A 144,179-nucleotide genomic window follows, 5' to 3' on the forward strand; every position below is an offset into this window, starting at 1 on the left:
CCTGAGATCGTTTTAAGTGACAATGCCAGAGATTGAATCTGGGACCTTCTGCAGATGCTCCATGTTGCCCCTGTGTAGAGGTATTTTAGTGGAGTTTTTATATCTGAATTATTGCCTTTAATACATACTCATAACAAGTTATACATTTAGCAAAGCAAAAAACGGTTAAAAAAGAAAAAAAATCTTTTTTGTGTAAATACCAACTTCAGGATTCTGTTTTTTCAGCATCTGGAGCCAGCTGTGCTAAGGTTTTTTTTTTTTCATTTCTCTATCTGGTAAAAGTCCCAAAACATTAAGAACCAGTGGCATAACTACCACTTAGTGGACAAGGACAATATCAGTTGAGGCGGTATATCTGTGTGTGGGGGGTGTGAGTGTGAAGAGAAAATCATCTGAAATGCCTCATAAGATATTTTCAAGAAAAGTACATTCATCTTCCTGCAGATCTCCCATTATTATAGTTGGGGCTTGCTCATGAGGGGCAATTCAAATGACATAGCATTCCTACTTGTCCAAGGTTCCTCTGCCTCTTGGTAGAGCAATTTAAAATAAGACACACACAGCCCTTTCACCAAAAAAAGCCATATGAAAACACTTATTGGGAGGCCTTCTCCTCCTTAGAATTGATTCACATTTGTAATACAGACATACAGACATCACAGTCACTCACACAGATATACTAGGGTTGCCAAGTCCCCTGCTTCCCAGAGCAGGGGACTTTTGTGCGTGCTTTGCACATGCGCGGGGCACAATGACATCACCCAGAAGGGTTGTCATCAAAATGGTGGCACCCGTGCAAGGCCGCTATATGCGTTTCTGGGAGAAAACTAGCCATTTGGGAGGTAAAAACTCTATGGCACCTATTGTACCATAGATTTTTCCCTCCCAAATGGCTAGAGCATCCATAGAGTTTTCCCAGAAACGCACAGAGCAGCCCCGCACAGGCGCCGCCATTTTGAGGACATCACTTTTGGGTGACATCACCACACTAGCAATGTAGGGGGAGGTTTCCCCTGCCGACCCAATGTGGGCTGGCGGGTTGGGAACCTCCTGGGCAGGGGATTCCCCACCCAGACCGGGGGCTTCGCAGCCCTAAGACGTACAAACACCATTTCTGAAAGAAGTATGTGGCAGTCAAATCTAGGAGCATTCTAAATAACATTTTCAGAACAAAAATGTGCCTAGTCATATAACCAAATCACATGGTACTGAATTCCTGAACCAGTACCACTTCAGACTGTACATGAAATGCTGCATGGCTAAATGCTTCCCACATGTAAACTCCCAGCATGTAAAAGTAGAGTAATGGATAGAAAGTTGGGCTAGAACGCCTGCTTGATTTGCCAATTTTTCATGATTGGGGGCCTTTGACATAGGAAACCAGGCAAACATTCAAGTCTCTCACTGGCAATGTGCAATGGTCCAGGGCTTATCTACCTGCGTAATCCATTTGAAATTGCAGAATTGTGGCAACTTATTTATTTAAAAAAATATATAGCATTATTTATATCCATACATTTACTTAGCATTCTATTTACTTGGTCCATATTAAATTTATAAAGCAGTTATTAAGTGGTTGAGGGAAGAGACTTCTTTCCTTGTAGTGACAAACATAATTCACTTCAGTTAGTGCTTCAAAACAGACGCTGGTAACCAACAAGGGCAAGATAACAGTATCTGGATGCTCTCTTCCATCTTTTGATAGATGACATGCAGCCATTTCAAAGTCCACATGACACAATATTATAAGAAAGCCTTCCTTTTTTTCCACAAAGAAATATATGTATTACATGTCAAGTTTCACAAAAGCACCATAGCATATGTTATTAATAAGTTATTTTTCTCCCCATTCCCTGCCCCTCCCCCATTTAGCTTTGTATAGCATAGGAAAGACATGTATTCTCCAACTATAACAAGGGGCTATTTTCAGCTGGCATGTATGGTAGGAATTGGTATGTACAACTAGAGTTCTATACTTCTATTACCACTTGAAGAAAAAAAAAGAGCATAGCTGTTTACATAATTTCCCAGCTCAGAGATACAAGGAGATGTTTGCCACCAAAAAGTCATGTTGCATTCCATTTGGCAGTACATTCCCTCACCCCAAATGGCTGCCAGTAATATGGAACATGAGTGTGAGGAAATATATGACACCATTATGGGTTGCCATGCATTCACTTGAGTGATGATGGGCATTTGACACTAGATTGCAATTTTCACTGGTAACTCTGTGATCACCATTATGTCTAGTCAGGCCTAACAAGTAATAAATTCACTACCCCACAGAGTTCAGTCTGAATGACACCTTAGTTTACACATAGGAGCCTCTTGCCACAGAAAGTCGACTAGTGTCTAGTCATCAGTTCTGATTAAAATTGTTTTCTTTCAACATTGTCTTTCCAGTTTTCATCTTTATGAATCATGGCCTGAGGCCTCGGTCACTGTTTAAAATGTTGACAAGTCAGGAACAGTGTCTGTCAAAAGGCCCAAACGTGGACAGATGACTTGCTGAGACCACTCACTTTATTAGCTCTGACCAATCAAGAGAGACAAAAAAGGGATGAGATTTGATGTCTTCAACTCCAGCGACTCCAGCGCCAAGGCGCTCCACTGCATTGAACTGCAAAAGCTAAAGACAAAAAATACAGATAGTAAGGAGGACACTTTAAGGAACTATGGAATGCACCAAACATGCTAGATAGTCAGAGGATTGCATGCTCTGTAACTAAGCACCAGTGCTGCACATAGCACTAGAACTTCCACATGAGCCTTTAGAACATGAAAATTAGGAAGGGGGTTGGAAGACTTTCTTATTGTTTACTGGAAGGCCCCAGTGCCTAGTCCTCAGTGACCATCTCTTTCTGACACATTCTAAAAATATTTGAAGACTGCAAGCATATCCCAGATCTATTCTTTTCCACAAAAAGTTAAATATACTCAGTTCCTTAAATTTATAGGTCTTATTAAGTGTCTCTAGTTCCTTTCTTTCCCATTGTTCTTCTTTGAACCCTTTTCCCCCAGCCTGTCAATACACTCTAAACATCACTTCGTGTGTTAAGGAGTTTAGAATGCATGTGTACCATATGGACTCCTGGACCTTTCTATCTGTCCACATCTAGTGTTGTACAATTCTGGTACTTTTTCCAGAGCGTGACATTTTACTTATGTCACTGTTAAAATTCATTTTGTTGGTATTGTCTCAGTCTGCAGGGTATTTCACATACTCTACAGCAACAACCAACAGACACTGCCAATCCCAGCTCTCCAGTGAGTTTACTGGTTAAGATTAACACATCTGCAAACACATTTGAAATATTCACACTTCACATTTTTAGGCAAACATTTTGAGTATCTTTGGTGCACACCTAAAAATATAACACATGATGAGTCTCTTAGAACCTTTAGAAAACTCAGAACTCTCAAAACACTGGAACAGCTGATTGCCACTTATTAAAACTAAGTAGCTTGTTTGCTTTGCTCTGAAAAAAATCTACAATCTCTCTTCAAAAAAGAGGGCTGGATACATACAGAAAGCAAAGCGGGCTCTTCACATCTGTGGGTTTGGATGAAGAATGATTGCTTGAAAGGCAGGTAACCAGCAAAGAGGCATGAAAATATTTACCAAGGATATAAAGTCCAAGTTTACATTCTGCTGTCTTATGAGACTGTCACATTCTAAATATACAGTTCAAAAGAATAATTCCATTTCTAGGTTTCTTCTACTGACTACAGCATAATGCAGCTCCCGACATCCAATTGTCATTTAGGAGTACTCTCTATTCTCCTTTGGCACACATGTTCAAATGCCTACACCCAATAATCAAAGTGAGAAATTCCCCATCAAATGTATTCATTTGCACATCTTAAGTTGGCTCCACCACTTAAAATCTCACTTGGTAATGATAACTCAGATAGCAAAGCAACCTCCTTGTGAATATACATGAGCCAACAGAGAAGCAGAGAGACTGTCGCTCTGCAGACCTCCGGAAATATAACAAGTGACAGCAGGTGGGGAAGTTAAGTGCAAAGGAATTTATGTTCTGAAGGTTTCCCCCTTTGCAAGAAAAAGAATTTTAATCTCCAAAAAGCAAATGCAGAATAAATTGCACTAGATCTACATTGTTAGAAAACATGCTGGATTATTATGCTAGCTGGAACAACCTTTGAAAAAGAGAATGTAGACAGAATGGCAGTGAAAGAAACCTTAAAAACTTCATCTAATCCTCTGGCAATCAAAAATAAATAATAAAGCCTCTGAATTATGGAATACTTTGTCTGTGAGATGTTTGGAGGGAGTAGGGAAGAGAGAGATTTCAAATGAGGTCACTGGTTTGGAAGCCGTGTCACAAGACACATTTGGCATCCATCTGCACACTGTTCCTCTCCTAGGTCTTTAGTGATGGGCTGACCCAGCCAACTTAGGTGGAAGAGGAAAGTCATAATGACAAATGACTAGCCATGCCAAGAGCCCCCTTTTCCTTTTCCTGACAAAGCTTCCTCAACAATGAATGGTAGCTTCCTTGGCTAGACACACAACAGAAGGCTGATTTACTAGTCAATTGGGGCAGACCCTTCAACCTGAAAGTTGCCCATGTGCAGCCCAGGACTGGAACGCTTCCTTTTGGACACGGGTGCCTTTGAACTTTGAAGGAGGGAAACAAGCAAATGGCTTGCTTTGAGCTCTCTAGGGAGTTAAAAGGGCTGAATGTTGCTGTAATAAAATTCTCCACAATGTCAGTGGTAAAATTCCATTCACTTTCAAACCCCTTTGGAAAAAAACACACACAGCCTGCCTTCTGTAAGATTAAATACCAGACAAAGTTTGTCTCATGATCCTGACAGCATAGGACTGTCTTTATTATGCTCTGGAACAACAGACTGGCCTTTGGATCTCTGTCACCTACTCTGGGGGGCCAGGCTGAGGACCTTACTTTACTGCAAAATAAAACCATTCTTCTATCTGCAAGACCTTTAGACTCCATTCACTGCTCTTACTGGTCTGGAAGTTTGATCTAAAGAAGTTTTCTTACATCATGGCCTCAATAACTGGCTCCCTCTTTCCAGGCACAATTCAAGGATTTGGCATCTAACTGTTCAAGTCCTAAACAGTCTGGAGCCAGACTTCTTCCACATGAACATGCCTGTCAACTGAAGTAATAACAGGAAGCCCTTCTTTACGTGCATAAGCCCCTGGGCAGCTAGGTGAATGACTGAGACAGGACCTTTTCTGGGGATGGTTACCAAGCACTTTACCATCTTTTGGGTGCCAGGAGGTGTCTGTCTTCTTAACCAGCTTTTAGTGCCTTGATTTGTTTGCTCTTCTCTCTCTGGCACTGTAGTCATTGGTCTGACTGCTGCTTTCAGAGCTGTTCCCTTCTATTGCTGCTTAAAATATTCCTATCTTGTTCAAACCTCCACTTTGCATTTTAACAGGGTTTTTTCCCTTTGGACAAAGAACAGGCAAGAGGGCAGGGATGAGTTCAGTTGCTTCCCATATGTACCTCTACCCACCTTCATTCACATGCTAATGGACCTAGTAGGTGAGATAATGGGTGGGTCAAGTTCTCCCCCCTTCTCCAAGCAGGGAACATAGATTTGAAGGACTTTAGGCTAGCAAGGCTCCAGGGATAATCTCCAGGAAGAAGCTTCAGGAAGCATCTCTTTGACCTGGACTGGCTGGGACAGTGGGAAGGGAAACAAATATGATAAAAACTCCTTGCTGCAATCCCTTACAAAGAAGAAGGCAGTCCCTTACAAAGGTCAGGTGGTGGCAGCATATTACCTGAGAGACAGTAAAGCCTCCCCAAGTGTTGGAAAAACCTGGAAAGTAGGGTGGAACAGGGCCTGCAGGCCAGAGCAGGCACGTTCTTCCACAGTTCCCATAGTGACATATACATTTTTTAAAAAAATAATAAAAACAAATTGTGAGAAAAAGACCCCTAATTTCAGAACATCGTAGTCACCCGTTTGATTGCCAGGGTGCCTGGAGACTCAACTCACACACATCTGCCAGGAGAACATGGGTTTTGTCTTCCAGAATGTAGGGACTTATGTGAGTACAAACAGCCACAACGTTGCAGCAGCACTCTGTGTCTCCGGAAGAGTGCTAACCAAGAGAACAGATGGGTTTTCAGTGGCTCCGTGCGATCACCATCTTGGCCGTTGCAGCGGAAGAAGGTGCGCTGCCAGGAACTGTCCAGGCAAGCAGTTTCCAGCCTTGACCATAGGATCCATATGGGAAGGCTAACATCACCAGCAGCTATCTTCCTGCAGTGCCAGGCTCCATTACAGCGAAGCGGGAGGCTCACGTACTCAACAGATGTCACCTATGCATAAGACCATCAAGCTTATCTTAGGCGTGGATCCTGTCAGACTGCCTGAGCCTTTCTCCAATGGAACCCAAGATGAAGGATGGTGCCAGTAGAGGAATGAAGAAGAGGAAGAACATCTTCACCCAGAGCCAAGTTTCTTTGTATAGATCGGGTGTTACCTTAGGTAGCAATTGGGCCATCTATTGTCACCTTTTTAGATAACTTCTGATAGCCTTAACCACCTCCACCCCAATAATTTCTCCCATTCTTTCCCTTAATGGTCATCCTGGAGCCTCCCCCTTTGGCCCATTGTTACCTGGAAGTCCAATCAGGTAACTAGGGCCAAGTCTGCTCACTGGCCAGGTACAGGCATCCAAACAGGTGCCCCCAATAAACTGGCAATTGGCTACCGCATAAGTCCAGCCCTTATGGTCATTGCAGAGCCTCCCCTTTTTTCTGAGGTCATGTACCAGCTGTCATCCGCCCCTGTACTTCCCATCTCCTAAGGGCTCAAGGTAGTCCTTATAACATGTGACCCGACTCCCCACAGGTGTGCATCTAGCAGTACCCCATTCCTGCTGTTTAGATACATCCCCGATTCCTGATCAGTTGAGGGTCCCTTCCCCCTAATCCTCCTTTGTCACCATTGGAGTCTTCCTTGAAGACTGCAATCGGTAATTATCACCCTGTTTGTCCATCCTTATGTTACCTCTATGCATTTCTCTCTATTTTTATTAGGACTGTATGTGTGTTGTATGTATTCATTAACTTGTATGTGTGTTCTATATTTTTCTATAATAAATTTTTAATTGTTTTACTTAATTAGTGTCCTTGGCAAATTTAAGCAATAATTTCTGGAAGTAGAATCCTGTATACATAGATTCTAGATCCTTTTTAAGCCATAGATGCCCACTTGTCAATTCCCCAACCTCTTTTGAGGGCATTTTGTCTTACAGAATAATTCCCCATTTTCTCTTCCGGTTGAATAATCTTTAAAAAAATAAATAAATGAGCAAATAATCCGGTACCTATCCACTTTTGCTTGCAGAATATATCCCATAAGGAGTTGGAAGTGCACATGTTTCTTTGGCAGTGAGAATTTTGTAGGCCACCCCATTAATCATCCCTAAAATAGCATCTTTAAAAGTAGTATTGTAGTATTGATGCTTTGTTTCCATCTGTTTGGTGAAGTACAAAACAAAGAATGAAGAGATTTTGTGACAAGAAGGCAGGACCACTAGCAACCCTGCCAAGATAACCCACAGTACATTTCCAGGTCTAAATCCAAGACAATCTCACCACTACATTTGAAATACTTCAAAGGCTTTCAGAGAGAAAAGAGGGAAATAACTTCACCACTGTGTTTATATGCAAGAAGCAACAGGTTTAACTACAAGGATGCAGATTTAGGACAGACATTAGCCACGTTTTCACACTGTAAGAATAGTTCAGCAATAACAGTGCCTGGGAACTCTGAGGAGTCTTATTCCTTGGATGTTTGTGAGAGAAGGTCTGGTCCAGCTGCAGTAGCAGCCCAGGAGAAAGAAGTTGCCCTGCAGGGGACAGATCTGTCCCACAGGCCATACGTCTGACACCCCTGCCTTAGCTATGCAATGTCATGTATTGTACTGTAGAAGTCTTCCAGGTTCCCAGTCTCTTATGAAGGAACCCATAGTGTTTATTTTACATATTAGAGAACTTAAGTCATAACTGTAACTATTCTAGCAGCCATCTTACAAACCATCCTATGTGTTCTTCTTCCTAGATTGCACCAGGAAGCAGATGACCCCCTTTTCCAAACATTTATGTAGTCCCTTGCCTGTATTTTTTACCACAAGCAAGCTGCGAAACTGCAGCTCATGTGCATAAAATCTGTTTACATTAGGAAGGAAAAGTCCAAGAGCTCTTCCCAAGGCTTGAGTCATATAGGAGTGAGTCAAGAGTTGCAGTATGTGTCACCAGCCTTTGCTCAACTGAAAATATGGCCCCTGTTAAAAATTAGCTGCTAATAAGGTGACCTATCAGTGATACTCACTCAGTGGCTCAGAAATCAAATATGCTCTTCAGCATGCCATCTGTGGTTCTTCTGAGCACTGTTCTCCAATGTGATACCTACCCAACATGTCAGGAAAGTAGGCAAAGTCCTTGCCTGCTGGGGCTTGTGGATAGCAGATGGCTCCCCCAGAGGAGTGGGCAAGCTGCAAGCCTCCTTGATGTGCAACTGAAAATGCAGCTGTCTGCAAGCCACACAGTGAGTACCACTGGTCTATACTCTGGAGAGCCAGGCATGTATGCACAAGTCATGAATATACATTCTTCAGGAACATACCTGCTGAAGGAGTGATTTTGCCTCTTCTGATATGTGATCTGGCAGGTTCAAGGTGGTGTGAGTATTGATTCCTGCTGGATGGCACTCCACCAGAGTCTACAGCAAATGAAATCAGAAACATTAGCTGTTTTTAAGAAATACAGCAATATAGAAGGGTATGCACCTTATTGTATTCATTATAGCACATTTTTCAGGCCAATGGTAACCATTTACAATTTGTTTAAGAATACAATGAAATGGTGTCCTCTCATATATAGGCTAGGTCTGAACCCCTGATTTTACAGGCTCCTCCCCACCCACCCCCACCCACCACCTGGCCAGCAGGGGGAAGCCCTGCCCCAGCAGTCAAGATGTGCCTTTAAATCTTGGCAGGATATTTTAGAAGAAACTTGCGAACTGTTTGTGTTTGGGAATGTGCATGTGTCTTTAAATCTCAGCAGGATGAAAGCTGGTGGGGGGGGGGGGTCGAGCAGGCATGAGCCACATGGCTGTTCCCAGTGAGGGTGTAAAGTGTGTGAGAGAGGAAGAGAGCACAGTCCCTCTGTTTGTTTTGCATTCGTTTCAGAAGTAATGGATAATAAAGAATTAACTTGAACCTGATTATAGGATGGAGGAGAACTCCACCCCCACTCTCTTATTTACTTTGATTTTTCTGTGTCAGTCTGAAGAAGTTGATTGAAACAAAGCAGACTTTACATTCAGCAACTCCTGTAAGTAAAGTGATTTATACCATTGCTCCAGCAAGATCACAAAAGTGTGGGCTTAAAAACTGGTTTTGTTGGGAAAGGATTCATTGTTTATTTTGTCTGCTTTGTGTGTGTGTGTCCCTTAATAAAGCCATGCTTGGAAATGATACCAAAGCCTGACAAGGGACTTGTGGTATGACAAATTACACTTTCATTTAGTGGAAGTGCAGTTGTCGGGGAACCCTTTGAAGGCAAGAAAGAGGATGACGAAATGAAGATTGTATTCAGGGGAACTGCTCTGCTGTATTTTTATTTGTAGGGAATGGGAAAGTTTCCAGGCTCCACCCCCAAAGTCCCCAGGTATTTATTGAGTTGGACCTGGCAATCCTACTCATATCTATCCAATCCTAACAAAATTTGTGGTAGGGTATGAGCTTTCATGAGTCACGACTCACTTCTTCGAATACTGTAAGCAGTGACTCATGAAAGTCCATACCCTACCACAAATTTTGTTAGACTTGAAGGTGCTACTGGACTCTTACTCTTTTCTACTGCTACAGGCAAATACAGTTACCCATCTTGATCTATCCATTTCTCCAAAGCTGCATAATTCTATTTATAATACAGTAACTAAGTGTATCACTGGAAACACCTGCCCAGTACACTGTTATCTCGTCATCCTTCCATGGTTCTCCTTTCCCCACTGTATCCTCACAGCAACTGTGTGAGGCAGGCTAGTTTCATGGCTGAATGTGCAGCTGAACCCAGGTATCCGTCACCCTAGTCCAACTGCTACACCCCAATGGCTCTTCCCAGCAACACAGATTTGTAAAGGCCACAGCAGATGCATCAGTAAGAAAGGAATCCATTGATAATGAGAAGACTAGCGGGTAGCAGATCTGAGGTTTCAAACAGGCCCTCCAAGTGACTTTCACAATTAATCCATTTTTGCTACAACTTGTTCTCCACTTTCCTAGAATTCCACTGAACCCAAAACAAGAATGCCAGAGAGATAGAGAGAACATATTGCTCTGAGCAATGAATGGATCAGTTCCATTTCCTTTGAAAATGTAACATATAGAGTCAAGACATATTTAACACTTTTTGCTATGTGCTACTTTGTCACCTTCATGCCCTGCTTGTGAGACTTCTAGCTGTAGTTGGAGATAAAATGGTGGACCAGATGAATCTGTGGCCTGATCCAGAAGAGCTGTTTTGTAGACTGGACCTTACCAGTATGGCCTATCCTGAATTGGGTTAACATTGTCTGCATTAACCCAAGCCCTACTTCTTCACCGTAAGACAGCCATATGAGATGACTGGTAAAGGATGCAGCATCAGTTGCTCTGAATGCCTTCAATTGCTGAAGAGTTCAGTATGGCACAGATATTTGCATCCTGCATCTTTAAACACAATTACTCTAAATAAAAGATATTGAAGGTTTCTCCCAGTATTTAGTACTCTCTCTCACTAAATCACTACCAGGAAGACCTACCTTCCCTGTAAGGAGTTCAAAGAGAAGAGCACCCAGACTCCACCAATCACAGGCTTCTGTTTCTTCAAAGACAGCGCCAACTTCTGAATAAAAGACATTTGCAATTAAAATTCAAAGGTCAGATACACCTTCAAACTTGCCTTTACAAGGAGATTCTGGAATGCTGATGGAGCATATCTGGAGTTGTTATGCCCTCTAGTCACCCTAGCGCAGGCTGCTTTTTTCAGTGGAGCCACACATCACCACCTTCAAAATTTGGAATGACAACAAGGCCTCTCTCAGTGCTTAATGTTTATTCCCCTTTACCACAGTCCTGCCCCATGCTGCTTCTCTGAAATTTGGGGAGAAGCCACCCCTGGACATTATTTCTGCAGAGAAGCCCCATTTAACAAAAATACCATCTGCATCTTGGAGGCACGACCATGCCCGACAGCTTCTCTCAATGTCTTGGAGATAGAAGGAGCTGTTAAAAGGAAAGCAAAGTTTGAGCTTTTTGGGTGGTCATGAGGAAGTGCTGATGGGTGCTCAGCATTAAGGCTGTCAAGAGGGTGTCTGCTGTAATTGTCAGAGGTTATATAAAACCCCTGGGGATGGGGCAGCCAAAATAAAAACAATTAAACCTCAAGGAACTTGGTATAGATACTGCTAATTGAGGAATCTGGGCCTAATTAGAAATGGAACAGAAGTGAATTCTGGGGCGAGGGGGCCTCCCTAAGCATGAGGTATGAGAGTGGCCTAACTGCAAAGGCCACACAGATCGATGCCTCCCTCTCCCCCACCCCTGAGGACTCATCCAGAGAGCACAGCAGGCAAGGCCCTGGATGCTTCCACATGGCAATGGCGCATGTAATATTCAGCATTGTATGAGCCTTGTAGGACCACGAGTACTTCTAATGTGGTTTCTGCAGTTCATCTGCCTTCCAAGAAAGAAAGAAAGAAAAGCACTAGAGCACCAATATACCCTATATGCCTGGTTATATTTTCAAATTTATTTTTGTAATGTGATTAATTTAGTAACATAATTTAGAAACCAAAGCTCAGTAAGAGTCCTGAAGTACAAATAGTATCCACTTAACCAGGGTGAACATTTACCCACATTAAGATCCCAGCCCCACAGGAAAACCATAGAGCAGAAGAAGCATATTTAGTTTCATACCCTGACCTTCATTACCAGAAGAAGTCTCAGAGCGGCTTACAATTGCCTTCCATTCCTCTCCCCACAGCAGACACCCTGTGAGGTAAATGGAGCTGAGAAAGTTCTGAGAGAACTGTAACTGACTCAAGGTCATGCAGCTGGCTTTATGTGGAGGAGTGGGAATTAAACTTGGTTCTCCAGTTAAGAGTCTGTTGCTCTTAACCACTACACCAAACTGGTTCTCAGTAGCACCAAACCGTATTTCCCGCAAACATTTTTGTCATCTTCCAAGTGGAGGCAGGGAAACTCTCCTAACCATGGTTTGTTCAGTAGAGATATAATCATGGTTAGTAAACCTCACTGTAGTCCATCTTTAACCCTGGTTTGCTTAGATTAGCACTTGACCAAGCTTACATAAGGCCAATATGGGGAAGAACTCTGTGTATGCACTGGAGATGCTTAAGCAAAGTGGTTTCCAATGTCAAAGCTTTTTATGTGGGAGTTGGACAGAGACTACTGTCACGAGACTTCTTGCTCTTTTCTTCTAAATAGCCACAGGCCTAATAAGACGGCATCACCCTCAAAATTTTTTAGACTTTACCACTCAGAAGTTTCTTCCCATGCATTTTAAAGCACAGTTGCTCCCATCAGACAAACACATGGTCTAGACCGCACTGTTTGGCTTCGTTGTCTTTTGCGAGCAGGGAAAGCTGCATTCTCTCTGTACAAACAGCTACTTAATTGATTATTGATTTCACCATTTGTATAAATAGAGAGTTGCCCCAAAAGACCAGCACAACCATATTTAACTTTAAAAGGGGTAAATTCTCTGAGATGAGGAGGCATGTGAAGAGGAAACTGAAAGGAAAGGTAAATACAGTCAAAACATTTGGGGAAGCTTGGAGGCTATTTAAAACTACAATCCTAGAAGCTCAGATAAAATATATACAACAAGTTAGGAAAGGCAAAAACAGGTATAAGAAAAGACGTGCATGGTTAACAAATAAAGTAATGGAAGCTGTAAAAGGTAAGAAGGACTCCTTTAAGTGGTGGAAAGCTAGACCAAGTGAGATTAATAAAAGGGAACACAGGCTGTGGCAAATCAAATGCAAGACTGTGATTGGGCAGGCAAAAAGGGACTATGAGGAGCATATTGCAAAAAACATAAAGACCAACAATAAAAATTTCTTCAAATATATTAGAAGTAGGAAACCAACCAGGAAAGCAGTGGGGCCCCTGGATGACCAAGGGGTCAAAGGATTACTGAAGGAGGATAGGGAAATGGCTGAGAAGCTGAATGCAGTTTTTGCTTCCATCTTCACTGTGGAAGACGAGAAGTGTTTGGCCGCTCCAGAACCACTTTGGAAAGGGTGTTGAAAGACCTGAGTCAGATTGAGATGACAAGAGAGGAGGTCCTACAGCTGATAGACGAATTAAAAACTAATAAGTCACCAGGTCCGGATGGCATACATCCAAGAGTTCTGAAAGAACTCAAAGTTGAACTTGTGGATCTCCTGACAAAAATATGTAATCTTTCATTTAAATCTGCCTCCGTTCCTGAGGACTTGAAGGTAGCAAATGTCACCCCCATCTTTAAAAAGGGTTCCAGAGGAAACCTGGGAAATTACAGGCCAGTCAATCTGACTTCAATACCAGGAAAGTTGGTAGAAACCATTAGCAAGGACAGAATGAGTAGGCACATTGATGAACACGGGTTATTGAGGAAGACTCAGCATGGATTCTGTAAGGGAAGATCTTGCCTCACTAACCTGCTACAGTTCTTTGAGGGGGTGAACAAACATGTGGACTAAGGAGACCCAATAGATGTTGTTTACTTTAACTTGCAGAAAGCTTTTGATAAAGTTCCTCATCAAAGGCTCCTTAGAAAGCTCAAGAGTCATGGAGTAAAAGGACAGGTCCTCTTGTGGATCAAAAACTGGCTAATTAATAGGAAGCAGAGAGTGAGTATAAATGCACAGTCTTCGCAGTGGAGGACGGTAAGCAGTGGGGTGCCGCAGGGCTCGGTACTGGGTCCCATGCTGTTTAACTTTTCATAAATGATTTGGAGTTGGGAGTGAGCAGTGAAGTGGCCAAGTTTGCAGATGACACTAATTTGTTCAGGGTGGTGAGAACCAGAGAGGATTGTGAGGCACTCCAAAGGGATCTGTTGAGGTTGGGTGAGTGGGCGTCAACGTGGCAGATGAGGTTCAATGTGGCCAAGTTCAAAGTAATGCACATTGGGGCCAAAAATCCCAGCTACAAATACAAGTTGATGGGGTGTGAACTGGCAGAGACTGATAAAGAGAGATCTTGGGGTCGTGGTAGATAACTCACTGAAAATGTCAAGACAGTGTGCGATTGCAATAAAAAAGGCCAATGCCGTGGTGGGAATTATTAGGAAGGGAATTGAAAACAAATTAGCCAGTATCATAATGCCCCTGTATAAATCGATGATGCGGCCTCATTTGGAATACTGTGTGCAATTCTGGTCTCCGCACCTCAAAAAGGATATTATAGCATTGGAAAAAGTGCAGAAAAGGGCAACTAGAATGATTAAAGGTTTGGAACACTTTCCCTATAAGAAAGGTTAAAACACTTGGGGCTCTTTAGCTTGGAGAAACGTCGACTGCGGGGTGACACAATAGAGATTTAAAAGATTATGAATGGGATGGAAAAAGTAGAGAAAGAAGTACTTTTCTGCCTTTCTCACAATACAAGAACTCATGGACATTCAATGAAATTGCTGAGCAGTCAGGTTAAAATGGATAAAAGGAAATACTTCTTCACCCAAAGGGTGATTAACATGTGGAATTCACTGCCACAGGAGGTGGTGGCGGCTACAAGCATAGCCAGCTTCAAAAGGGGGTTAGATAACAATATGGAGCAGAGGTCCATCAGTGGCTATTAGCCACAGTGTGTATATATATGTGTATATATACTCGTTATATAATTATATATATCATTTTTTTTTACCACTGTGTGACACAGAATGTTGGACTGGATGGGCCATTGGCCTGATCCAACATGGCTTCTCTTATGTTCTTAATTCAGAGGTTCAATTTCTAAAGAACCAAAAGCCACTGTTCACTAAAACATAAATTCTGCTAACAGCCTGATCCAATGCTTGTTTGCTTACACTGTTCAGCAGGGCTTACTTTCAAATGGGCATGCATAGGATTGCAGCATAGAAATTGCCTTGGCCAAATCACTTTTCATTGTCCTCTCCCACTCTCCAATATCCACTCCCCCACATTCCTGCTGCTTTGCTTTTCAAAGAGGTTTTCCTTAATGAAGAAAAAAGCTGCATGTAAATATTTTGCTGTCTATTCTGCCTTCCCTTGGAATGGGTCTCTTTGCAAACTATTGACAAAAATAAGGCTCAAGATGTCACATCGATAAGGCTATCTCTACTGTCCACAATACATCCCGAGGGAGAAAAAAAATTAAGAACTATACATCGTGAAGTGATTTCAAGTGGTGTACAGTCCAGCCAGCTAATGTAATGCCACATGGTGGGAAAATGCTCTCTCCTCTCCAATCCCCCCTTCAAAGACATTAATATTGCAGTCAATCTGAACCCAAATACCTGTTCTCAATAATGAAGCCATTTCATTCGCATCCATCAGCCAAGTCATTTACACAACACAACAGCAGCGACCCCAGAGCCTAAGCGACTAATTGCTTTTCTATCATGGCATTATGTAGTGGAAAATAGTCAGGCTCCAGATCAGTTCTTTGCATTGTCCCTGCTAAAGCATCTTATAAGTGCTGCATATACAGCGGCAGTGACTGGCATCACCCAGGCATAACTCACTGAAGTGCTGGTTGGCATATATCCAGAATGAAAAATATGACCATTAGTTGCTCATTCACCTTTTGCAAGAGTATTGCATTGGCAAAACAAAACAAAACTTTGTATGTGTGCATATGTACACACATCAATACCCAAGAAGGTCTATAAACACAGGATGGTCTAATGCTCTCTGTGGTGAAATGAAAGGTATTCCCCATCCCTGCATAGAACTTAATAACCTCCAGCATGTAAAAGACATACTTCATCAAGCAGGCTGGCAAGGATGCTTCTCCAAAGAAACAGGCAACTAGCAGAACATGGCTTCCATCTATCAGTCTAGTCACTCTGCTGGCCAACCTGAATGTGAAAATGGGAGATCTGTACACAGATCTTCTGTTTCCTAAGCTAAAAATAGCAGATGGATGGTGAGGCCTACATGCAGATCAGGGTGTGGCACAGGCTCTTCTCCCCTTGTAGAACAAATTTTGAGTCCACTGGCACATTTAAGACCAACAAAAGTTGATTCAAGGTATGAACTTTTATGTGCAGGCACACTTCCTTAGATACACGGAAATGGAAATTAACTTTATCTTCATTAAGTTTTATGTTAGTTTGCTGTTCACCTATGCAGAGGTATCTGTCTGCCTATATATATATAAAATGCACTGGGAAGTCAGAAACCCCCAATAACCATCCCCCCCCCCCCCACTATTCTGTTCACATGGCCAAGATTGGTATAAGCCTTCCTCCTTCCCCAGATCTAATTCCCTGCAATGGGCCTTTGCATATCCTCCCCCTCTGATTACTTGCCCATTTCTTTTCCACCTCCAACACAAATCTTGTTTTCTGTTCCTTGCTAGCCTTGATCTGTGGACTGCCAACTTGGAGTTCTTCACTGGCCTTGAGTTTGGACTGCATTTCACTCTGCACACCCTGACATCACACACTATCCTGGAATTGAGGCTAGGCCACTGTGCCAAGCATTCTCCTGATCCCAAATCCCATTTGGACTTTGTCCCCAATGAGTTGCAGCTCCAGCAAGCTTCTGCACCAATCAAACAATGCTGGGCCTTTTCAGTTCACAATACTACTAAATGCGACAGGTTTACAGCAAACCTTATACGCTGGTTGTGTGTGTGTGGGTGCGTGTGTGTGTGTGTTTAAAGCAAGCAGGGAACTCCTGACAATCAATTACAGTCCAAAATACAAGTAACCTATGACAGTTATATTTAAAGTATCCACTCTGAGCTCATTTTTGGGATAGGCGGAGTATAAATTGAATAAATGAAATGTTCTGGTTCATGGAAGAGAAAAAAAACATTTCCCCACATCCTTTAAGTCAAAGATTAACAGCAAATGGAAGAAATTCTTCTTTTTCTTCCCATCAGCTGCCCTAGGATGGATTTAAAACTTCCTCTAACACCATCTGGCAATATGAAACGACAAAGTTGTTTAGTGCTGTGTTATCAAAGATGGCAAACAGTCACTCCCTGCCTGCCCTTTAATTGCTTCCAATTATGCTGGAGAGCAAATTATTATTTTTTTCCATGCATCGAGAACTAAGCTCACATCTTGTGACCAATCTCATACAAATGACTCTGTTGAGAATTACGGCTTCACTGGTCAATTCCGAATGGACTTTGGTCCTGGTAACTTGAGAGATCTCTATGGAGCCAGCGATTGGGGAGGGGCGGGGGAGGACTATCAACAACACTCAAAAAACAAAGTGCTCAGACACATTTGTTCATTCAAGGAAACCACAATATGGAATGGGTAGAAAGGACACTCCAAGCCAAATGTGCTAGCTGATCATAGTTTTTCCCCATTTATTTCAACTAGCTTGGAGCCCACAAACAGCTGCTGGCGGGGAGAGAAACTATTAGGAAATCCACCCCTCAAATCTTCTCCTGCAAGATACAGTAAACCAACACATAGCCAACTGCAACATTCTGCACCCCCAACAAGTAAATAAGCCTAGTTTTATATACAGTATTATGTTTTATTTGTTTTAAATATTTAATACATATTCACATTTTAAAAGCTTTTTAACATTTTAAGCGTTTTAATGTTTGCTGCCCTGGAACCCTGAATTAGGTAGAAAGGTGGCATAGAAATGTTTTCAATAAATAAGTAGTCCTCAAATAGCTGTTTGGATTTTTCTTCTTTCTTGTTTACATTGAAAAACTAGTATTTTTCTGCATGCTCCAAGGAGTTCATACAGCATGGAGAAATGCCTCCCTTGCTGTGCGTGAGTGACCCTACCCATGGGCATTTCAGCAGCAGCATCTGTATCAAAGGGAACAAGCAGACAATTGCAAAATCTGCCCCCACTACTATTTCTTTGATTTTAATAAGTATGTGCAGAGAGGAAAAGTGTGTTGGGGGAGATCCAGGATGGGCCACACCCTGTGAGGCTTCACACCTTATTCCCACCCCTTTCCCACTATGTTTCTTTAAGCTATTAGGATAGATGCTAACCCCCCCCCTCCCTTTCAATATGGGTTTGGAAGCTATTAATTATAAGGACAGGAGAAAAAAACCTCTGGTATTAGTCTCTCACAAACAAGTGTGCTGCAGTTCCCTACCCTCAGAATCATGAAGGAACATGGTGTGTATTGGGGAGGGGAGAATGTGGGTAATGAAGGATTCACCTGTGATAGCACTTGGTACTCCAGCTTCCACTCCTCAATAGGATGTAGGATGAAATTCCGTTCATCCCAACAACTGCTGAGCACCTAGGGTTCAGGCCCATGTTCTGCACACTGCCAGGGTTCCATGACAGCATGCAAGATTCTTATTTTCAGGGGAACACCCCACCTTTCATAATAAACTGGAAATCTTACATTTTTCTGCATAACAGGAGTTTCTCCTAGATATGCAGAAAACTTTCCTCCTGCTTATGGGTAGCACCATTCTGGTGCTTTAGTGCTTGTCTCAGCCCACCTAGCTTTGCTACGATGTAGGGAAGGTCAATACCCAATGCACAGAAGACCATATGCTCAGAACCACCCTTCATCACGGAAGTTTCATGTGTACAAGGGGCTCTGCACTGGGGTTCAAACCAAACACTCATTTCTGAAACTTCTGTTGCAAATAATACTCCTTTCTATAACTCCCCTTCCTCTGAAATGCCAACAGCTGAAATCACCTGCAGAACCTGAGGCACAATGGAGATTTGATGAGCAGCAGCAAGAATCCTTAACCAATTTAGTATGAGGCACTCCTTCCCTGACTTTCAAAAGGCATTTAGGTAGGTAGGCATGTTGGTCTGAAGCAAAAGAACAAAATTTGAGTCCAGTGGCACCTTTAAGAACAACACCAGTGGCACCTTTAAGAAAAACAAAGTTTAATTCTGGGTATAAACTTTTTTGTGCACTCAAACTTTGCTCCTTCAAAAGGCATGTAAAGGTAAGGACCAAAGAGAGTTAATTTAATCTGATGGGCTGCTTCCTAACACAATGGTCAACCTGGCCTCAGAGGGCATGCCCTCTGATCAGGAAAACTCTAGCCTAACCCATCATCCTAGCTGTCTGGGAACAGCAGTCCTAGTTAATCACACAGTATTCATGAAATGTGAAATGTATGGCCAGGTAAAGAGTGGCAACAGATTCTGCCTTGGACCACATTATTCTCTGCTGATTCAGATGCTCTTTAGTCATCTGACAAACATATGGGTACACCTCAGTATTTACAAAGTTACAAAGTTTAAAACAAAACAAAAACTTTAGGTTATCTGTGAGCTAGAAGCACCACCTTATGCCTTCTGTTATCTTTCTGACAATGGTTCTTTAAAATCAAAGATCATAAAGTTGGCAAAGGAAAAAAAGTATGTCAATAACAGAAGGTGATCATTTGCATTTCAAAATTTCTTGCTTTCCCCTCAATTAGACCAAAACATGTTGATGCAAAAAGGTTTGTGCGTGTGTTTGTTTCTTTTTCAAACTTATTTATAGAACAAAATAATGGCCCCCCTGCTAGCTTGGCATTTGCTCAAATTTTCTGTCCCTGTAAATTGAATCTGTTACTGGAATTTTTCCCTCTGCTCTCCTCCTCTCCAACCCCCCACCCACACCACCCCCTCCCCCCTTTCAAAATACCAAGGCACATTAACCAAGAGATAAAAAAGATCCGTTGCTGATGCTACAAAGCACAGGGCAGGTGGTTAATGTTTTTTAGCACAAATATGTGATAAGGATTCCCAAGAGGGCAGTGGGAGCAAAGGGATGTTTAAACAGAAGTGAAATATTCGCATAATGGGTTCAGGACAACTTTGCCTTTTTATCTAAACACCACCCGCTCAGATATGCTTAAATTATTTTTTAAAACAAAAAAAATTGTGTGTGTGTGTGTGTGCATGTTTCTAAATGAATGGAAGCTAAACACTTCAGAGCTACTGATATGCGGTACACTCTTGCATTTCAGAATAATACCTGCTATTAAAAATGCTACATTATTGTTATTAACCAAGAATGTAACCCATCACTTCAGCTTCAAGCAACAACTATTTTCTTCAGTCATCAAAAATAACTGGCCTGGGATGTTCTTTCTGCTTTTCCTTACCATCCTTATTCTCTCTCCCACCTTGTACATTTCATTGCTTAGGGGAAAACTACAAGTGCTAAGCAACACAGGGCTGCTGCTGAAAATGGCAGCCTTCTGTTGCGTCCCATCACCACTGCTCTCTGCTGCACATCATTGTCTGCCACTGGCAGGACGGAAGAGCACTCACTATGATGATGTCAGGACACTGAAGAAGCGCCACTGCAGACTACAGAGGAGAAGTTTTCAGAAGGCAGCGTTTTTGCCAGCAGCCTTGTGCTTCGTACAACATGCACTTCTGTTCTGTTCTTAGACTGTAATGCTGAGAACAGGACCAGTAAAAAACATTTATCGCACAGCACATATTCTTTTAACATATATAATGATTATTACGGGAAGATTTCTTAATCAGTCCCTTCTGCTGAGGTTTTATGAAGTCAAAAGTTCCATGTGTGGGAAACAAACATTTTTGTTTTGCCTAACACTAAACTTAAGGGTCTTCTACAATTATAGTGTTATTGTTAGCTAAAAACTTTAAACTTTGTTAAGTAACAGGTCCTAGAAATGAAGGGAATGGACAGATACGTGATAATATTAGAAAACAGTTCTTGTTGCCTAAACAGCAGATGAGCGTGAATAATTTCAGCAAAGCTCTTCTACATTTAGAACGTTCATGTAATAAAAGGAAACCAACCTGGTCTGATTAATACAAATCAGTTAATGGTAGGTTGCCACCTACTGGTCAATTGTGAGAAGCAACTGCCCTGGTGAAGTCACCCTTGCAAAAGTTTTTTTCGGGCCACACTAGCTGTTACAAAAACTGCACAAACCATTATATACAGCTTCAGGAGATGGACTAATATTTACTTGCTCTTCATTTTTGTACTTCATATTGCATCCACTCTTAGCTACTGCAATGGTATATAGTATTCTATTGAACAAGAAGGGAAAATACATTGTCCCACAAATAGCTTGTGGAACTTCTCTCTCTTCCCTGACTGAAAGATTTGCCGTATATGCTGTAACCCCAGCATAGATTGTGCTTTGCAGTGGGTCACCTATTGACAAGTCAAATGCTGGAGTACTGAGCTGCTCCTTAAACCAAGTAGGCACATCAGCTCACTCTCCTGTTTAGTTCCTCATTCACCAGTTGAGCTGTCAGCCCTTTTAATAAAGACAGAGGCACATGTTAATTTACAAACATGGATTCTTCACCTCACCTCTCATCTTTCTATACAATGTCTTCACCCAAAGAACACAACTTCAAACACACACCATGAGTTGTATTCAGTGCAAAATGTTGAGCTACACACAGCTTTATTTTCTGGTGGGAAATCCCTCTGTCCCATTACTGTCTGAGCAAGGAGAAGTTCTCTGAACTTAGAACATTTATGAGCGATTTTATGAATTGGACTAAGAAAAGGGCAATCCGTTTGCTTCCAGGGGACAAGAAAAGCAATCCCTCTTACTGAGCAAATGCATAAGAACAGGCAAATGAACTTGAGAAACATGATCTGTGCAGAACATTTGATCTCTGCAGGACACGCATGGTGGGGCTTCAACTACAACATGCCTCTAGGGGAACCAGTATGAACTGTGCAACTTGCAAAGTCGGCTCCCACTTTTGGTATGGGAATGTCCTGGAGCAAAGCCTGCTTGTGTCAAGGACACTCTTCCTAGCTTTTAAGATCGTAAGAATAAGCTTTGCTGGATGAGAACAAAGCCCAACATTCTGTTTCTAACAGAAGAACACACCAGATGCCTTTGAATGCTCTCAAGATGGTGATGGTTTTCCCTACTGTTTTCCCCAGGACCTGTTATTCAGAGGTATATTGCCACTGTATTTTGTACCTCCATTTTTAACTATTGTGTCTACTAGCCATTCACAGATGGATTCTTTAGGCAAAGTCAGCCGTCATCACATTTGGTGATATTCACTGGGACTCTTTCTGCAGTACTTTAGTACACAACGAGGAACTTGAGGAGCAATCAGAAAAATATGCCTGCACTGCACCCCACTCCAGAAGGTCAAAACTGAGAAGTCTTACATATCTTAAATAACATTTTCTTCTCCTCTCAACACATACACAAAGGCAGAACAGAATCTGAGATAATCTTTCATAACATGGTCCTACACAGTATTTCCAGCAAGTAAGAGACAGCGTGTTCCCAATAGAGAGATTGCTCCTCCCTCCCTTGCAGAAAAGATTCTGGTTATTTTTGTTGCTTAGTTGGTTGATTTATATATTACATTTTTTACTCTTGGAAACTGTTTGGGATTTCTTCAGGGAGAAAACTGGGGCACAGATATTTAAATAAATAAATGTTCCATCATAACAGAGCAAACAAAAGGATAATCTGGCTCCAATCACTGAAGAACAAGGACTGCTGGGGAAATGTTCAAAGAAATGGCAGTCTGGTTCAAATGGCTTTAAATCCCATTATACGTCTTTATTCCAGCCACTGACCTCCCCTTGGAAGATCTAGATTCTGAGGGTAGGGCTTCCAGTCCATATTTTGATTATATATGTCACCCTAGTTTACTCATGTGCTCTAGAAATAATCTCTACAACAAAAGTGTTTGGACACAAAAGACTGTCATAATTACATTGCAGCTGATTGTTGTCCATATACCATCTACCCTTTACAAGGGTAATCTAGAACTTCCCCCTCAGAAAGCTGTGAAAGATTACCATTGGACTGCATAGGCCTATTAAGTAGCAATGTAGATCTTTGCTGAAATCCCTATCTGAACCTTCAATCTTAGGTTCTATGTATTTCTGGACTGTGGTAGAAGAGCATAAATCAAGCCCCTTCTCCAGTAGTCCAATCAATGTGGCATGAGAAACCATGTGGCTTTGAACATACACTGGGTTGGATTCCTCAGGATTTCTCCAAGGGGGCTAATTTAAACCAATTCCCTCCTCCCATGGAAGTCTTCCGTTCCCTCTCTGTCTAATTCAGGGGGAGGGGGAATCTCCTGTCCTCCAGGAACAGCGTTGGGGGGTCATTGGGGGACTACAGAGGAAAGGGGGAGGAGAGAAAGTCAAGCTCTATGGACAGAAATCCTTCCATCAGAAGGCATTTTTGGTAGGATCCAAACCACAGACAGCAAGTGCCTAGTTCCAATAGAGTAATTCCTAACTCCTTGTAAGATAATTAATTGGAGACCCTCAGCTCAAGAATGTTATCAACATGACCAGAATGCCAGGTTCATCCCTCTTCTGTTGACTTCTTTCGCTGGCCTCCTGGGCTGCGTATAAGTGTGCTCTTCTGACTCATTTCTCTGTTGGCTTCTTTACTTAATTTGAAGACTCTCCCAAGGATGAAACTAAAGAGTCTTTGTAATAAAGTCAGTCCACAGTTGTGCAGAGTGACCGTTTGCTACTGTTCCACTCCTCTAAATCAACTTGATATGCATGAATCCACATGGTACAAAACCAGCTACACAGTCTAAATCACTTTTGCCATAATCTGAAAGTGGGACTATCATGCAAAGAACATGAAGCTGCAGCCCCAAATGGCAGCCCCTTAGAATCATAGGGTTGGAAGGGACCTCCAGGGTCATCTAGTCCAACCCCCTAGACAATACAAGAAACTCACAAGTTCCACCCCCTGACCTCCTTCTCATGATCTGCCTAAGTTCAGAGATTCAGCATTGCTGTTAAATGGCCATCTAGCCTCTGTTTAAAAACCTCCAAAGAAGGAGAGCCCACCAGCTCCCAAGGAAACCTGTTCCACTGAGAACCACTCAGGAAGTTCTTCCTAGTGTTTAGCCAAAAACTCTTTTGATTTAATTTCAACCCGTTGCTTCTGGTCCAACCTTCTGGGGCAACAGAAATCAACTCCACACCATTCTCTATATGACAGCCTTGACAACTTCCTCTTACTCCTCCCCATTTTGTAAGTGTGTTAATGAGGGCATGAAACAAGACATCATTACTTTCTGCATTATTCTACCATAGCTCCATATCACTGGCTGCCATTAGGTGCAACAGGCAAATGCATAAAGCAAGATTTTTCATTATTATACAATACAGAAATGGAAAAGAAGAATATAAGCTTTTGTTTTTTGGCAGCTGGCCCCTATTCTCCATTACACCTAGTCCACCTTAGGATGATCAATATAATAATTGTATGTTTTTTTCCTTTTGTCTTTCTGACTCATAGGCCATCAGAAAACTAGTGACTTCCAAAGCTATGCCTAAGACTGCAACAAATCACTACTGAAAAACACTCTGCTTAATATTTCCTGATTCCACTGCAACATTTAGAAGATTCGAGAATACAGCTTTTTAAAAGAGACTATCCACTATAATAACAGAAGATGTTGTCAAACACCAAATTAAGAAACAGAATTCAGGATTTAGAAATGCTTTTTGGCAAGTTCATACACCCTCCTCTCTCACCATAGGCAACTCCATCTTGATGAGCAAATAACCTTCAAAGGGTATAAAGTTATCCAATGGCACCTTCAAGACCAATAAAGTTTTATCCAAGGTATGAGCTTTTGTGTGCATGCACACCTCTTCAGATGTAAAATCATTCAGATAAAGGATTATGATGTTCAATTTCCATACAAGGAACCACCTACATTATAAAAAAGCAAGTACAGAAACCCAAAGATAGAAAACAGCAGGAAAGAAACAGTATGACTTTGTAGCTAGAGGCAACTATTCAACTCCAATCATTCAGGGAAAAATTACTCAAAAGAAGCACCTATATATATATATATATATATATATATATATATATATATATATATATATATATATATATATAACTTCAAGCACAGAGCATTTGTAAATATAAACTACGTGTGAGGTTAGAACAAAAGTCTCAGAAAGTGTGCAAGTTAAGATTGGGTGCAGTGACATTTCTTTGACTGTGCTACATATACTAAAGAGAAGATAAAGTGAAGGGCATTTATCTCTGTACGTCAGGTTTGCAGGAGGACCTCATAAACACAAGCTAACCCTTTTGTCATACCTGAAAATATTTTGAAGCTTAGCTCCAGGATTCCAGTGATCTTGGGCAATATAATCCTGCTGCTACATTATACAAGTAAACTTGTGATTCACAGAGCTTTTCCGTTTAGGATGACCAATGTGGAGCCTGCAGCGCTTTGGAGCAAGATTCTAAAGATGCCGTCAAATGCAGGGCCAGTGCCAGGGTTTCTGGTGCCCTAGGCCCCTGGACCACCACCACCCGCACCTGTGGCAGCGAGGGCAAGCATGGTGGTGGCAGGGCAGCACAGCAAGGGAGGGAGGGCTCTGAGTGCCTCCAAGTGCACATGCTGCCTCACCACTCTCACCTTCCCAGATCTGTGCTTTCACTGGAAGCACAAACCCAGGAAGGCAAGAGTGGTAGGGCAGCGTGTGTACTCCTCGGAGCCTGCCTTCCCTTAAGGTACCTTAGGGGAAGGCAGGCTCTGAGGAGCACACATGTCACTGTGCCACCCCACTTCTCTTGCCTTCCTGGATCTGTACAAACCTGGGAAGGCAAGAGTGGTGGAACTACGCACGAGTTTTTTGGAGCTTGCACTCCCTTGCCACAGAAGACTTCCATGGCAAGAGAAGAAAGGCTCTGAGGAGCACATACTCCAGGGGATAGGGCACCTGCTGTTAACCCTTGTGACCAGGTGGCACCTACCTCACCTACTGGGATGTGCCGGGCCTGGTCAAATGTCTGTCCCACAGGCCAGAACCAGCCCACCAAGATTTTAATCAGGTCTCTTTTCTCCCCCTCCCCCTTCCTGTCCTTATCCTTTGAAGCTCTGAGACTGCCAGTCTCCTGCTCTTTCTGCCTTGTCTCTGCTGACAGCAGCAGGAAGCAAAGCTGCAAAGAAAATGTGGTGTGGATTTTCCATTAAGATCTCTGTGTCTGTCTATCTCGGCCCAGAGATCTTAATGAAAAATCCATTCCATGTTTTTCTTGCAACTTTGCGCTGCAATGTGTTTCAATGGAGTGGAGATCAGTTTCAGCATTCCTATAGCCAGCTGAAGCTAATGCTTCCCGGAGTTGTGTCCTTTCCAATAAAGAGTTGATGCTTTGAGCCAGCTTGTCACTGCTCAATGGACCTGAGAACTGATGACTAGTGAGTACTCTAACCTGGAAACCCACAACCAAAGAGGGGTATTACACTGGAGAGCCATTGCCAATCGGAGTAGACCCTGGAGGCACGGAGAAGTTTGCAATGCCATTTCATTGTTTTCCCAGACTCAGAGCATTTTATATTTTAAGTTTCTGCTGTGATCCTTGTGCTTTTTCTTGATGTTTTCTTTTAAAAATTCTGTTGCCAAATCCTACTATTCCCCCACCTTACGTGTTTTCCCAGACTCAGAACATTTTATATATTTAGTTGCTGCTGTGATCCTTGGGCTTTCTCTAGATGTTTTATTTTCAAAACTACATTACCAAATCCCACTATTTCCCCACCTTTCCATTTTAAACAAAATATTGCAAGAGTTTTTAGCATGTTTGTATTTTAAGTTAAAACATAATATCTTTAATTGTGTTTGTCTGTGTCTTTTATAAAGTTTATATCTCTGCTACCTGGCATCACATTTTATGACACACATGGCCCAGCCCCACAAAGTCCCCTTTGCGTCAGATCTGACCCTTCTAACAAATGAGTTCGATACCCCTGTAAATAGAACCCTTCCTCTGAATTACAGAGGGCTTCACTTTATTTAAGGCTGAGGCACTGTTGTCAGCCTTAAGAGCTGCTCTGGTACGATGCTGAGTAACAGAGTATCTGAAACTCACCAACCTGGTAGATGCATATTGCCAAGGTGGGAAATTCTATTTCAAGAGAGACTTGAGCCTCACTCTGACGTCACCTAATCAACATTTGTCTGGGTCTGTCCATGCCTTATTACAAGGAAAGGTTTGGATGACTGAATGTTCCTGTATACAGGAAAAAAATCCTGCAAGCAAAAAGCATGGGCTGTTCCCTCGTGGCTCAGGGAAAAGAGTTTCAGCTCAGGCTTTTCCTAGACAACAGAAGTTTTCTATGGGTATGGAACTTTTCCATATGGAAGACTTAGTATTATATGAACTACCACCCACAAGCTGAAGTGGTACAGCCCAGAATAGTAAGCCTGGGGTGTGTGCGCACATGTGCGCATGCTTAGGGCCTCCAGGGGTGGGGGGCAGCAGACAGTGGGTCTGCCTGAGCCATCACGTGCCATTGGGCCATCCCTGCCTGCTGTGATGAGAAACACAAAACACTTTTTATTCTCTCCACAACTGGTTCATGCCTGAAAGGGCTAACAATTATTTAAGCCTTATCCTTCTCAAGCACACTTCATAAGGCTTTGAAAAACTGACATGCAATCTTCTCCCCCCTGTTTTCTCATAGTACCTTCAGCACTTCCAAGCTCAGGAAAGCATGCCACTGGTGATTGCTACTACTCCACAGTCACCTAAAGTTAGCTGCCCTGGGGGTCCACAATACATTAAAAGAGCTTCAGACCAATGTTCCATCTATGTTCAGACCAATGTTCCGACCAATGTTCAGTCTTGTGAGCAAAAATTTTACTTTGTGAGCTACTGATATTAAAGCTGTGAGCTGCTGCATTAATTAGTGTGCTCTGGGGTCATCCTTCCTGAGCTAAGACAAAAATGTGAGAGCTGGAGGCTAAAAATCTGTGAGCTAGCTCACGCTAACTCAGCTTAGAGGGAACACTGCTTCAGACATACCGCACTATCCACCCTCTAAACACACGAGGAAAATCCAGAGATGCACCAGAAGTTCTCACCTCCATTCATTTCAGTGACTTTTACAGACAAGTTGCCACCAGTAGTCTTGTGCTCTGTCTAATGAGTACAGCTTATAATACCTTCTAACTTTTTTTTTAACATGTTCAGTTTTCCTACATGATTCACCGGCTACATAATATTCAGTTGTTAGCATTCTCAAATTCCAAAAGTAATGTATTTTTTTTAAAAAAAAATTAAAAGTATTAGCAGATAGTGAACAGCTTGTATTCCCAAGGGACCAAAGGCTAGGGTGGGGATGAAAGCTCCATGAGAAAAAATGAAAGCTGCTAATCTGCTTTTCCAAGTGAAACATTTGAGGTGATTGCTCTAACCTGGGGCACAGTACATTTTCTCTATGGCATCGTTGTCACAGGAATCTTCAACCTCACTCCACCTGCTAAAATACGTTAGTTGAATGTGTCCTAAAAACAAAACGACAGGAGAAATCAAAACATTTTTCCCTTCCATTTTCTGCAGAAGTAAACTGTAATTACTCCTTTTGTAGCTAAAAACAGTATCATTAAGAATAATGGCATCATTAAGTACTAGAAGCTATTACTGGGGGTGAATTTGCTGCACTGATAATGAAGCTCTAGACAGGAAATGAAGATACTAATTACAAGATAAAACGCCTACTCAGTTAATTGGAAGCAACAGCGAATAAAAAGAAATGCATTTGCAGAAGTTCCTGACCTCGATCATTCAATAAGATGTTGTTTGGGTTCAAATCGCGGCACACAATTCCTTCTTGATGCAAAGCATCGAGGGCTATCACCATTTCAGCCGCCCATCTCTGAACACAACCTTCAGGGAGGTAAAACTGAGAGGTTAGTGCTAATCTCTCATCAAGGTCCTGGAAAATTTGGTGGATCTCATTCTCGCCTCTGCCCCTCACACCCAATTCTTTGCTTTCTGTTCTGCTCAACAAAGCAGGGGCTGTTCCCACGTGGCTCAAGTCTTCAGTTTGATCAGAAAAGAGCAGCACAGCTTCCTTGTCCACATCAAAGCTCTGCTCCTCAGAACCAGCTAGCTTGTTAGAAATCAACAAACCTTCTCTGGTCCTACATGTCTCTAGTGGTGAAAATGCTGCTCCTTCAAAAAGTGCCCCATCCCCAGAGCCAGCTGGGTTACTTTCAGACATCTGGAATGCCCTGATAACTTCCCAAGTATCACTGCACTGCGCTTCTGGGCCTTCTGCCACCAAAGAGTTTACCTTTTGTTCAAGGGCTCTGCATGGGTCTGTGCTATTATGTAACTGCAAGACATCAGGGGTTTCCAAAAGTTTACTTTCCAAAACATCTCCATGTGGCTTGGTAAGGTTCACTGGCCTATCTGCTGTTGCTTCCGTCATTTGCTCAGTGATGCCCGGCAAGTTTACCAAAAGGTCAGGCCTTCCTTCATCAACGCTACTTACATCATCAAATGCAACATCCTTAAAAGAGATCACTGGTACAGAGTCATTGGAACCTCTGCTGATGTTATCCTGAGATGTAGGACCCAGTTTGTTCTCTATGGTATCGAGACTCCTATCCCAACTAGACATGGGGAAAAACTGTTTTAAAGATTCTGATTTTAAGCTGTAAAGTTTATCTCCACAGTCAAGACCCAGAAGTTCACTGGTGCTGTCTTTGCTGTCAATTCGGAAGAATTCCATGGGGCTATTCTTGGATTTACTTAGTGATTCTGATATCCTAGTAGGACTGGTTATTTCTGGCTCAGCATCATCAGCAAAAAGCTTTACTTCCTGAGATGTGGATGGGGATCCCAAATTCCCACTAGCAACCACTTCCTCTTCCTGAAACCCTCCTTCCTCATCTGCTTTCATAGGCTCCTCATTTAAAGAACTAGGATCAACCTTTTCTTGACCATATTCATTGCATAACGTTAGATAACTTGTAGTACATTCTTCATCTGAACTGGACGCAGAATCAATCCATTTGGGAGAACTTTCTTGGCCATCTTCCAGGTTACTACTACCATCTTGAGAACTTGGAGTGAGACTGGACTTCAGAGGCACAACCTGCAGCATATTCCCTCCACTGCTCTCTCTGGAGCCAACACTACTACTATTGTCTTGAGGACTAGGAGTTGCCTGATGAAAATGAATTTTGGTAGAGCTGGATTGTCTGGATTTAGCAGCTTCAAAGCTTTCTTCGGGGCTTCTGTTCAAGAATTTACTGATGTAAGACCAGAGCTTGCCACCTACAACACAGAAAGGAAAGCAATCAAAATGAATTCTATTTTGAGACCTCTCTCTCGAATATCCATATACTCCAGGTTCTAAAAGTTAAGCTCATAGCATCTCTGAGTTTGTTGTAATCATGCATAAGGAATGCCTAACAATGGTGAAGGAAGAAGTGAACTTGCATGTAAGGGGATTGACCCCAGAGACCCAATCTAAATTGTGACTTCCAACCCTGGGTGCTTTTTTGATATTAAAGAAAACACTGGGAAATCTGACCATGCATCATCTCCCATGTAACATGGAGTCTGGCCCAAAGCTGATTCCTCCCTTCTTTTCTATTTCCTTTCTCTCCTCCCTCTGCTTTTGGATTTTAAATTCCCAGGTGCCAGGAGACCTCATTTTGCTCTCCACTGATTACACTATATTCATAAATTGTCCTCATCCAAAATAAATGTTGATCTCTTTTGAGGTGCTGCTTCACCACTGCTCTCCCATTTCAAGAAATATTAAACAAAAGCTTGCAAAAGTAAACAATGAGAAGCAGGGAAAGTTCTTTGCTCAATTTTAACACACATTTTGATGAAACCGATGGAAACCATTTGATTATGCCTTAATTTATGTATAAATATGTTGAGAATGGCATCAAAGGGGAAATATTTCAAAAGATGCTTTTTAAAATAATTGTGTGCATTTTAAAAGAATCAACAATTTTATGCCTTTTAAAAAATATGCCCAAACTAAGGTCATGTAGGAGCAATATTTCCTTCTGGGTATATAATTATGTCTTTATGAATGACACACTAATAATCTTTTCCATCTTGCAGTGTGATGGATAAGATCAAGTAAATGCATTAGCAAATGAAGCAAATACTCTATTGGCCAACCATAACATAAAATTACGGGGTGGAGGGGGGAGGATCAATGGATGTAAGGAGTTTCTGTAAGTTTCAACTTTGTCTCCTATTGGCCAAGTACTAAAGCAATAGCAGACTGTACTAGCATTGCTTTAATATACATATTATATTTTTCTGGGATATCTGAAAAGTTCCTTAAGATTAGGACTCTTAATCCTGATGGCTTTCCTGTGTATTTATGCAGCTGGAGAAGCTGAAGGGACAGCATGTAGCAAGCATCACCTTGATGCCTCATTATGGGTCTGTGGTGGTCAGAAGAAAATCCTTACTCTCTGTCCTAGGAGCTCCTTTGTCTCACAGATTACAGACTGCAGTAACTGAAAAGGATATGGTATGGAATCATGAAGATTGTTTGGTTTTCCTACTACTAGCAGATACTTCTGCACATTCCAGTTTTAATCAGTATGTGGTACAAACCTGTGTTGTGTGCCTATTAAAACTTATCACCTTTTTAAAATGGAATGGCCTACAGATGAGGCATGTAAGGGCCCTTAAGGGGTGGGATGGGGATGCTGAATTAGGTGGCATTGGTAGAAGTCAGGCTGGGGAAGGAGAGATGCTAAGGAGAATGTGGGTGAAGTTTTCTGTGAGCCAGGTCATTATTTCAAAATATAAGCTGGGGGGGAACCAGCAGTATTGAAATTTTGGTAACAAGCTAGACCACATTTTTAAAGACATACAAAGGAATATATAAAGTGAATGTGAAATACAGTGAAATGAAATATGAGGATGTATGCAGAAAAAAAATGACAGTAAAAAAAATTCGGTTGGAAGTTTGTCTATCAAAAGAAGTCCTCCATCAAACTAAGATTCAGCAGTAAGGAGTCAGAAAGGGTAGCAGTTAAAAAATCGAAAGGACGAAGAAATCCAGAATAAAATCCCTACTCAGTCACAAAGTTCTCAGGGTGGACTTTGACTATCAAGCCAACCTCACGGGGTTGTTGTAAAGATAAAACAGAAGAGAATAATGAAATAGGTAAAGAATCACTGGATGCAACCCACTGTAACTTGATGTTTACCAAAGTTTTTAACAGTTATATTTTAAATGAAAGGTTAAAAAAAAAGACCATAATGAGAAAGGACTTCCTTCCTTCCCAAATTGCTTAGTATCTAAGTAGGGCATGTGTTTCAGTGATCCAAGTTCTTCACATACATAATCTTAATTATCCTTACATTAAACCATTAGGTAGGCCAGCATTATTATTCTCACAGCAATGTAGGAATGAAGGTTGAGAGATGGGACACTGGAGAAAGTCACCTACTAAGTTTGTGACCAAAGTGAAATTGACTTAGGGACCTCCATTTTTAACAGCTCCTATTGATCAACTTTGTACAATACCATTCAAATGTATACCTTTGAATCATCAACATATGTACTGGCAAAAGAAAACACATAAAAAGGGCTCAGAGAATTAGCATCTTTACTTTGCATGACTGAAATAAATAGCTAATAGGACAGTTGTACACATTGAAAGCATACTACTTTTAGCAAACTACAATGACCTTTACAGTTTTAAGTATTTACATCTGATGGGGAAAATGATGAATGATTCACATTATATTTTAGCTTTTAAATAATCTACATAGCATTTATTATGCATTTTATTTAATAAAAACATATTTGTTATACTGATGGTTTTTATACATACCCATTAATATTTTACAGTTGTCCCTAATGACTATTTTTTATCAAAATGCATTAATGACTTTCATTCTGCAAGAATACACCTCATAAATGAGTACCAGTTTGAGCCATGCCTTTCTTTTTTGTGGTCTGCAATTCATAGGACTACCCCCCCCAACAATCTTCCCTTTATTTCCATTTAGCTTCACAATCAACCTATGAGGAATGCAATTTTAATTCCCATTTCAGAGATAAGTAACTGAGATTCGCACACCCTGGTTACACACATGAAGCTGCCTTATACTGAATCAGACAATTGGTTAATCAAGGTCAGTACTGTCTACCTAGACCGACAGCAGCTCTCCAGGGTCTCAGGCAGAGGTCTTTCACATCACCTGCTACCTGTTCCTTTTAACTGAAGATGTCAGGTATTGAACCTTGGACCTTCTGTGTGCCAAGCAACCAAGCCATGGTCCCTCACCCAAATCAAGCGTTCATATCTCAAACAAAGATTTGAACCCAGTCATACCATGGCCTGCATTTCAGGCATGTGATGTCAGGGACATTCCCAGGCCCTTGCTAAGGTGGACTCCATAAGTCCAGAGGCTTTTGGTATGATAAGGGAACACTGATGCCATCTCCAATCCACATGCCAGAGCCCTGTAGCATATACTACATGAGGCTTAACACATTTTCACTCTGACGAAACTCTGTAGATCAAGATGGGGTTATATACTGAACAATGTATGTACTGGGGTGAAGGACCCCTTGGCTTGAATCACATAGCAAATTTCTACTAAGAAAAGGGAGAGTTGATTTTCACTGATTCTCCCTTCCAATGCAGAGCTCTAATCGCTCCCCCCCACCCCTCAATGCTGTTCCTGGATGTCCCCTATCCCTCCAAAGTTACATTTGGGGAGCATTTTGGGCTGCAGTGGGAGGGAAGAGGTAAGGTCCATTCTGACTATGGCATGATCTAAGCCCTTGTCTGCAGTCAGTCATCTGCCCCTTAAAACCTTTGCCTGGAAAGAAATGAAGCTTCTGCAGCATCATCCTGTTCAGCATGTGCTTATTAACAGGAGACAAATCTTCATTTTGAAGATTTGTGAGACTTTCCGAATTGATATGAACTCCAAATTGTTGTTTATGTTTAAAAAGATCTGACACTTTACAACAGCCACTTAAACTTTGGTAGATATCCCTTCTCCTCTTTCTACCCTGACTGTTTCAGAAGCATCTGTTTCTAGAATTTCTGGCACTGGTACTAAGGAGTAGTGAGGCCTCAGATTGGCTTTCCATGATATTACATCTTGACAAATGCTTTGTGACAAAGCTAACAAAAACTTTATGGATATTCTTGCCTTTAACAAGACATTTAATATATTGTGTCCAAGAGGAAAAGAGCGCTCCTAGATTGATATATGAGGTTCGTGCATGACTGAGACCTTTCTCAGAGCAACTCAAAATTCTCATTTAAAAGGATGCTTTGAATTCACTTTGCAGAATCTGATGCAAGATTTGAAAACCTGATTAGATTAACTTTATTATATCTCAAATGTACTAGTATGTATACAGAAGCTAAACAATCAAAATATATGCATTACAGTGTTAAAATACAACAAAACAATTCCTCAAGGCCATGTACAATGTCTAAACCCAAGCCAAACCAGCTCACAAAAAATCTGCTTGCTCAAGAGAGATAATTATAATTCATATTAACAAAGGAACAAACCAGCCTAAAAGCTCACCTGGTTTTAAAAAATTAAATCCCCCTCCCCAAAAAACTGCACTAGAAAAAAAGCCCTTTGCACCTCCCCTGACAGGGTGTCACCACCAAAAGGGCTATGAACTGTATGAACTCAAATTCATCCTCATAAAGGAAGGCATGTTTAGTAGAAGGTAATGAGTCAACCCAAGGCAGCAGGGTATTGGGCTGACCTAAAGTGGGGCATGACAATCCCTTCAGATATGTGGGACCCAGGTGAAGGGAAACAGGAAACCAACCAGTGCAACTATTGTAAGATTGATGTTTTTTATGAGCCAGCACTGGTCAAAAGCAAGGCTGCTGCATTCTGCATTAGGTGAAGTTTATGGGTTTCCTTCAAAATTAGCACCATCTACAGTGTGCTAAAGATGTACTGTCAGGTGATTACAAAAGCACGAATCAGCATAGTGCCCAGTGTCCAAAAGGGTGAATTTTTAAAAAAAATTACACACAGATGGGCAGAAGGCATTCCTAGCAACTACTCCAAACTTTTTCTCAAAGAAATAAGAGTGAGGTCCAGGAGCAATCTAAGCTCTTTAATCTGATAAAGTTGGCTTGATCCCATCATTACTGAGTAGATCCAATCCCTCAGTCATACCTGATTTCCCATCTAGCAGCAGTCAGGTTAGAACAGATAAAAGGGAAGTACTTCTTCACCCAAAGGGTGATTAACACATGGAATTCACTGCCACAGGACGTGATGGCAGCTACAAGCACAGACTGCTTCAAGAGGGGATTGGATAAACATATGGAGCAGAGGTCCATCAGTGGCTATTAGCCACAGGGTATTGATGGAACTCACTGTCTTGGGCAGTGATGCTCTGTATTTTTGGTGCTGGTGTGGGGGGCAACAGTGGGATGGCTTCTAGTGTCCTAGTCCCACTGATGGACCTGTTGTCATCTGATTTTTTGGCCACTGTGTGACACAGAGAGTTGGACTGGATAGGCTATTGGCCTGATCCAACATGGCCTCTCATGTTCTCTTATGTTCTTATCACCTCCATCTTATCTGAATTTAATTCCAGTTTGTTCCCTCTCATCCACTTGACCCATGGATTGGTCTATTCTCCACCCATTCCACAAGAACTAATAGTATTAAGGCACAATGAGTGGAATAAAGCTTGGAATGAAAAAGCTTAGCTTGGAATGAAAAAGTCCATTTCCTCTATCCCAAGCATTTTCCCAGGCTACTTGCAATATAGAATAAAAGCCAGAGTCAAACAAGAAAGGAATTCCGTCTTTCTGCTACTTTTTTCACTTTCCAAGGCACATGAAGAAACATTAGTACAAGATCAAGATACATCTGCACAATGGAACAAGAAACCCACTATAATATGGCGAACAGCCAGAACTCCTAACCTTGTACTCATTTGCATTCAAAGGAGGGGCAACCAAGAACCACCATGAACAGTTATATTGTCCCATACTCAGAAGAGGAGTATCCTGCCTTTCCACCCCTTAGGTATTCGAGGCCATTTACAAACATAGCCTAACTATGGTATAAAATACCTATAGTGACACAAAAAAATAAAAACAACCCATCAAATTAAATTACATAAATAAATTAGGAAGTGGATGGCAGCGAACAGCAAATCTGTATTAGTTGCCATTGAAGTCTTGGGTGAATGGGGCTGATTTAGTCTGACATCTGAAAGACAACAACAGTACTACTAGGTGATTACATTTCTGGAAGACACCACTTTAAAGGCAGTTCTTTCTCCTATAGCTCTAATGTGCCAGGATCACATAGGGAAGATGGTCCTTCGGATACATGGGTCACATCCTGTTATTACTGGCCTGCTGTCTGGCATGACATCTAAGCCAGAGCCTAAGCACAGGTTACAATGTAAGTTCAGTAAAATTCTCATGCACTGAGCTCCACAAGTGCAAATATATTAGCAATCACTGTAATTTATAATCTCCATTCTGTTCTAAAGAAAAGGGGTAATTACATTTTGGGACTACTTAAATCCAAATGTTATTGGGGAGAGGGAAGTTAAAAAGTAATTATTATTTTGCCACCTGTTCCTTGAACATACAAGCAATTTCATAAAGACATTAGAAGGTACAACTCTGCAGTTCTACTTTGAACTTCGATGTAATACCACCGGCTGTGTTCTTAATGCACCCAGATCAGAACAGTGTAATTGCAGAAGCTCAAGGAAAACTCTTTTTAAAAAAACATTCAAAGAGGTTGTGCTCATTCTTGCGGGGATATTGCTACACAACAGAAAACACCTCTGTCCCATTCTTCCTCCTTAAAACACACTTTCAATTTCATTATTCCATTTAATCCACCCCTTTCCTAGTTGGCAAATAAATCTCTGCACAATGGCTATAGAACACAGAGTATGTGAAATATGTTTTTATTCCTACCAACCTTTGTTCAAATTAAAGTATGCAAGCTTTTGAGTTACATGCTGTTCCTTCATCTTCCCCAGCTGCATAAATAGCTTCTGGGGCTGCATAATCGAGAAAAGGGGGAGGGGGCAGGAGAAGAGAGGCAGGTTCCATGTTCAAAGATAATGTGCCATTCAGTTCTGGATGTTGGGGACACAACAGGTGGCTCTATAGACTTCATGCCTTACTTGTGGGATTTCAGGAGCTCTAGCAGAGATCTTCTTACAATTCTTCTGACTGCTCAGTATAAAAACCAACCAAAGGAAGACTTGGGAAAACTTTTGTGTACTTTGAACCCTCATCAAATGTGCTTTTTAATGTGACTCAAGGAATGCACAGTTAACATTTCGCTCATCAAGATGCGACACAAACCATGCCCATTCATAGAATCAATGCTCTGAATTCAAGACAAATTAATTTTCACATCTGGAAACAATCCTTTCAGACTGACTATTCTGGTGCTTCACTGCCTGGTTTCATTTTCTTGGACAGGAGATTGAGTGAATGAGACATATACCTAACAGGGACATTTCCTAACCACAACAGTTAAAATTTCTGTCCATACTGTTGCCAATCACTGAATTTTTAAGGTTTTCTGATACATACAGATAGATCATGCATTTGTGTAAGCTGTTCTGTTCCCTGGGGCCGTCCCTACTAGGTAGGGTCAGACTTCCCTGCCATATGCAAGGCAGACTGCAAGACAGAGGAAATAGAGGAATGCCCCTCCCACAACAGGCAGCCCATCTGCCTTGCAGACTGAAGAGAAAGGTAGAGGCACTGGCTTAAGGCTTCCTCCCTCCAAAATGTGTTTGTGAGATGCAAGAATGATCAGTAATGACGGACAGATCATGGTTCTATGCAAGAGGGCTAACTGAGGGGCTGGGACCTTCCAGACATTTTTATTCTATTTTAGAATTGCCATGTTGGGACCCAAAGTGTTTGCCTGTTCACAACTGAACCATAATTATTAAACAAAAGGAGTGTTGACAAAGAGGAGCTTATCCCAACTCCCTCCCACCTACCTTACTGATCTCTGCTGTTTGAAACATATTTTTTTTTCCTGGCCAGGTTACAATATTGGAAACTAGCCTGAATAGGAATTCATCCAGGATTAAAGGAACAGAATACCACAGGGCAGTATGGGAGATGGCAGGGTTTAGCTCCCACCCCACTTCACCTGCACACACTTTCAAACCAATCTACATTTCCCTGTGTCCACTCTGCAAGCAAGAATTTTAATAATCCATACCAGTGGTTCCCAACCTGTTTGGTTACTCACAAGTCCAAATTTACTTTGTACAATGACCCATCCAGGGCTGGCTCAAGGTTTTTCGATGCCCTAGGCAAACTATGACCTTAGCAGTTATCTGTTCCAGCATGTCATTTTCTATATTGCCCAACCAGATGTTTTCAAGAAACCAATAAACATCACAGAAAGGCTGCAGCTGTCCCCACTATGAACCTCAAGCAAGTGGGAATGCAGCCCCTCCTCTTCCTCCTCTGCCAGATGGACCAGACCTAGAGTTTGAAGAGGTGCGCTTGGGTGGGGGGGGTGCACCGGATTGAGGAGATAGACAAAGATGATAGATGGAGGTGAAGAGGTTGGTGGCAACCCACTGGCTGGGAAACAGTGGCCTCTACAATGGGGACACCTTTTTCTATCTGCCTGAAATTTGAGAGAGGGGATAATTTGGCTCAGAGGTACAACTTTGGAGAGTTTCAGCTCAACATTGGAACTTTTCTTCTGCACTATCCACTAATGCTTTTCCATAACATGATAAGCATGATACTGTCTTTGAGCACACTTCTGAAGCATGAACTGAGCAGTCCCAGAAGAATGTGCACTGATTTTTTGAAATGGTGGTAGTTGAAAAAAGTGCTACAGTGGTCACAGAAAATTGCTGCCAGTTGTATCTGCATGCCATTCAGATCACATTATCCCAAGTATGACTACAGAGGTGTGTGCAGGGCCCAGAGAATTCTCAAACTGCTTGCATGGGGGAGAGACTGAGTGATCCGGTCCTAAGTTTTACTCCAATGTCCTCACTTCGCTGGCAACAACCATCAGGCTGAGGAAGAGCTTCGCATAACATAATTTTTTGTTAAGAGTCCAACTAAATACTTTCTCCCTTGCTCTGTGGTGCCAACCCCATTAGAAATGTGTCAACAACTTCTCAAAATGCAAAGTGAACTGCCTAGCAAAGAGAGGATCTGAGACAAGGAAATGCTTCAAAACAGAACCGTGTGTTTATGTGTTTGGCAGTTGAGCTCTAAAGAGCTATGATAATGCAGGCTTTAAAGACATTCAATGTTAACATCTGGATGTCACTGACTGAAAAAACTGACAGCCCCCCACCCCCACAAAGTATCTGAATTCACAGACCAACCTTCTGCATGGTGTAGCACAAGGAATACCGATTCCTCCGAGATGATGTACTTGTGCAGAGCCACCATGTTGGGCACACAGCGGGGAATTATGGTCTTTCTCTTCCTGCTGTACTCACTACTTTTCCTTAGACCCTGACAGAGAACAAAAAGGTCAGTTGTACCCTCAGTTGCCTTTGGAGCCTGCTGTGCTCTGTGCTTATCAACCAAACTAATCTATCCAAGTTACTCTAGGCTTCAGAGAAACCACTCATCTGCTGCTCTATGCCCCTCAGTCCCCTGAGGCCCTGCTGATGGCATCTGGCGCACATCCAGAGAACAGAAGATGGCACAAAGCTGCCATTAAAATCAATTACATGGGTCAATGTTTTCATTAGAATCTCTCACAAAGCAAGTCAACAGGATGACACTCCATTTTGTTTTCTTTGTGACCTTTTTTTTAAAAAAAAAAAATCTTTTGGGGGGTGCTATACTTTAAAGTCAACTGCCATGGTTAAACCCAATCAAATTCCAGAGGCAACACCAAAATATTCCAATTTTTATGGGGCTGTGTTAAGCATACATTTCCAAAGAAATGAACAAAAAACAAAGTGGGGAACATGGGTTATTTCCTGAAAACGTTATGATTTCTAAAGATGGTATACACCTAAAGTATGAGGAGAGAACTGCTGTGGTAAACATGAAAATTAAACGTATTTGAATTCTTTAACTTTGTAGATATTAAGACTCTCATGGCTGCTGCCAAAAACAGTAGCCCTGCGTCTCCTCCTCCCTCCAACAGCATCTAATAAAACTAAATATGCACTATAAATTTCTGCAAGTTTCCTTACCCTTCCACCACCTCGTGCAGACAAGGAAATTTACAACATTCTGAATTTAAACTATTTATTCTGCTTTAGTAGATGTTATCAGGGGAGAAAGGAGGAGGAGCAGTGATGCTGCTGTTTTTAGTGGCAGCTGTGCATTTCTCTTCATATTTAGCCCCAGCAAAGCACAATATTAGGCTACCTATTTAAAACATAACTCTGTTAAAAAGGAAATTATTGTGGGTGGATGTGTTCCAAAGGGAGATAGGAGATTCATATTGCAGAGTGTCACCTCTCTGTAGTTATAATATTGCCTCTATCCGGCCTCCTCAGTAAAGTACAGACAGTTTCCTAATAAGGAGCAAGGGCTTTCTTGGCTGCTTCAAACTCAGTTTTTCAGGGAGTGCTTAATTCAATATCAGCACCTTGAATTGGGCCCAGTATGAAACCGGGGGCCAGCATAGGTAGAACAATACATTCCTACAATCCACTCAAGTCAACATTCTGGCTGCACCCTTCTGCACCAACTGAAGTTTCAATGCAGTCCTCAAGAGCAGCCCCACATAAAGTCCATGGCAGTAATCTTATCTAGATGATACCAGGATATACACCTCAGTGGCAAGATCCTTCCTACCCAGGAAGGGCCCCTGATGGCTCACCGGCTGAAACTGGTGAAAGGTGCTCCCTGGCCACTGCCACTACCTGTCTATATAACAAGAGACTCAGGTCCAACAGCACTCCCAAGCTATGAATCTGCTCATTTAGGGGGAGGGCACCCGAATCCAGAACAGGAGACATACCAGTTCCTGGGTCAGATCTTCCCACCACCAGTTCACACCTCCATTTTGTTGGGACTGAGGATCCCTCCATTAGAAAGATGCTGAGAATGTTTGGCTGCAATTCTCCCCTTGTTTTCTATCTAATTGTTAGGGGTAGGGCCAGGGAAAATGTCAGCTATACTTTCTATTGCATAGAAAAGAGTAAAAAGCAGGAATATGTTGGCCAAGTTTGATTAAAATTCAGGGTTAGCACCATTATTACTTACATTTTCATATACTCTTCCATATTAAACACATTGTAATAAAATGAAGAAGGCTGAACTATGGAGGATAGTTGATAGTTTTGTTCTAGGACAATGGGTTAGACAGAATGAATGCCTTCTTCTCCAATTTATGTGGTACTTCTACCTTCTTTGGACAAACACAGCAATAACGCCTGAAAATACTACTGTCAGCATGCCAAGTGATTTGAGAAAAATAATGATTTAACTTACCTTCAGTATAAATGTCTGCTGTGTTCTAGTGTCCATTACTAGCAATACCTAAATGAAACACATTTTTTTTAAAAGGCATCCAATATATATGAAGAGCTTCAACTGATCAACCATGACTGCTCCACTACAGACTAGTGTTCTTACAAATCCCAGCTAAAATATACAATATTTTATTACATTTTTATGAAGGCACTAGGGCTGCAGCATTAATACATCTCCAATTAATAAAGAACCAGGAGCCACTTTAGAGGGCACCTTCCTGCCATCAGAAATAATGCCACTTCTATGATATTGTTTGTTCTGACATGTTTATTTCTTAGAACCATTGTTTTATTCATATGCAACTTTATGTGGACTGCATATTTATGAAGCCACATATTATTAATCAACTAATATATTTGGTTAGATGATCACCTTAAGAGAAATACCCTTTAAAAATTACAATACGTACATAACTTTAAAGTCTACTTCACAAATAGCCCCAGAATGCAGATTGTACATGCAGAAAGAGCAAAAGCAAGCCCTAGGTTCTCATGTCCTTCGCCTCAACCTACAGAACACCACACAAATGCCAATGCATGATCGTTTAAGATGTTTTCCATCCAAATGGGCTGGATGGTTCAATCTGGGCAGAGCCCTCAAATCTGTCATAAGAACATAAGAGAAGCCATGCTGGATCAGGCCAACGGCCCATCAAGTCCAACACTCTGTGTCACACAGTGGCAAAAAATGTTATATACACACATACACTGTGGCTAATAGCCACTGATGGACCTGTGCTCCATATTTTTATCTAAACCCCTCTTGAAGGTGGCTATACTTGTGGCCGCCACCACCTCCTGTGGCAGTGAATTCCACATGTTAATCACCCTTTGGGTGAAGAAGTACTTCCTTTTATCCGTTTTAACCTGTCTGCTCAGCAATTTCATCGAATGCCCACGAGTTCTTGTATTGTGAGAAAGGGAGAAAAGTACTTCTTTCTCTACTTTCTCCATTCCATTGTCGTCTCCCATTGTTGCTTACACTGGAATCAGTGTGATGTTTAAAAAGCAACTCCTCATTTTGAGCACAGGGCTGACCCCAGGGCTTTTGGCTCTCAAAGCCATCCACCAGCCTGGCACCACCTGTACACATACTGCTAGCCTGATACCACCCTGCCCTGCTAGTCAGGGAGGCAAAGGTGGGTAAAGAGCCACCACCACCACCACCTCCTTGATAGCTGGGGAGCTTGAAGGCTGGCAACACCAGAAGAGCTGTTGGTTTACAGCTGTTCTTCACTCCCTCCTTCACAGGGGAGGGGCATGGAGAGGAAAGGCAGACCAGGCAACAGGATGAGTCCTCAGACCCCAAGCTGTAGCCCAGGCATGCCCAAGCCCCAAGCAGGCAAAGTGCTGCCTGCCATCACCCCGTGAGCTGGGTGGGTGTGCAGATTGGTAGTGGCTCTTCCCTTCCTCCATCCTTCACAAGGCAGGGTTGGTTGGGAACAGGGGCAGAGAACGTAGGCTGGGCAAGCAAACCCTGGCAACCAGCAGAACTGCCTCTGTCTATCATTCAGATGGTGGCAGCACCTGGGCTACAGGCAAGACTCTTCTGGCTCCTCTGACACCCATTCTCCACCTTCTAGCACCCTAGATAATCTCCCACCTAATGAGTGGGCCAGCTCTGTCTGAGCAACTTATAGGAGCAACCAACACTGAAAGAGATATATGGAACCAAAATGTGCTAATGCAGTATATGTATCAGCTTCTATGCACCAGCACAAAACTATTTAAAATAAATGACAGGGAGGACAAGTTCCAACCAACTCTGTACTTGGTGATCCCTATACCCATTTGCTGGTATGTATGCAAGAAAAACAGGATATTGGGTTTTTTGAAAGGATGGAATAACAGCAAACTAAGTACAGAGGTTAGCATCTTTTAATAGATATTTGCTGTGCAAATTTGTCTGCTCCAGTGCTTCTGAATGGAATTTTAGTACCTCAACACTATTTCAAATTCAACATAAATCCACACTTTCTGCTTAAATGATGTGGTAGCTAAAACGGCAAATGCAATTTTGGGCTCTATTAACAGAAGTATAGTGTCCAGATCATGTGAAGTGATGATATCGCTTTACTCTGCTCTGGTTAGGCGGCGGTCTCACCTAGAGTATTGTGTTCAGTTTTGGGCTCCACAATAGGATACAGGCAAGTTGGAATGTATCCAGAGGAGAGCAACAAAGACAGTGAGGGGTCTGGAGACCTATGAGAAATGGTTGAAGGAGCTGAGTATGTTTAGCCCAGAGAGGAGACTTCTAAGAAGTGATATGATCACCATTTTCAAGTACTTGAAGGGCTGTCATTAGAGGATGGTGCAGAATTGTTTTCTGTTGCCCCAGAAGGTTGGACCAGAACCAATGGGTTGAAATTAAATCAAGAGTTTCCAGCTAAGCATTAGGAATAATTTCCTGAAAGAGTAGTTCCTCAGTGGAACAGGCTTCCTCATGAGGTGGTGGGCTGGGCTCTTCTTCCTTGGAGGTTTTTAAACAGAAGCTAGATGGCCATCTGACAGCAATTCTGTTTCTCTGAATTAGGCAGATCATGAGAAGGTGGGCAGGAAGGTTTACATCAGTGGTTAGTTCTTGTGGCCCTTTCTTACATGCCCAAGGAAATGCTGATTGAGATTTTGGGGTCAGTCAGCAATTTTGCTCCAGGCCAGTTTAGCAATCGATCCTAGAGGTTTTTTGCCATCTTCTGGGAATGGAGCAGGGGTCACTGGGGATGTATTCATGTGTGGGAGGCATTTGTGAAGTTCCTGAATTGTGTAGGGGGTTGAACTAGATGACCCTGAAGGTCACTTCCAGCTCTATGATTCTAAACTTCAACACAGTCAAATGTAGCACCAATGAACATAAGAACATTAAGAGAAGCCATGTTGGATCAGGCCAATGGCCCATCCAGTCCAACACTCTGTGTCACACAGTGGCCAAAAATTTTTTATATATCCACACTATGGCTAATAGCCACTGATGGACCTCTGCTCCATATTTTTATCTAAACCCCTCTTGAAGGTGGCTATGCTTGTGGCCGCCACCACCTCCTGTGGCAATGAATTCCACATGTTAATCACCCTTTGGGTGAAGAACTACTTCCTTTTATCCGTTTTAACCTGTCTGCTCAGCAATTTCATCGAATGCCCACGAGTTCTTGTATTGTGAGAAAGGGAGAAAAGTAACTCTTTCTCTACTTTCTCCATCCCATGCATTATCTTGTAAACCTCTATCATGTCACCCCGCAGTCGACGTTTCTCCAAGCTAAAGAGTCCCAAGCGTTTCAACCTTTCTTCATAGGGAAAGTGTTCCAGCCCTTTAATCATTCTAGTTGCCCTTTTCTGGACTTTCTCCAATGCTATAATATCCTTTTTGAGATGTGGCGACCAGAACTGCACACAGTACTCCAAATGAGACCGCACCATCGATTTATACAGGGGCATTATGATACTGGCTGATTTGTTTTCAATTCCCTTCCTAATAATTCCCAGCATGGCGTTGGCCTTTTTTATTGCAAACGCACACTGTCTTGACATTTTCAGTGAGTTATCTACCACGACCCCAAGATCTTTCTCTTGGTCAGTCTCTGCCAGTTCACACCCCATCAACTTGTATTTGTAGCTGGGATTCTTGGCCCCAATGTGCACTACTTTGCACTTGGCCACAATGGGAAATTTTCCTAGATCCAAATACCTTGTTTAGTATACAGTAAGGTGTTAATGAGAATGCGGGGGGGGGGGGGAGAGATTCGCTGTGATAAGGTAACAAAATCCCCTTGCCTTATATTTATTGAATTTCCCCAGCATAAACTCAAATAAAAGTAACCCTAGCTTAAGATGCCCCCATCCACTTCCCTCCCTCAAAGGAATTTTGAAACTCCAAATTAACAAAATAGTTTATTCAACACAGAGGGGAAAATTCAGGTAAAATCAGGGATAAGACCTCTGAGGTAACAATACAGAACTCTGATATAAATCAGTATATGTACATACTTTATTTCATATGTTTAGGCTACTGAGAGTTTTATAAGCTTTTCAAAAGCTTAGGATCCTTAATATGATACACTTTTATCCCAGTGTTTTCCAAACATTCCTGCACACTTTCTTTGAGTATTCACTGATTCTTTTGGTTTCCAGAAGGCTGGGACATTCTATTCAATACCCAACCCCCTTCTCTAAACACACCAGTACTTGTCTTGAGTTTTTAACTGACTCTTAAGGTCTTTAAAGGCAGTTTCTAACTATACCAGACCAGGGTGTACTCCACTCTTTGGAGCTATCTGATTGTTTTGACTAGGTAGGGAAATTTTTCTCTCACTAGAAGACCTATCCCGTTTTTGGAGCCAAATGGGAGTCTTCTCCTAACTACCTGCTCCTCATGTCAACTTTCCCAGCACTCTGTCTGTGTTAAACTGCTGTCAGTCAGGGCTGAATTCATAATGCATCCAGTTCAGAAGTCTTTCTCCACTCAACTGATGCTAACCAATCAGATCTTTTGGAGCAGCCTGTTACTCAAGGCTCTATGGCCCTGTGAAGAATTAACCCTTCACAGTCCTTTGCCTGTTTGTACAGCACATCAAAGCTTTTAAAAGTGCAGTCTGTCACACAGTTTCCTTAATTCTTAGCAGCCATGATCCACTTACACAAAGCATAACATTGCAATAGTTAGAATTTTAAATTTAGCTTGAAAAAGTCCGCCTCCAAACTTATAGACTAAAATTCATTCAGAACTTTGTTCATATGAATGTATATACATTTTATGACTCTTTAATAGCTGTGTTGTCCATAAACATAGTGTATTGGTTTGGGAGATGGGGTGGGGGGACTTACTTGGGCCCAAGTGCTGATTTTATGTTGCAACATTGATGAATTTTCTATCAAAATTTTACAAGACTGCAAATCAGGGCTATTTAAAAACAGAGTCGAAACTGATGGGATAAATCATGGCAGGAAAACTGAGTTTTGCTGTCCCTGTTTAGCTAAGGAGTGGGGCAGGTACACCAAATTGGGAGAGATAAAAATGGTTAGAAAGCAATGCATCAATTTTCCAGGGACTTTGTCTTTTCGACTAAGTTTGTTTGCAGCTCACTAACATTCACATTGAGACAGTAAATACAAGAACATATGCGATTTTTTTTAAATGTGCCCTTTGACTGTCAATTTCTCCCAAACAGGTGTTGGTTAAATGATTATAAATTGGCCCCTGGATACACCTCTTCAACTGAGCCGTACAGGGCTGGAGATAATATAATTAGAGTAAAAACATCAGGCTGGTGAATGCTTTCCATCTGTTTGGCAATAATGTTTAGTTAACAATAGTCTTTAAAAAGAAGCACCTTCAACTTCCCTTCTTCAAGTTATTTATAGGGCCATTCTTAACACCCGAGCACTCTTGCTAACAAGAGCTTTAGCCACTTGGAAATTATTAACCATACGGCTAATTCCAAAAAAAGAAACGTCTGCACACAACATCTGCAGCTCTCCAAATTTACATGCAGCAACCTCATTTTAGAGTCATTTCTTAATGAATGGGCCTACAACTCTGTATTAATATTATCATTGCATGTGCAAAGATCATAAGGAACCAAGCATTTTTTAAAAATACCAACACTAGACTAATCGGCAGTGAAGCTCTCAGCATAAAGGACAGACTAAATAGCTTCTTTAACCCTCAAGAGGGCTGGTTCATTTGCAGACAAGAAGACACCAATTTAACAACACTGCTCATGGCTCTGCTCACCTTTCTAAAGACAAAAATCTAATTTGGACTAATTTGGTATGATTGTCTTCCCGATCAAAAGCACCCAAAACAGACTTTCATTTCAGGATAAAACAATTGCTGTAACCAAACCCCATGAAATAATTACCTTAATAGCGTATCATTACTGAATGAGTACAATTAACAATACTGTTCCTTCGATTCCTCATATTTGCTTATGTACATCTAGGTAGTATGTATAATATATGCTCTAGCTGTCGAATCAGGAACAGCTAAAATATCCCCTATAGGTGACCACCAGGCCTTTATTCCTTTGCTCTCCACAAATCAATTTGAATAACCTTCAGTGCAAGCCACACATGGCTGGAACCTGTTTCTCTGTGATCTCCTGGCCACAAAAAGCAAGTAGCAGAATGGTAGAATCACACATGTACCTAACAACTGAGGACACTGTTCATCCTAGCCTTGTTTTTATTAGCTTGAGGCTCAGTGAGAAAACAGACTCCTTTACTTTTTTGGGAAATGATGTACACTTTTCTCAGTTTGTTCATTAGTTGTATTGCATTTATTTATTTCATTTGTAGTCTGCCTTTCTGCAGCAGCCACCCAGATGTCCCGGGAAGCCTGCAAGCAGGCATGAATGCAGCTGCCTCCCAGCAACCAGTATTCAAAGACATGTAGCTACTTAACATGGAAGATCCATTTGGTTATCACAGCTAACATATACCAACAAACCATGCGTATGCCATATCTTTTGAAACTATTTGATCTAATGGCTTTTGCTACTCCTTATACCAATGATTTCCCTACACACTGGGTGAAGTGCTTTTTTGGGCCATTTTAAATTTACTGCTGCTTAATTTCACAGGTAACTCTTAGTTCTAGTGTTATGGTAGGAGGAAACACAAATTTGTTCATCTTCTCTGTATATCTTTTTCTAACTCAAAAATCCCCAAATGCTACAGCCTTTCCTCAAAGGGAAGATATGTGTACTTGCCTTCTCGGTGCCTTTTCCACCACCAGGATATATTTACAGTGGGTGACGAGAACTGAACACAGTATTCACTGTAGTCCATCATATATTATATAGAGGAATCATGTTGCCAGCCATTTTGTATCAATCACTTTTGTAACAATTCTTAATGTGGAGTCTTCCTATGCATTGTTCCCAAACTCTCTAGCTCAGTGGCTCCCAACCTTTTTGGCACCAGGGATCAGTTTCATGGAAGACAATTTTTCCATAGTCCAGTGGGAAGCGTTGGTGCTGGTGCTTTTGCCACCCCAGGCTGCCCCCATGCCCCTTCCCTGTTCCCCCCCATGGGGGTCTTTAAATGAGGGGTAGGCGAAGGTTGCTGCCGCACTATCCCTTCCATCAGCCTGTGACCCGGGTGAATGAAAGCAATGGTGCTTCAGAGCAAGGCCATGGAAGGTCCCAGGCAGGTGGAAGGGGTGACAGGGCTGCTCTGCCTCACTCTGAGGCTGCCTCCCCTGCCTTGCTCCATGATCCATTTGCGAACAGGCCACAGATCAGTAATGGTCCGTGGCCCGGGGGTTGGGGACCATGGTCTAGCTACACACACTGAGCTATCCACACAATACCAATCTCTTTCTTGCTTAATCAATGCCAATTAGTACCACTCACAACATATATATTTAAGTAGGGGCATAACTTCACACTTCCTTATACTGACCCTCAGGCCCACAGCCAAGGCCTCTCCACTCAACCCCCTTTCGACCTTTATGACCCCTCCTTTCCATGATGTTTTGGCAGCCCCCGCTCTCTCTGTAGCTTTCATGACCCCCACCCCCCTCCATGACCCCTCCCTCTCCCTCCCACCCACCCACCCGGTGAAGCGCCGGCTCCTGGGGCTCTTTCAAGGTGCCTCCTCGCCAATCAGCTGATCAGTGGGAAAGGTCATGCTGAGGCCAGTGGTTCCTAAACCGGCTTTCCGGCACACTCAGCAGGTTCAGCGCTGGCTGCCCCAGCGCTGAACATGCTGAGCGCACTAAAAAGCCGACATAGGAACCGCCCTCCCCAGCATGGCTTTTCCCACCAATCAGCTGATTGGCTGGGGAGCACCTTGAAAGAGCCCCAGGAGCCGGTGCTTCACCGGGTGGGTGGAAGAGAGGGGGAGGAGCAGTGGAGGGGGGCTAGGGCCACCAGAGCAGTGGCAGCGGAGAGAGTGGGGGCCACCAGAGCAGGGCACCCCTCCACCTGAAATGTTTTTCCATGGGCCCCCCCACCTAAAATTTTCTGGCTACAGGCCTGCTCATACTCCATTTTTGCCCAGTTTTAAGAAATGCTTTTGGAGCACTGCATAGACAGTTAGGGATTTTACCACTCTGAATAATCTGGTGTCATCCACAAACTTGACCTCTTCAGTGTTCATGCCTGATCTGAGAAAATTTATGAAGATAAATATCTACACACCAGAGGTGTTGAAATCCCCCCCCCCCCAAAAAAAACCCCAGAATCAACTTTTGAATGTATCTTGTATAACAGCCTGGTTTGGTTTTGGTTATTATTAATTCAAACCTCTCCTTCTGATTTGCTCACAAGCCGTATTATGAACAGTTCTGCATTTCAACAGTGGCAGCTTTGGCCTGGAAACCAGGAAACTGCTCATCATATATGTTTGATTACTATGTCTCAGGTAATTGTAGGACAGCTCTTTCAAAAGCAACAGAAGTTAACAGAAGCTGGGAAGGGCAACAGCAATGGCGGACAGAGGGAAGTCACAGGAAAGCAATATGAGAATGCACATGCACAAGCAAGAATATATGGGAACTGCTCAAATACAGAGCAACAATATTCCACTGCAGTGATTACAACTTATGGACACCTTGTGAACTGAACTGCTTGAGTGATCGACTTTCCTTGCTATCTACATGCTTGCTGAATTCTAAGAATACTCCAAAAGGTTGGTAGAGCAAGGCCTTTTATTGCTGGTCATGCTAAATCTCCTTTAACAAGGCTTATTCTTCTATCTTTAATAACGTTTCCCACCAATACACCTAGAGGATAATCTCCCTGCAATTTTCTCATTAAAACTGGTGTTGTGTTGGTTATTTTCTAACCCTCTGATTTGGAGGCCAATGTAAGTAACATGCAAACGCTGACATTAAATTTGCATATTTTATTGGGGGAGTAGCATCTTGTCATTTTACAATGCATACATGTATAGGTACAGTCCCATATATAGTACAGAATAAGCACAGGGCCTCATCATTTCAACCACTCTCTCCAACTGTCCACATCAGTCCTTAGTGAAAACGAAGTAAACTATTTTTCACTGCTGGATGTAGTGGTCAAGAGGAGAAAACCAATCCCCCTGCTTCCATTCTGTTTAGCAGGGGTATTTCTTTTCTCTATGAATTTATTCAGTACATAAAGTGAATGCCAAAACAGCCCAAGGATAAAGCCACTGCACAGAGACCATTTGTATAGATGCTGGGCTACATGACTCTTGCGTATGGTCAGAAGACAGCTCACCACTTCCTGGCATACACCATCAAATTTCCAGGTGGTGATGAACTACAGTATTGGCACAGGCAAGCAGCCAAGACATGTCAGAGCATTTCAACAAATGGTAACTGTGCCCAAGCAGCCCACTCCATCTCAGATGTTTGTCAGAATCCAGAACTAACAGAATTAGGGTGAGTCTTGACCAGCGTTACTCACATTGTATTATTTCCCACAGTTTTTGAAGACACAGAACTTTTCTAAACCAACACTGAGGACTTGTATAGCTCCAACCACTACCAATATTGATACAGTGTGGCTGAAGAAGTGAGAGGGACCTTGAGGGAGCAGCAAAGGGTAATCTGAGTTGGGCCAGCTAAAAAAACAGCAGTGAACAAAAAAACCAAATTAGGTAGGTTTCTTACAGGAATGTCACTTTTGTAAAATACCACCTTCTAAGAAAAAATTCAAGGAATGAAAAAAGCAGGATGATGATCATGAAGAGAGCTATCAAGGGACATTAGTCCAAAATATTCACAAGGATATCTCTACCTTTTTAGAGCTTGAACTAATCCTTAGCAAGCTTAGGGTTGCCAATCTCCAGGTGGGGACTGGAGTTCCACTGGAGAAAATGTCAGCTCTGGCAAGTGGTATCACATCCCTGCTAAGCTGCCCCCTGCCCAAACTCCACCCTTCCCAGGCTCAATCTCCAAATCTCCAGGATCTTCCCAAACTGAAATTAACAACTATACCGATAGAGCTGTAAGTCTGAATGTATTGTTACTTTCCAAGACAACTTTTTTTATAATCACACAATCATGATGAAGAGGAGGGGACATGATTGGTCTTTAAGTATTTGAAGGGCTGTCATTCAGAGGAGGGCAGGGAGCTATTCCTGTTGGTAGCAGAGGAGAGGATTCACAATAATGGGTTTAAATTAAGGGCAGAAAGGTCCTGGCTGGATATTAAGAAAAACTTTTTTACAAGAAGAGTTGTTCAACAGTGGGCTCAGCTTCCTAGAGAAGTGGTGAGCTCTCCCTCACTAGCAGTCTTTAAGCAGTGGCTGGACAAAGACCTTTCAGGGCTGGACAAAGACCTCTAGGCTGATCCTGCATTGAGCAAGGGGTGGAACTAGATGGCCTTTATGGCCCCTTCCAACTCTGTGATTCTATGATTATGAACAGATTTTTAAGAGCAATTCCTTTTTCCCAATGAGCATTAGTTAAGGTGTTAGGGTTATATTCTTCAGTTATGGCAAACTGATTTAGGGTGATTGTTCAAAGAAACCTGTCAGAAGAAAAGCAAGTTATTGGTTATTTATGGCCTTATTACAGGGGTGGCCAATGGTAGCTCTCCAGATTTTTTTTGCCTACAACTCCCATCAGCCCCAGCCATTGGCCATGCTGGCTGGTGCTGATGGGAGTTGTAGGCAAAAAATATCTGGAGACCAACCATTGGCCACCTCTGCCTTATTAATTTCAGAGGCGTCAAACATGTGACCTGAGGGCCAAGTCAGGTCCCCAGAGAGCTCCTATCAGGCCCCCCGAGCAACTGACCCTAATCTGCTTCCTTCTGCATAACAGCTTGCTTTGCAGGGCTTGCTCAATCGCACAGATGTTACAGAGCAAAACCTCTATTTTCTCTGTTTTCTGAAGCTCCTCTCCAAGGGGAAGGGGAAGGGAGAGCTTGTTTTGCCAGGCTCTCAATCGCACAGCAGAGCTACTGAGCCAAGTCTCTCTTCCTTCTACTAGCTGAGCGTCCTTCCTTCAGCCAGAGCTTCCTTTGCCCAGTTACCTGGATCCCATGGGAGAAATACAAAGAAAGAACCTTTAAGACAAAGTGCTAATGTTTTGAGCATGTTTTAAGGGACTTTTTTAAAAAAAACAACTTTAATTGTGTTTGTCTGTGTCCTTTATAAAGTTTATATTTCTGCTGCCTAATCTTAAATAGGCACACATGTGGCCCAGCCTGACATGGCCTGGACCAACAAGATCTCATTTATGTCAGATCCAGCCCTCATAAGAAATGATCATCAAAGTGAAACAACATCAGCTAAGGCCACCCTGTGTAGCCTACTTTGTTATATCACTTCCACCTACAATGACAATAAAGATATTTTATACTTTTACGGCTTATGGGGTCTTTTAAATCAGCCAATCAGCTGTTCCCTCACCACAGAACTTCATTTTAAAAGCACTTGCAGCTTTTCTTAAATGATGTGATGCTACTTGCATGCTCATGCTAGCTCACGACCAAAGTATAAAAGTGACAGCTGAGTGAGCCTCCAAGGGGGCTGAGCTAGTGCATCACACCAGCCACCCAATCCCTCCAAGAGGCCTGCTGGCAAGGTGCAATGCCACAAATGCCATCTTCTGCCTCAATTCAAGATGTGTAGTTGGGGCTGGATTTAGCCCCAGGACATGCTGGTCCCTGATTTAAAAATTTTGTAGCCAAAACAGTACACCTTCACCAACTTCTTTTCTTTTTCAAAAAATTAAAAAGACTGCTTCACAGCATCCAAAATGTTTTAAAGATAAAAGCACAGACCACATTGAAAAGTTCAGCCAGAAGAGAAAAGTCAGTGCCTTCAAGGCAGTCTATGTGCTTTAGCTTTACTCACCAAATCAGCAATCTAAAGATGCCAAATGCATGAAATTCAGGACAAATGATTATAAATGGCAATGCATGAGTATGCTAATAATATCAAAGACAGTAACATGATTATTTTGGAGAACGGCTGCAAAAATTAAAAGATTGCTTTAAAAAAATTAAAGATTGCTTTTTTTAAAAGTTAGAAACTTACATTATGATGCAAAATTTATGGTACAAAGAAATGCCTGGGAGAAATCAAGAGAAGTGCAAACCATATGGGTGTTTATTAACATGTACAAATACACTCTCTGTCTCTCTCTCTCTCTCTCTCTGTCTTCCAAGTAACAGGTTTAGACAGGGCATTTTTGGTAGAAAAAGCCCAGCAGGAATTCATTGCATATTAGGCCACAACCCCTGACATCACCATTGTTTCACACAGGTCTTTTTTTGTAGAAAAAGCCTTACAGAAATTTATTTGCATATTAGGCCACACCCCTAATGCCAAGCCAGCTGGAACTGTGTTCCTGTGCATTCCTGCTCAAAAAAAGCCCAGGGTTTAGATAAGGAGCAGTGTTAGTGAAGTAAAAATTCCTTCTCTCCCCTGAACCCAACCCAGAGCAAAAAAATTCTAAGGCATTATTTTAAATAGGAGCCAACAGTTCAGTTTACAAAAAACAAAAAAAATAAAAACCAATCAGTTGACTTGTACATAATAAACAAATGCATTCCTAACTAAAGACAAAACTAGTTGGTAGATAACCACTATGCAGCCTAGAGAAACAAGTTGTTTTTAGAAACCTTAAAAACACACAGAAATCAGCAACTGATTCAGTATGCTAATTTTTTAATTAAAAGATACTTCTGCAGCAAGAGCTCTTTCATATGCACTGCTGACTCTTCATCAAACACAAAGTTTCCAACTTAACACCAGCATAGCTGGTGGCAGCCTGAAGGTTCACCATCTGCCGCCACCCCAAGTCACGATGGCCACCTTCAGAACATATGCATCAAAGCGCCAAGATAAGAGACGGAAGGAATACCGCAGAAGTCAGCAGAAGGGGATTCACAGGCCCAGAGGCAGGCAACAGGCAAGCCACCAGGAAGAGAGAATATGGCGAGCCATTAGTCACCTTATGCAATTCCCTGCCAAGGTCACAAGGGACACCACTGGATGGAGCTACCGGTGAGGAAAAAACAAACCCATCTCTTGTTATTTTTGAAGTGAAGAGTAAAACTACCAACTTCAACAGACCCTTCCCACTGTATTTTTAGGACACAGTTTTTATTTGGCCTGCTGTATCAAAATAAAAAGCAGCTATCTTTTTAACAGTCACAACCAAGGCTTTTGGGGGGCAGGAGCACACAGGAACAGAACTCTGCCTGGGCTGCTCAGGGCTCTGGCTTGTATGCTGGGGAAGGAATCTTTAAACACCACCCCCATGTACTGGGGAAGGCACAGGGGAGCCCTGCTGGCTTCTTCTACCAAAAAAACCCCTCTTTTGCATCAGCACAGCAGCATTTGTCTCTTGCCTGAATAAAGCAACTGTTGCCAGGGCAAACAGGGAACAGATATTTTAAAGAGAAAGTTTTGAAGGCTATTCTAAGCACAGTTACACCCTTCTAAGTCCACTGAATTCAATGGGCTTAGAAGGGCACCATTCTGATAGCCACTTAGAATGGGTTTGTGTGACGGAACAACTTCTCTTCCTTCCTTGAGATCCCAGAGTGAGGAAGGGGTATGGCAGACCCAGAGCTGCCAGCAGATGGTGGGAAGAATTCAGCTCCCCCAAAAAATCTTTCAACTGGGCAGGGAAAAGCGTTTATCCCCACATTCACAAGCGGCCCACATGCATGCATATATGAATTAGCCTGCAATGTCAGCCAATAAGTTATACTTCATGGAGCTTCTTTTCTGCTTAAGGGAGCTTCCCTCCCAGTGTTGAAATTCATATTGGCATGATCTAAAACAGCATGTCATTCTCACCTCAGGCAACAGCAGTTCCAAGTATCCATTGCCCTTCACATCTCATTTAAAGGGTTGTAGGCCTCCCCGCTTCTCTGCTTTCTTCTCTTCCTCCCACAAATCTTACTTTTTAATTTTTGTTCCACCCTTACTACACAAAGCTCAGGACAGTGTAAGTGGTTCACACCTCTACCATATTATGGTGATAACAATCCAGACAGACTGAGAGGAAGTGACCAGCCCAAAGGCCAGCTAGTGCACTTCCTGGAAGAAAGGGGGCCTGAGGTACTCAGCTATAAATTATTCTGGCAATTTCCATGGGAAACAGAGACAGTAAAATTCTGATCTGCACCATCTCAAATGGCTGGTGAATAGGTAATTGGGAACATCTGAGCCAGCTGAGTAAACCTTGGGCTGAGTATCTGCCCTGTGCTTTCTTGCAGGCTCTTCAAGCCTAAGCATTAGAGGTGCCAGCTAACGGGCCCAAGCCAAAGGAATTGTGGCCCTTGGATCTTAACTCACCGCCCTCTGAGAGGCACAGTATTAGAACCAACACCATTCTGGGATTTCCCCTGTGGCTCATCACCCGTTTCAAAATTCTACTTGGGGCATGTGATATATTTTTGTATAACTTATATTTTTCATTTTCTAAACTCCTTAATCCCCAGTGTGGGAGAAAAGCCAGGTAAAATATTTAAATAAGTTTCAACACAAGTTTATCCTCTCTGCCTTGTCACACAAGAACATTTGAAGGCTCTGGAATACAGATGCCAAACTGATGACAGACAAGACCAGTGAAACACAGAACTAGCTTAAGAAATGACGTTTTACTTTTTAATATCTGCATCGGTTTCCTAGCACCATCTTGCTGGAAATGTATCAACATACTGAAAGGTTTCAGAGTACCCAGGAAGCAGGATAATTAACTTGCAGTTTTGAAAGGTTAAATGTGTACTTTTAAAAACGCAAATTAATAGTTGCATTTACCATAATACACAAGAGTACAACTAATACTATAATTAAATTATAATAACAGTACAATCCAGATCTTGTTAAAGTTAGTGGCAACAACCATACTGATTTTTGACAGAACTAGACAACACCTCTATTTTTTAAATGGAAAATGTAAGCACTACCATAGAAAGAAACTTTGATCTCTAAGAAATAGAAAAGCATCTTTTAAAAGAATTTTAAAAGCAAATACAAAAAAATATATACAGCAAGTGCCTGATTAAGCTGGCCTTCTATTCTTTTATAAATAGTATTTCAAAATTCCCAAAGTAAAATAATGCAAATTAAGGTCACATTTATTATAATCTTCAGAATAATCCTTGTAAATTATACACAACCCTGCAGGTTTTATGCAATGGTATGTCTTCACTTTAATTTTAAATTGCATTGGAGAGGGAACATTAAGTAGTACAGCACAGGGTTTCCCAAACTTTTCTCTCCCGTGACCCAGTTATTTTTACATTTCTCCTTTTTCATTTTTCGTTTCATTTTATTCGATTTATATCCCGCCCTCCCCACCGAGGCGGCGCAGGGCAGCTCACAACATAAAATTCTAACAATAAGATTAATGAATATTAAAATACATTAAATAGTTTACAGCAGTTAAAACAAGAAAACGATCTATCAATGTGCTATCCTACAACCTTCCTTTGGGTTTTTCAGGTACCGGTCAGTTATATGCCAACCAGAAGAGGACTGTCTTACAGGCCCTGCGGAACTGCCCAAGGTCCTGCAGGGCCCTCACCTCTTCCAGTAGCTGGTTCCACCAGCAAGGGGCTGTAATCAAAAAGGCCCTGTCCCTGGTTGACTTCAGACGGGCCTCCTTCGGCCCGGGGATTGTTAGTAGATTTTGAGAACCAGATCTAAGCACTCTCTGGGGAACATGTGGGGAGAGACAGTCCCTAAGGTAGGCAGGCCCTAGGCCATATAGGGCTTTAAAGGTAATAACCAGCACCTTGTACCGAACCCGGTATATTATTGGCAGCCAGTGCAGTCCCCAGAGCCCCGGCTGAATGTGCTCCCACCTGGGGAGTCCTAATAACAGCCAGGCAGCGGCATTCTGCACTATGTCAAGTCGGCTGAATTCAATAACGAGTCTCTTGTTAAAACAGAGTTGCAAGTTTATTGTAATCAGAACTGAAGACCATGGCAGAGATTGAAGGACTGAGATACATGGGCATTAAACCAGCATTTAAGGTATAGATCAAAGGATTCCTACGGGGAGGGCAATCTATGCAACACATTTTCGCACTCGGGTGCTACTCCCTTCATTCCCAGCCGGAGACCTTGCCGCCCCATCCTCCCACAGACATCCAGGCTGGGAAGGTGCCACTATCTTGTTCACATGTTAGCATTTCAAAGCAGACTACACAACAAAGGCCTCCCTATGGAGGGGGTAGGGAAGTTAGCTAGCAGCATTCGGAGTTCAGTGTAAGACTCCCAGACTCCTTCACTTCAGAACCAAACTTAATATTTTAGTTGAGAAACTCATAGCAGACTTGACACACTAGCTGCAACTTCCAGGTTCAGCACAGGGGCAGCCCCATGTAGAGGGCATTACAGTAGTCCAACTTTGAGGTGACTGTTGCATGGATCACTGTTGCCAGATCGTCGTGTTCCAGGAAAGGGGCCAGGTGCCTTGCCCGCCTAAGATGAAAGAATGCGGACTAAGCAGTGGCTGCTATTTGGGCCTCCATTGTCAGGGCAGGGTCCTTTGTGACCCACTAAAATTTGGGGGTGGAGCCAGGAGACTTTGGGGGTGGAGCCGGGAGACAGGAATTATGTCATTTCCTGTGGGGTCAAGGGCCAAGTGATGTCACTTCTGGGGCATACTGAACCAAAACTCCACCTTTTCCTGTGATGTCACTTTCAGAATGTCCACCAGTGGGGACAGGGCACTAGAAGCCCTCCCACTGTTGATCCCCCCCCCTCCCAGCACCAAGAATACAGAGCGAGCATCACTTGCAGGGAAAGAAAGAAAGAAGGGGGCCAAAGAAAAAAAAGCCTTCCTCATCATCAGATGACCTCAGCCAGCAACAATTCTGCCCAGGGGTCATTTCGTAACAAAAAAAACAGCTACAGGAATGCCCACTCCCCACCCTTCCCGGCTGAAAAACACACAAACACCCTTCTTTGCCACCCAGGCCTCTCGGGGAAATCGCCCCAAAAGAACAAACTGCAAGGCACAAGAAAGCTCATACCTTGAAGAACATTTCATGGGTCTAAAGTGCCAGTGGACACCAGGTTCTCTCTCGAACACTGGGAAGGGGGGAGAAGGAAGGAGAGGTAGCCCAGCTCTTCTCTGCACAACACAGAGACGGGGGGAGGAAGGAAGCCAAACAGAGCTCAGACTTTGCAGCCTATGTTAGTCTTCAAGGCTAGCTTTTCTCTGCACAACAGAGAGACGGAGGAAGGAAGGAAGCCACATGGAGAGCAGGCTTTGCAGCCTGTGTCAGTCTTCGAGGCTAGCTTTTCTCTGCACAACAGAGAGAAGGGGGAAGGAAGGAAGCAGAGCAGAGGTCATGCTTTGCTAGGGGCAGGGCTAGCTTTGGCTTTTCTTGTGACCCGGTAGTAAGGCTTCCGTGGCACAGTACCAGGTCACGACTTTGCAAATGGGAAACACTGGTATAGCACATATGTTGTATACAGATGATCACAGATTTAATTCCCAGCATGCCCAGCTATAAAATCTCAAGACTGAGTACTGACTTTGATGGACCGAGGGTCTGATTCAGTATCATAGGTTCATAGACTGGGAAAGACCTCCACCTGAAAACTTGGGAAACTGCTGCTAGCTATAGATGGTACTGGTCTGGAGGAACCTCAACATGACTCAGTATAAGGTAGTTCTGTGTGTTCATATGCCAGGCTGCACATCAAAGTTCCTTAGCAAGAGACGTTAAGGTTTTAAAAGAGATCCTTTATATAATAGAAGCCTTTTCATGTTGGCAAAATGGAGCACCCTGATTGGTTGGGACTATGCTGCTTCAACCTCTGGCCCATCAACCCATCAATCAAGATCTGTTGTGTTCCACTGGCTGAGAATTGAGGCACTGCTTCACAGAGGAGAGAAAGAAAGCCTTCCCTTGATTGGCAGACAGAGGGAAACTGCCACAGAAAGCCATCTCTCAATTGGCTGAGAGCTCCTGGGTCTTCCTGGTGAGTGTGTAAAAGGAAGAGAAGCAGCAGAGTCCCTCTGTTTGTTTGGAGGAAAACTCCACCCCTCAGGCTGCTCTGCTTTTGTTTTCTTGTTAGTCTGAAAAGGTTGGCTGAAACATAGCAGATGGTTACATTTAGCAGCTCCAGTGAGTCAATTGCCCCAATGAGATCACCAAAGTGTGTGCCTGCTGTGTTTAATTTGGCTGCCTTGTGTGTGTACATATGTGAGTGTGTGATCAGTTTCATTTAGTGGAACTGCAGCCAGCTTGGATGGGAGGCCAAGAGGAAAGCTGAATGGGTGGGGTGAGTAAGCAGAACCACCTGGGGCTTCCTGGTGAGTGTGTAAAAGAAAGAGAAGCAGCTGAGTCACTCTGTTTGGAGAAAAACTCCACCCCTTAGGCTACTCTGCTTTTTTTTTGTCTGTTAGTCTGAGGAAGTTGGTTAAAATGTAGCAGATGATTACATTTAGCAGCACCAGTGAGTTAGTTGCCCCAGTAAGATCACAAAAGTGTGTGCATGCTGTGTTTAATTTGGCTGCTTTGTGAGCTTGTGTGTGTGTGTGTTCAGTTTCATTTAGTGGAAGTGCAGCCATCTTCTAGGATACAGGGAAATGAAGACTATATTCAGGGGAACTGAACATAAGAACATAAGAGAAGCCATGTTAGATCAGGCCAATGGCCCATCCAGTCCAACATTCTGTGTCACACAGCGGCCAAATATATATATATATATATATATATATATATATATATATATATATATATACACACACACACACACACACACACAGTGGCTAATAGCCACTGATGGACCTCTGCTCCATATTTTTATCTAACCCCTTCTTGAAGGTGGCTATGCTTGTGGACGCCACCACCTCCTGTGGCAGTGAATTCCACATGTTAATCACCCTTTGGGTGAAGAACTACTTCCTTTTATCCGTTTTAACCTGTCTGCTCAGCAATTTCATCGAATGCCCACGAGTTCTTGTATTGTGAGAAAGGGAGAAAAGTACTTCTTTCTCTACTTTCTCCATCCCATGCATTATCTTGTAAACTTCTATCATGTCACCCCTCAGTCGACGTTTCTCCAAGCTAAAGAGCCCTAAGCGTTTCAACCTTTCTTCATAGGGAAGGTGTTCCAGCCCTTTAATCATTTTAGTTGCCCTTTTCTGAACTTTCTCCAATGCTATAATATCCTTTTTGAGGTGCGGCGACCAGAACTGCACACAGTACTCCAAATGAGACCGCACCATCGATTTGTACAGAGGCATTATGATACTGGCTGATTTTCATTTATGTTTTGGGGAGTAATGGGAAAGTCTCCTGGCTCTGCCCCCAAAGTCTCCCAGCTTCACCCCAAAGTCCCCAGGTATTTTCTGAGTTGGACCTGGCAACCCTACAACCAAGCTTGGTTCTATCAGTATAAGGTGGAGGGAGGAGGCCCTTTCCAAGCCTATTTGGGTGTTCAAGGGAGAGCCCATAGGGGCCAGTCCTGACTAGGGTTGTCAGCTCCAGGTTGGAAAATTCCTGGAGATTTTGTGGTGGAGTCTATGGTAGCCAGACTTTGAGGAGGGGAGAGGCTCCAGCTGAATATAATGTCATAGAGTCTACCCTCCAAAGCACTTATTTTCTCCAGGGGAAAAGAGATCTATTGTCTGGATTTCAGTTGTGAAACCAGGAGATCTTCAGCCTCCACCTGGAGGTTTTCTACCCGAGGCCTGGCAGCACCCTCTGGGTGACTCGATGCCACCTGACTGGCATGACATAACTAGGTCTGGCTGCTTGCTTCTGTTCAGCAGCAGCCATCCTATGACAACCACTGTGATGTGGCAGTCACTGCTTCAGAGCAGGGTCACCTCTGTGACTGTGGAAACTGACTGGATGATTTTGGGCCACTCACATACTTTCAGCCTAACCTACCTTACAGGGTTGTTGTGTGAATCAAAAGGGGAGAGGAAAATGTTTTAAGCTGCTTTGGTCCCCACAGTGGAGAAAGGCTGTCCTTTTCCTAGGTAGAGGCTGAAGGGAGGGGGGAGGAAATGGAAAGCAATCTACCCCATCTGTTTTGCCTCCTATCCCTTCTTACTCAATCTTCTCTGATAATCTAGCCCATATTTCCCCACTGTCTCTGTTTCCCTTCCCAACAACTGCCTTCTTGACATGCCTTGCCTCCCTCAATCTTTCCCTTCCCTTCCCAGCACCGCCCCCCCCCCCCCCGGCCACAACACTCACCCACAGCAAATTTCTAGCACTTGTTCTCCCCACAATGGGCCTTATTACTAGGTAAAGTATAATCCTATGCAGAGTTACTCTAGTCAAAGCACAGTGGTTTCAGTTGGTTTAGAATGGAATAACTCTGTACAGGATTGAACTGATAACATTGAGAAGAAAAAGTGCTCTGTGGCATCACACTGGAGCTACTGAGGAGACAAAGGAGAACAGTTGTTTAATTGGAGGTGAAGACCGTACATGGGCTGGCAGCACACCAGCGTGTAAAAGGAAGGTTATTTGCAAGAACAATCAATATTTGAAATGCACAATTAAGTTTACATCAACAAGAGACACTAATAATCTCAGCTCAACAACTAATGCTTCATTCATAGGTTTCCCTTTAGCCTTACCACTTGCCATTTTATCTCTTGAACTCCCAAGCTGTTTTTTATACATAGACCTATTTCCTGAGTTTTTAAAAAGACTAGAAAGCTCTGGAAAACACACAGCTCAACAACTGCCAGGGTCACTAATGAGAAACAGCTCACCAGAACTGTAGCCACTGTCTTTTGCTGTGTTATACCCAGTGATGAATGTTAAAAGTATAACTACATTAAGTTGTTGTTCTGTGACAGAGATTGGGGAACGGGGTCACCAACAGAGAATTTTTAACATCTTCACCAGATTTCAATTCCTAATACTATTTGAGCAAAGTCATGGCAGGAATTGTGCAGGCCCACATTAAAAACAGTTTGCTCTTTAAAGAAATCTTAGCCTATGCAAAGGATGACTCAGTTTCTGTATTCTTGGGGACCACTTTGTTCTCCAAGACAGTGATGTTCATAAGCACACTCTGCTACACAACTGCTGCCATCATTATGCTAGGACACTGTATGGCAAATCCAAAGCATATTAAATGTGAACTGACACTCTCACACAATTTGCAGCTCAATTCCCCTTCTCTCCTGCCTCCATTTTCAGTCTCCTGCACAGGGGGGTGTAATGATATATGGTGCTCCAGACCTTATTTTCGGGTTCAGAGTTTTCAAACTCTCCTCAGTGTTTTTGGTTTAATTCATGAATAAATCGCAAATAAGGAATGAATAAAGAATAAAGAACCAATTTCAGCCTCCTCCAAATGAAATGACTGCAGACTGTGGACCACCAGGTGCCTCTGTGGCCTAGACTACCTGCCTGGTCACCAGAGGCAAGAATAGTTTCTTGGGCAACCACAAGTATCCTTGCAATTTGCCAAACCAGGGTTCTTTGATTTATTTATTTTGCAAGACTGGGCTAGGAGCTTTGTCTCCTTTGCTCTCTGCTTGTCAACAAGAAAGAGAAAGGCAGAAAAATAAGTAACAGCCTAGCTGGTCTCTATGTTTCCCCAACCAGCAATTTGCCAATCCTGGATTCTTTGATTTATTTATTTTACAAGGCTGGACTAGAAGGCTGTGAATACTGCCTACAGTTAGCTAACCAACCGCATCTCAAATTCATCAGCTGAAGCAGTCCAGCCCTGTCTAAATATTTGTTTTGTATTCCAGCAATGGATGAACCCCCAAGACCTAGAGCTATCTGCTCCACTCCTCTTGGTGATGGATTGGGAGGTTAAGTAATTCCCAGACTGTCCCATCATCTTACAGATTTATACAATACACACAGCTGAAAGCTATCATCAGCCAATCAAGTTGCTCTTTCTGTCTAGGCTTTTTCATTAATATGCAAAGAAAGAAACACCAGACCAGATGAGAGACCCTCAGTAGCAGATACAGGCAGATGAAAGGGAAAATACTGACATACAAGCCTGACCTAGCGCCACTGAAGAAAATGGACCTAAATTGACTCAGATCTAAGTGCTCAGGCTCAAGAAGTTTGTCATTCAGGCAGCCAGATATTACTGAAAGGTCTCTTAGTACTGCAAATTTAATTTATGCATCACAACAGAAAAAGAGATTTTATTATTCTTAGAATCTCAAACTCAAGGCAAGAGAACTACCATATATGTTGGCCCAGATGTGCCCATATGTTGGCAGGAGAGCTCTGGGTGTACTTTAGCTACTTAACAAAGAACACTCCTTCCCAGCTTAGAAGTTTATTGTGGAGTGCTGATCTGACTAGGGATGAGCATCCAAACCAACTGTGGGACTACAATTAGGAGAAATGAACAAGTAGCCACCAGTTCCTTCCATTCTTCTCAGCCAAGCATAAACAGCTCCTTCCTTGTAATGGCCAACTTCAATTGTGACACAATTGTGACACATGAACACCAGGCACACCAGCCTCTCAATGGCTGAAGCTAGATCAACATACATTAGGAACAGGGAACTTCAGCAGCATCATGGAAGAAGAGCAACATGTCAGTTACAAGAATTGTTCTGCAAACGGTATAATTTCAAAAAGCTGTAAGACCAGGCCACCACATGAAATATCTTGCTGAAAATGGGTTGATATAGAGATAATCAAGACACATTTTCATATTTTAGATGTTCTTTACATCTAGGCTGTGAGTTACCTACTACTCTAGACTTGGCTGGTCTGGCCACTTTGATTGATAGAAGGATGTGTAACATGGAGCAGCTCATTTTTTCATGAGGGTAAACCACTAGGATCATACTATGCTACTACTGAAAAAACTTCCCAGTTTACCACATTGCTTCGTGGCTCAATCCAAAGCTATGGTTCTTACCTTTATGACTTGGATGCCCACAAGGATTCCTTCTCCCTGTATGAATTTGTGCACCAATGTTCCTAACTTCCGTTCCATTGGCCAGAGTGGCACATACCACAACAGGTAGGACTTCAACTGCTTCTATCACTGCTCCCTGTCCATTCTATGGAATGACTAATTGGAAAGGGTGTGGAGAGCCCTACTGTTACTAGCATTCTGTCAAACATGAAAAGCTGTTCACTTTTCAAGGGCTGCTGAACTGGGCTCTCTCTTATACCGAATAACCATTAGAGCTCTTTGAAAATGGTATGTCTTGAGAATGATGCATTGTCATTTGGGGGAGGGCTGGAATTTAGGCATTTGTTAACCTTGATTATGGATATATGTAAGTGATATTCCCATATATAGTATAGTATGTTGCAGGGTGGGAGTATGTAAATTACATATATTTTATTGTATGTTGTCGTTCTCTGAAAGCCACTTAGATCGTATGAAACACTGCATAAATTTGCTAATGAATAAATCTAACACACATAAATATTTCAATACTATTTTTCTTACATGGCCCACATGCTTAATGTATGTAATGTACATAATCTCATCCGCTCTTATGGCCCTGCAAAGAAAGGCAATATTGTTATCCTTAGAGTTGTTTCTCTAAGATTGCTCTACGAGGTAAACCAACACTGAACCAGATATGTCTCCCTCAGCACTCCAGTGGCCCACTACAGCCTTAAGGAAAATCAGTCTCAGACTTTAAAGCAGGCGTTAATGTGATGTCATCTCACCAGGAAGAACACATAGGGAGCTCCAAAAATTTGGGGAATTAGATGCCAAATGAATAAAAGAGCTTTACAATTTCAACCACCATTGTTTCATTATCGTGCCTCCAAAATTTTACTTGGTAAGTCAATAACTAATTGACAATATTAAGTCAGAACACCCCCTTTAATAGCAGTATTTCTTTTGGTCTCTCAATTATGCTTACAAGAGCCACATCTGGTTCATTATTGTTTACTCACAGCAAGCAGAAATTATCTTGGGATTTGCACGCGTTTTACATAAGCTTGCAAAAAAAGGAGGAGGAGGAGTAGATATCTAGCTCCCTCCCCTGAGTCTTTAATTTCTTGGTGTTGAGAAGCACCTTCTCTCCATATCTCTTTGTTTTTCACATAGTATCTTACCTTACCCTACCAACACCACAAAAGTTGTATATTTGTTTCCCCATTATGTTGCCTTCTTGCCTAGGGTTGAAAGAGCAAAACCACAAGCTGTCCTCAGTCACATGATAAAACTCTATCCATTGTGTTGGTGGAGAATAGTTTTTTTGCAGCCACTGGAACTTGCCAGTATAGAGGCAAAGTAAATGAGGACACTAAAGGGTGTGCAACTATGGCCTCTTACAACTTTTCTCGTTGCAACACACTCTTCCATAGGAGTCCTTAACAGAATTATTTGTTATGGAACTTCATACAAGAAAAAGACCATTAGTGCTCATGAACATGAATTAGGGGTCAAGTGAGAGGTCAGCAAATGAACTAATGGTCGTACTTTTTTCTTGCCTCCTTTTAGTCCTTAAAACTAGAGCAACTTAAACCTACCTGCCCAACTGGGCTAATAGTTTGTCATTGACCTGACAATAAAATTACACTGATAAAGAGATTAATGTAGATACACTGGGGTAAAAAAGGTGAGGGGAAAGAAAGAAATCCATGGTTTAATGTTCTGAACAATTCCTTAAGTCATAGACCAATCCAAGTCCAAAGCTGCCTGAGCCTTGCTTGCTGGGGAAAGGTGCAGGATATAAAATGAATAAATAATAAATAAAGATAATACAATATGTACACTTACAGCAGGGGTGTCAATCATGCAGCCTGAAGGCCAGATCAGGCCCCTGAAAGGCTCCTATCAGGCCCTCGAGCAACTCACTGCTTCCTTCTCCCTCTCGTTTCATTCTGCATCACAGCTTGCTTTACATGCTTGCTCAATCACACAGGATCTACAGAGCAAAGCCTCTATTTTCTCCGTTGGCTGACCAACACATGAAGCAACTTATGTACAAAAATTCACAATGCCCAGCCATTTCATGTTTTCCTCAGGGTCTTAGTCTCAAAGCATTGACCATGAGATTTCTGTAATGGATGTCAATAAAACAAAAGTAGGTCTGCAACTTACAGATACACACTTGAACAACACCTGAACAGCCTACTAAAGATTGCTACAGCACAGACACTCTCGAGATTTTGATGCAATAATTCAGAGCAAGAGGTGTCAGTTATCAGAGACTGTTAAATAAACAAAATATTGCAAGAATGCTAATGTTTTAAGCATATTTTAAGTTTTAAAAAATTCTTTAATTGTGTTTGTCTGTGTCCTTTATAAAGTTTATATCTCTGCTACCTGATATTACATTTTATGACACACATGGCCTGGACCAACAAGATCTCATTTGTGTCAGATCCATCCTTCATAGCAAATCAGTTTGACACCCCTGGCTTAGAGTGTGATTTTAAGCAAAGCTCAGTGACTTCAGTGGACTTAAGAAGAGAAACTATATTCAGGATAACTCACTATTAAGAACCTATTGTTATCTGCAATAACACTTGACAAGGTGCCCCCTTTCTTATGGGACATACCACCTAATTTCCTATCTCACATTATTCCAAAATGGCCATTCATCTGACTACCTTGGCAACTTAGTGGCACACTCTCTCTACAGAGCTGTAATCAGGACACTTATTTTTCAAAACTAGGTGCTTTCTCACAGAATGGCACCAAACACGTGCCTTATTTCCTTAGCTCAAATATATTTTGCATGACCTTACATGAATTGCTTAGATAAAAGCCTTTTTTTCCTTCTACTTTTGTTATTTTAAAGTGCAGATGCATTTGAGTCATTTTCCCCCTTTGTTTCATATCCTTAAGATCCGCAGCTTCAAAGACAGAATGTCAGCATGCAGTCGATTTATGACTGAACTCTTGAAGAGACACTGAAGAATTACCTTGTCAATCACCCCAAGAACTCTAAAGGCCTTCAGTTCCTCGGCAGGGCTCCTTAGGTTCCAAGAGGGCCTTGAACTTAGTGATCCTGGAGGCTAATGGAAGATATCAAAGATTACAACATCAATCAGGGTGGTACTTGAAGGAAGACTGCCTGCTGGAGCAAATGCCGGGCTGAAGGAAACTAAATTTATCATAAATCAGAGAGAGAAGATGAAAGAAGTTTGCTGTTTGTCCTTAATGCAAAAAAATGGAAAATAAAAAATGAAGTTGATAGTAAATAAATCGCAGGGATACTGAAAGCAAAAATATAGCAAAAGGAATATTAATATCTAAGAAATATTTAGACTATTTCCCAGCTCTTTGTACAGAGAAACTTGGAACCATTCCCAAACCCCCCACCCATACCCATTGCTCAGGTTTTGAAGGAAGAAAAATAAAAATAGAACAACAAAAAGTTTAAACAGGAAGTGTCCTGTGCAGTTCCTTAGGATACTTATACCAAAAATCCTTATACAAAGGGCAAAAAGAATAATGTGAACTTCAGAGTCATCTGACTTAAAAATAATAATAATAATGGCATGGTAGATTGTTGACTATAACTAAATTTAGAAGGGAGTATGTTCCATTCCTTAAAATGGAACTTGCTTCCAATGAGGTATGCTTGGGTCACAATTCATGATAAAAGCAAGTAGAATAGATCAATAGAACATGAATCCACCCTCTGATTATGGTAGGCATGCCACCCAACTGGGGATGCAGTTAATAATCACCAAATTCAAGATCGATTAGGGTTGCCAGGTCTTACTTCTGTTCCAGCAGGGGGCTCCCAGGCCCTCATCGAGATCTTCTGTCTGGAAGTGACATCGTTGTATTGCTGACATCGGGAAGCAATACTCTTAATTTTGAGGCAAAATTCTATGGGTTTTTTTGTCCTCAAAACCATAGAGTTTGGTCAAAATCTAAAGAATCAACCCCCCATACACACACAACATTGGCAACACAATGACGTCACTACTGGGTGATGTCATTGCACCGGCAATGCCAATGATGAAGAGGGCTATTTCCCCCTCTGGCCAGCAGGCTGGCAGTGGATTGGAGCCCTCAAAATTGGGGGAACCCCTGTCCCAATAAAGGGGATGGCAACCCTAGATCAAATATCCACATTTTATTAGAACTTGTTATCAGTTACAATTCAAGTGGAAGAGGGGGAATATATAATAATATATACGGAAACAGAAAGAAAGCATAACTAGCAGTATGATTTGCTAAAGCATGGGAAGCTCTAATGTTTTACAAATTGACAAAACATTCAGTACCAAGTATGGCTTCCATTCCTTGAAAATGCAAGAGGGAGGGAGGGGGGAAGGAAGGAAGGAAGGAAGGAAGGAAGGAAGGAAGGAAGGAAGGAAGGAAGGAAGGAAGGAAGGAAGGAAGGAAGGAAGGAAGGAAGGAAGGAAGGAAGGAAGGAAGGAAGGAAAATTACTTTGCAACACACGTTATAAAAACAGAAATATTGTGGCATTTCAAATACTAACAACATTTTATTCTAGCACCCTTGCTATTTTAGTCTGCAAGATACCACCAAACCTCTGCATATTTTTGCTAGCCCTTTAGGTTAAAAAATAGCACTGGATGATACACAAGATTCAAAAAATGACAGCATACAATCTTCTGAGCTATTTTTTTTTTCTCTTATCAGAATTGTATTGGCAAAAGTGGGAGAGAAGGCCCCTTTTGATCACTGAAAAGGCTATGTTTGTGATTATGGATCCATGTGAAGAAAAAGCTATGGGAGCTGCGGTGAACAGGAAAATTAGGCAGGATCAAGCAGAAAAGCTGGCAAAATGCAACCCAGCAAGTACACAACATGATTAATGGTTTAATGTAAAGGTGATAGAATAAAGTTAGAGTTCCATGGCACCTTTAAGAGCAATGAAGTTTTATTCAAGGTACTAGCTTTTGTGTGCACCTACACTTCGTTCAGATATAATGAAATGGAGGAAAACCATTCAAATGTATAGACAGAGGCTGAACAGCAAATTAGCATACAACATGATGAAGATATTTGAAGATATGCAGAGACAAAACAAGAATAACAAGTTAAGTGTATAGGATCAACAACTGTATGGATTTAATTAAGGGGGAACAACAGATAAAGCAATAAATATGTCAGAATAGGAGATAAATATGTAAGAGAATCCTTTCTAATTGTGGGAAGCAAACTGAGACTTCTTTGCAAACCTCCATTTGTCTCCGCTCATGTGTGAAGATAACGAACAGCATTTTTTCCTCTTTTGTTGGGATTATGTAGGGAAATACATTTCAATTTTCATTGCATTGCATTACGATCACTATAAGTTGTTCTAAATACTATACCAATATATTGTTCCATAGAGATGATATATCAGAAAAATCTATTCCTGTATATTGCATTGCATTACAAATGCTATTCCAATATATTATCCCTCACCCCTCAAAAGAAAATGAATGTATAAAATACAGAGGATGTATAGTCCTTGGTGAGAATGAGTTTAGCATACATAATGAGATAAGATACCAATTTCCCTTTCCATTCGGTTCCTGAAGTGCTTTTGCAATAGAACAGCTACTTTGAGGTCACCCATTTAACGTTCTGGGAAGTTAGTGTTCTACAGGTTTCTCAGTCTTGTGATTACTGATGTCAGATTTGTGTCCATTTATCCTTCCCACAGTTAGAAATTTCTCTTACACATCTATCTCCTGACTTGACACATTTATTGCTTCAGTTGCTGTTCCCACCTAATTAATTCCATACAGCTGTTGACCCTATAAATTGTTATTCCTCTTTTGTCTCTGCATATCGTAAAATATCTTCATCATGTTATATGCTAATTTGCTTTCAGCTTCTGTCTGTATGTTTGAATACTTTTCTTCCATTTCTTTATATCAGAGAAAGTGTGCGTGCACACAAAAGCTCATACCTTGAATAAAGCTTTGTTTCTCTTAAAGATGCCACTGGACTCTAACTTTATTCTGTTGCTTCAAACCAGCACAGCTACCCACCTGAATCTAGTGTAAAGGTGAGTTAAATATTCCCACATGTTAATTTGCAAGACAGAAGTAGTCAGACAGGCAGAAATTATTCAAAAAATTCTTCTGTTTTGAGAATATTCACTTGATTCAGGCCTGTTTGTGTTGCTGTTGTTTCCAGTTCAAATCAAGTAGCCCTTGAGACTTTACAGGCTGGGAAAGGCTATAATTCTCTCCCTGTCATCTTCAGACCTCAGACCAACTGCACTTTGTTAAATTTAGTACTCAGAATAAAATAAATGACTTAAAACCACAATATAAACAAAAGCATCATATCAGAGTATCTGTTCAGGATGTCATCTTGCCTGCCCCATTGTTTCCAGTTATTTACAAGGGTCAACACAGCCAATCATGGATCATGCAGTGATTTTGTTGCTATATAGTCAAATTTAGTTACATTATAGAATTCTTTATATAGATAGAATAATCTCCCAAATGCCTTTGCAGTGCACCCCTGAATTCTAAAGAGTTTGTCTAAAACAAATTCTCTGCAAGTGTGGTATTCATATACCTGGGCATGGAAAGGAAAATTGAGAGGGGGCTAACCCTATCCCCCATCTCAAAGGCTGAAGTCAAAAGCCCAGGGAACAGGTTGCGATTCTGACACTTTTTCTGGTTGCATTTTTCTCCTGAGCAAACCTGGGCAGTACAGCACACATGAAGAGTATTTTTTGCTTCTCCATCCCCAAGCCTCATGAGAAAATGGGGCATTTCCCAATCCCATTCCAAGTTATGGCTGTGCCACCTGGAAAGCTTAAGAAATCAGGGTGTGTGGAATTAATAGGATTGGGGTAAATGCTCCCCCCACACATACACACACATATTCAGCCCTTTTTCCCTTCTAATTGTATCGTAGGTTAACTCAGCAGCTTAGAAATTGTGTTCCAGAGAATGCTGGGGAACACTATGCATTGACCAGAAATTTATCAACCAGCAAGCAGCCACCTTAGGATACATGGTCTTATCTCAAAATCCTATCTGAGGACTACTGGAGAAGACATTTCTTTTTTCATTTTTTTTTCACCTGAAAACTCAGAAAGAAAAAAGTAATTGCTATTCAGTATGAGGATTAATTTTTTCCCCTTTCCGAATTCACAGCAACTAGCTGCCTTCAACTATTCTTAGGGTTGTTCAAAGTAAGATGAAAGACTCATTTGCCCTTTTGTGTCCTTCTGTGATACAAATGTAGACAGACAGGAAGTTTGGAACTTTTAATGTTTGCTACATGAGAGCAGTCATCCACAATCACACACAGTTTCGTGTGACTGCAGCAAAAGACTTCTAAGCTAAGAACAGAAAGGTCCTCGGGGAATTTTTTGTTGGGGAAGGGCAAAGGCAAGATTTGTTAAAGGCTATCTTCAGCCTGAATTCCAAGCACAAAAAAAGAATTCCAGTTTCATAAATGATTAGCTGTGGACCAAGCTAGATAGACATAAGGAAGCCTGTGATCTGACATCCATACTTTTTATAGAAAAAGTATCTGTGATTCTTTCATCATCGTAAGTATCCATGAGGTTGGGGCATGAGTTCAAATGGAAGTGCAGTGCTATGGAGATCTTTGATCCATATTTGTACATTCTTGCTTAATTTGCAAAATTCATTCAGCTTTTGTTACTCATCAGCTGCTTGAATTTCCTATTGGGGAAGCACATAGAGATACACAGAAAACCCCAGAAAGCTCTAATTATTTTGGGAACCTACCCCACAAACTGATCCATCTTCTGATGAGGGTCTACAATAAAGGCTGGAAATTTTTTCTGCTCTCATCAGATATTCTGAGGTTTTTCTCTTCACTGCTTCACGACGGGTTGGACTCGGTTCTCCTAAGTGGCATAACAGAATACTGTTACAAGCGATATTCAACCCTTTTTCCCTTCTAAGTGTATCGTAGGTTAAGTCAGTGGCTTAGAAAATGTGTTTCAGATAATGCTGTGGTACACTGGAAGCTTATTAAGGATTCCTAAATGGCAAATGTTCCTTGAGTTTGCCCATCCAACTATAGCTCATCCCTTTCAGATTGTGCTCACTAGGAGAGTACAGGGTAGAGCACAGATACACTCACAGTTCACATGGCATGATGGTGAGTTCCAACAAGCCTGACCAGTGCCCTACACAAATAGATCATCTGCCTTTAGAATATGCCCCTGAATCCTGCAGAATACTCCAGACAAGCCTACATGGAAAATGTTCCCCCAAACTAGACAGTGTGTGTAAATAAATGACTAAAGATAGTGCTGTAAAAATATTTTCACTTCTCCTCACATTCAAAGTAGTTTACAGTATAAAAAACAACACCAAATAAGCTTTATTATTAACCAATTACACTAAAACTAAATAGAATGAATCTTTGCAATGTTAATGTTATAAACAAAATAAGAACATAAGAGAAGCCATGTAGGATCAGGCCAACGGCCCATCAAGTCCAACACTCTGTGTCACACAGTGGCAAAAAATTTTATATACACACATACACTGTGGCTAATAGCCACTGATGGACCTGTGCTCCATATTTTTATCTAGACCCTTCTTGAAGGTGGCTATACTTGTGGCCGCCACCACCTCCTGTGGCAGTGAATTCCACATGTTAATCACCCTTTGGGTGAAGAAGTACTTCCTTTTATCCGTTTTAACCTGTCTGCTCAGCAATTTCATCAAATGCCCACGAGTTCTTGTATTGTGAGAAAGGGAGAAAAGTACTTCTTTCTCTACTTTCTCCATCCCATGCATTATCTTGTAAACCTCTATCATGTCACCCCGCAGTCGACGTTTCTCCAAGCTAAAGAGTCCCAAGCGTTTCAACCTTTCTTCATAGGGAAAGTGCTCCAGCCCTTTAATCATTCTAGTTGCCCTTCTCTGGACTTTCTTCAATGCTAAAGGGATATTATAACATTGGAGAAAGTCCAGAGAAGGGCAACTAGAATGATTATATGCAGTACAATAGGGTTGTCAACTCTGGCTTGAGAATTTCCTGGAGATTTTTTTGGTGGGGTGCAGAGTTTGGGGAGGTCAGTAAGTTCAAGGGTGATGTGACTACATGCAGTCCAGTCTCCAAAGTTATTTCCTCCAGAGGAACTGATCTCTGTAGTCTAGAGCTCTGTTGTACTTCTGGGGGACCTCTAGGACCCACCTTGAGTCCAGTAACCCTAAAGCAGTAACAATTTCATGGGGGGAAGAGAGCATAAAGAAACTAACCAATCCAAGAAAAAGCACAAAAAATTGTGATTAGGGAAGAAAACACAACTACAACTGAAACCACACCAAAATGAAATAACAGGTTCTTCATCTGGTACCCAGGCATTAGACAAATCTGAAGGACAGATAAAATAGAGATCAATACAATATATTTTACACACCTCAGAAGATAGAGGGTACCTAGAGAAAGGCCTCTCTGGAAGATCTTGATGAAAAACAACTTTGTACCAGAAGAAGACAGTTAAAGGGGTTACCTGGGCATTGAAACATCAACAGTATCACTTTGAAATGTGGCTACTGCCCAGAGACAAATTGGTAAACAATATAAGTCATCACCAACAAACCCACGATGATTCCCACATTTTTATAAAGCTAATGCCATTTTATCATAATAGTAAAATGCTCTCTACGGGCTAGATTCAAACTTAATTTTTCAGTGGCAGAATGGAACCTTCCAGCCTGCCGCCTCCCAGTGATCTCTGCCCTAGGGGATAAGGGGTTCTGAGGAAAATAGATATCTATTCCTAGCTATTCAGATGTAAATAAGTACAATTCTTCCAGCACTCAAGGCAGTCTTAAGCAAAAGACAGACAGAAAGACTACTGATAACTATAGCTTGTAACATCATTAAAACAAAGAAATGTCTCTCATTCTATTACTACATAAATATCAACCACTACATACAGACACAGACATTTTTTAAATGATTCCTAAATTTTGAAACACGAATATTAAGGAAGGAGTTGTGGAAGCAGAGCATCTGCTTTGCATGCAGAAGATTCAATGCTTGGCAGCTCCAGTTGAGAAGGATCAGAGAGTAGAGAAAGCTGAAGACATTTGCCTGAAACCCTGGGAAATTACTGCCAGTCAGAATAGCAAACATTGTCTCAATAGAAGACATACTCATGTTTGCTTCTGTTTTCAGGCATCACAAAAATTGTCCAGGATTATAAAAATCCATCTCTAATCAAACTTGGGACATTCCCTTTTGACATTTCTATCACACACATACACACACCACAGTGCAATAGTTTATTTTCAAGTAATATATTTGAATATTACATACAAAATACATAAAATACTTGCATTAAGAAGCCAAGGTTTTTAATTCCTAAATAAATTCATGTATAATTCCTATAGCTCAAGACAATCTTAATTGAAAAGGAGATCTATTGATAACTACTGTTTGTGATATAATGGAGACAAAGAAAATTCTCATTCTCCACATAAATATCATATACCACAGGCACAGAAATGTTTAATTGTTTTAAATTTTAAAATTCATACTTCCAACACATGAGATCTTCAACAGGACATGTAAGCCCATGAAGTGGCCCTAAATACACATCTTGAGATTTTCAAACTTGGAAAATTTAGAAAAAAGAAAAGAGGAACACAAGTGTTAACTGCATTGAAGCCCTTAATTATTCTCTATAATAGATCACGCAAGGTCATTCTGCTTCAAAAAAAAATTCATTTTCTATTCAGATGTTTTCCTAAATACCAGAAGATATTTGTCTTTCATTCGATAAAGACCAAAACTTTTCATGTAAATCAGATCTTTTTTTTAAAGAGCAATGTCATTTAAATGTTTAAAAACTATACTCCTCTGAAGGAAGATATAAAAAGTGTGATAATGCTGATGACAGACCTTCAAATAAAAACCCTTCGAGATTCCTCCTCTCTCTCTTTCTATCTCGCTCTCTCCCCATTTGCTATACAGCAGCTGTGCCTCGCACAAATTCACATGAATGAAAATATTTAGGCGAGAATCCACCCCCTTAGCTTGTTTTCCATATGACTTTCCTGTAATTATTTTGTAAACTGTTCGCACAACAATATATAAAAACATCTGCAAAAACAGGTAATTAATGTGTCAAGCTAAACTAATGCATTTTTATGGTGGCCATGCTTCGTCAACTGTAATTATAACTCTTTTTAAGCAAATGATGATGTGTTTGTTGCAATGTGAAAGTGCTTATTTTAGATGCTCTGTTCACCGTTACTGCAAACAGAATATTAAAAAAGGGGGGGAAACAACAACTCTGCAGCTACTACACTACAGGCTTCTATCCACATGGAACTGTTTGCCTCCTCTGCTGCAAGCAAACCTTATTCTGTTAAAGCAATAACAATTCTATTTGCATCAGCATCTGAATTAATCAGGATAAAATGAACTCTCCTTGACCACATAAGAGGAAGAATAAGGAGATAACTGTAGACCTCACTTTTCCCATTTCCAAGAGCTGCCTGACAATCTTGGTTCAGTTACTGTTGCAGTGGACACACACCAAAGGTCACGTGGCCCCCCAAAGTGCAGGTCCCTGGAGAGTTTAGGAGGCAGCTCATGGCCTTCACAATCTAGGTGTTACTGCAATAGCAGATCCTAGTTGCTATGCAAATGCCAAAGCGGTTCTGACTCTCGGAACAGTCATAATTTTATTTATTCTTATTTATTTATTAATTGGATTTATATCCTGCCCTCCCCGCCAAAGCAGGCTCAGGGCGGGTAATCACCTCGAGGACTGAATAAAGACCCCCAAGATCAGGGGTGGCCATACTGAAGCTCAGGAGCCACATGTGGCTCTTTCACACATATTATGTGGCCCTCAAAGCCCCCATTACCTCAACGGCCAGCTTTGGAGAGGACATTTGTCTCTTTAAACCACTTTTCTGCACCAAGCCAGCTGGAGGCTTGGAGAATGCATTTAAAGTTGCAGTCGCTTTCTTTCCACCTCTCCATTCCTCCTCCCTTCTATTTGCCTGCCTGCCTGCCTTCATTCCTTCTTTCCTGTCTTGCAGCTCTCAAGCATCTGACATTTATGTCTTGCGGCTCTCAAACATCTGATGATCAAAATAAATAGGGATGGGCACAGACCCAAACACTGAACAAAATCTGGCCCGGACTTTACCTTGTTCGAGTTTCAGATAGTTTGGTTCGAAAGTCACATGTTCAGACCAGGAAGTCTCCGAACTTTCAGCCTGGTTCGGAACCTCTTGTGCACTCTTGGCAAAGAAACTCCACCCATGGAGTTTTGCACTGAAAAGTGGGTATGGGTGGGATATTTCCAGTCATTGAGGGACCAATAGTGACAGTCTGAAGCTGACAGGTAAGTCTGATTTCCAATGACAGGCATCAATCTGACTTCCTCAGGATGTTGGGGGGGGCGGGGAATGTGTATAATCACTGGAGGCGCATTCCGGTCCTCTGTTTGCATCTGGTTTTTGCAAGTCTTGTTCTCCTTGCACATGAAAGAATGTCTTTTGGTGGATTGAGGGGGTGAGATTACTGGGGTGGGTGGAGAAACCTGTTGAATCTCCTGGCCTCTATACAAACTGTCAGAGTAAAAGCATCACCTCTCTCTTGTTTCTCCTTTCCTTGCACTCAGAGCTACATTTTTTCCCCCACCTTTTTCTTTACGGTGAGGAGTGGGAAACATGGATAGATTTTTTTAAAAAAAAAACAACCATGTTTTTGATTTTATTTGGGGGTGGACTGTTCACTTTTTTGGGTTCTGAAAAACGCCCTTTCTCTGCATGCTGGCTGTGGGGTCCCCTTTCTGCTCCTCCAAAAAGCACTTTGTTTCTTCCTGCATTGCTTGAGTCTCTGCCTGGGTGGTTTCCTCTCTCCTCTCCCACTCAGGCACCCAAACTATCCACAGATTTCTGGGGGGCTTGGCCAACTGCCCTCTTCCCTGGCTGTGGGGTACCCTTTTTGCTCCTCCAAAAAAGCATCCTTTCTCCTCTGCCACATATTTCCACACATTCCCTTAGCTAGTCCACCAGTGCCCCCTCCCTCAGCTGTGCAGTGAGTTCCGGTTGCCAGGCTTGATTGTCCCTGTCACCTTCCCAGATAGGATGGAAGGTTTGGCTCCAATCAGTCATCATGTCACCAGGGCTGGGTGGCTGGTCCCAGGAAGACACAGCCACCTGCAGCCATGTGGGTGGTTCCCGGGGAGGTACTCTGAGAGTCTGATGCTTGTAGCTTAACCAGGTCCACACTGTAGTGTCTCAAAATGGTGCAGGACAACTCCCCCCAAAACAGTTTCCCTGAGACACCTTGCTTGGTCTGCTGCTTGGATCCCCCCAAATCTGACATGCATGTAACATGTGAGCCATGTGGAGGATCACCCGAGGGAGGAATTATGTGCGTTGAAGGCCTGTAGCTCACCCAGGTCAGTTTTTGTCACTCCTGAACCAGCAGAGGTGACATCCCTTTGAAAAGCATTGCACGGAATGACCTTTTTTAGGGATCTGTAACTCAGCCCCCTGAAGTCCAATGTGGACCAAACTTGGTGGGTACATTGAAGAGAGTGATCTGGAGATAACCTGTCATTTTGGAACCTTGAAGCCCTGTGTGGGGCTTTTAAAAACTGGACCAGTTCGCAAGCTGTGGTTCGGTTCGCAAACTGCTCCGGGAACCGGTCCAGTTCTGTTCGTGAACTGAACCAGCATTTTCTGGTCTGTGCCTATCCCTGAAAATAAATATGAGAGTTCTGTGACAAAGATCTCTCTCTCGCTCTCTCTTCTGAAAGCTAATTAGCAGTCCAGCACTACTGCTCTGAAGATGGGGCTGCACGGGACTACTGATTGTCTGCTTAAAAACTGAGAGATCCTATAAATCTCTTTTCAATTTGTATTGGATGTTAAATGAACAGGAAATCTAGCCACAGATAGGTTTGGATGTGGTATTTCTATCTGAGGCTTCTCACTCTGGCTTGGATCCTATACTTCTGCTCTGGGTGTGCTCCTCTGGGAGTGCTGCTGGAACAGTCCCCACAGCAAAGTTCTCTTCCTCTGCACTAGGCACTTCCGCTGGTGCAATTGTTTCTGAATGAGCCCCAAAGCACCAAGCAGGAGAGGAAGCCGAGCCACTGTGCCCAGTATGCATGAAGTAAAGTATAGGCTTCAAGCCTGTGTGTACAAGCAAAGAGACATAAATGTACACCAATTCCTATAGAGGTGTTTTTTGCATATGAAAATGCAGTTATTCTGTGTAACATGTAAATAGTTAAATGAGCACTTATTTTAGAAATTTTATTACCCAATATGACTTGAAATTGTCAAGAACAGAGCATATATCACTGATACATTCCTGATATATGTATATATATTTGATCATTTCATCTATAGTAAGTAGTATGAAACAACTACTAAATTAAAAGTTGTATGTAAACACTGCTTGCAGATAAAACATTTATTTATGATTCTACCTACACAAACTTGTTTCCTTTAGGAAGTTCAGTAAAATTTATATTTCACCCCTTCTTAGTCTCTTAATTTATGGGGTACTAATGTTTAAAACTGCTCTAGAGCTAGCCAAAAAGCAATAGAGTGCAATAATTGAAACCAAGATGAGAATTGTGCTTTTGTAGATGTCAGCTACTTTCCTTGATATGCTTCAAAAGCAACTGAAATAATCAATTTGTTTTATCAATAAACAGCTCAGCTTGTTAATTTCTCAGCAAGGCTTTAGGGCTGGACAATAGCAAGCATGGGACAGGGCACCCTCAGCATGGAAATTATTTGTGCAGGAGAGGCCATTTGAGGAAAGTGGAATTGCTTGCTAATCAATAAATGCCAATCCTGTAATAAAGGCTGGCCACCTCAATTCTATTACAGGTTGTATCCCGCCCTGCAAAATTGTTCTGATCACTTGATATTAATTACAGCTCAGATACATCTTCATACAGATGGCAGGTGCCATTTCCCACTTCTCTCATAGAGCATTTCCATTATGGCACAGTGAATTAAACTTTCCCAAACCTGAAATCTCAACCCTAGAATAAAATAGCAGTAGAAAAATAACTGGTTAGATAATATCAACACTCATCATCAGAAAATTTCTGCAGATCCCATTCAGAACAAAATCAGCTTGGCAAAATCAAATTCTCATCTCATAGCTTTTGTTAGCTCGGTACACTATCATGATCATTAAGGCATCACAAAGCTTGATCTGAGCTTTCTTCACAGCCTAACAATGAATATTCAGTGCTCTCCGCAGTGCTTACAGAAAAGCAAATATCTACCTTTCTCATCTCAGGTTAAGACTCTCCATCCATCATGACTTAGATAAATGTCCTCCAGATTCATCTATACAGTGTTACAATTTTTTAATTTTAATACCTTTTAATTTTAATACCTTTAATACCTTTTAATAAACCTTTTAATACCAATGATTGTAGTGGAAATTAATGCTGTTCCTGAGGAGGTGTGAAATGAATGTCAGCCATGACTCCAGACTACACTCCTGGTAGACAAAGATCAATCAACAGCTTAATAAGCACACTTTCAACAAGTTCTGCCTTGTTAAGAAAACTTCCAAATCCACATGTGCATTTTTTAGGTTTTTCAAAACCGGAGAGTAGCAAAGACTTTATTTGTTGGCAAGGCCAAGCACAAACAGTGGGAATATGGCACTGTCTTCCCCATAAACACCTAAGCCATTTACATAACTCCTTTCTCCTTCTCCAAAATAAAATGTCTTCTCTTTTATTAATGGCTGATGTATTCAAGGTCTTTTTACAGTGGCCAGATTAAAGCCATCATTGCATTTTGAAAATCTGGGATTTTGATCAACAAACAGCCTCCTGGTTCCGACAAGAAACCAAAGCAGTGCCAGCAGTACTGTGTCTTCCAGAACAGGCACCACAGAAACAGGAGGAGATGGGTACCTCAGAACAGTGGGGGCAAAGGAGTGAGAAATGCAAGAGGGATTCTAGTCCTGGCTTCATTCTGTTCTGGAAGAGCTTTCCAGTTAGCTATGAGAGAGATGGCAAAGAATCAGAGTAGCGTAAGAGGAACTTGTTAGACAACAAAGAAGAACCTAGCAGACGCGTGATCCAGGGAAACCTACGACAGCAGCTTGAATTGTAAACATACGTTAGATACAAAGGCTGTAGAAAAAATATTTGTATTGCATGCCTTCTGGAAGATAATCAAGTGTCTGGTTTTCTTACATTTTTGCAAACTGCTTTTAATTACAAAAAAATTCTGTAAACTAAGAATTAAGAGAACAGAGTGTTTTGTATCTGACTTTAGACTCAGGGCTTCCTCACATTTTACTAACCCCTATGTGCAAGGTGCTGTCATGTAGGAAACAATATGCAGTGAGCAAAGAAATTAGCACATGGGACAATATTACACTTGATGTTTTCATATTTTGTGTGTGTGTGTATGTGTATGTGTGTATATATATATATATATAGTCCGTGTCTGTATATTCTGGGGACTGTGAAATTGGCATGTACACCACGTATTTATACATGGACTTTTTAAAAAGTCACATGGCACACAATTTGCATATAGGTTATATGCTTACAAATGTTGGGAAACTAAGAGTGGTGCGCAGCTAAAAGGGAGAACACATGCCTTTCACTGCATATGTTCAGTGGCCCTATAAATGACAGAGAAAGGAATTCACACAGGCACTCCCAGCACTCACGGTGGTGAATTACACATGTAAAACAGCCATGGGAGACTGTGCTATGGGTGCTTCTTAAAATGCAATTCACCACCTATTCCCAAATCACATTTTGAAGGGCTTTCAGCTGGTACCAAGTTGTGGTCCTAACAACACACATTTCCTATACAATATGTGTTCACACAGAGAGACCTGGTTAGATGTAACACAAAAATGTGCTTTGCACTCTGTGAATGAGCCCTGTGGTTACACAATCCCTTCATCTCTGCTCTCCCCATTCCTAGCCCACTTTACTACAAACCACCACTGAGTTTACATTTCAAACAGCCAACTATGGGCTGAGCTTCCCTTAGACAGCAGGAATGCAAACTATATACTGGTTGCAGCTTGCCCATAAGGCAGCTGGGGGGACTGATCCTGCCCTATAGCCGCAGATTCCCTGATGCCTTTGTGGCCCTGCCTCCTCCAGGACTCAGGGAGCAGCCAGCCAGCTCAGGGCAGCAGCTAGCTGGCTAGGTGGCTGCCACCATATGTGCTTGCACTCTCCAAGATGAGGGGAAGCATTCAGCTCTGTGGCATCTGCCTTACACAAGGAAAAGGTTGCCCCTTGCTTGAGTCTAACGTGGCTCAGGTGGGGGTGGGGTGGTGGCAGTGTTTCAGGGATCCATCTTGGACCTTCACCTAGAGCCCCAGAAGCACCTCCTCAATCCCATCTAGGTGAGAATGGAAGGAGGGAAGTATATGAGCACAGGGCTAATTCGTGTAGTACCAGCCACAGTTTGTCGTTATGTATAAACCAAGATACAGAGTCAGACTGTAAGACAAGCAGTAATTGTAGTACTTTGGACCTTTACTGCACTTACTTAAACTTTCTTATAGTCTTGCATTCTGAGGGGACAGGCCATGGCCCAGTAGTAGAGCATCAGCACTGCATGCATAAGCTCTGGCATCTCCAGCTAAAAAAATTGGGCAGTAGGTCATGGGAAAGACTTCTACTTTAGCCACTGGAGAGCTGCTGCCAATCCAAGAATACAATACAGACAATACTTGATAGACCAATGGTCTGACTCAGAGTAGGCAGCTTCATGTATTCATGCAAGTCCCACTTAAGTGGAGAAAGCTACATCCAAAGCATGCTCACTTAGAAGTAAGTGCCACTGAAATCATCCTATTGTCCATGAGCAGACAGGGCACATTCTCAGAATGCTGTTAGACACAGGAGGAGACTGGTCTTCATTATGCAAAAATAATACAACCAGCCAACATATGAACAGATAAAAATAAATGCTAAACAAACTCTCATTCTTTTAGTACAGTGGTTTTACTCTGTGTTCCAGGAAGCCCTCAAACTTATTAGGCATTCCTTACTCAGAACAGCCTCTAATTACTTCTATGAAACATAGCTTCCACATTTCTACTTTTCTTTCCCTACAATGTGCAGCAACAAAAGGAGAAGAGTGCTTGTATCAGGGGAAACTGCAACCAGAGCTCTGTGTGAGTAGAGTACCTGCCCTGAAACATTCCCCCCAGAATCCTCTACAACAGGGGTGGCCAACGGTAGCTCTCCAGATGTTTTTTGCCTACAACTCCCATCAGCCTCAGCCAGCATGGCCAATGGCTGGGGCTGATGGGAGTTGTAGGCAAAAAATATCTGGAGAGCTACCGTTGGCCACCCCTGCTCTACAAGAAACAGATTCCACTGCAGATAAATCAAGGCACAAAGCTCCCTAAAAGACAGGTTATTTGAAAATCACTGATTTAGCTATAACCAAATTATTCTTACACCTCTCTCTTGGTTCATTTTCAACTCAATGGTAAAGACAGGGAAGAACAATGGAGTTGTGTGGGACACAGTTCATCCAAGGACTGCTATAAGGGTCAATTAAGAAGGGGACTGTTCAGTAAATCAGAGGGCAATCAATGGGCCTGGAGGGGGTGTCCTGACCTCAGACTGCTCTGCCGGCTGATTAAAGACAGGAGTGACAGGATCAGCTTTCCACAAAGTTCACAGCATGCCCAGCCACTGAAGCTAAAAGCATAGAGGAGTCAATCCGGTTCTGCTGCTGCATCAAGTGGAAGGAGGTACACAGTGAAACCTAAGTAACATACAAGGGTAGGGACTAAAGTGAATTCAATACAAACAACACACTTACCTACACAGAACAAAGTTTGAGTCCAGTGGCACCTTTAAAACCAACAAAATTTTATTCTGGCCATAAGCTTTCATGTGGATGCACACTTCTACACAAGCAACTCTTTTAAAGCATTCAAGAGTTTTAACCTCCTGCTGAGAACCTATCCTATGATGTCCTAAAAGAGAAGAGGGGCAGCAGCTAGAGTATTAAGGAAACCTAAAAAAACCCAAAAAACCCACAGGTTCAGATTCTTGATAAATTAAGACAAAATCACTCAGCCTAATCCAGATCATAAGGAGACAGAGGCCCATTACGGAAAGAGGCACTGGTAATACTCTAACCCACATCCTCCTTGTAATATACAGTGAAAGCTCTACATGCATTGGGTTGAATCCAGCTAACTTTTTCATCCAGTCACACTTAATTCCACTCCTTATTGTAGCCCCTGCCCACCAGGTTACATGAATCCAAGCACAGCATTTGGAGGGGAGGGGGTCCAAAGGAGACTCTTCACCTTTTTCCTTTTGAGCCTGGAAAAGCTAGCTGTATTCAACCCACTGTGTTACTATTTCCTTTCCCCCTCCCCACTGATTTATTGCCAATGGGAGAGTACAGGCAGGAAAGCACAAAGATAATGACATAATTTGGGTCTAAAATGGCTCTCTAATTCCTTGGAGGACTGGGATTAAAGCATCACTCATTAATCAATGAGATGTTATAAACAGCAGCTACTCACCTGATTGCCTTTGATGATTAAAATCACTTCTAGGTGACAAAAAGGGGAGGGGAGTTTTACAGAAGTTGGTTGCCCACCTTGTTTTTTGTTGGCCCCAGATAATTAACTTGTGCATGGTGAAGCAAGCTAATCAAAAATTGTCCACTAGTAACTTTTGCAGCTTCATCTGCAGTGTTAAAGTAACAGGTTTCACTCCAAAAAAACCCATTCTAGCAGGCAAGACAGTCTTTTCTGATCTTGCTGTGCATCTAGTACAAGTAGACAGAAAATATACCTCACTCAAGATGGTATTGATGTGCATCATGCTTACACTTATACTGGACATCTGATCATCCAGAAGAGTGGTAGGAACAAAAGCCAGCAGCACAATCTACATGTCTAGCATCCCACAATGAGGGAGAGGTATCCCAGGATAACAAAAGTTCCTTCTAATGAGAAAAGCACATGGGTCTCCCCAGAATCTGGAAACAATGCCACATGGGTCTCAGTCTGAGGAGCAGCACAATCTGATACTCTTATGCCATTCCCCACATGCATGGCAGTGTTGTACAGAACAAGAAGAAGTCTACCTGTGTTGGTCCTTAGCAAACATACATTTTTTAAAAAAGCTATCATGCTTTAGATTTGTATTTTTCAAAAACAAAATTATGAAAGTCTTTACCTGTCCTGTGCGTTGGAGCTGGAACAGGTTTTAAATATTTTTAAAACTCTATTGGGTCAATTTTCATATTAAGGCAAAATTTCATTTGTCTGGCCCTACTTTCCAATTACAAAACTGGACACTGCTCTTTTACTTGGATTCTACACAAAGAAGAAGATTTGGATCAAAATGTTTCTTGTTCCGATGCCCTGGGCAGCCATCAGACAGCAGATTCTGAGCCTCCAAATCAGAAGCTGGCATATGACCCCTTTCTCCCTGAAGTGATAAGCAGATCAGTTTTCTTGGAAAGACTTGTGAGCAGGAAACATTCTCCGATAACCAAAAGTAATTTTCCTTGAGTCACAAGAGACTGTATTACGCCTTGGAAGACCTAACTATCTTCAGTAATCTGGCATAATGATCAACATTGGTTGGAACCCCCAAGCTTTGGACAAAACATTAAATCAAAAGAAATAGGAATGGGTTTTGTTTGTTTTTAGTTTATTTATTTTGATTGGAGATTGTGTAAAATCTAAAAGATACAGTTCAACAGGAGGTTCCAAAGCCACCACAAGATTTTTTTTTTCCAGTGACAGGCACTGTCGATATGATGAAGATGCTTTTTCCAATGGGCTTTTTCCAGTCAGTGTGCATTCATTTCCCATTTTATGGCACACAGACAATGCATTTTAGCCCAGATGGCTGTACTGTTAATGAAAAATACCGCATTTTCCACTGAAAGCACTTTCTACCTGGGAAAAACTGGCACTCATCCTGGACAATGTGCTTTCATGGCCTTCATGAATACTATGTGGACTGTGGCTATGGAGAACCACTGCAGAGTAGTGAAATGGGGGAGAAGCAAGTTCAAATTCCTGTTCTGATGTGAAGCTTAACCCTGGGACAGTCACCTTCCCTTAGCCTATCATCCTATGTGGAAAGAAGAATTGAGTACACCAACCCAAGGCGTCATAAATTGAGCTTCAGGATTAAAGTGTACTATCATTTTATTTACGTATCTTTACCAGTCGTATCTTTATGTATCTTTTCTTCCCAATTGGGTCTTTAAGTGACTTACAAAATACATTTTAATAGAGAAAAAATTGGGGGGAAATCACAAATCTACACCCAGTGTTAGTCTTTTCAAATGTCTGTTCTGTGTTTAAAATACGGTATTTCTTTTGTGAACTAGAATGCTGTAGCAGCTAGAGTGCCAACAAAGATCTAGGAGTTAAAGATAAAGGTAGTCCCCTGTGCAAGCACCAATCATTCCCAACTCTGGGGTGACGACGCTTGATGACGTTTTCACGGCAGACTTTCTACAGGGTGGTTTGCCATTGCCTTCCCCAGTTATCTACACTTTCCCCCAGCAAGCTGGGTACTCATTTTACCGACCTCGGAAGGATGGAAGGCTGAGTCAACCTCAAGCTGGCTACCTGAACCCAGCTTCCGCTGGGATCGGACTCAGGTCATGAACAGAGCTTAAGACTGCAGTACTGCAGCTTTACCACTCTGCACCTCGGGGTTCACAGGTTGAAATCCCTACTCCGCTATGGAAGCTCCCTGGGTGACCTTAGGTCAGTGACACACTCTCAGCCTAAATAACTTCACAAGGTTATTGTTGTAAGGAAAGACCAGAGGAGGTAAGAACAATACTGAAAGCCACTCTGAGTCCCAATTAGGGAGAAAATTGCAGCATATATGCATTACAGTATACAGAAATGTCACATTAACATAGCAGAACAGTTAAGAATGCAATTAACATTTTTAAACAACTGCAAAAAGACACCAACATCCGATACTGATCAGGGATACATTCAGTCCTGCACAATCAATTTGTCCAAACAGTCATTTATTCCAACATTAATATTAAGAACTTTACTTTTTAGACTGCCAGTCCAGTGGAGATTATTCTGTTTCTTACCCACTTTGCTTGCTCCAGTGCTGGGATAGAAAGAGTAACTATTTCTTAATACAGTCGTTTTCTAACTGTGATCTGGGGAACTCTGCAGCCACACTGAACTGGCCAGTGTTCCACTTTAATGTGCCGGGGTTTTGTTGGGAGACAAGCCCCTACAGAAAAAGGCCCTGAAGGCAGGAAGTTGAAAAACCTAGCCATAATACCCTGCCCTGAACTAAAGAATTTACAGTGCAGTCCTAAACACTTTCACCTATTAAGCTCTGCTTAAGGCTGCAGTATTACAGGATGATGTCTTAGAAAAAGGTATTCTACCCAGGGGTATAGAAACAATCATATTCTTTTACAGCCCTGACCTGGATAGCCCAGGCAAGCCCAAACTCTTCTGATCTAGGAAGCTAAGTAGGGTTGACTTGGGCAAGTACTTGGATGGGAGTCCTCCTTGGAATACCTGAAGTTAGGAGGCAGAGGAAGGCTTTATTCAGCCATCTCCCCGAATATCCTCCAGGCCCCCAGTAGGGGTCAGTCACCAGAGGTCACCATGACTTCCAGGTGCACACACACATGAATACATGCACATAAAAAATACAAAAATACCCCCCAAAAATCATATTATTTTACAGATGTATTCACATTCAAAGCATCTGTTGGGAGGGAGTTTACTGCTGCATCATATGGCAATATTGCTTTCTTTGAAAAATGGCAATAGTTATACACACAAATATGCATATGCAACATACACAGTACTAGCTATCTGATGAAGGGAGCTTTGACTCTCAAAAGCTTATGCTCCCAAAATCTTGTTGGTCTGCTGGGCTCAAATCCAGCTGTTCTAGCATAGGCCCCCCAAAACTAGTACTACCTGTGTTTCTCAAAATTAAGTGATGATAACTCACCTTCAAATATTTTTCATATCCAATAAATAGATCACTGACACAAAGGCTGACAGGATCCGATAAAGAACAGGGCTGTGGATCTCACATTTGTTCACTCTTTAAAGATCCAGGAGCTGACAGTGCTTGTCCCACAACAACTGATGGAAGGTTCCCAGCATGCTCAAACAAACCCTGTCAACAACCTACAGTTGCCCTAAGAGGAAGATGCTCTTCGAGCTCTCAAGAAATAACCAGATGCTAGGGTATATAATTTTAAAACTGAAATTATATAGTGTCAGTGTGATGAAAAATATAATGCCAAATGAATACCCTACTGAAGGAGGTATAAGTCAAACTAGTTTCCAACCAAAGACAGTCACTGCGAATCTGCCCTTTCTAATGCATCCCTCTATCCCTATGCTTCATTGCACACATCACCATCAGGAGGTTCTTCCAAGAGAACATGAAAATTGGCCCTCTTGAATTAACAGCTTTAAAACTTGTGAGGGGTTTTCCTTGAGGATATTACTACTAGGTCAATTAGCATTCACAGGTATCAACACTGGAACAGAAGGAGGATACTAATGGAGGGGAAAGGGTTTTACCCAGCAAACCTAGAAAACAAAGCGCACCATGGGAAAATATCAGAATTCATTTAGAGCAAAGACGCAAATCTGCTAGTGTTTCTTTTGCTTTCTCACTGTCTAGATCCCAACTGATGCAGAAGCACCTCAAAAGCTACTTCCTTGGTGCCACCAAGTGGTGATAATGTGCATCAGCACTTTACATTCATTGCAAACTGGACCCCCCATTTTAAATCCAGTTGGGCAACCGTGTTGGTCTGAATCAGTAGAACAAAGTTTGAATTCAGTGGCACCTTTAAAACCAACAACGTTTAAGCTTTTGTGTGCTAGCACACTTCTTCAGATACAGTGAAACAGAATTTCCTCAACTAACTGCAACAGGAGGAGGATACTAATGGAGGAAAAAGGGGAAAGGGTTTTACCCAACAAACCTAGAAAACAAAGCACACCATGGAAAAATATCAGAACTCATTTAGAGCAAAAACACAAATCAGGGAATGTTTCTGTGTGCTTTTGAGTGCAAGCACACTTCTTCAGACACGGTGAAACAGAATCTCCTCAACCAATACATAAATTTTAAAGTTATCAGCACTTATTATTCCATTCTTCCTCAGGTAAAAGCCATAAAGTAGTAGTATAAGGAGAAAGAGGAGATTCTTGACCATCTTTAGAGAGAAGTGGGGAGAAAGGGAGGGAACAAGAATATAGAGGAACGTTGAAAGACTTTTTCTCCTGAAACAAGCACACTAGAAATGTTATGGATGAATACATCTGAAGACTCATAGGACAAATCTAGAGCACACAGGGGGACCCTAATTACTATTAATGCAAGTTGTAGCTTCATATTATTAATACAAGAAGAACAGTGAAATTTTCCTTGCAGCAACGTTGTTTTAATATATTTCAACTGTACTGTTCTGAACTGCTCATTCATAAGATCTGCAGCCATAAGATCTGCTCATTCATAAGATCTGCACATATGTTGCACCAACTTCCTTCTTTGGGGCTTCTCAGGTCCCATAGATGTAGGTATAAATAAAATAAGTTTCAGCAGGGTCTCAACTACCGAGACGGTAAGAGAAGAGTTGTAAAGTACAGTGAATGTGCTAGGAAACAGGTTCTCCAAACTGTGAAGACTCCATCTTGAAGCATATCTTATGTTGGCTTAGAGCAATATCAAGAGTGCCCAGACCTAGAAATTCTGATGAGGTGTGGAGGAGGAAGCTCTCTTGGACATACCACTAAGGCAGCATCCAGTCATTTCTTCACAGGCAAGTGTGATGAGGGAAAGCACCTACCCTCTTTTGACCAGGTGCACATCTTTCTCCTGTGGCGTAAACTCAGGAAGAAGCTACTCTTGCTCTTTACAGCAAAACCTCCTGTGCACCATTTTAATTGGCTGGTACCATGAGACAGCAGCAGCCCACTCTTACCTGCCCCCATCCCAAATCTGCCCAAACCAGTTTTCCAATAGCATAAAAACAAAACCCATTTTTAAAAGGAGGGGATGAATACATATTTAATTGAAGAAATATATTACAGAATTGTAAACACGGTAAAAGAAAGCTTCCTTGAAATGTGAAGGAGAGGCAGAACAGGCTACTGAGCACTGGACTCAATGGCCAATATATCTGTCCAATAAGGAGATAGCCAGGGGGTGCAACAGGAACTCTGGATCTATGTGTGTCAATAGACCCCCTTAGGGATCATGTTGCCATAGTAATTTCACAACAATGTCAATAATTAGTTCCACCTACAGCTATTGGCTATGGCAGCTAAGCAGAACCGCCATGTAGACAGCTAGGACACCTCTGAATATCAGATGCTTAGGGACAAACCTAGCAGGGCATGTCCCATCTTCTGTGAACTGTTTGTGAACCCCAGCAGCATCTCACTGGCTACTGTATGAGACAGAATGGGATGAATCCTTGGTTCAGCCTAGCAGGGCTTCTTTATGTATTTTAGTGGTGTTTCCTCCCTGTGTCAACCCCAATCATCTGTGAGTGCTCTTAAACTATAATTAAATTAAAGGCATGCATAAACTTATAGGAAGTTGCTAAGCAAAAAAGCTGCAGATTCTAAGTTGGATTTCATATGACGAAAAAGGACCAACAAATATATTCTATAATACCTAAAACACCTGAATTTCTCCAAGCTCACCTACCACAGCATAAATCCATTATGGGGAATTAGCTATGCAGCCAGGAGTGGTCTTGGCCATGGGAGATCCAGGGCAGCAGAGCTGGGATCGGTGGGCTCTCTACTTCCATGCCCCCCCAAGGAGGGAGAAATGAGCAGACAGTTTGTACCCAACAATCCCTTCCATGGCTGGGGCAGCAAACAGCTGGCACAGGCATCCCCTCAGGGGCTCAGGCAGCAACTAGTAGTCTCAGAAGCCACATCACATGCTTGAGGGGAATGAGCAGTAGCCAGCTGGCCATCTTAGAAGCTGCCTCTTGCATATGCCTGCCTACCTCCTCAGGGGTTCAGGCTGCCCACCCACCCACTTTGCTTGAGCCTGGGTGACCCAGGCAAGGGGGGGCAGCGATTCTGGGGTCCTGTCTGGGGACTTCTGCTCAGGGCCACTGAATTACTATAAGAGCATCCCTGTTTGCAGCACAAAGGGTAATTTCAATAGAGGGATGGGCGCATATTTGCAAGCAGGGGAGAATACTAAATGTTCCCAAAAGTTGCTTACAGTTCTCCATAAAAATGTTTTAATTAATTGTGAACAAATTTTCGATTCAGCCATAATTAAACCTACCTTGAACTCCTTCCAAAAGCAGATCAACCCCTTTCCTATAAAAGCCATAAGCTGCCTCATAATCTTCCTCTTCCTCCTTCTTCAAAGCCAATTTGATCAGCTCCCCAGCTTTCTCCAAGTAGTCTCGCCTGCCAAGTTTGGCCTTTAAGCTCCCAGTAAAGAGGCCACGGCTCTCCCTCTCACCATCGGGTTTGCTCCACTCGTGATCTGAAGCAGCAGAGGCTTGTGCTGAAGGTTCAGCAGCAAAGCTGAGAGCAAAAGATCTACTTGGAGAATTCTGATTAGATGCCATTCCATAATCTAATTCAGCAAGAGAGTCCACATCAACGGTCAAAGAGATCAGGTCGCTGTCACTGGAGAAACCTGCAGCACAACAGAAAGATAAGCTCAGAAAGGACCCAGAAGATCAGCAGATCCAGCCTGCTTCTCCAAAGCAGTAAAGCATCTCAGCAGCAGTGCTTATCAGAAGTACAGGCCAATTAAGAAGTAGGCAGCCTTAATTACAAGAACTGTGGCCAGGAAGTGAACCAGTTCAGATCTTGTCTCTGCCATGAACTCACTGCAGGGTTTTAAGCAAGTCACTTTCTTTTCAGTCCCACTTCTACAATGCAGGAGCAAATCACTGAACCTACTTCACAGAGTGATTCTATTTAAAGAACCATCTCTTCCATAATGGGCCCATGAAACACATCAGATTCTAGTTCACCACTGCTTGGGCCCAGTCATTCTTGGAGGCAGGCCACAGCTTTATGGAAAACCCTTCTTGAAGATGCGTGGGAGGCTCCTTCATTAGCATTCTTCCAGAAAAGATGCAAAGCAGTCCTTTTTAGTCAAGTGTCTGGCAGATGATTAATCTGGGTTATAAATGGTGAGCCCTGGCCTGGATGACCCAGGCTAGCTTGATCTCATCAGATCTCCCAAGGGAAGCAGAGTCAGCCCTGGCTGGTATTTGAATGGGAGACCACCAAGGAAGTCCAGGGCTACTAAGCAGAGGCAGGCCATGGCAAGCTACCTCTGAATGTCTTTTGCCTTGGAAATCCTATAGGGATGCCATACGTTGGCTGCCACTTGAGGGCACTTTACAAACACACACACACAATGAGGGTAAGTTGACTATTTTGGCTTTAAATGTCCATTGCCTTTGTTAAGCTATCTTGAAGAACCACAGTTGGTGGGAAAGGCAACATAGAAATATTATAATAAAATAAATTCATTTTAAAATACCCCAGTTCCATTTTACCATTATTAATGCTCAAAAAGGCTTACACTATTTTAAAAAATTTTTGACAAAAATCACGTCAGAATCATTGAGATGATGTGCCCACTTAGAACACTCTATGCACATGCCACATTTTAGTATTTTGATTCTAGAAATACAAGATAAATAACCACTTATCAGAGTATTCAAACCACAAAGCAACAGCTTGAAAAACCCATAGGTACCTGGCACTACAGGAGATATCTCATATTAAAGGAGGGATCCCATATTATCATTATTAAATTAAGAAAATAAGGTAAGCAACCTGCCACACCATTACTCTTGAGCTTGGTCAAAATTTACAGCCATATCAAGAGTTCTTCAAAACACTGCTTATTGGATTGGCTCTCACTCATGGTCTAATCCCCACAATGCTAAGATTTCATGGACTGATACCTGCCTCCATCTAACACACCTTCCATTCATGCTCTTGTCAATTACAAGACTGGCTCTGCAGATGTGCTTACAGCCAAAAGAAACTCTTATGTACACAGCGCCACCCCAAGTTTTCAGCTCACCGTAGACAGGGAACATGTAGGAATTGAGATTCAAGTTGGGAGGAAAGAAATATTCAAGCACTGCCAAATTAATGATAAATCGTTCTTACCTCCACATTCTGACTGGCTAAGTGCTACATCATCAATGCCACTGACATCTTTGCGAGCTTTTTTAAAGGGAAGACACAGAAAGAGATTTAGTAATTTTTTTGAAAGCACAATACAAATTATCAAGTAAAATAAAAACAAGGACAGCCCTGTTATATTACTGTATTGTATATAGCCCTGACCTGGATAGCCCAGGCTAGCCTGATCTCAACAGACCTTGGAACCTAAGCAGGGTCCACCCTGGCTAGTATTTGGATGGGAGACTCCAAGGAATACCAGGAACATGACGCAGAGGCAGACAATGGCAAACCACCTCTGAACATCTCTTATCTTGAAAACCCTATGGGGTCGCCATAAGTCAACAGTGACTTGACAGCACTTTCCCCCACTATTATCTATATACTATTAGCCAACTGCTGCTGAGCAATGGCACCACTACCACCAAAGGTAAGTGCTTTCTCTGTGTGCAGCTGCAATCCATAGATCAGGGCCACATGGAGGCTAAACAGATTTTGCTGCACACTTGGTGGGCTTTCCAAATGTGCAGGAAAATCTGGGGAGAAATACAGCAGCTGCACACAGAGAAAGCACTTACCTTTGGTGGTAGTGGTGCCATTGCTCAGCAGCAGCAGAGTTCTGTACTGGGTCTAAAGCCAACTGTGGAAGTTTTGCAACCTGGGGTTCTGCACTGGCCCAGTAGTGGCCACACAGCAGCTGCGCAGTCTGGAAGCTGCACTGAGCATGCCACTGCTTGTGCAGCCCAGGAGTTGAGTCAGGGATGCCACCACAGCTGGGAGCCACACTGGGCATGAGGGCAGCTGAGGCATAGGCCTGGAAATTGCACTGGGCACAGGCCTGGTGAGAGAGTGGGGGGTGAGGGAATCTCTCCTGCAAGTATCTGGGCCTACTCTTGTGTTATATAAATGTCATAAGACAAACAGGGTCCTACATAGAAATCAAGGGCTTGAGAAAGGCAATTCAAAGGAATGCATACTTTATAAGACAACCAAGCTTTCAATTTAAGAAACCCTTGTTTTTGCAAGAAAAAATGTCTTTATTTATTTCAGATTAGATGGTTTCTTCAGTTAGTAAAGCTATTTGCAAGCTACCCCAACCTGTAGGAAGGGAGAGTATAAATATTTTAAACGAAATTAAAATGTCCTACTCCAAAGCACCAAGAGACTAATCTTGAGCATCTACAACCAATTTTTATTATATCCAGAGAAGCTATTAATGAGGCAGTGTATTTACAAGCAATGAAACTGAACCGCTGATCTGCAAACACAGACACCACAATAAAACACTTTAAAATTATGGAGGAACCTGGAAGCATCTCTTGTGCTTTTCTATGGATCTCATAAGTAAATGTCGATGCAACTACGATGCAAGAAGCACTTCTGTGAAGCTTCTCCCTCACCCACTACAGTCCAGGGCAGCAGTCGGCTACATTAGAGTATACGGGGAAGCCTTAGAGGACAGGGATCTCCACTGGATCAGGGCATTAGAGTTCACAAAGACAGTCCCCATTCAACAAACATCTACTTGAATATCCTCTGCCCATATTATCAAACAGTTTCCTTCATTACTCTAAAGCTTGCTGTGACATGAGAATTTTCAAACCCAGAAGCATCAGCTAAGGCAAATCTGACAATATAAGCTTCAGAAAAGACATTTTACTAAAGAAACACATCCCACTTTACAAATGGGCATGCTCACCTTTATGTATCAAACTGCAGGTTTAAAACAAACAGCTATAAAATAAGTTGAAAGGATTCACATAACAGGCTTTATCCCATAATAATGAACAACAAAATAATCTAAGCACTTTATGTGCAACAGTAAGAAAAGAATGTGGGAGGGGGGGGAAGCAAGCCATGGACAGCTGAAATGCTAATGCTGCCATCTAGAGGAATTAAAAAAAAGAAACATTTGGAATTTCTTAAGCACTCCATACATCATTCAACTGCCTCCAATGAGGCAGATTACAAGAAGTAACAAAGCGGAAACCAACCTTCAGAACTGCAGACAGACGCACTGTCAGTCAAGGAATCCCACAGAGGTTCTGCAGGTCCAATCAATTCAGACCCATCGTGCACCTCTCCATCCTTTAGAGAGAGAAATTAATTAGTACATATCTCACATTTACTGTGATTTATGGCAGATTTTTTTATCTCAGTGATGGGGGAAAACCCATCACTTATAATGTAACCAAGCAACTGAAACTCAGTCGGCATGATTTAAGGTTTTAGAGTCCCACAATTCAAAGCTAACTGAAGTAATACAATGCTGCATTTTTAAATATTAGATGCTTTGCATCTATGTATCCTAATAGCTCACACTGCAAGACAGGCCCCCTCTCTGTGTGTTATGGATACTCAAGGGACAGTATGTGTATCAACAAGGTCCCAACTTAAATATAATTTTATGTACTGCAGTCTAGATAAGATTACTTACAATTTCACATAGAGACTCAAGTCATATTTTGATTTGCATCATCGTCTGACCAAGGTCTATTGCATGCAGACAGATTCTGGGAATTGTAAAGTGTAGATGATTGGGGAAGGCAATGGCAAACCACCCTGTAAAAGTCTGCCAAGAAAACGTCCTGATGTGACATCACCTCATGGGTCAGGGACTACCTTTACCTTTTTAATCTCAAAGAAATAAGCAAGCAATGCTGAGAGATCAGCATTACAATGACATGGTCCTTCCTTTCAAGCACTTTGGTGAAAACTCTAGCCATCTCTCATCTCGCCTTCTGCAATCTCCTCTTCTTTGCTTTTCAGCTGTTGCACCATGCCCCCCTCCTTTCTTTGGCCCATCTATGTAACTCTACAGGGTGTCTTGGACACTCAAGGTGCAGGATGCATAAATCACCAAAATCAGTTACCTTGTCATTCTGATACTACTCCTTAAATCCATATACTGGATTCCTCTCTCCTCCAGTATCAAGCACATCCTTACCTTCAAAGCATTTCATTCTTCCCCCCTACCATACCCACTAACCTCTCCACTCTCATATCCTCCAGATACACCCTACAACAGTTTGTTCCTTCAGATCTCCCGCATACAGCTGTCTGAGATCTCCAGCACCTTCAAACAACCCTGCCCCTTTTCCCTTGGCATCCCTGATGTTGCAACTGCCTCCATGAACAACAATGCAATGCCACTTCTCTCCCTTTTTGAAAATTGCACCCCCACATCTAACTTTTCCATGGAGACTTTCCTACTGAAACTAAGCCTAAGGATGTGTACCTGGATTGAACATATGTTCTTCCCCTCTTAATCCACACCTCTGTCTTCCTGCCCTCTTGCTTGCCCATTGCCCCTCCTCTGTCAGTTTTTTTTATTGTAAGCTCCTGAGGGCAAAGACTTGTCTACATGGATTCTGAGAACTGCAATTCTTACTGATAGCATTATCATCCTTGAGCTCAAGGAGGTACTGCTTAATGCACCTCCCAAAACTTAGAAGTCTTTGAAAGCTTGATCCTGGAAGGGAAACCACACTGAAGAGTAGTGGATGCTTCTGAGTAATTAAAGACAACTACAGTGAAAGAGTCATACCTAAAAACCAGTTGTCTGTACATTCCAAGATGGAGCACAGCCCTTCTATACCAAAGCCAATAAAATTTTCCACTGCAAGAAACAGTGGTATAGCACACACAATTTGCCATGTAAGGTATGGAGCTGCCCTCAGAATTTCTCCAGATCCATGGTGAAAATGATACTCATCCCAATTTTATGATAAATGGAACATCACTATCCTTCAATAGCATGTTCTTTTAAACACCCTTCCACTGATTCATATCCTATGGAGGAGCTCTCCATTAACACCACCACACTCTACTTGTTTAACATGGTATGCATATCCCCAGATCAGTGACAGGGTACAGGCCACAAAAATGCATAATTATAGTTGGGAGGTGCTCTAGAGGTCTTTTGAGCAGGACTCAGTTAACTCTGGCATGCTGATCATCAGCAATCTCTTTTCAGACAGGGAACTGAGGCCAAGAGATTATTAACTGCAAAGGGGCAGCCTGTCAGTCTATACCAAAAACTCTAGTAGCACCTTAAAGACTAACAACATTTATTTCAATATGAGCTTTCATGAGTTACAGCTCACTTGTTCAGATATGGATTGATAGCCTAGGGCAAGACTTAATAGTTCACAGATAAACAGGGAAGAGACTTAATTTTTGTCAAGGTTTTTGCCAGCAGTTTGCAGACTCCCAGAGTAGTAGAATTCAAAACAAGCAAACTCGTCCTGCCAAGTGGGATTGTTTAAGAGATGAGAAAGGAGCTCAGATGTATTAACCTTAAAGAAATCCTCAAGTTGCTTGCTATTATAGAGTGCCGGGATATTGGCAGAAAATTGCAGCAAATCTTCTGCGCATTGCCTTCTTTCTTCAATCACACTTTCATCAAATCGCCCTGAAAGGAAGATAAATGTTTTGAAAAATAATTAAGCCTCTTTTTCTTGCGGATAAAAAATACTCTAATGATGAGAAATCCCTGCATATATTAACTCAAGCAAACGCTTCAGGAGACAGCAACAAGCTTCCCACTTCCCACTCTCAACTGTCCCTAGAGTCTTGTTTTCTGCAGTCGTCTCAAACAATGCAATCTGGCAGCCGCAAGAAGAATCCAAGACTCCATCCATCATGTCTTGAAGGATATGAGAGGCAATGCTCCTAATTAGCCAAGGGACACAAGCATATGTCCATCAATGCAAAAACTAAAATGAAATAAGGCTTGTTGTCACATTCATAATGTCCATGTTGTACTCGGCTAACTCTGTAGAGAACTGAGCACCAGCCACTCGGTTAACACTGAAGTCAGATTCTCATTTATGATATGAAAAAGTCCCTTACACACATAATAAGATGTTTTTCCTATGTGAGAAACAAACATGCTTTATGGATGCTCTACCATTGGGTCAAGGATGCAAGGGGAAGTCTCAGCACAAATTTACACAATCAGCAGAATCACACAGTCCAAGTCTGGTGGGACTGTACCATTTCAGGTGGCAGACAGATGACTACATTCTAAATATTTCTTAGCCAAAAGCAGGGGGGGGGGCTCACTGCACTAGAAAACTATTGCTGATATTATATGAGCCAATATTTTATTTCAGGCAGGAGAAGTCCTCAGAATACAATCACTTCCCCAGAATGCTCTGAAGATGTAAAGTCCGGCAACATCTACATATACAGGTCAAGTCCAACAGCTCAGACAGCTGCAATTACCTGAAGAAGTCACAAGTGCTTACCATGGTATTCTCATAAGGTTTTGCCCACAAACTGAATTTCAAAGACTCCCTACCCATCTTGTGGAAAAGGACACCTAGCCTACTACTTATTCTTACATACTTCAGTCATTTAAACAGCCACATAGGGGGCTGTTTAAGATCAGTCTCCCTCCAAGACTATTCAAGATCAGTCTTCCCATTCCAATGTTTTCTGTTCCATAAAAAAATAAATCTATGCCCAAGCTTTGACTTGAGGAACAAACTTGGCAGAAAAAAAATGTTTATCTAGTCTAACAAGAGTCAGATTCTCACAAGGCATAAGGCAGAAAACCACAGCAATTGCTATAGGAAACTCAACAATGTAGTACCTTACCACAGTGAATCCCTCACCCAAGGGAAGCAGCTGCTCCTTGACCTGGCAAGCAGATTACTAGCCTCACCTCTCATTCCAACTGGTATCACATTTTATTTCATTCAAACATAGTGTGTTGTGTTCACAGGTTCACAATATGAAGAAAGCCTGTGAATACATACACATGGAAACATATTTATATTATATCCTTCCTCTCAGAATTCATGACAGCATACCTGACTCCATCTTACAACCCTATGAAGTAGGCAAGTTTGTCAGAGGAAGGGGGCAAAGGTCCCATGAGTGAATTTCATAACTTAATGGAACAGCTAGCATCAAGCCCAGTAGTACCTCAAAGACCAGCAAGATCTTGTTCTCTGAGATGGTACTGGACAAATCTAACTGTTCAACTGCAGACCAACATGGCAGCCCTCTTAAAATGACTTGGAAATTTGAACCAGAGTCTCCTAAGTCCCCACTGTAGCTATTTTATCACACTGGCTCTCACCTTTTCATCCATTTTGTGACAGGAAGACAAGCATCTGATGAGTCATATAATCAAACTGTTGACAAGAGCTGTCTACAGAAACTAATCTTGAACTACACTGATCTTGAACTACATTGGCTACCAATGAATTTCTAGTCACAATTCAAGCACTAACACTGATCTTTAATCTTCAAACAAGTCCAGCATATTCTGGTTCCTAACCAACATATTCTCACCCCCATTCTCTTTGAAGTTTCAAAGGAGATCTCAATTTTTGCCCCAACAGAAATTCAGTGGGTAGCAGCAAGATTTAAGGCATTCTCTGCTGTGATACTGAAGCTCTAAAGTTCTGTGTCTTGGGACATTCATACAACTTCCTCACCCATTATTTAGGAAAACAGCCAAGACTGATCTTTTAACCAGAACTTTTAATCTCCAGGTATGGAAATTAGTGAATTGTTCTGAGGCACAAACTAAAATTCTTGGCTGCCATTTTGTATTTAGGGTTTAGGATTATTTTATAATCCAGTTTTGCTGGAAAGAAAGATATCAGTTTAATACAGAAATAAGGTATTTTTTTCAAGCAGGATCCCGATCAAAGACATTTTAATAGTTTTGCTCTATTGTCTTTGACTAAATTCCCATGTTCCATGCCAACATATTATTTTCCAGTGGGAAAGGTGGAAAAGTCCAAACTAAAGTTCAGGAAAGCAGCATAACATTTTCCTGTCAAAGGGCTTCACTTTATAATGTATGGGTCTTGCTAGTAACTGCAGAGAGCAAAAAAAACCCCAGACTTTCCAATTTTAAACATTGTGGGGACAGAAGTATAAAACAGTAACAAAACAAAAGAAGAATTCTTAGCATTCTGTCCATTGCACAGAGGGATCACAAAGATATTTCTAAAGCTGATTCAGTGACTCAGGGTAGCTAAAGAGGTGAGCATAAGGACAAACAGTTCTCCTCACTGCCTAGATTATCTACCCTTCCCAAAATATAAGAGAAGCCCACAAATGTCCTTCTAGTCTATTTTCCACAGTGGCCAGTCAAACCAGTAGAACAAAAAGGAAGAGAGAAGCCCTGACCTAGACGTCAGATCTCGGAAGCTAAGCAGGGTAGACTCTGGTAAATACTTGGATGAAAGACCTCCTTGGAATACCAGCATTCGGGAGGCAGGAGCAGACTTTATCCAGCCACCTCTATGAATATCTCCCAGGCCCCTAATAGGGGGGTCAGTCACCAGAGGTCACCATGACTGCCCGCTGCACACACACACACACACACTTTAAAAAATACCAAAAAAAAGAGGAGGAGGAGGCAGCACTTCCATCATTGGCCCCAAGCAACTGGTATCCAGACCAGGCCATAGTGCCCTGGAAGATGGAGATTACCTTCAGCCATAATGACCAGCATTTGTGGATAGACCTATCCTCCACAACTGATCTCCTTTTTAAACCATTAAATTACAGGAGGTGAATCCCATATATTAATTCAGAATTTTGTGATGGTGTACTATCTTTCATAAGAACATAAGAGAAGCCATGTTGGATCAGGCCAATGGCCCATCAAGTCCAACACTCTGTATCACACAGTGGCCAAAATACACACACACACACTGTGGCTAATAGCCACTGATGGACCTCTGCTCCATATTTTTATCCAGTCCCCTCTTGAAGCTGGCTATGCTTGTAGCCGCCACCACTTCCTGGCAGTGAATTCCACATGTTAAGGGAATCTAAATCTTTTACCTCAGTCTTACTGGACTGTATACCCTCTCTGACATACAGAGCCACCCCACCTCTAACCCTTCCCTCCCTATCCTTCCGATAGAACTTATATCCAGGAATCACCGTGTCCCACTGATTCTCCTCATTCCACCAAGTTTCTGAAATTCCCACAATGTCTATGTTTTGCCCCAACACTAAACATTCCAACTCACCAATTTTACTTCGAACACTTCTAGCATTTGTATACAAACATCTATAATTTTCCAGGCAAGTTAAGCCCGCAACTTTCCTCCTGCTGCCTCGAGACTTTGGCAGGCAGCCCATACTCTTTGTCACCATCTCAGTGGACAACTCTGATTCATTACCCGGTAGAAAAGTAACAGCTAACCCTTCATCTCTTTGAGATGAGTCCTCCTGAACCAGAGACATTTCATCTCCTGTCAGCTTTCACTTCCTCTGAATCTACTGCCAACCCATCAATTTCACTGGTGATAGTTTCAGAAGGCAGCCATGTTGGTCTGCAGTAGAACAGTGCTTCAAATACTAAGATTCCAAGCACACATAAGATGTCAATATGTAAAGCTATGTACAAGGCTCACAATGTGGCAAATTTCATAGCCCTCATGATGGTCCTTGTCAACAAGAAAGGATCAGATAAGCATAGTTTTAAGGTTACTAGTTTTAAGGTTTTTAAGGTTTTTAGGTTTTTAAATGTTTGATTTAAATGTAACTATCTTATTCCGATTTTATTGTTTTATTGTTTGTTGTGAGCCGCCCTGAGCCACTCGTGGGAAGGGCGGGATATAAATCCCGGAATGAATGAATGAATGAATGAATGAATGAATGAATGAATGAATGAATGAATAAATAAATAAATAAATAAATAGTGTAAAGTTGGGTTCCCCCAACTGGCAGTGACAGATCTGTAACACATATGGGAAGAATGTTCTTTGATGGGGAATTCCAGGATGGAAGAGGTTGGGCTAATGTTGATATGAGTAGTCCCTTGAAGCTATTAGTGAATAACTAAAAACAAAGACTGCCAAAAAGTACAAGTGGTGCAACAGCAATTATATATAGTATTTCCATCTCCCCCACAGCCTATTTAAAGGGACAGAGGTTTGTACAATAGGTAAATAACCAGGGTAGGAAGAAATAGACATTTCAGCTGAAATTGGTTCAGAGAAGCATACTGAGGAAGCAGTATATCCAGTGAGTGGGGTGAAGAGGAAATCATGAATGTAACCACTACAACTTCAGTCCAGGGATGAGAAGGCAACACATTACTTGACTACCGACAGTTTTGACACTACATTGCCTAGTATGGAACACAAAGGTATCCTAAAAATCTCTAATTTGAAAATGTTCACTGATGTTGTCATTGTCCTAGGTCTAGTGTAGCCGACAGGCCCCAGGGAAGCCTGTATTAGAGTAGCAACCAGGCCTACATTTCCCAGGATTCCTTCTGTCCTTCTCATTGGAGGGAAAACTTCCCCAGTGGAGACCAGAGGGGTAGGACCTGGCAGGAAACAATAAAAGGACTAGCTAGAGAGGGAGGTGTGTTCTCTCTGGAAAGGCTGAGCTGGAGAGAGGCTGCAGCAGGAGAGTTCCCTCATCCAAAGAGGGTTGAGTGAGTTGAAATCAAGAGGGAATGTGTAGTTAGTCGCATCACGGCTTTTACTTTCTTTGTACCACATTTATTATTTATTTCCCTTTCACTATTGTACTAATAATTAAAACCCACTTGTTTGTTCCTGAACACTTATAGTAAACATATTATTGTTCTACTTCCACTGTCCTCATGCCTCTTTGGTCAAGGATAAAAGGTATTTGCTGAAAAGGAAGATAGAGGAGTGGGGTGGGTGCCCTGGGCCCTCCCAGACAGACCTATACCATAGTGGTGGGAGCGTGTAAATGCCCTCTCTGGTCTTCTGCATGTGATAGATGTTCTCCCTCTGCAGTGATACCTTTGTAGTGCAATACAACACTACAATTTGTGTGATATCCACTACTGCCACCAAGGTCCATACAGCAGGGGTGGCCAACGGTAGCTCTCCAGATTTTTTTGCTTACAACTCCCATCAGCCCCAGCCATTGGCCATGCTGGCTGGGGTTGATGGGAGTTGTAGGCAAAAAACATCTGGAGATCTACCGTTGGCCACCCCTGCCATACAGTATTTAGCATGGGATAGCAAAAGAAGCTAATAGGGCTGACCTACCCAATGCAATTTACTTGAGCATCCCTGTGTTCAATTCCCTCCCTCATTTCTATAACATGTAGTCATCTCCTGCATCCTGTCATCAACATCAGCTTTGGCTGGGATAAGGTGATTCATCAAATAAATAAACAAAGTTGTTGTGAATGTTTCAACCACAAACAAGAATCTTATCACTAGCTATATTTTCCCCAGAAAATCTGGGGCACCCAGTCACATAATAAATAAATTCTAAATAAATAAAATAATGGACTAGGAAATGATAGTTAGGCTCCAAAGGGCTGAAACTGTGGCTTCCAAATGTGCAGCCAATTTTGGAACCCTGTCCCAATTTCTAACCAGGCCCCTGCTCTTCCCATATGCCACCCCACAAGTCACTCCAGAAATTCAAAGGATCTTCTAGAACAGCCTTTGATATAGTGCAAAGAGCTAAGATCTGAACAGAAAATCAGGGACAGCCATAGGCATGAGCAAAGGGAAACTGGCTTGGTAGAGGGCAATTAGCAAAAACAGCAGAGCGCCTACACAGCATGTGAGTGGTAACAGGATCAATGCTTACATTCTCCAGCAGATTTAGAGGAGAGGGCATAATTCAGAGGTATAGCACCTGTTTTGCATGCAAAATGTCCCAATTGCCACCCACAGAATTTCCAGTAACAGTATATCAGTAGCGTATGCTGGGAAAGACCTTCTGCTGTCCTGAAGAGCTGCTATCAGTCTTAATAGACAGTACTCAGCAACACAGTCAAGTGCTTTGACTTGCAGCTTCATGGATTAAGTGGAAGTGCTTAAATGTATGCCTGGGGCTCCTTGGATTCCCTCAAGAAGACCTTGAAAATGACAGTTTAAAAAAAACCTTACTTCTACTCACTCTTTTGTAAATATTGGTCACAGTTTCTCAAGCTTTTCTTTATAGGAAGTGTCCAGAGGCTTTTGTTTAAAATTCAACAAGCTTCCACTTACAAATCTTCTCATAACTATGGCTGCAAATAGTGAGTTGGATTCTGTCACCTGCCAGTGCTTGTATGTCTTCTTAGCTCTCCCCACTCCCAGCTGCCATTTCTGACCACCTAAAAGTTTATGCTCAGGTCATGGGACTCACATATAGTAATGGTCATGTGGGTCAGGAGGCTGCAAGGGGAAGTGGGGGAAATCACTCCCTCCTGCCTCTTCTATGAATGGAGTTCCACTGACTTAAGAACCAGAAGGCAGAAAGTTTACCCCTTTCCCTCTCCCCATTGCAGCCCCCATCCTGGCCCACATGGCAATCACCCTGTACAGGTCCTATGACCCCATGAACAAACCTTCCCAGAGTCAAGAACAGCCGCTGCAGATAGGTGAAAGCCAGGATCAGGGATTCTCACCCACACTTTTGCAAGGTCCATACATTGGGTCCAATGTTGAGGGAGGGGGGGGAAGAATACTGCTGCAAATTTTAACATTAACTATGGCTAGCTCTAAAAAGTAGAAGGAGGAGATAAACATGAGGTTCTCCCTATTACCCTACCTATGGTTAGGAGAGCACAGAACACTAGGTTTGCTTCAATCTATGGACATGTCAGTGTACATTTACAAACTTTACATTTAGATTCGAGTCCAGTAGCATCTTGAAGATCAGCAAGCTTGGGAAGGGAGCACAAGCTTTCAAGAGTCAAAACTATCTTCATCACATACAAACTTTGCAGGGTATTGGCTATGTCTGTCAGCATCTACAGTAATCACAAAACTTTACCACATATTCTATTCAGGGGGAAATAAACCTGCCCCACTCACCCCAGAAGCCTGGTTTTAAGACTGAACATACACATAACTTATTCACCAATATGTTTTTGGCAAAAGCAAAAGATAGCACAACATTGAACTCTGAATGTCCACAGATCTGTTCATCAGTAGTGGGCTATTCCCAAATGATTTTAGCAATTTAAAAAAAAATGTATGTGTTTATGCTTACCAAATACTATTGCTTTAGCAAAAGGAGGAAACAATTCTGTATGCCTGAATAAGTGTTTATGAATCTGCCAGAGTTCTTTGTGCAATTTCTTAAAGTCACTGTATCTCTTCCAAACGACTATCTGAAGCAAAAACAGAAAACAAAAAGCACTCATGAGGCAATTAAGCTATTCCTGCTAATTAAGTATTTACAAAAGTATAGCAGAAACCAACACAGTAGTATGTTAAAAATGCCCAATGAGACTTATTAAAAACACCCTAAAATCTTTAGGTCAAGGTATTTTTTAAAAAACTAAATGTTGATGTTAAATCACTTTCTTTTTCAACCCTTAAAGCTGAAAGTATATCCTTTCAACTCTGAAGGATAATTAATGTACTAATCAAAATGGTTATCCACAAACTATTTAAGCTACCAGTTTTGCACTTTATCCAATGTAGACACTGCCCTAGTTTCAAGCTCATGAACCAGCTTAAATTCTTTATTTATGGTGCATACATCCAGCATGCACAAGGGGGCTGTAGAACAACCTTCAACAGACAAATACAAGAGATATAACAAATGATAGCATTTTGAGATTTTCCCCCCTTAATCTTAAAATAAGTAATTCCCACTTGTTTAGCCATGAAAAAAGTGAGCGCAGCATAAGATGAAATCAAAGGAGCACTTCACACAATTGGCACATGTAAATCCTTACGTATAGTATACCATCCTTATCTTAGCTCATATGTGTGGGCAAGACTTACAGAAACTTGGGAAGATTTCTGGCTGGCAATTGTGTGAATCACGCCTACAGCAGTGGCCACACAAGTCCTGTGTGTCACATTTTACCACTTTCAGTCACTGTCCTGCAAAGAATACTTTTAAGCCATTTCATATTCATATGGAATTCAATTTATTTCCCAAAAGAAGCATTGCATAATTACATAAAAAAGACTCCACAATCAATTTAGATGCAGCTGCCTTTTGAGATTGTGAAGTGATTGGCTTTTTAAAAAAAATAGATAAAATTAACAACAGCAGTCATAAGAAGTTACACCCTTTTAAAGCCCATTGACTTCAACTGTGTTTAACACTGCACGGTGAGTGAAAAAATGTATCCATAAAACACAGTTACTGGCATTTACCCAAAAAGTTGCGGTTCTTATACTCAGGGCCTTTTTCATAGAAAAAGTTCAATAGGAACTCATTTACATATTAGGCCACACCCCCTGACATCACCATTGTTTCGCACAGGGCTTTCTTGTAGGAGAAGCCCAGAAGTTTGTTTGCATATTAGGCCACACCCCTGATGCCAAGCCAGCCAGAACTGCATTCCTGTGTGTTCCTGCTCAAAAAAAAAAGCCCTGCTTATACTAAAGGAAGAAAAACAGGCCAATCACAGCAGAGAGGACCAAAGCATGCCTTCTATCCAGACTAATCATTTTAAAGTCTGTGTCATTTTAAAGCTGGTTTCTTTGCCAGTGGTGAAGAATTGCCCCTAGGGCAACCAGGCAGGGAAGATTCACAGAAGCTGGGTCTTTTAGGCTATAAATACATATCACCAATACGTGTGAGTAGACCAGCTAATAAACACCTCCTATTGACCTATTGGCAAGACTGCATTAATAAAATATCAGCTTTTCAGGGAGAAAAAAACAGAAAGCAGGTGACTAATCAAGCACAAAAGTTGACAGGTAGTTTGGATGGAGCCTGTAATCAAGAGCAAACTGCATAGAACAGATATGAGGCAGGAGGGGTGGGGGGACAAGCAAGAGCAGCAGCATTCACAGAGTGAGGAACTCAGTGGCCCATCTCTTTCCCTTTCTCTATGGGAACCAACTTCACTCTTTCCTTTCCTAAGGTCTCAAAAAAGTTGGGTTTGGAAAAACAAAACAAATATGTCACATAAGTTAAGATACACAGAATTTGCACAATTTATTCCTGCCATCCTGAAAATATGACTGAGGTGAATAATTTCAATAGCTGTCTTAACACACTATATACACAGCTCCAACTATAAGGAATGGTGACTGCAGCTCGGTGTACATGACTGCCTCACATGTTCACTGAACATGTGAGGAGGGAGAGCAGAAGCAAGCACTCTGCCTCTGCACAATCACCTGGTCATCTTCAACAACTGCATGGGGCTGCTGTGTGCACCAAGCTTGTATAACAAGCCAAATTATTTCAACACAACTGTACTAACTAATTTCCTTCATCTCCACATTTTCAACATCAGATGTTCCATACAGACAAATGGCAGAATCTTTTCTGGCAGTGAACAAACTTCAAATCGCACTTTACATCTGGCCCAAAGTATATTTTTATTTATGAATTTTAGTTGTTTCAAGTTTGGCAATATGTTTTTGATGAGTAATATCTAATTTGAGCAACTGTTTGTGAGCAAGAAAAATTAATAATAATAAATGAAATGATTTTTAAACCAAAACCACAATGGATTTGGTTTGTATCCAATTACTTTTGAGGAAGGGAGAATCCCAGTGGCATGGCACAAAATCTTTCTGCTTATAATCAATCAGATCTACACAGCTTGTGACCCACCAAGACAAACACAACTTTTTAAGCATGTGATCCAGTCCACCATGTAAGCAACAGACCTCCCCACTTTACTATCAGGCCCAGGATGGCAAAAACTAGGGAGGTGTTGCTAAGCTACTAACTGGTGGTCTTTGTTCAGCTTGCTGGGTCACAAAAATTGGACAGACCTGGAGTATAGAAAGGCAGGGATAGAACGGAACCTATTCTACCACCCAGCACTCAACTATTCAGTGGTATTTCAGAAGGAATAATGGAGATGAAGGGGAAAAGACAAAAACACAGGGAGATAAAATTAATGAGAAAGGCATGTCTGGACTTTCAGCCTGTTTATGAGATGAATGCTCAACAGTTGTAGTTCCCTCTAAACTGCACTAGGGGGTGTTAACACACAAATTTTTAAAAGGCTACTTACATATTTCTGCTTCTGCCCACAAATACTGCTTCAGCTCATTGGAAACAATGGAGAATGGAGGTGCCTCCTTCTGGGGCCCATAGAATTAGACCCCCTGTTCCAATCTTTTTGAAACATGGGGAGATTTTGAGGAGAGACACCAGCAGCTATGCTGCAAATAAAAAAAACAGCCATCCCACAGCCCCAGATACCCTCATACTGATTCTCCATTAATGCTATGGGACCCACTGATTATAATAGGCTACAATGGAGCTGGGGGGGAATGATTTTTGCACACCCCTATTATGCTTTGATTTGTAAGCTACCTTGAGTGACAGAAAAAAGTGGAATATAAATATTTGAATAAATAAGTAGTTTGGGCAAGTTGATATTTAAGGAACTTCCAGTTGTTTAGGTTAGGCAGGGTTCTGACAGTGATTGTTCCTTCTCCATCATACTGGACCTGTAATGCTGCTTGTCATATTTCACTTTTTAAACAAAAGAAAAAGCAGACTGCAAGAGTTCCAAACCCCACCCCCACCCCCCCAAAGTGCTGGTATGTTTTCTGAGGCTCAGTGCAAGGCAGCGGTCCAGATCTACCAATATAGTGGACTGGGACAGGTAGACCTGTTCACCGGAGGCCAGGTCTACCAATATAGTGGAAAGGGATAGGCAGCCCTGTTTTCCAGAGGCCAGGTCAACCGATATATTGGCAAGAGGGTAAGTATGGCAACAATCTGCAATCACCAAGATATAAACTACTTCCAGCTAGTCAACTGCAAGACTGACTCCTGCCATTAAGAAGGAAATTCTGTTTCTTTTGTTCTTTTTGCTAGAGTTGTGGAAGAACAGAGCCCTTAAAGTTTAGCAGGAAGAGAACAATATGTGAGCATAGGAACATTCTGATCAGAGGAGCATATGAATGCCCTAATTTCTTAACAGAGTGTTATTTTCTGCCTTTCAGTAGGTGTCTGTGTTATCTAAAATAAAAGCATGTCCCAAAAGATGTGTTCAAATGCTACTTCAGTCATGTAAGTGAAGAGATCCCACACTATTTGAATGTGGGGCTCCCTGACTCTGTGAAATAGAAAACAGAACCAGATCTCAGAAGCTAAGCAGGGTCATTCCTGGTTGGTGTTTGGATAGGAAGCCCCAAGGAATTCCAGGGTCACTACACAGAGGAAGGCAATGGTAAATCATCTCTGTTAGTCTCATGCCTTGAAAGACCTATGGAGTCAGCTGCGACCTGACAGCACTTTATGCACAGACAGCACAAGCACTCACTGATTCTCCCACTGCCTCCTACATGTGAAAGAAATGGTGTGAGGACAATGTGTGAAAGCTTAAACCCCACATCTGATCTCATTGTAACCTTGGAAGCAAAGTTAGGTTTCAACAGCTGACAGCCAGAGCAGTGTCATGATTAGAGGAGTCAGACTAGGATGTGGGAAGCCCGGTTCAAATCCCCACAATGCCATGGAAAGTCATTGGGTAACTTGGCCAGTTACTTTCTCTCAGCTCAACGTACCCTCACATGGTCACCGCTGTGTAGATAAAATGGAAGAGGGAAGAATGATTGTTGTAAGCCTCTATGGGTCCCCCACTGGAGAGAAAAATGAAATATAAATACCTAAATAATAAACAGGCCAAAGGTTATTTTTAAAATTACCTTATATGTGAGTGGCTGCTTTGCTTAGGATGGACAGATATTCCTCAAGAGCGGGGGAAGCAGCCAGTTGTGAGCAATGTCCATATTCACACTAAGGTAAAGGTAGTCAGTCCCCTGGGAAAGCACCAGTCGTTTTCAACTCTGGGGTGACGTTGCTTTCACAACGTTTTCACAGCAGACTTTTTACGGGGTGGTTTGCCATTGCCTTCCCCAGTCATCTACACTTTCCCCCCAGCAAGCCGGGTACGCATTTTACCGACCTCGGAAGGATGGAAGGCTGAGTCAACCTCAAGCTGGCTACCTGAACCCAGCTTCTGCGGGAACGTGGGGGACGGGGACGTAGGGAACACTCTGTAATGCTGTGATGAAACTTGCGTAGAAGTCTCTCTATACAAGAGAGAAACCCCGATGTCTCTGAAGGCCTCGGAGCAAAGAAGGTCACAAGGTCTAACCTGGGTTTGAAGAGTAGGATCAGAAGGAGGATCCGATTCCAGAATGTCCAGAGGCACAGTGCTGTGCACAGAAGGTGAACAGGAAGGTATAGGAATGACATCCAAAGGAGCACTGGACGAGAGCTGCAGCATATCAGAATATCACACTAAAGCTACTGCCAAAATACCAGCATTCCAAACAGAAGCCATGCAGCTTAGAATTCTGTGTCCCAAAGTGTTTTTTAAACAGAGAAAAATTTAGAAACCAGTCTGCTGTAATAAGCCTTTGTATCAGCTATTTTTGAAGCTGAAAAGGCTTCCTACATTCCATAATTATTTAACACCACCTTTATGAATTAGAAGAGTCCAAGATATCTCCCAAACTTGGTATTTCAGCATTCAGAATTTTTTAGAAACCACTAAAGCCACAGTGGACATTCACAGTCCACAAAACATTATGTTTTGCTCAATAAATTTTGTGAACATCCCATGGTTTGATGCTATGATGCCAACTCAAAACACACTATGATGCCAACTCAAAACCAAATACAAGCGAAAACTGTTGGAGGCGGGTGGGGACTTTCTACTTCTAATGAGTATGTTAAACACAGAACCATACAATGCTCTGGCTGAAATATTATAGAATTTGCCTTATGAATTAAGTATCTCTTTCCACAAAATGAAGATGGTAACAGCAAAGTTTTTTCATTGATATGTACAGTTCAAGACACTGAAAAGATGGATCATAAGCCTAGAACAAAACAGATCTAGGCATAATCCAAAATGACTTGTTAAAGTTACTAGCATTTTTATGTCTGTTAGTTGTGAATTTTGATTTTATGGTTTTATGTATTTTCTTATGAATCATTATTTATTGTTACTAAAATATTAAAAATAAACAAAAATTGTTCTTTAAAAAACCAAAATAAATTTACCGTAGCAGCCTAGATGTGTGAATCTAGCTGTTAATTATAGCCTGTATTGAAGGTGTTAATCATAAGGTCACCATGAATCAGAGGCGATTAGACGGCACATTACACACACACAGACACACACATGAATCCTAATGGTCTCAAAGAGATGTTGAAACAGAAAATGTAAAACACTTCTTGATGACCATGATGAATGAGTAGGAGAAAGATTCGATAGTCTGTTTTTCTCCCTGAACACAGGCAGCAGACAGATAACATCGTTGATTCTGCTGAATGATACAGATCCAGCAACTATCCATAAATCCATCATAATACCTCAAGCTGATATTTGATCAGAGTTTTTAGAGAAAGTTCTACTGATCTACAATATGTGACCCAACCAGATCCAAAAAGTACAAAATCCTATCTTGCTGGAGAGATAAAGAGACTTGTTGAATGCACAGTGCATCTTCCATTACAGTAAAGATGGTGTTCCAAGCCTTTCCTGCAATACAATCCAGCACACATTAAATCTTTTCAAAGGAGCTCAGATCACAGAAAAACACTGCAATCCTCTCAACTGATTAAAATCAATAGGCTTATAATGGAGCAACACTGATAGGATTGCACTGCAGGTTGCTTGCAATTCATATCTGACCATTCTCCAGCATTACGTATTCAGACTTTTCCCTGCTCCCCATCTTTCCCTTCTGTCCTCTTCAATCAATGTCAAATGCCACTGGTAGAATCTCATCTTCCGTAAGCACATCTACCTTGTTCTCTCTCAATACTCACTGCATACGCCTCTCTGCACTGACTGCAAACTCTCAACCAATTATATGCAATGCTCTTGGCCCCAACTCCCCCTCCTAGTCCCTCATCTTACTGGGAGGAGGTGTCCCATTTTTACACTCTATAGTGCTGGGAAGACTCCAGCATTTCACTCCTATTCCTCAGATAGCCATGTCAAGAATCTCTTTGATCCATCTAGCAAGCCTCTGTTGTTTCCTCTCCTCTGTCTGCTGCTCAGTCCCATACTCAGCCGCCATATTTTATGACTTTTATACACAAACACAGCATGTGAGCAAGGGAAAAATTGCCACTGGTCATAAAAACATGGAAACCATCATAGAAGCAGGTATGTAGGGAGGATGCCATTCCCAGTTGTCAAACTGAGAATATGGTGCCTGCCAATACAGAACTGTGGTACCTGTCAATATAATTGGCAGTGGCATTTAGAAAACATTAAGCAAACGCAATATGTTCTTTATGAGCCTTCTGCTTTAAGAGACAAAATTATCAATTTATAAGAGAACTCCCCCCCCCTGCCCTCCTCTTCAAATTCTCTCATCCCTGAAACAATTATCACTAGTTATTAAGCATGTGGAAAAAGAAGAAGATAACATCTACAGCAGAGATCTGGCTTGTGAGAAATAGAGCCACTGGGGATGTGAGCCTTCAATAGCCAAACTCTTTCCAACAACACAAATTAAAAAAATACAACAAAAGACAGTTCTGGTATCTTGAAATTCTATTACACTAATGATTCTTGACTACTCTCTGTTACTATTACAAACCTATTTATTCTCCTTTGCAATATGTAGTTGACACAGATGTATGCATACTTTTGTGCCACATCTATGTTAAAAAATTACTAGATAAAGTCAGTGATGTTCCTTCTTTTAAAAAAGTAACAAGAATATGAAAAAGCATCTGCAAAAGCACAAATAAGTTACCTCCTGGACATCCTCTGGATTTCTTCGTGAAACTATCTAAAAAACAAAAGCAGAGAATTTGTCAGAACTTAATGTGTTTTTAAAATGCAAGAGTACCTGGAGTTTTAATGCAAATAAAAATTCTGTGTAGAATTCAGTCTTGATAGGATCTACTCCTTGCCAGCCTCCACTCCTAACAGTCATATGGTGGCTCATCACAATTGCACAAAGCCTAGGCACTGACATGCCAAACCCATCTTAGTTAGTCCCTACACATCTGAGGGCTCTGTGCGTAACAGTCCCTATGCAATGTGCCCTGGCCTGGGTGGGCCAGCTTGGCAAATCTCATCAGATCTCATCAAATCTCACATGCTAAACAGGGTCAGCTCTGGTTAGTATTTGAATGGAGACCTTCAAGGGTCGCAATGCAGAGGCAAACCACCTCTGAACATCTGCCTTGAAACCCCACTGGGGTTGCAGGAAGGAAGGAAGGAAGGAAGGAAGGAAGGAGGGGGAGGGAGGGAGGGAGAAGGAGGAAGGAAGGAAGGAAGGAAGGAAGGAAGGAAGGAAGGAAGGAAGGAAGGAAGGAAGGAAGGAAAGGAAGGAAGAAGAAAGAAAGAAAAGAAAGAAAGAAAAGAAAGAAAGAAAGATAGAAAGAGAAGAAAGAAAGAAAGAAAGAAAGAAGAAGAAAGAAAGAAAGGAAGGAAGGAAGGAAGGGAGGGAGGGAGGGAGGGAGGGAGGGAGGGAGGGAGGGAGGGAGGGAGGGAGGAGGGAGGGAGGAAGGAAGAAGAAAGAAAGAAAGAAGAAGAAAGAAAGAAGAAGAAAGAAAGAAAGAAAGAAAGAAAGAAAGAAAGAAAGAAGAGAAAGAAGAAAAGAAAGAGAAGAAAGAAAAGAAAGAGAAGAAAGAAAGAAAGAAAGAAAGAAGAGAAAGAAAGAAGAAAGAAAGAAAGAAAGGAAGAAAGAAAGAAAGAAAGAAAGAAAGAAAGAAAGAAAGAAAGATTAGAGACACATCAGCCTTGGCTACTGGGGAGTCAAATAAAGCCAAGGGAGCATGATGCAACAAGCCTGAGACAGTACAAAGAAAAAAAAGAAAGAAAAGCAACCTCTTTTCAATACTAGTTTGTTATTTACTTGCAAGGGAAGAGAACATAAAATGGAGCTGGGTCAAACACAAACATGAGCAATTTTCTCCATGGTGGAATAATCCTGACTTACATGCAGCACTCTCGTCTTGCACAAACTGTCTGTCAAGTCTGCCCTACATAGTCTCTTTTTTCCTTCCTCTACTCTCAGATATGCTTAATTAAAGAACCAAAGTGACCTCAGAATTAATGAACATAGTTTGGTGATTTGAACATAGTTTGATTATCTATCATCCTCCTGGATCAGCCTGCTTGCTTTCTTGGGGAGAAAGGCATCAAGGAGCTCTCCCACACAACTGCGGTGACTGCTAGAGGCAAGTTTGCACAATTGCACTAATAGCAAGGAAGTGAAGGAATGAATCAAGGTTTTTTAAAAAACAGGATCAACTAGACTAGGATCTCACCTTTTCTGCAGCAAGGAATGGACAAAAACAGGAAAAGAAACTAAAAGGACAGACCTTTGCAGCCACACCACTCTAACTGCAAAGCTAAAAACTAGTTTATGGCTTCTGTGCCACATTCTACGTACACAGTTGGTACTGTAGAAAATTACAGCAGAGAGCACTTGCTCTTTTCCAAACTAGTAATGGTCCAAATCACTGTCATCTCTACAAGAACAATGAAAACCAGTTTTTATACAGCAATTCAGTGTCGTTGCCAAGACTGCCTGGAGGACATCAAGTTATTCAGAAGGCAGCAACAAAGTTATAGTCACTTGGACTTTTTTTAAAACCCCACCCCCTTTTTTCCTCCAGGAATTCAGAGCAACATTGTCCTCCCTCATCATTTAAGCCTCACAACAATCCTGTGAGGTAGTTTGGACCTGGAGAGAATGACTGACCCAAGAGCATCCAGCAAATGTGGGAATTTGAGCTCAGGTGTCATAGATCCTAATGCAACACTACACTTTTCACCACACTGGTTCTCAAGCAGGTATTTGGAACATATCTGGACAGTAATTAAAATCTCTCCAACTATGTTTCCAGGCACAATTCCGAGTGCTACAGTTGACCTATAAAGCTAGAGTTGTCCGGGGAAAAAAGCAATCTTGCCCTTTTAATAGAGGCACATTGGAATGTTATTTAGCAAGTTATATTATTTACCTCCAAAGCAAAGCTTCAGCTGCCCATTTCCACACATTAAACCTCTGTTAAAGGGCAGTTTCTCCAAGCCCATTGACAACTACATCTAAAGATCCTGAGGCATGCACGGTCTTCCTCCCCATAGCAACCAAGCCACAAATAGCTCACTGTATTCTAGTATAGTTTGAGAAATCATTCTCCCTTAAGAAACCATTCTCTCTCAGTCTCAATCCTCTAGCGTGGTGTAGTGTTAAGAGTAGCAAACTCGAATCTGCAGAACCAGATTTCATTTCCCACTCCTCCACACAAAAACAGCAGGGTGACCTTGGGTCAGTCACAGTTCTCTCAGAGCTCTCTCAGCCCTGGGTGACCTCACAGGTATCCTGTTGTGGGGAGAGGAAGGGAAGGTGATTATAAGCCACTTTGAGACTCCTTCAGGTAGAGAAAGGAAAGGTCCCCTGTGCAAGCACCAGTCGTTTTCGACTCTTGGGGTGACGTTGCTTTCACAACAATTTCAAGGCAGACTTTTTTTTTTACGGGGTGGCTTGCCATTGCCTTCCCCAGTCATCTACACTTTCTCCCCAGCAAGCTGGGTAATTTTACCAACCTCGGAAGGATGAAAGGCAGAGTCAACCTTGAGCTGCCTACCTGAAAACCCAGTTTCTGAGCCTAACCTATCTCACAGGGTTGTTGTGAAAAGTAAAGAACCATATAGGCTGCTTTAGGTACCACTGGAGAAAAAGCTGGGGTTTAAATTAAGTAAATGAGTATAGTGAGAATCTGGCAGGAAATAACAAACTACAATTCCACAATGGCTTGTCCAAAAATTTCAAATCAACAAAATTACTCTCTATGAGCTTCCCTATAATGGCCTATTTGAATCCACCCTTTGTATGAATGGACAGAAAAAATCTTTGCTGCTTAAGCATGGGCATACGGTGACTGTTTAAACTGGCAGTGCACCATGAAACTTTGTGCTGCATTGTGGCTGAAACAAATAGCTGAGATGCTGAACTTGAAATCTGTCAGTTTCCACCTGTTCTGCATGCCACAGGGCCCATTAGTGCCAAAAAAGACTTGTGGGGGGAGGGCTGCTCATGGTACAATGCTGTAAACTTGTAAAGGCATGAAATGAGGGCAATGAAAGGGATAAGACTTGGAAGAGATTGTCAGTATCTCAGCCTTCAGATTTGAGTTTATGTATGTTGCAGATGGTTCCTCCTTTTAAGGGTTGCGTTAGTGAGGACACAGCTCTGTGCTCAAGGATGAGCTATTCAACCATAACCTCTGCATGCCTTTGCAAACAAGACCCATTCATCATCTAAGCATTGATAGTGCATGCTCAACACCCCTGTGCTAGGATGGCAGCTGTCCTTTCTGACTTAACCCCTTTGTCAAGCAAACATGGATGCTCTTTCTAAAGATTTGTTACAGCCCTGCTCTTTTGCTTGTTTTCTCAGAAATTCCCTCCCTCCATGGTCAGTGGAGCAAAGGACTGCAGTTACTGCTGAAAGAATTCCTCAATCTCTTACCATGACAGCTTAAAATATGCTTCTCTTCCCCCACTCCCTCCACTCACCCACACAGAAAATTATGAGCTACTAAGGGTGAGAGTACTACTACCCTCTTTTTCAGAAAGGCAGATGTGTGGGAGAAGACACTGCTTTCCCTACCTAGGAAAGGAGATCAACAATGGTGTCAGGCAAGATCCCTCCATCCTATATAACCAGGCAAAGTTGTACTAGAGATTGAGATGCAGAGAGGTTTCCTGCTTTCTGCTGCCTACACACTATGGGCAGATCTAGGGTAGTTGCGGGGAGAGGGGGGGGTTGTAATGGACATCTGACGATCTAAGACGGGGGGGCGGGGTATGAGATCATAACACAATACATGTTAGATCACACCACAAATGTGCTCCTAGAACAGATGAATGGCAGAGCACATGCTTGGGCTCAATCCTTCTCTGGCATCTCTACTTTAAAAATATCGAGCCACAAAATAGGGCAAAAATCTCTGCCTCAGACTGTCTGTGGCAAGCTGCTGCCAGTCAGAGAAGCCAGTGCTGGCCTTGGAGGACAAAAGGTTTAGCTCGGTACACGGCGGTTACGCGCCTAGAGCCGTTCTACTAAGAGGGGCCCACGCTTTCCAGTGGGGCTGGGAAATCACCCCCTCCCCCAAGGATCGGGAGGATCCTCTTCGCCCGCCCCCCACATAAACACACATTTTGACTGAAGATGGGCTGCAGGAGATACTCCCGTCCCGTCTATGTTTGCCTCTCTCTGGGCTTCCCTTCTTTCCCCAGGTGGGGGGAAAAGACTCACCCGCGCGGTGACCTTATAAAGGGTGTATCCCCGAGGATGGCGTTTGGGCTCGGTGACCGTGTAGAATCGGGCCACCTCCCCGCCTTGTTCCCGCGGGGAGATCATCCTCGCAGTCGCTGTCGCGGTGGCCCGTGGCCGCTGCGGCGGCAGGGTCTGCAGCTTCCCCGGCGCCGCCAGTCAGCAGCGGATTCACTCCCGGGTCAGGCCGAAGCCGGCGGCGGAAGCAGCTGCGCAGAACCCATTCCCCTCCCCCTGGCAAATTGGCGCTCTTTGGAGGATCCTCTTCGGCAAGGCGAAAGCCCCCGGCAGACAGGCAGTCACCCACCACACAGGGAAAGGGCTGGGGAGGCACCCTCGGCTCGGTAGCACAAGAAAGGGCGGCGTGTCTAGGTTTTCTGCAGTGTGCCACCAAGATCAAGCAAGACGGCTGTTTGTAACGTAAATGTACAGGAAAATGTTTCTGTGCGATTCGTCCATTCAAGGGCAGATATGCCTCCCTACACATAATATTGGGGCGGGGGGGAGAGAAGAGTTGCTGCGACTCAGCTCTCGGTCGAAGCACCAACACCTCTTCGAGCAGGAAGCCCTTCCCACTAATATAGTATTAACATTTACACGGTTCAAAGCAAGGGGTAGCCGACCGTGTTGGTCTGAAATAGTAGAACAAAGTTTGAGTCCAGTGGCACCTATAGATCAAGCTGCATGTGCACACCAAAGCTCTTACCTTGAATAAAAGTGTTGGTCTTAAAGGTGTCAATGGACTCAGACGTTCAGAACAATTCATATACATTATCCTCCAGTATCCTTGAGAGGTAGGCTGGCATTCTCATCCCCATATTTCATATGGAGGGCTGTGCTGAGGAAGCTTGCATAAGGCTAGTCAGATCATGGCAGAGATGAGATTCAAACCAGGTGATGTGTGATCTGATCTCAACAGTTCTGTCTTAAGTAGTACTGTTTTGGAATCTTACTCAGGTCTACTCAGTGGGGGCTTACTCCCAGGAAAGACTTAGGGATGCCAGCCTCCAGGTGGGACCTGGGGATCTCCTGGAATTACAGCTCATTTCCAGAATACAGAGATCAGTTTTCCTGGAGAAAATGGGTGCTTTGGAGGGTGCACTCTGTGGCATTGAACCCCACTGAGGTCCCAGGCTCTATCCCCAAATCTCTGGGGAGTTTCTCAGCCTATAAACTCTACCCCCTCCATCCCCCACCCAGTGTTTATGGGGGAACCTGGCAACCCTGCCTGTGGATTGTACTGTCAAGCTCTTAACCAGTCTAAAATGGGACTCTACACCTGCTCAAGGGACTTTCCTTGTACTTCATGTTTCACGGTTAAGATATAGCATTGCAAATATATGCCAGGACAAAATGACAGCTCAGATAATAGGATAGTGCTGTCCATCCATCAGTGCAATTATACACCTAATATCTGGGGCTAGGAAGTATAGTTTCAGGATAAGAAAGTGAGAAGGGGTTTCACCCTGCAATCCCAGCTGTTAACATACCACAAGTACAACTATATTATAGCATACCATTGAATTATACCAAACATTCATTGTGGAATTAGTATTTTATATACACAAAGGACTGTATTCCCTGGTTCTCACATACTTTGAATACACACATTTAGATTATAAATTCCTTTCGCTTCCGCTAATCCAGTGGTTTTTACACTGCATTCTGGAGAGTCCTGGAGTTCCTTGATGAGTTCAGTAATGGCAAACAAGGCCTCTTCCCAGCAGGACCAGATCTACATGGTTTTTGAGGGGGGGCAAATTAAAAAATGGCGCCCCTTTATGGACCATTCTATTTTACGGTCCCATAGAAATATGATGGACTCCATACCCAATTTGGCACACACACCCCTCCGGCGCCCAGGGCAAGCACCCCCCTCTGCCTCCCCTAGATCCGGCCCTGCTTCCCAATTAATGTGCAGAGGGAGGAGACAGATTCTAGTGTAGGATAGTAAAGGGCTGAGAGAATGCCTCATGTAAAGCAAATGTGAGCTCTAGAAAATTCTCAGAATCCATTGTAACGCATAGGGATTCCACAGCACAACTGTATGGAAAGTATTCCCTGAAGACTCAGCATCTGAAAACCACTGTATTAGTCTTAAATCACTATAACAGTCATTTATGTGGATTGTGCTGTAGAAATAATCAAAAGCAAATAACACAAAGTATGGTTGACATAGTTATTATGTAAGTCAGTAAGTCTGGAAACATTGAGGCTACATTTGAACAAGACAGTCACTTGATAGAATTTACACTGCCACTTCAGTTGGAATTAAACTGTCAGTGTTCTTTACATCATGAAACACTTGTCAGGTTTATTTGGAGTTTCAGTATTTTTATTTATTCATTTTACCAAAATTTAAACCTGTCTTTCTACCCTTAGGAGGGCTGCCAATACAGCTAACAAATTAAAACATACATAATAAACATACATAGCCAATACAGCTAACAAATTAAAACATACATAATAAACATACATAAAACATACATTAAAAACATTTTAAAAACTATTAAAACCAACAAAGATCATTAAAACAATTAAGGCCAGAACTCAAAACATACAAAAGCATTAAAAACTGTTAACACTGGGCACTGTTGCACAAACCATGTACATATGTAGAGCTTGTCTCATTTTGGACTGTGATTGCTGCAGTCCTCTGATTAGTACATGTTCAGAACAATGGAACAATAAAGGTTTCAGAGTTCTAGGGTGAGCAGCCAGTATTGTCAAGACAACCACACTAAACATTTACATGACAATTCCAAATTACTTTCAAGAGGCCAGATTCTGCTTCATTATTCATTACACTTGTTTAATTGACTATTATAAATACTTGCAGAGGGTGTCATAGCTATAAGGTATGTGTTAGTTTGTTGGCTATTTAGATCTCATTTAACTGTCGTGTAGCCTGATTTTATGCAAGGCCTGCATGCATCTTTCTTGAACACATATGAAAAAGATGCCTTATACTGAATGAATTAAAATATTCCTCTGTCAAAGTCAGTATTATCTGCTCTCACACAGGCAGTTTTCTCCACGGATCGTTCATATCATCTACTACTTGATCCACTTAATGGAAGGTGCTGGCCATGACACATTGAATCTGGGATCTTCCCCCCATACAAAGCAGTTGCTCTGCCGCTGAGCCATGGCACTTCTCCAGCCTGTTTTCATTCGAGGACCAAAAACTTTTTATTAAGAGATATCAGAACTAAAAAGTCTTAACCTCTGCTCCATTCGCGCTTCTGGCAAAGTGGGCTTTGGTCTAGGGAAGCTTCTGCCTCCAAACAAAACACAGGAGAACCGCAAGAGTTATTTCCGCTACAACCCCCTGAAAGTCTAGCTAGGGCGAATCTTTTTTCAAGATGCTGAGAATTTTTGTAAAGATTTTTAAACTGTAACCAGGAGCCACTGCTGGAAGCTGATAGTTCTCTGACCCTTGAGCCCGACAACAAAATGGTGGTGGCTGCGTTTTCGTTAAGTGCCCTTAAATAATATGGCTCCCTTCCTAAAGGCTCTTTCGACGTCTTGCAACGGGCTGCACCTAGAACAAAACTACAAATCCCATTCGCCCGCGCGGTTGCCGGGGTGGGGAAAACGAGTTTGAGAAACGGACGAGTTGTGTTGGCGGGAGGAGTCACCGCCTGCGTGAGGACTATGTAGGGCTGAGGAAGGAAAGCCGGGGCTTGAGTTTATGAGCTGAAAAAACCGGCGACCCTTTGAGATGACCCCTCTTGGGATTCGGTGTGGGGAGCAATTAACCTGCCAGGAGTGTCCGCACTTGGAGGTAAACATGCGGGCCCCAGCAGAAGCGGGGGCAGGGTGTCTCGTTGGCCTAAAAGGTGGGGGTGAGAAGAGCGGCGGCTCCAGGACTTACCTGTCAAGTAAAAGAGAGTGAAAGGGATACTTTCATAGCCTGGTTGTTAGCATAGGGGCGGCAAGCAACTAGGGAGTGTTATTGCCTCCATGCTCTACTTACGGGTCTCCCAGAAGCATCTTGTTGGCCACTGAAGCTGGTTGTTTAACAGAGGTCTTAGTGGTCTAACTCAGGAGCGCTGTTCTTACGCTTTTTTTTGTTGTTGTTACTCATTGATTCAGTGGTAATCACTTCTAAATGAGTTTAGGAATTCATCTGCATATATATTACTTTGATGCAATACTTGAGGCAGAAATAGATTCAGTCCTTCTGAAGAAAAGAAGACCAGTGTTTCCTGAACTTGATAGCTGAGGCCCATTTTTTCTGAGTTAATAGAAGAGATGTGTTTCATTCTTGCACTCAAAGATTTATGTTTAACATGTCAGTAACTGATACAGGTAGCAATTTAATCTAGTGCCTGGGGGACCTATCAAATTCTGACCTTGAAAGATTTGACAACAGTTTCACTCAAAAGTAAAAGAAAGCTGTCATTGTTAAACTTTTCTTTTCGATTTTGTAGTCCTGGCTGTGCCTCAGGAGCAGGATGATGGAGCTTGCCTGTTTTTGATCGAGATCAGAGAGTTAGTTTGCATAGAAAAATATAAACTTCCAAGCCATTAAAAATTACTTAGTTTTGTATAGTGTGTTCAGTGTTCAAGGCACTGCATATATGCTGTGTTAAATCTTTCAATTTGTTTATCTCCATATTGTAGATGGAGGGCAGAGAGTAAAAGACAGTGGCTTTTACTGAGCCTTCTGGTCCAAGTGAGGTTCTGGTAGAGGTGAAGTTGGGGACCTCCTACATCACAGCTCATTCTCTTAATCACTGTGCTGGATTACTTTATTGTCAGGAACACAGAGTGGCCGCTCAGAATAAGGAAATTGGTTTTATTTAGTGTAAGCAATGCCAATGCTTATTCTTTGGGCTTCTGTGTTCCAATCATCCATTTTGGGGGATGTGCTGCGCAGTGCCCAGTCTCAGATGTAGCAGTTTTGCCTGGTCCCAGAAGAGATTACCAGCTGAATCTCGAGTATGAAATTTTTATTTTAAAAAAAAAAGGGAAAATGGAAATGAAAAGTAATAATCTGTAAAGAAAAATAGAATAATTCTGTATGTTGCTGTAGAATTCAAATAAAAGAAAATGTCATCATACTGTTACACGCTTAGCCTCTCATACAGTAGTCATATAGAATTATATTGTAAATTCCCATTTAGGTTATCAATTTAACTTGTATTTCAACCATATAAATTGAAGAATATTAACCACAGTTCACACCAAAGCAATTTAAGTGTCTAGCCATACATATAACTTCTCCCAGTATTCTCTTGCTTCCTCAGAAATGGAAGCTCCAAGAACTACCCACGAAACAGGAACTGATCGGGAAAATACTGGAAGCAGCAGAGATGGACTATTTATTGTTATTGCTTGCTGGGAAATCCAAGGAAGAAGCAAGAGAATACTGGGAGAAGTTATATGTATGGCTAGACACTTAAATTGCTTTGGTGTGAACTGTGGTTAATCTTCAATTTATATGGTTGAAATACAAGCTAAATTGATAACCTAAATGGGAACTTACAATATAATTCTATATGACTACTGTGATGAGAGGCTAAGCGTGTAACAGTATGATGAAATTTTCTTTTATTTGAATTCTACAGCGACATGCAGAATGTATTCTATTTTTTTTTTACAGATGTATTATTACTTTTCTCTTTCCATTTTTCTTTTTTTCTTGAAAATAAAAATTTAATACTCAGCTGAATCTCTATGTGAATTGCTAGTCTGTGCATGACTTGTGATTGGAAGGCAAGAGGACTAAGTAGTGAGTCCTTTGGAGAGGCTATAGGTGACCTCCTCTGCAAGTGGATAATTTTGAATGAATTCATGCTTGTCAATCTACTAAAAGAACTCCAAGAGGTTGGTGAGGGAGGACTTCATTTTGTAGAAGTCATATTAATTTTCCCTCAGTAGAATTTGTTCCTTGTCATGTTTAATTTTTTTTCCTTTAACAGCAGTTTCTACTAATTTTCCTGGAAAAGATGTTAGGTTAACTGGCCTGTAATTTCCTGGATCTCTTCTGTGCCTTTTTAAAAACTGGGGTAATAATTGTGATTTTTCAGTCATCTGGCACAGAGGTAAATTTTAGCTATGTTAGATACACTTGTTAGTAAATCAACAGGTTAATATCTGAGTTCTTGAAGAACTCTTGGGTGTATGCCATCTGCACCTGTGAAGTTACAGGTTTTCAGTTTGCCTAGTAGCCCATCTCTTATCACTTCAATTTAATTCAGTTTTTTGGACACCCTTCCCAAATATAGTTGCCCTCTAATGTGGGTATGTGCCCCACATTTTTCATAATGAAAATGAATGCAAAAATGTATTCAAGTTTCTCTGCCATCTCCCTTTCTTCTTTAAGCAATCCATTTATTCGTTTGTCATTCAAAGACCCAACTACCTCAGTAGACTATTGTTTGTCTTAATGTTTTTGGCCACCAGCTCCTCAGATTCTCTTTTTGCTTGCCTATTGTCAACTTAACATTTGTTTTGTATCAGTTTCAGTTTATTTCAATTTATATCCCGCCCTTCCCGCCGAAGTGGCTCAGGGCAGCTCACAACATATAAAATCTAACAAAGTTTGGCTTTAAAATACATCAATTTACAACAATGGCTTTAAAAATACATCAATTTAGACAATTTAAAACAGTAAAATAATAAACATATAGAACAAGCGATCTGCCAAAATGATACACTACAACCTTCCATAAAGTTTCCAATGTCAGTCTGTTATAGGCCAGCCGGAAGAGGGCTGTCTTGCAGGCCCTGCGGAACTGCCCAAGGTCCCGGCAGGGCCCTCACCTCTTCCAGCAGCTGGTTCCACCAGCAAGGCGCCATTACCGAAAAGGCCCTGTCCCTGGTGGATTTCAGATGGGCCTCCTTTGGCCCGGGGATTACAAGCAGGTTTTGAGAACCCGATCTCAATACTCTCTGGGAACATGTGGGGAGAGACGGTCCCTAAGGTAGGCAGGTCCTAGGCCATATAGGGCTTTAAAGGTAATAACCAGCACCTTGTATCGAACTCGGTATATTATTGGCAGCCAATGCAGATCCTGAAGCCCCGGCCGAATGTGCTCCCGTCTTGGGAGCCCTAATAACAGCCGGGCAGCAGCATTCTGCACTAACTGCAACTTCTGGGTTCGGCACATGGGCAGCCCCATGTAGAGGGCATTACAGTAGTCCAACCTCGAGATGACCGTGGCATGAATCACCGTTGCTAGATCGTCATGCTCCAGGAAAGGGGCCAACTGCCAAAGTTTTGCCAAAACTTATACTCCTTTTTATTCACCTTGATTAAAGAAACCTTCCACTTTTTAAAAGAAGCCTTCTTGGCTGTTTTGGCTTCCCTAATGTGAGTTGTTAACCATGCAGGTATCCTTTTAAACTTGATACTGTTCCTGATTTGAGGTAAACATTCTATCTAGGCCTCAGTCAGCATAGTGGTAAATAGTTTCCAGGCACCCTGGGGGTATTTGGTGTTCTTAATTCTCTGTTTTTATTTTCTTTTGACGAGTTACCTCATTTCAGCAACATTCCCTTTTTTTAAATCAAAAGTATTGTTTTAGGCGTTGGGGGCAAATTGACATGAATACTGGACTTAATAGTATTATGGTCACTATTCCCAATCAGTCCAACATTTATATCTTGCACTGGGTCTCAAACCCAACTCAGAATCAAGTCCAGAGTTGTACCCCTCTAGTTGGTTCTGTGACCAGTTGTGTTATGAGCTCTCCTTGGGGTTCAGGAGCACATTCCTCAGGACCAGGAGAAGCCAGAGACTATTCTGAGGGAAGACCAGAAGGCTCAGAGGACTCTCAACACCACTGGACATTCCTGCCAAGTATGCCAGAATCCAGGGCAGCCAGTCTTGTAGGGCCGGGTCCTGGACTACCAGTCTTCCAAATTGTTCCCCCACCCAGCAAGAGCAAAAGAGATGATGGGCCTGTGAGGAGGCAATTCAGCAACAAAGAAGTGCCAGGCTGGCAGCCCGTGTTCCAGCTACTGTTCCAGATCCCTGCCTTAAGTGTATATAATGCTTTACAGAATCAGGGCTCAATTGAGTCCTGGCCGGGTGAAACCCTTCAAGATACTGAAGCCTGAACTAAGCAGGGAGCCTTGCTGGTTCAACTAGTTGGTATGGTTAGCTTACTTGTAGGGAAGGTTAGTTTACTTGTAGAGAGTTTGGTGTAGTGGTTAAGAGCATCAACTTTAAGCTGGAAGAATCAGGTTTGATTCCCCACTCCTGCACATGCAACTGCTGGTATGACCTTGGATCAGTCACAAGTTCTTTCAGAGCTGTTCTCTCAAGCAGTTCTCGAAAGAGCTCTCTCAGCCCCACCTACCTCAAAAGGTGTCTGTTGGGGGGAGGAGAAGGGAAAGGAGATTGTAAGTTGCTCTGAGACTCCAAAGATGCATTCACACTACACTAAATAATGCGTTGCAATTGGATTTTTACTGTATAAGAATAGCAAAAATCCATTTGCAAAACACATCGTTTAGTGTAATGTGACTTGCAGCCAAGTCCAGTTTCTTCTCTTTTTTTCTTGTCTTCTGCTTCCATATTACCTGTGAAACTGGACCTAGCACCCAGCTTCTGAATCTACCTGAAGCTGTTGCTATCGAAGTTAGAACAATCTGTTTCAGTGCATAGTCATTTCTGATGTCTAAGAACCTCATTTCAGTATGACTTGAGCATGTATTTGTCTAGTGAGTGCTAGGGTAGATGAAGTCAGCCAGTATTACAACATTTTCCCATTTAATTACCACTCTTATTTTCTCTTCTATTTCAAGTTCAGCCTCTTGGTTATGGTCAGGGAGGTGAGCGTACGCTCCTATTTTAAAGTAACCCTTAGGGCCCACAGTGATTCCTTGGGGGAATTTCTTTCTATAACTTTTTCTAGCTTACTTGATTATCTGCTATCTTTGATATAGACAGAGCAGTGCATCCCCAGGACATCCCCCTCTGCTGTAGTGTTTATATCCAGGAATAACTGCATTCCATTGATTTTCCCCGCACACACACATACCCCACATTCTATCACCAGGTTTCTGAAATGGCCAATATATCTACTGTTATTTAGCACCAGACATTCCAGCAGCCCAATCTTGGTTTAGAGAGTACTCCTATTGACATACAGGCACTTGTATCCCATTTCTCTTTTTAAGGATTTCCACCTCACTTGAGTTGCCTCACAAGACCCTTGAATTTCCACCTCCCTGCAGTTTCCTCCTTCACTGCTTATTCTCGCTCTCACGTTCTAGCCCTCTCCCATCAATATTTTCCCAATAATTTACCACACCATTCCTTAGCGATGAGTTGTTCCAAACCAGACCAACTCCTTTATCCCCCAAAAGTTAGTTTAAAAGCTCTGCTTTGCTACCTTTTTGATATTAAGTGTAAACAGCCTGGTTCCCTCTTGGTCTTAAGTGAAGCTCATCTTTTGTGTACATGGTTAAGCTTGTCCCAGAAAGTTCTGCAGTGCCTAACAATTCTAAACTCTATCACTTTCTCATTCATGCATTGAATTACTAATATGTTTCTATCTAGCTTACTCTGCATGGAACAGGAAGCAGTTTTGATAATACTACCTTGGAGGTGTGGGCCTTTAGCCTACTGCCTATCTTGATTGCTAAAAATCGGGCTGATACTCTTGACATTCTTTGGATATTCAAGTCGCCTGTGAAAATCATGTGTTAATTTATGTGCTCATGCCATCCATGCTACCTTAAATTAATTTGATCTAATGGTTTAATTGTTTTATTGCTGGTTTAAAATATTTTTACCATGTTGTGATCCGCCCTGAGCCCATTATGGGAAAGGGCGGACTATAAATTCACTAAAAAAATAAATTATCTAAATTTACCCTCCAGAACTACACAACTGCATTTCCCAATATCATTGGCATCAATGTGCATGACTGCCAACTCCTCTCCCATGTTAGGTATATGCCTGTCTAGTAAGTGCTTGATGTCCACAACCTTTGCACCTAGCAAGACAAGTCACCTTGCAGCTTATAGACTTGAAAATGAGAACTGGAATAAAAGAAACTGAGCTACTTCTCACTCACTCCCTTGTCTGTAATCGTATCTGTATCATAAATATGTATCTTCATAAGAACTAGCAACCTGTTTAGAAGAAGATTTGATTCTGGAATGTAACAGCATTTTGTGGCTACACGGGCTTAAATCATAATGTAAATAACCAACAGAATGTTGATGTAAATAATTAATGTATGAGCTGTTGTGCTATATTTATAATGTTTGACTTCAAAAAGATATTTTTCCATTATTCTAAAAGCAGCCTTTAACCCAGTATGTTTTAAGGACATTTATTTAAAAAGTTAAATTGTATGTAGGCTTAATTTTTAAAAAGCGGAACAGTATTTAAGCCATTAAAATAATTGTAAGTTTATTTTTATCCATCTGTCTCACAAATTTTATTTTACTTCATTTGTTCCCCCCAGAAGGGAACCAAAGCAAATTTCATCATTCTCTACTCTTCCATTTTATCCTCACAAAACAACCGTGTGAGAGAGGCTACACTGAGAGTATGTGACTGATCACTTCCATTGCAGAATGGAAGTTCACATATGGGTCTCCCAGATCCTAGTTTGACACTCTAGCCACTGCAACACACTGGCTCTCACAAAACAATATATATGAGTACTGGTAAAATGGTCTACAGACTCTGCAATACACTGCCTTTAGTTTGGACAAATATCCAACCATTCTCTTTATGCTTCACTTTCTAACTATGCTGTCCTGAAATGCCTCCCACTTTTGTAAAAAGAACTTTTAAAGCCTCCCTTTTCAGAGTGGCTTTAGCCATTATGAGCAAGCATCACCAGCTATCTGTTCAGCCTCTTCCATATTTGGCTGGCAGTGTTTGTTAATAGCATTGCAGTGTAGAAATAGCGTGCAGATTGTAGGTAAAAATACAAGATGTGTAAGTTTCTTACACAAATTCTTTTTTCAAGTTAGATCTAGGTGGGTTGCCATGTTGGTATGAAGCAATAGAATAAAGGTCGAGTCCAGCAGCGCCTTTAAGTCCAACAAAGTTTTATTAAAGGTATGAGCTTTTGTGTGCACACACACTTCTTCAGATACAATGAAAAACTAACTATAAATGAGACTGTCTGGATAGCTAATGATTCGTGTGTGCGATGTTCAAAGCCTCTTCATTATTGGAAGCAGTGGATAGATGCAGAAAGACTATTACACATTTTGTGACAGCTATCAACTAAACTTTCAGAGGCTTTGTCCAAATTCTTATTACTATATCTCACAGATAAGAAGCTTTACTAATCTTTCTTTGTCTCTAGATATCCCATGCTGTCCCTACAGAGGCTGGGCAGAGTTTGGATTGCCCACTGGAATCTAGCTCAAAGAGTCTTCCAGAATGGGCAAACATATAAGTGTGTGAAGTGGACTGGGTACTGTTCTTGGGTTTGGTGCTCACACGTGAACCCTCAGGATTTCCCGGTAAGCTGGAACAGAAAGCCTCACAATCACATACAGAACTGTTCCATTCATCTCAGTCCTGCTAACATGAAATCTGAAGGCGATGAGCCAACACCAAAACGAAGGAGATGTAGTGAGGACCAGGACATTAGCTTCAGTCCTAATGAACAATTGAGTACCTCTTTTCCAAATGAAGCTTTAGTGTTTCAGAATAAACCTCAACATGAAGAAGAAAGCCTTCCAAAACCAAGAGGTAATGTGATATTTTTACTGTCTTTGTAAATTCTTCACAATATTAAAATGAGTGTTTTTTACCCACTGGAGTTTAAAGAGACAGTGTGGGGAGTAGTACAGCCAGTTTAGAGTTATAGGTAGGCTTGACACATGCCCGCTTCAGGCAAATAGCCTCCCAATGGACGGCCCTCCCACTCCCCTATCCCCCCATCCCCCTATTCATTTCAACCAGCAAGAAAACTGTGGGAGACAGAAATGATGTAATGCAATGTGTCAACATCAAAACCCCCATTTTTTATAAGTTTCACCATAGAGTTGGGGGAGAGGAGTCCAGAGTTTCACTTGACACTGATGCATTACAGAACATCAGTTTCACCCCTTGATCTGCTTCCAAAGCTCCCATAGTTATCTGACAACTCCAGCTATAGTGCATGTTGTGTATTTTTTACTTATTTATTGCCTTCATTTATTGTTTGCCTTTGTCACTAAGAGTTAAGACAGATTACACTTGAACCCAAGACTCCTCAGTTCAAGTTCTCATGCTAATATGAAATTCCTTCTGTGATCTTGCAGCACTCCCCATCTCTCTGGCTAACCAACTTCACAGGATTATAGCCTGAATAAAATGGAATATAACATGCGCTACTTTGAGGAAGCTTTGATACAAAAAGTCTCTTGTTATCCCCTAACTTTATGGCAGTGATACTAATTGGCTCAGGAGCCTCATGTGGCTCCTCTGAGCACCATTTCCCATTGTACCACCTGTCCCATGTTTCAGGAAAGTGAGGAAGGCCCTTGCTCAGTGGGGTTTGTGGTCAGCAGGTGGTTTCTGACCTGAAACAGCTGCCATCAGTACAGTGGGTAAGTTGCTAGCCTTCCTGAATGCACTTGACCTTATGGCAGGCATGGAAGTAAATGTGACTCCTTTGGTTGATGGTAATTGCAGGTATGGCTCTCTACATGCTACAGAGTTTGAACCACTGGTCTGTGGTGAATTCAGTTCAGGCAGGTGCACACACTGAAGTCCCAAAAAGATGTGATATAGGGCAAGTGAAATGGGTCTTTCCAGTTTTTTAAAATAAAAAGTAGGTAAGCAGGACTCTTGTTTGGTTTGGGCATGTGGATGCAGTGGGGAATGGGGATGTAAACGTTCACACATACAGTTCTGCCCATCAAATAATTTTCCATTACAGAGAATGCTGGGTCATTGAAGTCATGTGTGTAGATATTCTAGTGTTCTTTTTCTGCTTTATAGACACCAAGCAATCCCTGGCATCTCAAAAAAGGGTCCAGGCAAATAGGTGTGAAAAACCTCAGCTTGAGACCCTGGAGAGCCGCTGCCAGTCTGAGTAGACAATACTGACTTTGATGGACCAAGGGTCTGATTCAGTATAAGGCAGCTTCATATGTCCAAGCAGTCCTCCTTTCAGTGGTGAACCAGAAATACTGTAGAGAATGATGAGGCAGGGTCTACTCTGTTATCATTTCCATGAGACTACCTTATCTGTAAACTCACTGCTTGGCTTTGGACAGACATTTCCTCTTACTTCCTCTCTTTCTTTTTTTAAATAAGGGCAACACTTTGTTGTAGTTCTGTGATTTGTAGCTCAGCTTTTGAACTTCTTGGTCTGATTCTCATCTCTGCAATAAATTACTTGTATATGTATAATCCTTTCTTTTTCTATAATAAAAGCCCTGTGGTGAAGCCAAATCCAGATCTCCCATTGGCTTTAGGGTGCACTTCATAAACCATTGGCCCATCATGTGTCAGTCACCACCTCTAGACTCCCATTGGCTGACTCCCTTGCCCACTGCCAGATCCAGGACAGACAAGGATTGGACCACTGGGGAAGCTACTAGGCAGCTGTTGCTAGGCAACCAACAGAAGCTATTGCTTCTGTCAGTAAAACGCTACCAAGCTTGGTGGGGGAGGCCCTTTCCAGGCCTGTTTTGGCCTTTGAGGGAGAACTCATTGGACCCAGTCCTGACTACAGTTGCGAGCTCCAGGTAGGTGGGAAATTCCTGGAGATTTAGTGATGGCGTCTAAGCAAGCCAGATTTTGGGGAGGGGAGAGGCCTTGGCGGAATATAATGCCATAGTGTCCACCCTCCAAAGCAGGGATCTGTTATCTGGAGTTCAGTTGTGAATACCAGGAGATCTTCAGGCTCCATCTGGAGGTTGGCTATCCTACGCCTGGCAGCACCCTCTGGTGACTTGATGCATCCTGACTGGCATGACTTAACTAGGCCCGGTTGCTTGCTCTTGGTCAGCAGCAGCCCCCCCATGACAGCCAGTGTGACTTAGCTGTTGCCAATCCCAGGTTGTGAAATTCCTGGGGATTTGAGGAGTGGAGCCTGGAGAGAGTGGGCTTTGAGGAGGGATGGGACCTCAGGTAGGTTCAATGCCATAGACACCACCCTCCAAATCAGCCATTTCCTTCTAGGGAACCACTGTTGCCAATCTCCAAGTGAGGACTGGGGATCACTCATAATTACAAGTGCTCTCCAAATGGCAGAGATCACCTCCCTGGAGGTGTGTGGGGGGAATGAATGCCTTCACTTGGGTGGGTGGGAAGACACCAGGGATGGAGGGGCACTCACCCAGAGCTTCTTTCTAGAGTCCATTGTATTTTTCCTCACAACGGGCCTTAATCCTATATGTTATAAAGTATGCTGTTTTCTCTTTGCATCTTAAATATGTTTTACATTAGTGGTGGCCAGTGTTTTGAGCAAGCTGGATCCAGGAGTGCTGCTGTGGTGGACATTACAGTACACCTACCATCCGGTGCAGTTCTGCCTCAGATAGAAGGAAGAAGAAGAAGACTGCAGATTTATACCCTGCCATTCTCTCTGAATCAGAGACTCAGAGTGGCTTACAATCTCCTTTATCTTCTCCTCTTACAACAGATACCCTGTGAGGTGGGTGGGGCTGAGAGGGCTCTCTCAGCAGCTGCCCTTTCAAGGACAACTCCTGCAATAGCTGTGGCTATCCCAAGGCAGCAGCTGTAAATGGAGGAGTAGAGAATCAACCTGGTTTTCCCAGATAAGAGCCCGCACACTTAACAACTACACCAAACTGGAGCAGATGGCACAATAATTTGGGATAATAGATGGGGCATTGCAAAACTCCCAATGCCTGTGCCTTTAGTTGGGTACTCATACTTTGTGGACAAAGATTTATCAATATCACAGCCCTTCCTGCTCAAATTACCATGAAACTATTTGCTTGGCTCTGACAATTTAGAAACCCATTGACCAGACCATATCTATTAAAATATCCTATTAAAATCTGAAACAGACCCAGGCCAACATGATTTTATGCCATCATGATATTGTTTCTTTTGGTTTTAATTGATGTAATTTTAGATTTTGAAATATGATTTATTCCGTGAACCCTTCTGTTGTAATCCACCCTGAACCCACTTTGGCAAGGAGGGTGGTATGGAAATTGAATGAATAAATAAATATTTATTGCTTAAGGTCGTTTTTTCTCAGCATTTTTATGCAGGCTATCCATTTTCTTAGTGAGCCCTCAGTAAGATAAAATTATTCTCCAAACAGAACCTAAACTCTCTCAAGTCAAAAGTATTAATGTCAACATCCCCCCCCCCCCTTTCTGACTACTGTTTCAGCAGGTGTGATCAAAAGATCCTGGGAATATTTTTGTCAGAAGAGTAAAAAAATGAAGATCCTTGAAGAGGATAAGCAGATCAGTCAGGACAATAAAGAACTACAGGAAAAGTTTGATTTTACTGTGATGTCATACAACATTCTTTCCCAGGATTTATTAGAAGACAACTCCCACCTGTATAAACACTGCAGACACCAAATACTATCTTGGAACTATCGGTTTCCCAACATTCTCTCAGACATCAAACGGCTGGATGCAGATGTAAGTGGAAAGCTACCCCACAGCTTTCACTAAGAAAGCAATTTATGCTTAGCAGGGGGTCTCCATTACAGAATGTAAGCAGTTGTAACTCTGTCTCACATGGTATTTTCAGGTGTACACAGTACAGTGCAAACTGAATGTGATAAACACACTTTTGGCAATAACATGTGCCATTATGCTTTCTAATAACAAATGATCTAGCATCTATAAGGACATCGAATGTCCACCCTAGGTGTGAAGTACCGTAATTCTCACTCACTGAAATCTGTGGATCTTAGAAGTGCTGCTGTGTGATTGATCAGTACACTTTTCCTTCTCAGGTACTTTGTTTACAAGAGGTCCAAGAAGACCAGTATGGAAAGGAAATCAAGCCCAGTTTGGAAGCCTTAGGTATAATATGTTATTTAAAACCATAAGTTACGCATTATAAGTAAATCGTAACCAGAATATGTTAGAGGAAACAAGTTTTAAGGTCTCTAAGTGAGCTCAAATTTCAGGGGGGGATCACATCCTGTAGTATTAACAAATCTACTGTGGCACAAGTTTTTTGGTCTTTCACTTCAGTAGCATTTGTGTTTGCAGCGCTCTGTGTGCACTAGTACCCCATCTTTTTTAGACTTTGGAAAGTGTATCTGAGCATGGTACTTGATCAGAACTAAAGTAGCAGCCACATCTTCCTGTGTTTTGGTGTGTATTGATATGGATGTCAGAGTACTCAAAAAAGGGCCCTGTGCCTGCTTTGAATGGGGCATGCTTGTTTAAATTAAATGTCATGGAGGGGGGAAATGTGTCAGTGGCTATAGCTGTAATGATTAAATGAAAACTCCATACTTGAAGGCTTCTAATTGCCAGTTGTTGAAGAGCAGCAGCTGACAAATGTGGCTGCCTTCATGACCTGTTGTTGAACTTCCCAAAGTCATTTGTTGGACACTATGGGAAACAGGATACTAGACTAGATGGACCCTTGATCTGCTATAGCAGGGTTTTGTTCCTGTATTCTCCGCATAGTATGCTTCTATTTGTTTAACATCGTATAATCTTCCTTTTCCTGTCAGACAACTTAAAGTGTGAAGTAGCCAGTAGCCTGTTTCTGTCAAAGTCGAGACACTTCAGAGAAATGGATTTGAGTAACTTTCCTTTGTGTTACTCTTTGTAATCAGCTGTCTTACTGTCAGCTGAAGGATCAGCTTGCCATCCAGTCTTAACTAAACAATCTGCTAGAAAGGTCACTTAGATTTGGATCTGTTGTTTGAGAGGGTGTCAGATGTTAGAGTGCAGAAAATTGTTTGTCAAGATAACCCTGTCATGTTGCTTGTGGCTGCTCTTTATTCTCTTGAAGATGGGCCTGCTGCCGTTTTGAACCATGCTGCCAAGACTGAAGCTGAAAAAAGTTTTTGAAGGACTCTGTCTTCCTCAACATCCTAGTTAAACAGTGAAAGAGAATATTTGTCATCTTGTGTAGATTTTTAAAAGAGCCCTGTGGCACAGTGTTAAAGCTGCAATACTGCAGTCCTAAGCTCTGCTCACGACCTGAGTTCGATCCCCGGTGGAAGCTGGGTTTTCAGGTAGCTGGCTTGAGGTTGACTCAGCCTTCCATTCTTCCGAGGTCGGTAAAATGAGTACCCAGCTTGCTGGGGGGAAAGTGTAGATGGCTGGGGAAGGCAATGGCAAACCACCCCATAAAAAGTCGGCCATGAAAACGTGAAAGCAATGTCATCCCAGAGTTGGAAACGACTGGTGCTTGCACAGGTGACCTTTCCTTTCCTGTGTAGATTTTATACTTTTTATCTGTCAATGCTGTGTAAATTCTTTTCTTTTTTAAGTTAAATACTTTTTAAAACCATTGATTATAATTCAGTGCCAGGATTTTCATAATATTCTGATTGCTAATATCCATTCTTTGGCCTTTTGTTCCAGATATTGGTCTTGTAGTCAGGGAGAGTTGGATTTTGGAAGCACAGGCATTTATACTGAAGTTTCCTGAAGTTCAAATGCAGCACACCTCATATTTGGCAGAAAATAATAGTTTTATTAATTCTGTTGTAAACTTAGTAGAAATCATTGACAAGATCTCTTTAAGAGACAGCTGTTTATAACTGAGATATCTGAAAATTGCAAGGGATTTTGTGATTCCTCTTTAGAAATTGCAGCAATCAGTGGCTCATGCAATTAATGCTGGAGATGGAGAGGCTCAGCAGTTCTTGCAACCAGTCAGACTGAATCTTGAAATCCTCTTATACAGGCTACCATTGCGAATACAAGATGAGGACAGGAAGGAAACCTGACGGCTGTGCTATTTGCTTCAAGATCTCCAAGTTTAGCCTGCTCTCCTCAAACCCAGTGGAATTCTTCCGCCGCGATATCCCACTGTTGGACCGAGATAATGTAGGGTTGGTTGTGCTCCTGCAGCCTCGGTTTCACTGTAAAGTCAGTGCAGCTATATGTGTGGCCAACACACATCTGCTATACAACCCAAGACGGGGGGACATTAAGCTAACCCAATTAGCAATTCTGCTGGCTGAAATCACCAACGTGGCCATTCAAGAAGATGGACGTTTCTGTCCCCTTGTCCTCTGTGGTGACTTTAACTCTGTCCCTTACTCTCCGCTGTACAATTTCTTAAAGGAAGGAAAACTGAACTATGAAGGACTTCCTATAGGGCAAGTAGGTATCGATTTCCTAAGGAACTGATGTTGGTTGACTTCATATAATATTGAACTGGGTGCCCCCCCCATCCCATCACTAATAATATTATGAAGATTCCTTGAGAACTGTGCTTTTCATGCTGTAGTGTGCTGCTTGGTCCAAAGCGCAGGAGTACAGTATCTGTTTTCAGGGAACTCTGGTCTTCTTTGGAAGCTTATTGTCACTTTCTCAATAAGAAGGTCAGTAATGGCAGACATGTTCCTGGGAAGTCAACTGGCCACCTCTGTCAGTTTTCTCCTGCAACATGCAGTTGGTGCCAGTTGTGCTCTACGGAAGCTTTGTGGGTCTTAGAGCATGTCCTTGGATCTGCAGAAGATGCTCAAGAGTTCCAGAGTAGACAAGGGGGTATTGAAATATTTCCCCAAACTAGAAAGACTTGAAAGTGCTGATATGGTGGATAGAATATTGAACGGATCAGAGACACCCAGGTTTAAATCCTCACCCAGATATGAAGCTCTCTGGGTGTCTTTGGTCCAATCCGCTGCCTTTTGGCCTAATCTACTTTGAAGAGTAGTTATGGACATAAAATAGCATAACCTAATATAGACAATGTATTGGAAGAGAAGCTTGAAAACAGATGTGAAAATGAATAGAATAAAATCCAATAAGTGGATATATACTAAAGGAGTATGTTAATCTGTAGCAGCAAAACAAAAATTGCCATGGCAGCCTTAAACTACCTGATGTTACTGTGACATGGCCTTTCAGAACAACTACTCATTTCCCATAGTTCTTTGGAAAGCCATCACAGCTAATTTGTACAAAACTAATATGCCTTTGTAGTACAGAGAGGCTCTAAGGGTAACAGACAAGAAGACTGATTACTGGATGTGATAAATATTAAGATATTGTCTAAAATATGCTGAAGAAATTATATCACAAAATGAAGGGTGATGGCCTTTTAATACTGAAATGTATTGTGTATTTGCACTTATGAAACTTTTGTCTGCTTTATCAAAGTACTAAAGAGTAGTTATGGGATAGGAGTCTATTCTTTCTCTTTTTTGTGTATGAAAAAAATGGTTATAGTGGGAGAGGAATAAGCAAGACAAATTTCAGCATATAGTGGGAGAAGAACAAGACAAATTTCAGCATAGTGTAAGTAAGCAGTTGGATCCCTGAATGATCTGCATTGTATTAGGCCAGTTAATATTCACAAGTGATATAGAGCCAAGAATGAGCTATGAGGTAGCCAAGTGGTAGATTACACATTTGTGGAAGATGATGGTGTCCCTTACTGGCTATGAGCTCCAAAATAGTTTCTCCAATTTTACTTATTTATTAAAACATTTATATCCCATATTTTCTTGTGGTTCAAGGTGGCTTGCCAGAATTTGCATGACTGGACCCAAGTCACTTCCAAGTAGCCTGGGTTTAAGATAAGGCAACAATGAATATTGAACCCATTCTAGAAACGCTTGCATTTCTTTGCGGTTGTTGTTTGTTTAAGGTATCTGGACAGGAACAGTCTCCTAAGGGTAAAAGGATACTCTCTATTCCCATTTGGCCTGAAAGTCTTGGCATCTCTCAGGACTGCATGTATGAGGAACAGCAGAAGCAACTAGAAAGAGAAAGAGGTATGTTCCAGCACAAATTGTTCACACACCCCAATCTGTTTACTGTGTAAGTCACTGAGCTCCAAGCACTTAAACACAGCAGAGTTTTCTTAGAAACCTGACATAAATTTACTGTAGCCAACTGGGATTCTTGTTTCCTTCCATCGAATTACATATCAGTTCACGGGCATGTTTTGTGCTGACTGAATAAGCCACAGCTGTAGCACTGCATATGCTGTTTTGTAGCTGCTACTCATATTTTTCAAGAGGAAAAAAAATAAGAAATTAATTAGGATATACTCTACCATGACTCCAGCATGGGACTTTTCCACTCAGCTCAAAGCTGGGTGTGTTCCAAATGTCTCTTGAAAAGATAACAGGACTGCTATTTATTGAAAGCAGACTATATAACCCAGTCCTTTATAGTAATTCTGTCAATTCTGTTATACTGGCTAATAGTGGCCAGCATTCATTAGAGCACTGACATCTAGTTTTTTAAAAAATGCATAGTTACTGTTCAAAATTGATACTCTGTAGGGATTATCTGCTGGAAATAAATGTGCTCAATATGTTGTGTTCCAGTTTCCCCATTCCAAGAAAAAGGAAAGTAACTTCTGTAATTTTTATCTGCATATGGGCTTTCAGTCATCATTTTTTTTTTCATGGAGTTTTCTCCTTTGACATTCGTTGTCATTTTTGCTTCCCTTTTTCTAGATAGAGGAGAGGCTAAAGAAAGTGCATTGGAGGCTGCAGAGGAGATCATAATAGTATCACAAAGGTACATATTGACATCTGGGTGATTGAAGCTCATAGGCAAGCTGACCGTCAAGCAACGCTTTGTGTTGTCTTGAGCTTGTTTAAATGAGGAACTAAGTATTCTTCTTATAACTAAATGTTATCATTTTATTTTAATTCTGACTTGTAGCAACCTATGTTGGAATGCTTGACATTGCCTAATATAACTCACATGGAGAGAGACCGATTTCTCACTAGACTTGTTCTGGTCTCTGAGCCCTTTTTCCCCTGGAACTTCTGTCCGATTTTTCACAAGCTGCTGTGGGTCTGCAGCTTGCCCTGCCTCTTTCCCAAGGCAAGCAGAAACCAGTTTTCAGAGGATCTTGCTTGCCACAGGAAAGAGGCAGGGTAAATCGCAGCCCCATGGCAGCTTGTGTGAAATCGGACAGAAGCGCTGGGGGGGGAAAGGGCTCCAAGACCGGAACAAGCCTAGTGAGAAATCGGTCAGAGACTTTGTTAAACTGCAGCACAAGATTACATACTGCCTTTCTTGAATTGTGATATATGGTCTGTGACTTTATATTAAAACTAGAGGATGGTACATGAACCAGTTGAACCAGAAAGTCCTTTGATATTGCCCAAATCTATAATAAATTTGAAGATCACTCTGGTGAGTACTATAAAAATGTTATATCTGAACTGGTGATCTGTCCAACTTTGCTAGTGGTTATTCCAATTGGATCCTTCAAATTTTGAGTATTTTTCTTTTTAGTAGCTTGATTTGAAGCAAAACTAGATATAAATATGTAAAATATATGGTATCATCTTTGGAAAAGCTTTATGACTAACTATTCCAAAATAATCTTTTCCTCTGTGGGAATGTACTTCCTCTAATGTTGGAATTAGCCTATAGACTGAATTTTCTGAAAAAGCTCAAATGCAATTTTAAAAAATGCCATAGTGATGTAGCATCTTCTGTGCGCTTCTTCTGACAAGGAAGTACATTCACCCAAGAAACTAGCAAGATGTAATCTATAGTAATATTTCTCTTATCGCCATGGCCAAACCGAGGAAGGCCATTCGTTAATATTTTGAGAACAAACATTTGGCCCGTCACATGTCACTAATGTCTCTGGCATCCCATTGGTTGACTTCCCTGCCCTGCCTACTTAGGCCCAGGAATGTAGAACAAACTGCCAGAAGCAGTCTTACCTCAGAGACAGCCACATCTCTTAGCTCTTCTCTGTCAACCAGCTTCAGAAAGGGCTTCAGAGCTCCTGCTGCCTCACAAAAGGCCCTATCTACAGCCCACACAGACAGCCTCCCAGCACACACAGCCTCAGAAGGCCATTGAAATAGCCAGGGAGCCTGGCTCCGCTTCAGAGGGCATGGCTGTCCCACCTTTACTGTCTTTCACTCCCTCTCTCCCTCCTCCCCTCAGCCTTGCCCCAAGATGGTTGCCTGAGGAGATAGGGAAGCCTCACAGGGTGGTTGTTCAGATCAAAGGGGGGAGAGAAATGAGGGGAATGATGTCAACTTCTTTGGTCCCCACCCCCACCCACCCCCCCGGCATGCACACACACTGTGAAGAAAGACTGTCCTTTTCCTTAGAGGCTGCTGGGTTGGCAACTGCAGGTTAGGAACTCCCACTTGGGTGGGTGGGAAGATAGCAAGTCTATGGGGGGCACTCGCTCAGAGGCCTTTAGTAGTACCTTTCCAAGTTAGTGGGAAATTCCTATAGGATCACTATAGACCTCTGAAAGAAAGGCCTTTCCTCATGGGAATCAGTGTTGCCAATCTCCAGGTGAGGGCTGGAGATCTCTCAGAATTGCAACTGCTTTCCAGATGGATGGCAGAGATCACCTCCCCTTGAGTTGAGGGGAGGAGTGAATGCCTTCATTTAGGTGAGTGGGAAGACAGCCAGGCTGGGGTGGGGGGCAGTCACCCAGAGGCCAATCCGGGCTATCAGACAGCTACCGTTGAAGCAGCAGGATCACAACAGCAGTCCGTAGTTGTCCATTCACACTGTTAGAGCACCTCAACCACGAACCTGCCACAGAAAGGGTTATGTTTTTTTTTTAAAGTCCCCTGGTGTGTGCTCTCAAGTCCTCAGAGTGGGGTTAGGGGGAAAAAATAACCCGAATGCACCAGAAACAGTTTGGCATCATCCCACTGCTCTTCCACTTGTGAGTCATGCCTGGACATTCAGACAGACAGCAAATATGCAATCTAAATGTAATTCAGGGGGAAACTACCGGGAAGATCCAGGTGGCTTTTTAATCCAGATAGGAGGCGTCTGGAGTCGGGGTGAGAGTGGGTGCAGCTCAAAGGGCAGATGTGCTCGTGTGATCATGCACATTTAATCCAAATGGGAGGCATGGTTAGGCTGGGCCAAATCTCATGTGATAGCACCCTTGGATATCCCTCAGCTGGGTTAAGGAGGCCCACTGTGAATGCCTTGTTTGGTGCTCCCCAAAGCCTGGAAGTGGAACTCCCAATCCAAGTAGATCTCCAAGTCATGAAACCATCCCCAAGTCATCAGCTGGAAGCAAATGAACTTTTTTTCCTACTGGGATCGATGAACTCTTCATTACAGCTGGATTCTGAATGCAGAAACTATGTTTTCTGGCATGGACTTTGGATCACCTTGGTCATGATGGTTCAGGTGGGCTTTGGAGCTCTACAGCCATGTAACCTTAATTATTGGTATACATTTTGATAATTTTGTCATACAGAAGTTGTTACATTGTGTTCTCATATTTGAATATTTCTGTTTCGGGTTAAAATTTGGGTCACATAATCTGTTTTCTGAGATGAATGTGTGGGGAAGAAAAGGTAGCTAAGGAAGACTATAAAAAGAATCCATTTACTTTTTATATATTTTATATATTTTGGAGGGGCATGTGAAGCTGCACCAACGTGCAGAACTCTCCAGAGAGTTCTGGCTAGTTTGGTGTAGAGGTTAGGGGTGATGAACTCTAATCTGGAGAACCAGATTTGATTCCCCACTCTTCCACATGCAGCTACTAGGTGACCTTGGGTCAGTCACAGTTCTCTCAGAGCTGTTCTCTCAAGAGCAGTTGTCAAAAGAGCTCTCTCAGCTCCACCTACCTCACAGCGGGTGTCTATTGTGGGGAGAGGAGGGGAAGGCGCTTGTAAGCCACTCTGAGACTGCGAGTGAAGGGCGGGGTATAAATCCAATCTCTTCTTCCAGTATAAACATGATCTCTCCTATAATCCTTTTTTACTACAGACACTCAAAAGTACTTTTCCCACTTAGGTTACCTACAGATTTACACCATAGTTTTCAGTTGTCTTCGGCCTACACTCATTATTTGCCTGATAGTGGACTTCCAGAAGTAACGACTTGCCACTCAAGAGGCGCAGTCACTGTGGATTACATCTTCTATTCTGAAGCAAGAGACATATTTGAGCAACCAGGTGAGGAAATCTGGTTCAGCTGTCTATATCCTTACCACATGTACCAAATAGATACCAATATCCAGTATGCCAGAATCCTTTCAAAGATCCCATGCATAAAGCATGCAGCTGATATTGGGTGCAGCCGTATTCTTTTATTCCATCATGGGGTGCAACAGCAAAAGGACAGGTTGGTTTGGACACTAACCCCTTCCTATATTTTGCTGCTGACTGAATAAAAAGCTACATCCACACCCAAGCCACTAGTTTTAATAAGGCTCCTTTCCTACTACATCAAGCAATAGCGTACCAATAATTTCACAATTGCATAATTCTCTGACAAGTGTCCTCAGATCCATTGTCCTAGATATAATGATTCCCTTCCTTGCATAGTTTGGTTTTACGGTTGTCAGAGGGCCACAGCAAAAACAGACTGGTACGTTCACTAGGAATGGGCACAAACCAGGAAAATGCATCTTGGTTTGTGGTGAGCCATTAACTGTCGCAAATGTTTAGCCCCCAAATGAACTGGCTCAGTTTCTGAGGTTTGTGACTCATTGGAATGTCTCTCCCCACCCCCACCCCCCACCCGTCATGCTAGAGACAGCAGACTCACAGGGGATCTCTGGCTAACTTTCCTCTACCTGCCCTCCAAGTGTGGTGAAGATTGGGTTTTACAGGATCTGAGTTATGGCCCAGTGCCCCAGGAAAGTACTTTTCAAGGAAATGACAGGTGGTCAGCTCCTGTTAATCTTGTAAGCAGAGTGTTGTTTCTTCAGATCTGTGGTCCATCTAGTCCAGCATTCTTAAACAGTGGCAAACAGATTGCCCTGAAGAGCCAACAGTGCATAGAGGCCAGAGCCTTCCCTTGATGCTGCCTCCTGTCTTTGGTATTCAGAGGTTTACTGCCTCTGAATGTGGTGTTTTCCTTTATTCACTTGTTTGGTAGTCCTTAATGGACCTATCCTCCATGAACCTGTCTAATCTTCTTTTAAAACTATCTGGGTTTATGGCTATCACTATGTGCACTTGCAATGAATTCTATTTTTTTTAATTCATTGGATAAAGATGCATTTCCTTCTGTCTGACCTGAATCTATTGCTCATCAATTTCATTGAGTGCCCCTAATACTACGAGAGGAAGAAAAAGCTGTCCATTTCCTCCACCCCAAACATATGTTTATCAACCTTTATTGCATACTTCCTTGGTCATCTCTTTTCTAAATTGAAAAGTGTCAAGACACTTCAGTTTTCCCTCATAGAAAAGGTGCTCGTATAGCTGTATATGACTGGTTTATTTTGTTATTTCTGTATCTTTTTTTGCCTTATTCATAATCTGATATATGCCAATAAAGGCTTGTGTTTGTTGAAAAGGTGCTCCAACGCCTTAATCATCTGAATTGCCCTCTTCTGCACTTTTCCCAGTTCTACAGTATAGTTTTCAAGATATGACAACTGTGAATATATAATTGAAGCCATATTGTAGCTTTGTACATGGGCATTACAGCATCGGCCATTTTATCTTCAGTCCTTCTCCTAATCATCCACAACATGGAATTTGGCTTCTTTACTGCTGCCAATCACTGAGTCCCAATCTCCATCGAGCTTTCCACTACAACCCCAATTCTTCTTTTTCAGTCTCAGCCAGTTAGACCCTATTGTGTATATTTTAAGCATCTTTTTGTCCCTAAATGCATCACTTTTTGCAAATCATGCTGCTGTTAAGGTCAAACAAGCAGTGGCCAGTAATAAAGCTGATAGACCTATTCTATTTTATGTGAAGTTTTTCCTGAAAAGTGGCTTTACAAAGCCTGAATGTTCTTTTTATTTGCATTTTCTTTGTTAAAAATAAATGATGATCAAGTTAAACTCATTTTTAAAAAATTGTAATAGCAGTTCCAGCAAAACTCGCCAGATGGTGCCAAAGTGTTATCCTTTTTCTTCCTTGTGAGTGCTGAAGCAAGAGGATTTTGCTGTGTGTATTACTGTGTGTATTTGCCCTGGGTTCAATGCTGTTGAGAAGCAGGTATTTCCCCACTTAACTGCAGTACATTTGTGTTCCTCAAGGGTTTTTCCTGATGGTTTTTTTCCCAAACCTGCTTTTCTGTGAAGTTTTGAGCAAGATCACAGCAAAGCCTGGATGGCTATTGTGTAAGCAAGAAACTTCTAGTTTTCCTGGTCCCACCCACACAACAGCCATTTTTACTACACACACACACACTATTTTACTACTTATATTTTTATATATAAAATCTTTAAGCCCTTTTCTTTTCGTTTTTTGTACATGGGTTTATATATTGCCCCTGTATCTGGAGTATTACTTTTTAAAGTGAAAATTGAGAATCCAGAGAACCTAATAGACAGAGTTTTTATAATAATAGAACAACATTAATTTTTAAAAAGCCCCAGTGGGTGTGGTGTGGACTGACCCATGCTGAGGTACCAGAATAAGGGAAAATATGAGAAACCACACCTGTTGGATAATTAGCACATTCCATGTTGTAAATGCTCTAGCATTATACAACTCAGTAGGCAGTATGTTAAATCAGATGTCTAAGGAGCTGCTCAGCACACTGGCTAAGGGAGGAAGTCCTTAGTTCAACTTTTACCTTGGCAATAAACTCTGAAGTGGACTTAGGTATGCCCCACTCTTTCTATTGTGAGGTGTGCACATGCTTAAGATTCAGTACAAGCTGAGACTAATCTCCCAGAATGCAGTGATTCAACAGACTAGAAACTGTGATAGGCTGCTGATCATTCTAGAATAGCAGCACTGTAATACTGTCCATTCAGGTCCCAACAGCAGAAGCTTTGTGCCAGTTGTGATATAGTACTTGCTGTGTTCATAGTAACCAATGTATTTTTTTTCTCTCCACAGGAGCTGAACGTATTTTTGATGGAGGACTGAAACTTTTAGGTAGATTATCACTCGTAACAGAAAAAGACCTGTGGATGGTTAATGGACTTCCTAATGAAACCAACTCCTCTGACCATCTCCCTCTCCTAGCTGAGTTCCGACTAGAAGAATAACACACAAATAATTGACTGTCCTATTTTCCCTTCTTCTTGGTTTTTGCTTGATTCTCCAGTGGCAGGAAAAACTGCAGGCAGCATGTCTCTCTCATAGGTTTGTGTTTTGTATTTTTTTTAAAAAAAGCTTTTGTAAATTATTGAAGCTGTTCAGATAAACAAATGGCAGCTTTACCTTGTTAATAATGGGGAAATACTGTGCTGTATTTTTTAAAAAAAATTCACTGCTTTTCACAGAGATGGTATAAAGTGCTTTCTAAAATGTAAGTGATGACAAGTTTGTGGTGTAATGGGAACCTTTGTCTTTCCTGTAAAATATCCTGAAGAATTTTGTAAGGTTTGTATCTAATGCAAATGCCTTTCAGTGTATCAATTTCTCCGTTGTCTGTAAAAAAAACTTTGGATGATGGGTTGAAATATATCTGCCTCCTTTCACCCTCTCAGTAGCCCCGTGAGTTTAGTTAAACTACAAGCACTTTGCCAAGGCAATAAGGAGACAGAGCTGGTGGGAAAAGAGCTCATTTTGCTTTGAAACTCACTGCGTATCCTTGGC

The 144,179-nt window shown here is 42.0% G+C and overlaps 2 protein-coding genes across 6 annotated transcripts; one reads left to right on the forward strand and one right to left on the reverse strand.

Annotated features, from left to right (window-relative positions):
- Positions 1–1,464: 1,464 nt before the first annotated feature.
- On the reverse strand, positions 1,465–116,813 carry RPS6KC1 (ribosomal protein S6 kinase C1). 2 transcript variants are annotated; one of them, XM_060246898.1, is made up of 16 exons: positions 116,605–116,813; positions 112,081–112,116; positions 104,405–104,525; positions 96,739–96,854; positions 94,435–94,528; positions 92,426–92,482; positions 90,561–90,923; positions 71,995–72,116; positions 67,224–67,316; positions 41,408–41,455; positions 39,331–39,463; positions 28,746–30,254; positions 28,385–28,474; positions 10,822–10,904; positions 8,641–8,736; positions 1,465–2,629 (listed from the first exon to the last, which is right to left on the reverse strand). In XM_060246898.1, exons 1-16 carry the CDS (start codon positions 116,707–116,709, stop codon positions 2,519–2,521), a joined length of 3,177 nt encoding a protein of 1,058 aa, XP_060102881.1. In that variant the 5' UTR covers positions 116,710–116,813; the 3' UTR covers positions 1,465–2,518. The 2 variants fall into 2 exon arrangements, with proteins under 2 accessions (XP_060102881.1, XP_060102892.1); XM_060246909.1 differs by lacking the exons at positions 104,405–104,525; positions 116,605–116,813.
- Positions 116,814–120,157: 3,344 nt separating this feature from the next.
- Positions 120,158–144,066, forward strand: ANGEL2 (angel homolog 2). 4 transcript variants are annotated; one of them, XM_060246947.1, is made up of 9 exons: positions 120,158–120,409; positions 127,917–128,308; positions 131,924–132,180; positions 132,501–132,570; positions 134,423–134,844; positions 136,337–136,463; positions 137,157–137,220; positions 140,458–140,618; positions 143,475–144,066. In XM_060246947.1, the coding sequence occupies exons 2-9, from the start codon at positions 127,924–127,926 to the stop codon at positions 143,624–143,626; spliced, it is 1,638 nt and encodes a 545-aa protein (XP_060102930.1). In that variant the 5' UTR covers positions 120,158–120,409; positions 127,917–127,923; the 3' UTR covers positions 143,627–144,066. The 4 variants fall into 4 exon arrangements, with proteins under 4 accessions (XP_060102930.1, XP_060102913.1, XP_060102921.1 ...); XM_060246938.1 differs by having other exon boundaries at positions 120,201–120,409; positions 131,921–132,180; XM_060246930.1 differs by lacking the exon at positions 143,475–144,066 and having other exon boundaries at positions 140,458–140,851.
- Positions 144,067–144,179: the final 113 nt, after the last annotated feature.

This window comes from Heteronotia binoei, chromosome 1 (genome assembly GCF_032191835.1).
Source record: "Heteronotia binoei isolate CCM8104 ecotype False Entrance Well chromosome 1, APGP_CSIRO_Hbin_v1, whole genome shotgun sequence".
NCBI classification, from domain to species: domain Eukaryota; kingdom Metazoa; phylum Chordata; class Lepidosauria; order Squamata; family Gekkonidae; genus Heteronotia; species Heteronotia binoei.

Bases quoted from the DNA above. Each gene is read 5' to 3' on its own strand.
- ANGEL2 (XM_060246922.1), top strand. From the start codon at position 127,924: ATGCTGTCCCTACAGAGGCTGGGCAGAGTTTGGATTGCCCACTGGAAT. The intron at 132,571-134,422 runs GTATAATATGTT...CCTCTTATACAG, and splicing joins GCCCAGTTTGGAAGCCTTAG to GCTACCATTGCGAATACAAG. The intron at 137,221-140,457 runs GTACATATTGAC...TTTCCCACTTAG, and splicing joins ATCATAATAGTATCACAAAG to GTTACCTACAGATTTACACC.
- RPS6KC1 (XM_060246898.1), bottom strand. From the start codon at position 116,709: ATGATCTCCCCGCGGGAACAAGGCGGGGAGGTGGCCCGATTCTACACG. The intron at 96,855-104,404 runs GTAAGCATAAAC...TCTTCCTTTCAG, and splicing joins TGCTAAAGCAATAGTATTTG to GGCGATTTGATGAAAGTGTG. The intron at 41,456-67,223 runs GTAATTCTTCAG...TGTTTCATTTAG, and splicing joins TTCTTGGGGTGATTGACAAG to GTATTGCTAGTAATGGACAC.